The 124,011-nt window shown below is 42.1% G+C and overlaps 1 protein-coding gene and 1 long non-coding RNA gene across 3 annotated transcripts; one reads left to right on the top strand and one right to left on the bottom strand.

Annotated features, from left to right (window-relative positions):
- Window positions 1–19,852: 19,852 nt before the first annotated feature.
- Window positions 19,853–28,198, bottom strand: LOC102549926 (uncharacterized). The gene is made up of 3 exons (XR_015684737.1): window positions 27,806–28,198; window positions 27,305–27,362; window positions 19,853–20,392 (listed from the first exon to the last, which is right to left on the bottom strand). It is a non-coding gene; the product is annotated as an uncharacterized LOC102549926 (long non-coding RNA).
- A 3,381-nt stretch (window positions 28,199–31,579) lies between these two features.
- Itch (itchy E3 ubiquitin protein ligase) lies at window positions 31,580–119,708 on the top strand. 2 transcript variants are annotated; one of them, NM_001005887.2, is made up of 25 exons: window positions 31,580–31,656; window positions 36,529–36,605; window positions 54,393–54,483; window positions 60,425–60,566; window positions 63,126–63,250; window positions 64,117–64,254; window positions 72,264–72,309; window positions 73,993–74,150; window positions 76,224–76,419; window positions 78,577–78,672; window positions 80,408–80,582; window positions 84,954–85,023; window positions 87,697–87,781; window positions 92,951–93,079; window positions 95,569–95,641; window positions 96,665–96,736; window positions 99,515–99,603; window positions 102,247–102,406; window positions 103,094–103,227; window positions 103,526–103,666; window positions 105,622–105,742; window positions 106,271–106,375; window positions 111,293–111,389; window positions 113,927–113,999; window positions 117,221–119,708. In NM_001005887.2, exons 3-25 carry the CDS (start codon window positions 54,414–54,416, stop codon window positions 117,318–117,320), a joined length of 2,595 nt encoding a protein of 864 aa, NP_001005887.2. In that variant the 5' UTR covers window positions 31,580–31,656; window positions 36,529–36,605; window positions 54,393–54,413; the 3' UTR covers window positions 117,321–119,708. The 2 variants fall into 2 exon arrangements, 1 of the variants encoding a protein (NP_001005887.2); XR_015683001.1 differs by lacking the exons at window positions 111,293–111,389; window positions 113,927–113,999; window positions 117,221–119,708 and adding an exon at window positions 108,440–110,526 and having other exon boundaries at window positions 106,271–106,616.
- The last annotated feature ends 4,303 nt before the right edge of the window (window positions 119,709–124,011 follow it).

Consider the following 124,011-nt stretch of genomic DNA (forward strand, 5'->3'; position numbering starts at 1 on the left):
GAGGAAAAGGAGTTCAAAATGGTCTTGGGCTACAGAATGAGTTCTCAAGATCCACCTGGGCTTCATGAGCCTCTCTCAAAAAATAAAACAGGACTGACTGAGTTACACGCACAGGAGGGCTCTGCGTCACTTGCTGCGCAGAGACCGGATTGCTTTTCTTTTTGCTCTGTCTTTGTCTTTTCATGCTCTTAGAAGGGGGTGGAGCCTCCTCTTCATAATTCCTACAGGGTTTACTACTGAGGAGAATCTTTGAAAAGTAAAGGATTATTGGGGTCGGGGAGATGGTTAAGTAGGTAAAGTGCTTGCTGTAGGAGAATGAGGACACGGTCTGGGGACTCAAAACATGGTATGATCATCAATAACACCAGCACAGGAGCATAGAAATGGGCGCATCCCCAGGATTCAGCTGCCAGCCAACCCCACTCCAGATTCAGTGAGCAACTTCCTCCCAAAAACCAAGCTGGAGAACGATAGAGGACAAGGTTGAACTTTGACCTCTGGCCTTCACACATATGCATGAGTGCACCGACAGGCACAACATACACACACCCCAAATCTACCAAATTGTTTAAAATGACTGGGTCCCTAAGTACTGGGATTGAGAACAGCGCCCACACCCCAACATTTGTAAAATGTCACTGGACTGCAGAATAAGTGGGGGGGGGGTGTTCCTCCTGGTAATTATTTGGAAGTTTTTTGGGGCGGTAGTAAATGTCAAATTCTTTCCATTAACCATCCCTATCTTCTTTGTTCCTTTGCAGGGGCTGAGTCAGCCTGTTGGGTGACCCAGGCTTGCCCCAGGGGAGGGAGGAAGCCATACAACTAAGTCCTTTGAGCCTCACCCCTGGCCAGAGGGCATCAGCAATTGGAAAGTAGCCCGGCTTTATGGGCAAACAATGGTACCAGCCAGCTGCGGGTAAAGCAGGGCTGAACAGCCTGGACTGATCTGGGGTGTTCAGAAGGGCGCCCCTCATACCTGAAGGGTCCACTTCACTGGAGGACAGCTTAAGTATCCACCAATCAGAGATAGTTCCTAAAGCACTTTGGCAAGGGTGGACGGGGGGGTGGGGGAGAGTCAGGGAATGTGGGAAGGGAATCCCTGAGCATTCCCCGAGAACAGCTTTATATGTGAAATCCCCCAATCTCCCTGCTAGGGGACCTCAGAGTCCGTGGAATTGAACTACTCTGGCGTGGATGAGAAAACAAAGGATCCCTACAGGGCTGAAAGTAGTTTGAGGTCCCACAGTAAGTCAACCTCGAAGCTGAAGCTAAAATCCAGGCTCCCTTTGACACCGTAAGCCCACGCCGAGAAGTGATGTTTGCATTGCCGTTTATGAGCACGCTCAATTCCACATCTTTGGTAAGTGTCCATCTGACACATCACACGGTGTCTGGTCACCTGACTGATGGAATCTAGAGCAGGATCTCAAGCGCATATCTCTGGGACACACAGGAGCAATCGGCAGGCACTTGCCTGTCTGATTGTCAAGTCTGTAATGTAATTGCTAGAGTTCAAAGCCTGCCTGACTCTAGAGGCTGGAAAACTAGCCCCGTGGGTAAAGGGCTTATTATACAAGCACAAGTTTCAGAGTTCAAATCTCCAGAACCCATAAAATCCAGGCGTGGCAGTGTAGTTCCAGTGTAGGAGTGAATACATACAGGTGGGTGGGGGCTTTCTAGCCAATCTAGTCAAACCATCCAGTTTCAGTGAGAGACCTTGTCTCAAAAAGTCAGAGCTCGAGGCCCTGAGTTCGGTCCTCAGCTCAAAAAAAAAAAAAAAAAAAAAAAAAAAAAAAAGTCAGGTGTAGAAGCAATTAAGGAAGACACCCATTGTTGACCCTTGGCTTCAACACACACCCGTATAAGCTGGCACATCCCCAGACGTGTGTGAATTCCCATATCACACATACACGTACACAAACTCACAAAAGCTAACGGCTAACACTTCCTAGGTGAGTGACCTTGGATAAATGAGTTTGTTGCTGTGGGAGTAGTTCCAGGATGGCCCTCAGTGATCTTTACCTCAGGGTATGTATGCCCCTATGTAGACAGTTTTCTGAATGGTCTCTACCTCAAGGTATCTATTCCCGGTTGTAGGCAGCTTCCTTCCCAGGAATGTAACTTGTCTCTGTAACCACAGAGGATTGCAGAAGTGAGAGCCCAACCTCAGATCGGAAAAGCCACTAGAAGTTCTACCTCGCTTGAGTAACTGGCTATGGGGAGAGTCAGCTCCTGGGTCAGGTAGCCCAGTGGAAAGATCCACACAGCTAGTGGCTGAGTCCATTTTCTGCTGCTATAATACTTATAAAGAAGTTTAATTGGCTCAAAGTCCTCCAAGTCTGGGACTGAGATCACCTCTGCCGAGGGTCTTCTTGATGCATATGACCCAGCAAGAGGAATAGTGGCCAAGGTGCATGGAGGAAAATGAGCAAGAGTGGGTCGGGGACGGGGGGGCCTGGTCTTGCTCTTCGTTCTCATGATCAACCCACTCTCACAATGTTGGCTTTAGCTTTTCTGATATAATTAACCTCTTGACAACCATGCCACCCAACACTCTCAGAATAGCACGTAAACATTAATGCGAGTTTTAGAAGAGACATTCAGATCGTGAACAAGTTCGGAGACCCCTCCAACAGCCAACTGACTTGCCAGCCATGTGCGTGAGCCCTCTTAGACCTGGACCCTCACTCAAGGTTTTAAACACATGCAGTTCTAGTTCACCTCTTCACCCGAGCCTCCTGAGAATTCCAGGATCCCAGAAAACAGGTAAGATAACCCAGTCTTATGGTTTTAAACTGTCAAGTTTTGGAGAAATTTCTTATGCAGAAATCATGAAGGCAAACACTTTTCCTTCTTTTCTTTATCTTTTTTAAATTTAAATTTTATTCATTTATTATATGTATGTGTATAAAGTATGCATGTGAGTGTGGGTGTCTACACGCCATGATGCACACATGGGGTAGGTGGGGAAAGCCAGAGGGCAACTTTCTTTTTCTCTTCTTTTTTTTAAAGATTTATTTATTCATTATATACAAGTACACTGTAGCTGTCTTCAGACACACCGGAAGTGCATGGGATCCCATTACAGATGGTTGTGAGCCACCATGTGGTTGCTGGGAATTGAACTCAGGACCTCTGGAGGAGCAGTCAGTGCTCTTAACCACTGAGCCACCTCTCCAGCCCAGAGGGCAACTTTCAAGAGCCAGTTTACCCCTCCCACGGGCAGGTTCTGGATGTTGAGCTCACTCGGGTCAGCAGGCTTGGCAGCCTTTGCCCCTGCCATCTCATCAGCCTCTCCTCTGTCTTAAAAAGACTTCATACAATTAGAATGCAGATCCAATAAGACGGCAGACGGGAAGGGGTTGGCACATAGCAAACCCCCCACAGACGGGGGCAATATTGCTGTGATATTGCGTGGTCTTTAGTTATTTGAATTTTTGTTTGTTTATTATTTTTTGGTTTTTCAAGACAGGGTTTGAAATCCACCTGTCTCTGCCTCCTGAGTGCTGGGATTTAAGGCGTGCCCCACCACACCCGGCTTGTTTATTTATTATTAACCTTGTGTGCTCGTAAGTGTGGGTACACCGTGCTATGGCATGGTCGTGTAGGTTGCAGAACACTTTTCTCCTTCCACCTTAAGTTCCAGGGATCCAACTTAGGTTATCAGACTTGCAGAGCAACCGCTTTCTCCTCAATGAGCCATCTCACCAGTACTCTGGTCTTCATTCACTGAGAGAAGAGCCTAGAGGAAGGCCAAAGAGAAGCGGTACCTGCTGGGAACCTCCCGCTCCCCTCCCTAAGGCTGAGTGGAAAGGTTGGATGAGCTGTCATTCCCCACCCCACCCCACCCCGGAACTCCTCCTTCTTGGCTCATCTACTAGGAAACCTGCCTTCAAAAACTTTCCTCTATCTCAGCACTTTCCGGGGATGTTCCCTGACCCCTCGAAACTGCCCCACAAAGGATTGTTTTGCTCTTTATATCTCTGGGAATCAGGTTTAAATTTTAACCGTGCTACGGACTTGACCTTTGAAAAGTTTCTCAACCTTCTGAACACCATTTCTTCATCTGTCAAACAGGGAGAGTGAATTCTGCCTCCGGGCTGCTGGGGCATGAAACCAGAGGCAGGTATGGAAGGACACTTGGCAGAGTAGGATACAGCGGAAGCCCCCTCCGACTGTCAGGTACAGCCCCGCCCCAGCAGCGTCTCAACTCTCACCCCTCACGGGGTATTGAGGCCGGCTGCAGAGTTTTCATCAGGGGACATCAATGTCTTTATTCAAGGTTTCAACAGAACTTGCAAATACATTCCAGCACTTTGCTTCTGCAGTTAAGCTAGGTTAAGAAGAGAAGAGGGGTTTCGTTGTCGTTGTTGTTGTTGTCGTCGTCGTCGTCGTCGTTGTTGATGATCTCATTAAATAAATAACCCAGGCTAACCTTAAACTCATGATCCACAATCTTCCTGGCTCAGACTTCCAAGTACTGAAATTACAGGTGAAAATAAAGAAATAAGTAATTTTGTGTGTGTGTGTGTGTGTGTGTGTGTGTGTGTGTGTGTGTGTGTATGTGTGCGTGTGTGCGTGCGCGCGCACGCATTGCACAGCATGAGTGTGATGGGCAGACACCTTGGGTATCAATCCTAAGGCATCTTTATCTTTTTGTTAGAGATGCAGTCTCTTATTGGCCTGGAAATGAACCACATAGCCCAGGCTAGCTGGCCTGCCGTGGGTCCAGGGATCTGCCTGTCTCCATCTCCCATCTCACCCTCCCTGGTTTACAAGGTGTGCTACTGTGCCTGGCTCTCCCCCTTTAACATGGGTTGTAGAGATCTTAATTCAGCTCCTCCCATTCATAAGGTAAGCACCCTACTACCAACTGAGTCATCTTTCCAGGCTCCAAGTAAATGATTTATAAATGGGAAAAGTAATAAAACTATTGGCTCTTAAGTTTGGATGCATGTTGGAATAACCTAAGGGGCTAATGTTGATGCCTTCAAAGATTTGGATCCGATTGTCTATGTAGGACATGGCCTAGACATCTAAAACACGTTAAAGCCTTGTCCCCTTTGAAGTTAAAGGGACTTAGATTGACTTGACCATCTGAAAATGAAGATGGGGGCAAACAATTCAAATCAAGCAGCCTTCAAAGGATTGAAAACAAGACCATGATTTTTATAGACTGCTAGACAGTTATTAGGTCATAAAACAGGGTAAGGAAACCCAGGGAGAGACCTACAGACTCTAGGGAGAAGGAACTGAACCTGGGGAGAGTCAGGAGGCAGGAGTGTATGGAAGAGAGGGCTCAGGGAGACTGCTGCACGAACAGTTCTACACTCAATAGCATGTGCATACAAAGAAGCTATCTGAGCATAAGGGGAGAAATACCGCAAAGGGCTAGAGATAGCAGTGTTCAGGGCTCACTCAGGCCCAGGGATGCCATCTGTTCCATCCAGCATCCCTAAGAAGCTTTGTGATTCCCAAGGCTTTTGATAGAGTAAAGGAGGGAATTGCCACAGTACTGGAGGAAAATTAGCCCGAAAGTATAAAGTGCCTTGATCACACTTACTATTAAAAGCAAGACTCCAAAAGATCAAGCCATTAATAGATAACTGAGTTGCATCCCAGAAGAAGCTAAAACCTGAAGGATTACAAGATGGTCTACCAGTTAACTAGTGGAACTCACAATGGCCAGTAGACAATAAAATATATCAGTGCTTGGGGTTGGGGATTTAGCTCAATGGTAGAGCACTTGCCTAGCAAGCGCAAGGCCCTGGGTTCGGTCCCCAGCTCCAAAAAAAGAAAAAAGAAAAAAAAAATATCAGTGCTAGGAAGGAAGGCTTAGTGGTAAAGACTCTCACTAATGACTTGAGTTTAATCCCCGGGGAAGGAAGAAAATTAACTCCTTCAAGTTGTCCTCTGACCTCTACCTGTGTGCCACGGTATGGTAGCAAGCACACACACAAGCTAATACCTAGCATTTACAGGATGACCACATTGTTAAAATATGCTTTTATTGTTTTGCTTTTTTTTTTTTTCTGAGACAGATTTCTCTGTGTAGCCTTGGGTATCCTGGAACTTGCCCTGTAGACCAGACTGGCTTCGAACTCATAGAGATTCACCTGCCTCTGCCTCCCGAATGCTGGGATAGATTATAGGCAGGCACCGTCATCACTTGACTTAAAATATGTTATTCTTTTTTTTTTTTTTTTTTGGTTCTTTTTTTCGGAGCTGGGGACCGAACCCAGGGCCTTGCGCTTACCTAGGTAAGTGCTCTACCACTGAGCTAAATCCCCAGCCCCAAAATATGTTATTCTTAAATTGTGTTTTGTTTGTTTTGTTTTGGGAGATAGGACTTCTATAGCCCAGGCTGGCCACAAACTTACTTTATTTCCAGAAATCTCCTGCCCCTAGCTAGAAAATGCTGAGATAATGGGATGTGCCACCATGTCTGATTTATGTGATAAGGGGGAGTCAAAAGAAGGTTTTGCACCTTCTAGGCAAATGCACTATTTGCTAAATGGTATCCTCTGTGCTCAAAATCTGTGTAACTTTATCTAAAGGGTTCCCTAAGGTCAAAATTTAGTGCAACAATGTAAAACTTGAGCAAATTCTTTGTATCTAAAGAAACAAGTGTTTCTCAAAAGTAAGTCTCCGTTTTAGTGATATTTTCAAAGAGCTACTAGCTTAGGGGACAAGATTTTAGCATTTAGTAAGTCAGTTGTTTACATTTTCTGATGATTTCATTCAAGGACCTGTTATGTTAAGGTCTTTTTTAAAAAAAATTTTTTTAAAGATTTATTTATTTTATATATGTGAGTACACTGTCGCTGTCCTCACCAGAAGAGGGCATCAGATCCCATTACAGATGGTTGTGAGCCACCATGTGGTTGCTGGGAATTGAACTCAGAACCTCTGGAAGAGCAGTCAGTGCTCTTAACCGCTGAGCCATCTCTCCAGGCCAAGATGAGGCCCTCTAAACTAGAAGTGTTAAAGATGATAACCTTTCCAGTCTTAGAGTAACTGTTGCTGCGATTAAAATGCCATGGCCAAAAGCAAACTGGGGAGGAAAGGGTTTATTTGGCTTGCACTTCCACATTACTGTTCATCATTGGAAGAAGTCAGAACAGAAATTCAAGAAGGGAAGGAAACTGGAGGTAGGAGCTGATGTAGATAGAGGCCATGGAGGAGTGATGTTTACTGGCTTGCTCCTCGTGGCTTGCTCAGCCTGCTTTCTTATAGAACCCAGAAACATCAGCCCAGGAGTGACCCCATCCACAATGGGCTGGGCCCTCCTGCATCAATCACTAATTAAGAAAATGCCCTACAGGCTTGCCTGCAGCCCAATCTTATGGATGCATTTTTTTCAAATTGAGGTTCCCTCCGCTCTCAGATGACCCTAATTTGGTCAAGTTGACATAAAACCAACCAGCACACTAGCCTGGTGTTTGTGTTCCTAATTGATTATAGCTACAATGTTTGTTTATTATTTTGAGGCAAGGTCTCCTTCTTCAGCCATTTTGGTTTGGGCTGGAACTCCATGTGTAGCCTAAGATGACGTCAGACCTATGGAGATCCTCCTCCCACATCTGCTGGGATTACAGGCTTCAGGTGTTATGCTGTGTTCTTTAAGCAAAGAAAACTAGATATGTCCTAGCCCTGTGTACTCCAAGAAATGCCCTGAACGACTTCCTGATTTCTTTTTTTCCCCTTCTCCTTCTCCTTCTCCTTCTCCTCCCCCTCCTTCTTCTTTTTCTTTTTTTTTTTTTTTTTTGGTTCATTTTTTCGGAGCTGGGGACTGAACCCAGGGCCTTGCGCTTCCTAGGCAAGCGCTCTACCACTGAGCTAAATCCCCAGCCCCTCCTTCTTCTTTTTCTAACTTAATTATTTTACTTTTATGAGTACACTGTGGCTGTCTTCAGGCACACCAGAAGAGGGCATCAGATTCCATTACAGATGGTTGTGAGCCACCATGTGGTTGCTGGGATTTGAACTCAGGACCTCTGGAAGAGCAGTCGGGGCTCTTAATCGCTGAGCCATTTCTCCAGTCCAACTTCATTTTCTTCTTCTGTTTTCTTGCTTGTTTGTTCATTTGCACTGCTGGGGATTGAACTTGGAGCTTCCTACATGTCAGGTGGGCGCTCTCCTGAGGGTTTGTGGATAAATGTCACCTACTTGACCAGTCTTGTCATTCATTAGGCTGAAAAAATTGAGTGAGAGAAAAAAGATGACGATCCTAACATAATGCTGTCAATCATAATTATTTTCCTCAAGTGCTATACACAATGGAAGTTAACTAGTCAGTTGGTCAGTTGCCAAACTTTCTGCAAAATTCTAAAATGGCTGAGTCTTGCCAACCACAGATCTGATCCCATTGTAACATTGTTGTTGTTGTTGGTGGTGGTGGTGGTGGTGTTGGTGGTGGTGTGTGTGTGTGTGTGTGTGTGTGTGTGTGTGTGTGCGCGTGCATGTGTAAGGACAGCTTCATGGAGTCCTTTTTCTTCTTCCACCTCAATATGGGTTCCGGAAATCCAGTGCAAGTTGTTCACTGGGCCATCCTATGAGCTCCCTCACCAATTTCTAAAGAATTCATGGCTTGGTGTGGTGGTGCTCACCTTTAATCCTAATATTTAGCAGGCAGGGGCAGGCAGATTTCTGTGACTTCAAGGCTAGTGTGGTCTACATAATACTTTCCAGACCAGCCAGACCTTCATAGTGCGACCACATTTCAAAAAAAAAAAATATTATCCATGGTGGTGGCCCATGTTTTTAATCTGAGCACTCAGAGGCAGGAGAATCTCTGAGTTCAAGGCCATCTTGGTCTATGGGGTGAGTTCCAGGACAGTCAGGGCTACACAGTGAGACCCTGTCTTTAAAAACAGCAACAACAATAATAATTTTTTGTTTGGTCTCAAACTCAGGACAAATGGCTAACTGAGGTGTCCATTAATGTATCAAAGAAGATGCCAGGTTCTCCTAGCATCACTCGATCCCTACCTGTTACAGGGTATGGCTGGCATACCCTGCCCCCAACCCTAGCCTTCAGTCCAGGGGCTGGGCCATCCCTTCCCCCACTGCCCTTATCTATATAACCCAGCCATTTTCATCTATATTACCCAGCCATTTTAATTACTTGGCCTTTTTAAATCTACCCTTTACTCTTGGACAATTTGTTGGTCCAGGCTGCCCCTCTTGGTTGGCAGTTCCTGTCCTCTTCCTCTCTTCCTCCTCTTCTATCTCCTTGCCTGGTCTGGCTCAGTCTGGCCATGCTCACTCTGGACTCTCCCAGGTGTCTCTGACTCTAGCTATGCTCTCCTTTTTATCCACAGTAAACCTCCTCCTCCACCATACCTAGGAGCAGCCAAGTCCTTTCTTTTTTTAATTTCTTTTTTTCATTCATTTATGACCAAACTCATAAAATAACTCTAACAAGCACTTACCTTTCAGTCTAGTATTTTCGTTGCTCTATTTTGTGTTAAGGCATTTCTTACTATGTAACCCTGGCTGGCCTGGAATTTGCTGTGTAATCTATGCTGGCTTCATATTCCTGATGATTCTGCCTGTGCCTCTTTGTAACTGTTCTTTGCTACTTTGTGGGTTCTTCTTTCTTTCATCCTTCTCCCTTTCAACCCCCTAACACTAGCTAAGAGAGAAAAAAGGATAGAGGGAAAGGAAAGAGACTTAACAAAGTCAGCCTACTTCCTGCTATTTAGGGACATCAAGTTCCTTGGGGCAAGTTAAGTCTTTGCCATCAGGATATCTAATTTTTTTTCTTTTTGTTTTTTTCTTTGCTCATGATCACTTAACAAACTGTGACCAACAATGACCAAACAACAAACCAATCTGCCTCTCAGTGCCCTAGCACTTATATACCCTCTGAAAAATCCTCAGAATTCCAAAAGCCACATGTTGCGGTAAAAAATTAAAAAGGAACGTTTTCTATCAGTTCCTGCGAGCCGGATCCACTCACTCCAGCTGCTACTCTGCCATGAGGTCTGCAAGCTGCCCTCTCCCAGCTTCTCCCTTTTAGCTACCCTTGCCTCCGTGCATGCACGCACGCACACATATATACAGGCACACACACACACACACACACACACACACACACACACACACACACACCCCTCATTCTGTGGGTCCTGCGTGCTCTCACTCCACGCAGCAACAGAACAGTATCTGCCTGCTCCAACTGCCTCTCAGCCATTTCTTTCACACACTGTCCTCTTTAGCCTCTTTTTTGGTAAAAATCAAAGTTCCAGAAACTTACAATTTAGCAGTTAGATTTATATGTTAAATTCTCAATCCACAATTCATCCACACAATAAATTCACTGCCAATTGATAAAGATATAAACCGCCCACCTAGACAAGATAAAATCGATCTAGTCCACCTAAATCTGAACCATCCTTCTCTGTAGATGCTATCTTGATCCCTCCCCTTCCTCAGAAAGGAAAGACTTACAAAGACTTTGTCCAGGCCCCACTCTCTACTGTCCAATCATGTATCGCCTGGACATCAACCTACAGTCATACAATTGCCAGAACTATCTGTACCTGATGAAATTATGCCCCCGACAGAGCCTGACTCTTACAAAGACTTTGTCCAGGCCCCACTCTCTACTGTCCAATCATGTATCGCCTGGACATCAACCTACAGTCATACAATTGCCAGAACTATCTGTACCTGATGAAATTATGCCCCCGACAGAGCCTGAGGCAAATCATAGTCAGCTTCTGGGGACAATCTGAAGCAGCCCCATATCCCACACACGGGATCAAAATAAAAACATATTCTTATAATATATTTTTTGTTTTTTAAAGAAACCAAAATTCCAGAATTCTCAGTACTCCTCCTGATTAATGGAGTTACAGGAATATGCTGCTATGCCTGCTACAGAAGTTGCATTCTTAAAAAAAAAAATGTGAGGGCTGGTGAGATGGCTCAGTGGGTAAAGATGCTTGCCGCCAAGTCTGAAAAACCTGTGCTTAATCTGCAGCTCCTCCATGGTAGAAGAAGAGAACACCCCAGGAGGTTGTCTTTCCTCTGACCTCTATACATATGCCACAGTACACAAGCCCATGGACACATGTGTGTGCTGGAACACACACACACACACACACACACGTAAATAAGATAGGTACTGTATTTGAGAGAAAGTTTCGCTATGTAGCCCTGATTGGCCCAGAACTCACTATAGTCAATCTGAGTCCCATCTCAGATTTTTTTTTTTTTTCCCGGAGCTGGGGACCGAACCCAGGGCCTTGCGCTTGCTAGGCAAGTGCTCTACCGCTGAGCTAAATCCCCAACCCCTCCATCTCAGATTTTAACCAGCTTTGACAAATCACCATACGCACACTTCCTTCCTATAAACTTACACTATATCATCTTTAATAACATTGTACTGGAGCTACATGATGAAGTGGAACTAGGAATTGCTCTCTCTCTGTTTTGACTAAACTACAAATAAATCTTTTTTTTATTTCTGAGTTTGCTGTCTCATTTCTTTTGAGGAGCACTGGGTTTTTATACCTAAGTGCTTTTCTGTAATAGTGGAAATTAATTGAAACCAACCCAGAAATGGGAGTTAGAATCAGCAGGCAAGATCATTAAAGCAGTGATTGTAACTATAGTATATATGGCCAAAAATTAAGTGAACATATGGAAGATATAAAAGATGTCAAACCTATAGATATATGTGAGATTAAAAATATACTGGAGACTGGAGAGATGGAAGTTCCGAACGCTGGTTGCAAAGGGCTGGAGAGATGGCTCAGTGGTTAAGAGCACTGACTGCTCTTCCAGAGGTCCTGAGTTCAATTCCCATGCTCTCTTCTGGTGTGTCTGAAGACAGCTGCAGTGTACTCACATAAATAAAAGGAAATCTTTACAAAGAACACTGTTTGCTCTTGCAGAGGACCTGGTTTCAATTCCCAGCACCCACATGTCTGTCACAACTGCCTGTAACTCTTGTCCCAGGGGATCTGATGTTGTCTAATGGCCTCTGTGGGGTACCAAGCATGTGCATGGCTCACAGATGTACATTCAAACAAGGACCCATACACATAAAATAAAAATAAACCCTCAAATTAAAATCACTCGGAATGGTACTGCTCACATGTAGGGTGGGGCAAGTCCTATAACTCAGTCTAGAAATTCTCTCACAGACACACTGGGAAGTTGGTCTTCTGAATGATTCTCAGTCCTGTCAATCTGAAAATCATGATACGGGAGGGCTCACAACTGCACTAATAGCTCCTCAGATCCCACACTGGCATAGACAGTTTATATTGTTTAAATATCCCCTTCAGAATTCCAATTAAAGTTCCACCTATTTCTAAGACTTTATTTTTGCTATATGCATGTGAATGTCTTACCCATGTAACACCTCCACTGGGTATGAGCCCATTTGTTTGATTTTGAGCTTATTTTGGTTTATAAAATCGGGACTTTTTGTTGTTTGTTTGGGTTGGTGTTTTGAGGCAGGGTCTCATTGTGCAGCCTTGGCTGGCTTTAAACTTCTGCCAATCCTCCAGCCTGTGTCCAAGGCTGTGAGCAGTGCCACGAGACCCTATTTAGTGTTTTGAAGTAATAATGTGGCAGCTTGTAAAACCTTCCTCCAAAATACAATTCCAAAATATCGACAAAACCCTTCAAGTAACCATGTGCCTTCCTCTGCCTTTCTTCTCCATTGCTTTAACACTGTCAATTTATAACATATACGCTGGACACTGAACGAATAGTAAGCATTCATTTCAAATGATTTGTGCATATGGATTTTGTGTTATCAGGACAACACGCCGAACACCCCCATCCCCCGAGTCCCTTATGAGCCCTCTGGGTCAGCACACATCTTTTTCCGTGTTGCATTCCCCCGCGACATCCGAGACTTTTGCTTTTCCCACAGCCTTGTTATTGTCTGGTCTGGGTTTTGTTTGTTTTGGGTTTCGTGATAGCCATTCTGTTGGGTGTAAAATGGCGTTCCCGTAAGTGACTTTCATTCATGTCTAATTTATGACTAAGGTTGTTGGCCCCCTCTTCATGTATTCACTGGCCATCTTTGCATCTCGTTTGGGAAATTGTCTTTTAGAATCTTTTGTATATTTTTAATTGGGTCATCTGCATCATTGTCACAAGCTAAAAGCGTTCTTCACATGTTCTGACTATAGTTCTTCACCGTACAATATTTGTAAAAACTGTAGCCTATTATTTTCTTTGCTGGCATGTATGTCTGCACCATGTGCGTGCATAGGACATACAGAGGCCATCAGAGAACTTCACAGCCCCTGAGACTGGAGTTACAGATAGACGTGAGCCATCATGTGAGTTCTGGGAATTGAAGCCCACAGGAAGAACAGACAGTGCAATTATGGGCTGAGTCATATTTCCTCCTCCACCCTATAATTCTTTAATGGTGACTTGTCTATCTATCTATCTAGCATCTATCATCTATCTATCTATCTATCTATCTATCTATCTATCTATTATCTATCTATCTATCATCTATCTGTGTGTGTACGAGTGTATGTGTGCATGCCTGATGCCTGTGGGTGTGCACATATGTATGTGTGAATGTGGCGGTAAGAAGTCAGTGTCAGGAGTGTTATCCACCTTGTGTGTGTGTGGAGTGTGGTGTTTGTGTCCCTAGAAGATATTTGAGGGGCTGGGGATTTAGCTCAGTGGTAGAGCGCTTACCTAGGAAGCGCAAGGCCCTGGGTTCGGTCCCCAGCTCCGAAAAAAAGAACCAAAAAAAAAAAAAAAAAAGATATTTGGATGTGATTCCCCTGTCAGAGTAGCCAAGTTGCTGGATTAAAATTCCTCTATATTCAATGATAACCTTTTTAATGATAAATCCAGTGATGGTGGCCCATGCCTGTAATCCCAGCACTCGAGAGGTAGAGGGATCAGTTCAAGACCAGCCTCAGCTCTGTGAAATCATACCTCAAAATTACAAACCTTTTGGACTAGTTATATAGCTCAGTTGAAAATATGTTTGCCAGACTGGAGAGAAGTTCAGTGGTTAAGAGCACTGACTGCTCTTCCAGAGGTCCTGAGTTCAAGTCCCAGCAACCACTTGGTCACTCACAACCATCTGTAATGAGATCTGATGCCCTCTTCTGGTGTGTCTGAAGACAGCGACAGTGTAGTCATATATATTAGATAAATAAATCTTTAGAAAAAGGAAATGTATTTGCCTGACACGCATGAAGCCTTGGCCCTAGCTCCACATAAACTACATGTGACAGTGCATGTCTGCAACCCCAGCACTCACTCAGGAAGTGGAAGGAAAAGGATCAGAAGCTTTTGGTCATTCTCGGCTACATGTAGTTAGTTCAGAAACCAGCTTGAGCTACAGACGATCCTGTCTCAAAAACAAAAGAAGCAGACAGAAAGAACTAGTGAACTATTCACTTAAAATGCTTAATCTTATATGGATTTTGCTTTAATTAACTAAAATACCTTTAAGGGCTGGGGACTGCAGTTTGCGTTAGAGCACTGGTCTAGTATGGGCAAAGGTCGGGGTTTAATCAGGAGCACAATAAATAAGTAAATAATGCTGGGGAAGTAGCTCAGTTGGTAAAGTGCTTTCCATGCAAGTGTGAGGACCTGAGTTCATATCCCAGCAACCACATAAAAAGTCACACTTGGCCTCAGGCTCCCGTCTAATCCCAGCGTATTGAGGGGTCGAGACAGGAGAATTGCTGGGACTTGCAGTCCACCAGACTCTCTTCAGGGCCAGTCTGAAGCAGAAACTGAGAGCAGAACACCCAAGGTCCTCCTCTGGCCTCCGCAAGTTAAGTCCACAGCTGTACATGCCCCCACACGCTAGGCAAATAAGGTCAACTGAGCTACATACCTATCCCAAAAGATTTGTAATTTTGAGGTATGATTTCACAGAGTAGAGGCTTGTCTTGAACTGATCCCTCAACTCTTGAGTGCTGGGATTACAGGCATGTGCTACTATCATTGGCTTTCTTATTAAAAACATTATCATAGAATATAGAGGAATTTTAATCCAGCAATATGGCTGCTCTGACAGGGGAATCACATTCAAATACTTTCAATTTGTGTAGTTTGTGGAATACAGACATGCCCTTAGTACATACCTTTAATCCCAACCAATGATGGTAAAGTTAGTTTGTAGAAGGAAGCACCCGTGTTTGAAAAGTGACATCTAACTGAGGGACAGACAAAGTGATGAATTAGAGAAAGATTTGACAGAATGAATCAGAGATAGGATATGCCCACCTCTCACAAGAACAGCATAGGAAAGAGAGGCCATTTAAGAGCGGTACACATTGTTGAATCAGTTCAGTCAGTACAGTTCGTACAGTGCGGCTGAGTTCAGTTGAGTTCATTAATTAGCTCTGTTCAATTTGTGCAGTTTGTGCAGTGCAGGTCAGCTGACGAAGTTAAAGCCAGAGAATAAGAAGGAGCCCAGGGGTTGGGGATTTAGCTCAGCGGTAGAGCGCTTGCCTAGCGACCGCAAGGCCCTGGGTTTGGTCCCCAGCTCCGGAAAAAAAAAAAAAAAAGGGGCTGGGGATTTAGCTCAGTGGTAGAGCGCTTGCCTAGGAAGCACAAGGCCCTGGGTTCGGTCCCCAGCTCCGAAAAAAAGAACCAAAAAAAAAAAAAAAAAAAAAAAGGGGTTGGGGATTTAGCTCAGTGGTAGAGCGCTTGCCTAGGAAGCGCAAGGCCCTGGGTTCGGTCCCCAGCTCCGGGGGAAAAAAAAAAAAAAAAAGAAGGAGCCCAGATTAGAACTCATTGCCAGAGTTAGTTTGAGGCCAAGCAGAGCAATTTAGAGAGAAGCCAAAGGAAGCCAGATTGAATCAGTCAGCTTGGAAAGGAGTTTGAGCCACAACAGCTGAGTTGAGAAAGAACTAGAAAGGGTGAGCTGATCCAGCAGTAGGTCTCAGAGGCTGAAACATTTTAGGCCTAGATTCAATTGTAGGGAGGCTAGAAGCTTCCAGGCCTAAGCCTAGGGATAGTTAGAACAGAGATAGAAATGCTCTGGGCTCAGTCCAAGCTGTGTATTTGTAAAGCTTGGGTGTGGCTCTCATCTCATCCCTGCATCTGAGAAAATAAGTGTTACAATGGTGTTATTGTGTGGTGTTATTGTGCACATGCGCACATGTACACACACACACACACACACACACACACACACACACACACACACACTATTTTTTTCTTTGTGTGGTGAGAATTAAGTTCAGGATCTCAGACATGCTAAGCATATGTTCTATCAATGAGCTACATCCCTAGCAGTAAAAGTTGTTTTTCTTTGCAAGCAAATTATATTTTTGTTGATTTTATTGTTTATTGGATATTTTTATTTACATTTCAAATGTTATTCCCTTTCCCCGTTTACCATCCTAGTAAGCCCCCTATCCCATCCCTCTCCCCTTCTTCTATTAGAGTGTTCCCCCTCCCCAACCATCCCCCTTCCTGCCTCCCCACCCTGGCATTCCCCTACATTGGTGGGTCCAGCCTTGGCAGGACTCAGGACTTTCCCCGCATTGGTGCCCAACAAGGCCATCCTCTGCTACATATGCAGCTGGAGTCACAGGTCTGTCCATGTGTACTCTTTGGGTGCTGGTTTAGTCCCTGGGAGCTCTGGTTGGTTGGTATTATTGTTCTTATGGGGTTGAAAGTCCCTTCAACTCCTTCAGTCCTTTCTGTAATTCCTCCAACAGGGACCCCATTCTCAGTTCAATGGTTTGTTGCTAGCTTTCGTCTCTATATCTGTCATGCTCTGGCTGAGCCTCTCAGGAGACAGCTATATCAGGCTCCTGTCAGCATGCACTTCTTGGCTTCATCAATATTGTCTAGGTTTGGTGGTTGTATATATTTGGGCTGGATCCCCAGGTAAGGCAGGCTCTGAATGGCCATTCCTTCAGTCTCTGCTCCAAACTTTGCCTCCACATCCCTTCCTATGAATATTTTTTTCCCTCTTTAAGGAGGACTGAAGCATCCACTCTTTGGTTGTCCTTCTTCTTGAGCTTCAGGTGGTCTGTGGATTGTATCTTGGGTAATTTGAGATTTTGGGCTAATATCCACTTATCAGTGAATGTATACCATGTGGGTTTTTTTGTGATTGGGTTACCTCACTCAGGATGATATTTTCTAGTTCCATCCATTTGCCTATGAATTTCATGATGTCATTGTTTTTGATAGCTGACATCTAAACCACACAAAGACCCAACAAAGACAGAGAACATCAGACCAATTTCCCTTATGAATATCGACACAAAAAAATTCTTGCAAACCAAATCCAAGAACACATCAAAACGATCATCCTTCATGATCAAGTAGGCTTCATCCCAGGGATGCAGGAATGGTTCAATATACTGAAATCCATCAACATAATCCACTATGTAAATAAACTCAAAGGGAAAAAAACCCACATGATCATCTCATTAGATGCTGAGAAAGCATTTGACAAAATTCAATACCCCTTCATGCTAAAAGTCTTGGAAAGATCAGGAATTCAAGGCCCATTCCTAAACATAGTAAAAGCCATATACAGCAAACCAGTAGCCAATATCAAATGAAATGGAGAGAAACTTGAAGCAATCCCATTAAAATCAGGGACTAGACAAGGCTGCCCACTCTCTCCCTGCTTATTTAATATAGTATTCAAAGTCCTTGCCAGAGCAATCAAATAACAAAAGGAGGTCAAAGGATACAAATGGGACAGGAAGAAGTCAAAATATCACTATTTGCAGATGATATGATAGTGTACTTAAGTGACCCCAAAAGTTCCACCAGAGAACTACTAAACCTGATAAACACCTTCAGCAAAGTGGCTGGGTATAAAATTAACTCAAATAAATCAGTAGCCTTCCTCTACACAAAAGAGAAACAAGCCGAGAAAGAAATTAGGGAAACGACACCCTTCATAATAGTCCCAAATAATATAAAATACCTCGGTGTGACTTTAACTGAGCAAGTGAAAGGTCTGTTTGATAAGAACTTCAAGTCTCTGAAGAAAGAAATTGAAGAAGATATCAGAAGATGGAAAGACCTCCCATGCTCAGGATTAATATAGTAAAAATGGCCATTTTGCCAAAAGCAATCTACAGATTCAATGCAATCACCATCAAAATTCAAACTCAATTCTTCATATAGTTAGAAAGAGCAATTTGCAAATTCATTTGGAATAACAAAAAACCCAGAATATCAAAAACTATCCTCAACAATTAAAGAACTTCTGGGGCAATCACCATCCCTGACCTCAAGTTTTATTACAGAGCAATGGTGATTAAAAACAACAACAACAAACAACTGCATGGTATTGGTACAGTGACAGGCAGATAGATCAATGGAATAGAAGGGAAGACCCAGAAATGAACCCACACACCTATGGTCACTTGATCTTTGACAAAGGAGCTAAAGCATCCAGTGGAAAAAAAGAGCATTTTCAACAAATAGTGATGGTTCAACTGGTCAGCATGTAGAAGAATGCAAATCGACCCATTCTTATCGCCCTGTACAAGCTTAAGTCCAAGTGGATCAAGGACCTCTACATAAAATCAGATACACTCAAACTAACAGAAGAAAAAGTGGGGAAGAGCCTCGAACACATGGGCACTGGGGAAAATTTCCTGAACAAAACACCAATGGTTTATGCTCTAAGATCAAGAATTGACAAATGGGACCTCATAAAACGACAAAGCCTCTGTAAGGCAAAGGACACTGTCATTAGGGCAAAACGACAACCAACAGATTGGGAAAAGATCTTTACCAATCCTACATCCAATAGAGGGCTAATATCTAATATATACAAAGAACTCAAGAAGTCAGACTCCAGAGAGCCAAATAACCCTATTAAAATATGGGGTACAGAGCTAAACAAAGAATTCTCAGCTGAGGAATATCGAATGGCTGAGAAGTACCTAAAGAAATGTTCAACATCCTTAGTCATCAGGGAAATGCAAATCAAAACAACCCTGAGATTCCAACTCATGCCAGTCAGAATGGATAATGGTGACAGCAGATGTTGGCAAGGATATGGAGAAAGAGGAACACTCCTCCATTGTTGGTGGGATTGCAGACTGGTACAACCATTCTGGAAATCAGTCTGGAGGTTCCTCAGAAAATTGGACATTGCACTACCTGAGGACCCAGCTATACCACTCCTGGGCATATACCCAAATGATGCTCCAACATATAACAAAGACACATGCTCCACTATGTTCATAGCAGCCTTATTTATAATAGCCAGAAGCTGGAAAGCAGTAAAAATTTTATATGATCATTTATGGCACGATGTAAAATCGTCTTGTGCATATCCATCCATACACCTCCTTTTTTAAGAGATTTATTTTACACACACACACACACACAGAGAGAGAGAGAGAGAGAGAGAGAGAGAGAGAGATAGACGGACACACACACACACACACACACACACACACACACACACACACACACACAGAGTTTGTATCTTCAGACACACCAGAAGAGGTCATCAGATCCCATTAAAGATGTTTGTAAACCACCATGTGGTTGCTGGGAATTAAACTCACAGTCTCCAAAAGGGCAGTCAGTGCTCTTAACCACCTCAGCCCTATACAACTCCTTATTGGACACCGGCTGAAGCTAGGCAGTGGTGGGTGGTGCATGCCTTTAATCCCAGCACTCAGGAGGTAGAGGCAGGCCGATCTCTGTGAATTTGAGTAGCCTGGTCTACAGAATGAGTTCCAGGACAGTCAGGGCTACACAGAGAAAACCTGTCTTGAAGAGGGAAAACAAAAAAAGACACTGGCTTATCTGGGTAGAATGAGATGACCCTGGAATTGGGCTGGCGAGATTTGAGTCCTACTCATGAGCCACCTGACTACTCAGAGACACAGCTGCTGCTGCATTGGCAAAAAGCAAGCATTTTTATTGCACCACCCTTGACCCTGCCCTGGGCAGTGCCTTCTTGGTTCATTTTTCCGTGAGCCTAAGAGGTAAGACACTACCACGAGTACTGCTTCACAGGTGAAGAAACAGGCCGAATGCAGCTGACTAGACCAGTTGACCTTGTGGGACCTGTCTCTTCTCCATCCAAGTCTAGAGAGTTCGTAAAGACTGAGCAGAAAGTCTTGTTGTTTGCATATTTCTCTTCTCGTTGCTCCCTGTGCCACCCTCGGAGAAGTCTGTGTGAATCAGGATGACTTCTGAGATTCCTGGGAGTGTTTCTGTCTGACACCTTCCCAGCTTACGTAAAGTGACCTGGATACTTGTTGCTTGATTCTATCTTTGCCTGAAGAATTTTTAGGTGTGACTTTAGTCTACTTTCGTTGTTGTTGTTGATGATGATGATGTTGTTACTGTTGTTGCTGCGGTCTCTTCTTCCTCTTCCTCTTCCTTTTTGAAATGCAGATTCTGGTTTAGGACAGACGTCTTGAGCCCTCTAGGGAAAGAAAATATTGGAGTCTGCAATGAATAAAGGTGAGTCCCTGGAGGTTTTCATGGGCTAAGGACAACTTTAGATTTGAAAGCAAGAAGAGAGAATGGTGGGGGCCGTATGCCAGGATTCCCACCCCCCAATTTTGCATTGTGAAAATGTTTAAAAAGAACTGTATACAGTAGAAGGACGGACCAGAAAATACCCAGCTGCCTACCACTTAGATTCTGTAATTATTAACTAATTGCTGTTTGGTCTGTCATGCATTTCTTTATTGACCCCTCCTTGTCTCTACCCATTCACCCCGACTTCCTTTTGATGATTTCTGCAAAGCCGTAGAGGTCATTCTACCCCGAAGCGCTTTAGCGTGTCCATCATTAACCGTATCCAGCATTTGGCTTTGCTTATGTTGAAGAAGACACATAGGCAGCCACTGCTTTAAACTGAGCTCCTGCACTAGGCTCAGTGGGCCAAACCAAAATGGGCTCACTTGTTTGGGGCCAGTGGCATGGCTGGCGGGTAAAGTACCAGCTGAGCAAGACTGATGACCTGAGCTTGATTCTCGAAACCCACATAAAAAATATGGAGAGGGGTTGGGGATTTAGCTCAGCGGTAGAGCGCTTACCTAGCAAGCGCAAGGCCCTGGGTTCGGTCCCCAGCTCCGAAAAAAAGAAAAAAGAAAAAAAAAAAAATACGGAGAGGCGATGATGCCCATCTGTGATCCAGCCCTCTTCTGGTGAGGTTCGAAGACAGGGACAGGAGAATCCCTGGAACCTCTTGGGCTTGCTAGCTGCAGGTGTGCAACATGAGACGATGTCATGGCACTGTGGAAGGAGAGCACTAACTCCTGGAAGCTCTCCTCCGACTTCTATATATATCGTGGTTGCACCATGCATGTGTACTCAGACATACTAATCTTTCTCTCCATGTGCACTCACACACGCAATAATAGTAAACAATGTTGAAGAAAAGACAAACTTGATTACACAAGACAGACCGATTTTATCATTGGCCTGTGGTGGTCAGATTAACATTCATTTTTTTTTTTCATCTTCCCCAGAGTTCGGGGCCTGTGGCTGAGAAAGCTTCATCCTTCTACCCTTGGTTTTTTTTTCCAGTGATATCCCTATCCTAGAGTTACCTAGGGGCAGCCAGCCATCTCACTCAACACGCAAAAAGATGTTTCTCACTTTTAGGAACTGCATTCCAGAAATCAGGACACATCAATATCTACTATCTATCTATCTATCTATCTATCTATCTATCTATCTATCTATCTATCAACTATCTATCCATCCATCCATCCATCTACCCATCTACCTACCTACCTATCCACCTACCCACATATCCACTATCTTTCACACAGTCGCATTCTATGTCACCACAATTTGTTCTTTCTCTTTGCGTATTCATATTTCATTGTCTGGATAAATACCTGGCAAGTTTACTAGTTTACTAGTTATCCTGTATAGCACAACACCTTGAATTGGTTTCCAACATTTTCTTTTAATTTTCTTTTCTGTTCCTTTTTAGTTTTCAAGACAGTTTCGCTTTGTAGCCCCGTCATGGAACTCGATTTGTAGATCAGGCTGGCCTCGAACTCAGAGATCTTACTGCCTCTGCCTCTTGAGTGCTGGGAGCGTAGGTGTGTACCACCACTGCCAAAGTTCTTTTTAATTTTTAATGATTTGCTTTCATTTATATATGTGTGCGTGCATCTGTGTGTTAGTATTGCCACATGCATTCAGGTTCCCGAAGAGGCCAGAGGGCAGCATTGGATCCCTCAGATCCAGAGTCATAGGCACTTGTGAACTCTTTGATGTTGGTGCTGGAACTGAACTCAAGCTATCTACCTGCCCCTGCGTCCTGAGTTCTGGGATTAAAGGCATACACCATCATGCCCAGCTTAAAATTTATTTTATTTTGTTCTTTTTAATCATGAACTTGTGTGTGTGTGTGTGTGTGTGTGTGTGTGTGTGTGTGTGTGTGTGTCCTTGCATTTTATTTTCTTTGAGACAAAGGCTACTGTGTAGGCCTTTAAGTTTCTGGGCATTCTCCTGTGTCAGCTGTGTCTCCTGTCTCAACATTGAGATGCTAGCTACCCTGTCTGACACACACACACACACACACACACACACACACACACACACACAGACAAACACACTTTTCAAGGCCTGGTACTCATTATATAGCTTAGGACAGTTTGCAAAACTCCTGCCTCAGACTTCCAAGTTCCAGCAAACCACTAGACTTGGCAGATGTTGTGTTTTACATGTTTTAGCGCTAATTTAACCCTCACATTAAATTAGCATTACTATTCCAATTTTTTTTTAAGATTTAGTTATTTATTTTATGTAAGTACACTGTAGCTGTCTTCAGACACACCAGAAGAGGGCAACGGATTCCCCATTACAGATGGTTGTGAGCCACCATGTGGCTGCTGAGAATTGAACTCAGGACCTCTGGAAGAGCAGTCAGTGCTCTTAACCGCTGAGCCATCTCTCCAGCCCTACTGTTCCGATCTTATGGTTGAGGAAACTGACCATCCTTCCCAGGTTGGCATACCTGTTTAAGGACATAGTGCACGTAAAACACTTAGGGCAAGATTTAGTGATTACCATGTAAGATATAGACATTAGGAATTTTTTATTTTATCTACTTGGTCTTTAGGAGCATTTGCATGTACTACCCTTGGTTGGTAGCTGGAAGCAGAGTTGCCCAATGCCATATAGAATGCCCAGTTAAATTTGAATTTTTGGAGTTCAGGGCCATGAGGGAGGGTAGTGGGGAAGTGAGTAAGAAGAGAGCATCATGGTATATACATGCCACAAGGAAACACAGAACTTACTATGCCAACTACAAATCAACAGTAAAGGCACTTGTCACCAAGCCTGACTGACCCCTGGGACCCATGTGGTGGGAAGAGAGAACCAACTCCTACAATCTGTCCACATCATGTCTTCTGCACACATCATGTCTTCGCACAGACACCAAATAAATAAATAAATAAATAAATAAATAAATAAATAAAATGTAATTTTAAATTTTAAAGCAAAATAAAAGAGATTTTAAAATATTTAAAGTTTTTGCATTTTAGCCAGGTGTGGTGACACACACCTTTAATCCCAGCCCTTGGGAGGCAGAGGCAGGTGGATCTCTGTGAGTTCAAGACCAGCCTGGTCTACATAGTGAGTTCTAAGGCAGCGAGAGATGCATAGTTTCAATTTTTTTTTAATTAAAAAAAATGTGTTTTGAGTCTTAGGTAGTGAAAAGAATTAGCATAGGCCAGTGGCATGCAATTTTGGCTGTGAAAATACATTATTGAAGTATTATCCATTTTCTTTATTTGTTATTGTCTAGGAGGGAGCTTCTGAGATTGAACCCATGGCTTTGCTCAAACTGGGTATGGCTATCTGTGCTATTTATCTGAAATCCAGATTAAACCAGGCATTCTACATGTTTATTTTTTTATTCCAAGTATTTACTATGTGCGTGCTCTAAAATAAAAGCAGTCGATTAATCAAAGTGTTATTTACATTAAATATTTTTACACTAAACATTCTATATCTGCTTTTATTCTACATGCATGAATGTCTTGTCTGAACATATATACACCATGCAGAGGCCAGGGAAGACATTGAAGCCTTTGGAACTTGAGTTAAAGATGGTTGTAAGGGGGGGCTGGAGAGATGGCTCAGTGGTTAAGAGCACCGACTGCTCTTCCTGAGGTCCTGAGTTCAAATCCCAGCAACCACATGGTGGCTCACAACCATCTGTAATGAGATCTGATGCCCTCTTCTGGTGTGTCTGAAGGCAGCTACAGTGTACTCATACAATAAAATAAAATCTTAAAAAATAAATTAAAAAAAAAAAGATGGTTGTAAGGTGCTTTGTGTGTGCTGGCCTTCTCTAAGAGCAAGTACCCTAGCCACTGAGCCATATCTCCACTCTTCAAGTTCTTGTAGCAACTGAGAAACAAATTTCTGAGCTAAGATTTTGAAGATTAAAGATTGAGTCAGTGAATAAGCATTTGACATATGGGGTCTTTTTTTTTTTGGTTCTTTTTTTTTTTTTTTTTTTTTTTTGGTTCTTTTTTTCGGAGCTGGGGACCGAACTCAGGGCCTTGCGCTTCCTAGGAAAGCGCTCTACCACTGAGCTAAATCCCCAGCCCCTTTTTTGGTTCTTTTTTTCCGGAGCTGGGGACCGAACCCAGGGCCTTACGCTTCCTAGGCAAGCGCTCTACCACTGAGCTAAATCCCCAACCCCTTCTTTTTCTTTTTGAGGCCGTGTTTCACTGTGTAGCTCTGGCTGGCCTGGAACTCACTATGTAGACTAGGTTGACTGGGCTGGCCTTGAACTCTGCCTCTTAATTGCTGAGATTAAAGACAGGTGCCATCATGTCCTGCAGTCATTTTAAAAAATCGATTTATGGAGTTGGGGATTTAGCTCAGTGGTAGAGCGCTTGCCTAGCAAGCGCAAGGCCCTGGGTTCGGTCCCCAGCTCCGAAAAAAAAATCGATTTATTTCTCTCTCTGTGTGTGTGTGTGTGTGTGCATGTGTGTGCGCGCGTGTGTGTGCGCACATGCACCAAGTGTATACAGTGACCCTTAGAGACCAGAAGAGTGTGTCAGGTCCCCTGGATTTGTAGTCACAGGTGGCTGTGAGCAGCCTGGTCCCTGTGTTTGGAACGGAACTTGGGTCCTCTGGAAGAGCAGAAAGAGCTGCTATGGCTGAGGTTTCTTCCAAGCTACTGGAGGGTTTTAAATGGAGTTTTAGAATATTCTGTATTTGTTCCTACTGTGTGTGAGTGAGGTGTAGGAGTGTGGTGGTCAGTAGACAGTAATGGTCGTGGGTCAGCTCTTTCCTTCCACTGTGGGGGCTTCAGGTATTAGACTCAGACCCTCCAGCTCAAGCGGGTGAGCTGTTACTCGCTGATCCGGTTAACCAGCTTTAATACAGGTTTTAAACACGAAGATTCCAAGGAAGAAGATGCTTAAGAAAAATAAACAAAGATCCTTGGGGAGAACATGGGATTAGCCTTCTCAAGGGTGGGGTGGCCTTTATAGTAACTGTGTGTATACCCTTTTGGAGGCTTGTGGAACTATTCTCTTCAAAGTGTTCCTAAAGACCCTACTGCAGTGGGATTGGTGAGCTCATCTGACCCGGTTGCAAACGATAAGGAAAGAGTCTAGATCCCAGGGACGCAGTTAGAGGACGTTTATCGTAAACAAAGTGAGTAGTCTTGTTTGTGGGATTCTCAGGAAGTGTATGGGAGAGAGGAACCAGGACCTTTCTGAGGTTGTGAACACTCATGCCAGAAGCCTAGCTCATGGCTATTCTAACAGTAAATGTCTGGCAGTGAAAGAAATATCTTTATGGTGGCAGCCTTCTTAGTTATCGTTAATCGTGCTGACCTCCCAGCTGGCAAGAGACAAGCTGTGTCAAGCTCTTTGCTGCCTTTTCGTGTCTTACGGTTTACGGTTTTCCTTGTTTTTTTTTTTTTTTTTTTTTTTTTGTTTTTTGTTTTTTTTTATCCTGACTCAGGAGCCAAGACAGAACCTGTGTAACTCATTCTTCAGATGAGGAAACAGCCTCAATTAAAGGAAATGATGTCCTATAGCTGTAGGTGTCCCCTTCCACACTCTCCAGGGTCCCGTGTAGCCTAGGCTAACCTGGAGCACTGTATGGGGATGACCTTAAACTCATGATTCTGCTAGCTCCACCTCTCGGGTGCTGGGATCATAGGTACATGCATGCATGCCACCAGGCTGAGCAAAAGGCTGGTTTTCAGTATTTTATTTCCCCTCCCTCTCCCTCCCCCTCCCTCTGTGTGTGTGTGTGTGTGTGTGTGTGTGTGTGTGCGCGCGCACGCGCGCACACACACACACACACACACACACTTATATACCAACATGTGCTGAGTATGTGGAAGTAAGAAGACAATTTGAATAAGTCTTTCCTTTACGTGGGTCCCAGGGGTTGACTTTAGGTGTTTAGAAATGGTAGAAAGTCTTTCGCCCACTGAGCTGCCTCTCCCCCTTATTTTTGGAGACAAGGTCTAATGTACCTCAGGCTGGCCTCAGACTCCTTATGGAGGAGCCAAGTATGGCTTTGAACCGATCCTCCCACCTCTACTTCCCCACCGCTGGGATTGCAGGCATGTACCACACTACATGCGGTCTATGCGGCACTCAGGATGAAACCCAGGGCTCCATGCAGGCTCTGCAAAGTGCTCTGCCAACTGAGCTCCGTCCTCAGCTCCCTGGCCTTAGACCTTGAGGGGGGTCTCTGGATCTAGATCTCAGGCTCTCGGGAGGCTTGTTGCCTGTCTCTCTCCATTAACACAGCTTTTTAAGCCTTCCCTGACGGTGGCAATTGAAAGTGGAGCAAAGGAAGCGCAAGGCCCTGGGTTCGGTCCCCAGCTCCGAAAAAAAAGAAGAACCAAAAAAAAAAAAAAAAAAGAGAGAAAGTGGAGCAAATCCAGGCAAGCCAGAGACAGCAGCATGGCTAAGTGTTCTGTAGGGAAAGCCAGTAAGGGACAGGTGGCAAGTCCTTCTGAATTCCTTTCAGTTCTTAAAGGGGCTTCCTTCTCTCTCTTTCTCCTCTTCCTCCTCTTCTTCCTCCTCCTCCTCCTCCCCTCCTCCTCCCTTCCTTCTCCTCCTCTTCTCTGTTCTTCTTCCCCTTCCCCTTCCTCCTCCTCCCCGTCCATCTTTTTCCTCCTTTTACCCATCCTCCTTACCCTCTTTCTTCTTATCCCTCTTAATGTTTTTTCAGACAGGGTCTTATTCTCCTCAAGTTTCCTCAAACTCACTGTGTAGCTAAGGGTACTTTAAGTTCTTCATCCTCCTGCTTCTGTCTTCAGAGTTCAGTTATAACAGACATGTAGCCCCTGTACACCTGGGCCTCCCCTTCCCTTTACCTATAGCCAGCTCCTTCAGACTTCTTGCTGTAGCAAGGGATTGTTCTTTCTTGGCAGCCTAGGCAGACAGAAAATGAAAGTGGTTTGAGGTTTTATTAACCACTGTTTTTGTATTTTAATTTTTCAGTCAAGCCAAAATTTGGGTTGAGTTCTGAGTCAGGGAACCTGAGAGCCAGAACCACAGAGCTTGAAAGAATGAGGAAATGGCCTGGCTGTGATTTGCTGCCTTGACCAACACGGCTTCTTGGAGAACTGCCAAGTACCTATTTTGGATCTGCCTGAACATCCTCACCAGATCCTGAAAGGTGGGCTTGTAACCATCCTAGCAGGAATGAAGACATCCAAAGAGACACTTGTGTGCTTCAGCAGTCAAACGATTGGGACAAGGGAACCCATGAAATTGGAACCTTTCCAGGAGTCTCATTCTGGTATAGGGAAAGGCTGGGTCCAGGCAGAAAACTTGTCTCCCAGGAAGATTTCACATAGCTCTGACCAACTTACCAGACTACCTTTGAAGAGAGGCTGGAGTCCAGACAATGATTGTGAGCAAGACCTCACCTTAACCATGACTGCTTAGTTAAGTATGCCCCCTGCCCGCCATTGCAACCCCTGCTTCTTGACAGGACCCTAAAGCTGGACTCGAGGGGCTCACTGGACCTCTTTGTTCTCGTCATGTTCACAGTGCAGCAAATCTCTGTTGCTTGTTGAGATTATTTTCTCTTTGGTTGGCTTTTGGGGGCCAGGTGGGCTATCCTTTTCCGGGCTGAGCCTCACAACTCGGTTACCGGATCGACTGTTATACACGGTGATTTGGTTGTGGAGGCTCAGATGACTGTGAGACTTTGGAAGCGAGGTAACCTCGGCTGTGCACTCGAGTGTTTCCCTTGGCTGGGTTGCTTTTCGTTCCCCTCCCTTGGCTGGGTATTCTAAATTCTCATTCTAGATTCTCAAGGAAAATTTCTACTTAGGCGGTTAAGGGGATAAGTGTTAAGTCATCTTAGTTCAGGTTTACAGGACCTTGAGCTTCATACAACATCAGAATGTGGACAGTCATTCCATGTTCTTTGATTCTGGGCATCAGGTAACACAAAACATGTAAGTTGCTATGATGTTTAGCTTGTAGAGATGTAGCGTGTTTGTTACTTGTTCTAGGTTTGCCCATTGCCACCTGCATACCCTCCAATTTTTTCCTTTCTTATAAAAGCCCTTCATTGGGCTGGAGAGATGGCTTAGTAGACAGAGTGCTTACTGCTCAAATATAAAGCTATGGTGATCAGCACCCATGTATATACAAGCACACACCTATAATCCCAGCACTGGAAAGAGGAGAGAGGAGGACCCCTGGGGTGTGCTGGCCAGCCAGTTGAGCTGAATTGAGACATCCTGGCTTAGTAGGCAACTCTGTCTCAGAAGATAGTGATTAAAGAAGGCACTTAGCATCCACCTCTACCCTCTGGCATTCCCCTCTACCCCCAGACACACAAACACACATACATACATACATACATACATACATACATACATACAAGCAAACAAACACATAGAGATACATACCCAAACACACAGATTCCCACACAGATACACAAACATATACACAGAACCACACACACAGAGATACATAGATATATAGGTAAACACACACACACACACACACACACACACACACACACACACACAGACTTTGTGACCTCAAGTTTCCTGAATTGAGACTCTGTAGCAATAGGCTTCATCTCCTCAGGATGTCGGTCTGTGAATAAAAGTGGTTTCCCTTTCATTCAGTCTCCTTTCTCTAGAAAGGCATTCAGTGGCAAGCAGTTGGACATGGTTTCAGTAACAGCAAGTTGTTGGGAGAAGGACTGGATTTTTAAATCCATATTTCTCTGAAGCCCATTTGCTAGTTCCTGCCTCACAGGTCAGAAGTAATTCCCCCTGTTGACACTGGCAGAAGGTTAAGACAGGATATGGCTCAGTGGGTCACAAAGCGTAATGCCTGGGTATCAGCCTCACCGGGAAAATTACCATTCTTGGCTTCATCCTAGAACTTTCTAAACTTCTACGGGTTGGGTCTATCTCAGGGACACAACACATGTGTAGTAAGTATATCCCAGTCCTACATCAAATCCACAGAACAATAATTTTTTTAAAAAAAACTTCCATGGGAGACGTTTGGAGAGTAGCTTTTAATTCCCAACACCTTAGTTTTACCGACTATCATAGAAATTTTAAATTGTGGGGGTGGCCAACCAGTCTACAAGCCCGACTGCTTGGGTTCTGTCCCTGCTTGATACCTGGATCCCACAGTGGGAGGAAAAAACCAGTCCCTGGAAGTTGTCCTCTGACCTCCACGCTAATTATAATAAATAAAATAGAAATAAAATACACATGTAGCAAGCCGAGTGTGGTAGTTCGTGCTTGTGATCTCAGGACTGGGAAGGCTGAGAATGAAGCATCCTGAACTTGAGGCTAGCTTGAGTTACATAGTGAGAATCTGTCCCCTAAATAAATAAAAACTGTAGATTAAAGACTATCTGGGGCTAGATGACATGGCTTGGAACCTTGGTTTCTGGCTCAGTGATCTTGGGCCAACTAATAATTTCCGTTACAGTCAGTTGTCTTCTGTACAAAGTAATAAAATACATTTATAGTATTTTGTTAAAATATCTTATAGTATGCTTGGTGACAGGAGTCATCTGGGATGCTAGTTAAAAAAAAAAAAACAAAACAAACAATACCCCCCCCCACACACACACACAGATTCTCCTAGAATACACCACTCTCAATACTGGGGATACAATCTTGGGTCTTATCAATGCTAAGCAGGTATTCTACTAGTGAGTTACATCTCGAGCCCTTACTGCATAATCCCTAGTGCGCAAACATTGGTTGGAAGTGCAGAACTTTTAAATACTTAAAAAAGCAACACCCCGCCCCCACACACCAAACCCAAACTTAGGGTTTCATCATGTAACATTAGTTGGTCCAGAAATCTCAAGATATCTAGGCCTGGCTAACCGTGAACCCATTTGTCTCTGTCTTCTAACTGAACCTGAAGCTTACTGTGTAGTCTAAGCGGGTCGACTAGAGAGCTCATAGGTTTGCCCGCCAGTGCTGGGGGAAAGGGGTCTGTGCCAGCTTTTACATGAATGCCGAGATTCAAGCATCCTTGTGCTTGCACGGCAAGAGTGTTTACCCACTGGACCATCTTTCCAACTCAGAATCGTTATTGTTTAATAAACTCTCTCGGCATGTAATTCATTTTCTTTTTTCTTTTTTCTTTTTTTTTTTTTTTTTTTCGGAGCTGGGGACCGAACCCAGGGCCTTGCGCTTGCTAGGCAAGCGCTCTACCACTGAGCCAAATCCCCAACCCCTCGGCATGTAATTCATAATATGGTGGTTTCAAAGGTATTTCAAAAAGTGTAAGTGACTTTCTAGATGGTTTCCTTACGAGGAGACAGGATAAACATTAATAGCAAAGTCTGCTAATTATTTAAGTGCTTAAGTAGTACCTCTATTACTACTACTGCACAGCCTATTAATTCTCACAAACACCTCCATGAAGGAGATTGGGGATAGGCTTAGATGCGATTTGCCTGGGTTAGATGCGATTTTCCTGCACGCGGTTTAATGTAAGCATCTGAAAAGGTAACAACAGACATTTTTCTCAGTTTTGTTGTAAACGTTAGGAAGTATGCTTTCCAGTTTTTAGAATTCAGGCCGCGTTGGCGCCGTCAAACTGTCACCCTCCTAAGAACGCCCTGTCAAAAGGTGGAGAAAGGAGAATTTGAACCCAGTCAGTGTAACTCCAGAAGGATAGAACCCGCACAGTGCTTCTTAAATTGTGATTCCTGCTGTCAGGAGTATCAATAGAGAACTTGTTAAAAATGCAAATTGTAAAACACCCCCCAACACCCCGCACTCCATGCCAGATCTACTGAGTCAGAAACTGGTGGTGGAGATCAGCAGTCTGTTTTTAAAAGCTGGTCAAATGATTCTGAGACACCCTAGCGTTTGGTAACAGTTTTTTGAGGTTCTGGCAGGGAAGAAGGGGTTAAAAGGAAGCAACAAGGAAGGGAGAAAGAAAGGAAAGGAGAAAGGAAAGAAGAAAAAGAAGGAAGAAAAGAAAAAGCCGTGGATATGTAGAGAGCAAGGCTAAATTCACTTCACCTGGAGGTGAGGAAAAATGATTTAGCAGGCTGGCGCGCAAAGCCTGTTGGGGCTTGTAGTCCGGACTGCGTCTAAGAGGACGCGCCTGCGCACTAAGTGTGAACTAGCTCTAGTCGCTGTAGTCGGGGCTCGGGACCGGCTGCCATCTTAGCGGAGGGACTGAGGAGTCGTCGCCGCCCCGAGTCCCGGTAAACACCCGCAGGCAGACTGGGGTCATTTCTGTGGCTTGGAGGGAGCTTGGATGAAAAGGCATGGAGAATGCGAAGGGTAGAGGAGTGTTGCGTTCGAGTCGAGACCTAAAGCCGGGGCTGCTCTTCCCACAGCCGGTGTCCGTGGGGGGCGCCCGGAGAGCGGGCTGGTGGCCGGAGCCGGGTGGCGGGTGGGTCAGCAGGTCGAGCTGAACTGCTAGTGCTTGGCCTAGGCGCCCGGAGCCTGTGGACCCGCAAGCCCCAAGTTGGGAGAGAGCCGAGCCGCGGCGGACGTGGGTAGGGTCCAGCCCCGCGCCCCGCTGCCGCGCCCGGGGGCTCCTCTCCTGCGGCTCGGCCTACGCGCGGGGCCCGGTGGCAGCGGCCCGCCCGCGCGACGTGGCCCTTTGAGGGGCGGCGGCCGGGCCCACCTGCCACTTGGCAGGCTCCCCCGAGACTTTTCCAAGCTCCCACTCGCGGAGGACCTTCCCCAGTGACTGCCTCCCCTTCTGTCTTGTACTTCCCTCCTCCCTCCATTGTCCCCACTCGTGGTGGTCCCGGCCCAGGCCGGCGCCGCCGACTTTTGCAGACGTGGAGCTGTCACAGTCCTTCCTACTGAGAGCGTACTTTTCTTTGGGAAAAAAAAAAGTAGAGGTGAGCGTATTTGAAAGGTGGAAGCCTGATGAGGGCAGGACTTTTAAATAGAAGACTCGCGTTTTGAGACTTAGTTCCTGGCTGCAACTTCAAAAGAGAAAAAATATATATAAAGGGTCAGTGCACCCGAAGTAGACATTGGGCCCCAATTAGAGATGTGACCAGGTGAACTTGCAAAGTACCCAAAATTCACGGTTCCCCAGTCACTTGTTTTCTTGACTGTGTTAGAATACTAATCCTGTTCAGTTTTCTGCTCTTTAAGAGCTGCAGTGAACTCTCTCTAAAGGGAGCATTGGGGGAGAAGAGTGAGGTTTTCTTCCTCTTCAAAGTTGACAGAACACAATCTAGCCCCCCATCATTGTTCTCTTAAGTGGGTGTTTCTCCTGTCTCCTTATCTTATGAAAGTAGGTAAAGACCGTGTCTGTTCACTCCCAGGATTGGCAAAGGGCTCCGTTCTCATCTGAAATAAAGTCTTTTAGGGGACACATTTGAAATTCAACCTTGTGTATCACAGGTTTACTTAAGGCTTAATTTTGCACGTTTAGGAAAGATTGAAATTCTCTTTTGAACAGTGAATATACTTTGTGTGCATGAGTTCAGGAATTCAGACTTTAGAATAGATGTCAACAAGGATATACTATGAAACCAAAAGCAAGTGCCTAATACCTTTTTATTGTATTCTAGAGTAAGTTCTACATTCTTTAAAAAAAAAAAAAAAAAAAACAAAACAAAAACTAGCTTTACTTAAGAGACAGACTGATCCATGGTCCCAGAATTTGTCCATTAGCACAGTTACAAGAGCTTTTGGGTTTTTTTTTTTTTGTTTTGTTTTGTTTTTGTTTTTTTTTCTTTTTTTCAGAGCTGGGGACCGAACCCAGGGCCTTGCGGTCGATAGGCAAGCGCTCTACCGCTGAGCTAAATCCCCAACCCCAGCTTTTGGGTTTTTTGTTTTTGTTTTGAGACATGATTTGCTATGTATCTCTGACTGGACTAGAACACACTGTAGTAAACTTAGACTGGCATCAAACATTCTGATTTCTTGCCTCTCCCTCCCTTGTGCTGGGATTATAGGTACATACCATCAGAATGGGCTCAGGAGAAATTTTTAGATTTGTTTATTTGTGTGTGTATGTGTGCGTGCGCACACCATGACTTGAGTTGGAAGTCTGAAGATAACCTTCAAGAGTGTTTCCTCTTTCCTGTGGGTTCCAGGGTTCAAACTCAGGTCATCGGACTTGTGTAGCAAGTGGCTTTCTGTTGAACTATTTTGCTGGACCAGGAGATCGTTGAAAGTAGAGTTTGCAGCCCAGTTGGTAGAGCACTTGTTTACCATAGACAAGAGCCAGAGTTTATTTAACTCTCAGCAGCATTGGGAGGTGAGGCCGGCCTGGGCTGCTCGAGACCCTTTTTAAAAAGTAGACGTTCTCAGGTCTCACTTTTGAGATTGATTAGTGGATCTGCATTGGCTTCTCTCACTTTATTACAAATGTGCTGTAGGTAGTGGGGATGGTTTTGGGAACACTGAGGCAAATAATAGTATGGTTATAACAAGGACAGCACAGAAAGCTTTGAGATAGGAGAGAGAGTGGAAGTGGTCAGTGTGGGAATTGTTGAGGGGAGTGGCAAGACCTGTCAATGAGAGGCAACATAGTGAGTTCCAGCCCATCAGAGCTACATAGTGGGCCCTGGCTCAAAAAAGATTTTGTCTATGGACCTGAAGTTCTAGAGTAGTGGTTCTCAAATCGAGGGTTTTGACCCCTTTGGCAAATGTCTAGCTCTAAAAATATTTACATTGTATTCATAACAGTAGCAAAATTATAATCATGCAGAAACAGCAAAAATAATTTTATGGTTGGGGTCCCCACTACATGGAGCACTGTATTAAAGGGTCACAGCGTCAGGAAGGGTGAGAGCCGCTGTTCTGGAGGATGAGTAGGAATGTGACAGGTGAAGAAAGGGAAGGTAGTGCCGAAGGAAACGCCTCAAGACGTTGAGGCGTGTGTGGTTTAGGAGGGATGTGGGAGAAAAGGGGTTCAGTGCACAGAAAGCAGTGGAGGAGAGGGTTATGGGACTCAGGACCAGAAAGGTAAAAGGAGCCTGCACTAGAAAAGGTCTGTGTATGGTGCTCACTCTCTTGAATTTTATATTGTGAGAGATCAAGGCTTTGGGGAAAGGAAGTGGTGTAAGTTGGTGTTTATTTTAAAAAGATGGCTCTAATGATAAAAGTGAAAGGGCCCGAGTAACTGTGGCAGAAGTTTCCCTGGTAGGTGACAGGCTGGCCTCGGAGGGGCTTCCTTAAGAGGTTAGTGTCTCATTTTGCTGATGTAATAATGTTGCTATGGTTTTGGATGGGGATTGTTTTAGGGCTAGTCTGATTGAGGGCTTCTTTTGCTTTTAGAATATGTTCATTAGTGTCTTTGAGAAATTAGAATCAGGTGAGATGCAATTTGGAAGAGAATGTGAGTTTTGGACTATAATTGATTATTATCAGCACATCGATCCATGTTTGGTCAGTTGTTTTCTAGTCACAGAAACTTGGTACTTGAGCTTTACATTTGGAAGAGATTATATTAAAGTGGCAAATGTGTTTTAGGTTGTAGGCCAGCTTTGATTGGAAATAGCTTCTGTAAGTACTATTAGGGAGGATTCTGGTCATCGTGGCTCATGCCTTTAATCCCAGCACTCAGGAATCTGAGTCAGAAGGATTGACAGCCTGGACTACACAGTGAACTCCAGGCCAGTCTGCTTCAATGTGAGGACCCTGCCCCACACCCAAAAGTTGATTCCGATTGTGTTAGTTCTCTGGGGAAGTATGTAATGATTGATGTGATATCTCTAGTAAACAGTTATCTGGTAGTGTGTATGCACATGCTGCATATACACATATATACCTTATATACTATTCTTACATTGGCCCATCTCTTAGCTTCTGTTTTTGTTTTTGAAGACAGTGTCTCAGTATATAGACCAGACTGGTTTTGAACTCACAGAGATCCATCTGCCTGGCTTTTACAACTAGTTCCATGCCAGCCACAATGAGACCTTATTTCAAAATGAGAAGGAAGGAAAAGGAGAAGAAAAAAATAGTATTTTACCATAATTAGTTAAGAGTCAGAGTTAGACTACAACCAAGTGTTACAACTCTGCTAATTCTTCAGATTACCATGGTGAATGTATGCTGCTAAGAGCATCTGTGTCAGATGACAAAACAAAAACAACTTCTAGCCTATGCTTATTTATTGTTTAAATAAGAGTTTAATGAAGAATTTTAGCCTAGATGTGAGGTTAGCTTACTCCTTTTTTTTTTTTTTCTTTTTCTTTTTCTTTTTTCTTTTTTTCGGAGCTGGGGACCGAACCCAGGGCCTTGCGCTTGTTAGGCAAGCGCTCTACCACTGAGCTAAATCCCCAACCCCTAGCTTACTCCTTTTAACTCAGGAAATGGAGTTGGTAGTAATAGGAAACTGACGGTCTTCAGGTTCTTTTTCCTTCCTTGTGCCTTACCTCTCATCGCTTGGGGATTGACTCCATAGTAAGAACTGAGGCAAAAGTAGTATAGCTTGTTCTTTCTTCCTGTATTTATAGTGCCTAGTCAAATTATGGGTTCATAATAAGCATTCAGTAAAGACATGCAAATGTTTGTACTGTAAATGATACTGGTTTGGGGTCAATATAGATCAGCAAGGGATTCACAGAATAGAATTGTAGCCTTCCATGTTAGAGGTTTGCCCTCATCTGAAAATACTAGGTTGCAGCTATTCTCACGAATAACAATACTAATCAGAAGCTGTCCGAGGCCTGTCCTTCTCTAGTCAGATAGTCAGTGTTGTTGGAAAGCAGCTGCCAGCTCTTTTGCAGCTTTTTAAATCTAGTAATTCTCAGATGCTGTCCCTAGGAGTGTCTGACTTGTGGGAGTCGACTTCACAGTGGCCTTTATAGGAGAATATGTGTGTATATGTCCATCCTGACTTTGCAAATATCCATCCTATCCAAGTGGATATTATTAATATCCCTTACTGTGTACAAGTCATTTCCTCAAAAGTTGCTGCTGCCTTAGCTTATCCATGCTTTATAAGAAAAATCTTTTCTGTGGATTTTTTTTTTTTTTGTTGAAGGCTTTATGTTGGGGGAAATAAAGACCCTGTTTTGTGAGATTCCCAAGATCATCCCCTATCTCTCTGTTTAACCAGAGTACTTTATTAATGGAGCCTTCTTCTCTTTCAGGTAACATGCATTTCACAGTGGCCTTCTGGAAACAACGCCTTAACCCTCAGAAGTGACTCAACCATTGAGAACTTCAGGTGTGGTGACATTCCTGTGAGAGACATTTGGGGGCAGTATGGAGTAGAGGGCACGTCCTGCTCATCTAACTCCTACGGAGAGCTCTGTGGGAGAGTGTTAGTGCTTACATCAGTTGCTTTTCCATGTGTGCGGTATTACGTTTATCTCCTTAAACATGGCCAGATATATGTACATGATGGTTAAGAAGCAGAGGAATTGCTGGGCAGTGGTGATGCACACCTTTGATTTAAGCACTCAGGATGCAGAGGCAGGTGGATCTCTGAATTTGAATCCAGCCTGGTTTACAGAGGGAGTTCCAAGATGGCCAGGGCTACACAGAGAAACCCTGCCTCGGGGGAGGGAAAAAGTGGAAAATTAATAAGAAGGCATCATAGTACAGTACAGAAAATAGGAAGAAAAGATGTGGGCTCTGGTTTGATTTTGCACTGAGATTCTGTAGCTTTTGGCAACTTTCTTAGTCCTCCTGGCCTCAGATTATCTATCCTCTTTATAGACATAATTTTTCTCTTCTACCTCCCTGGGATTATTGTGAGCACCAAATAAAACAATGTACATTAAGTCTTCAGAATTGGTAATCAGGGGCCAGGGATGTAGTTCAGTTGCTTGCCTGATGTTCATGATGCTCTAAAGTGCAACCCTAGCACTGAAGTAGTTGGGTGTAGTGGAACGATCCTGTGATCCCAGGACGGTCAGCAGTTCAAGGTCACCTTTGACAACAGTGAATTTGAGGCCATCCAGGGACACACGAGACCCTGTCTGGGGAAGAAAAATGAAAGAAAGAAAATTAATTCATAGCCGAAGATATCTAGATCTAAGATAGGATAAATTGGTACTATTATAAGGAAAACATTACAAGATAGATTCACTTGAAGAGGTCAAGAAAGAGTAGAGCTGGGGACGGTAGCACATGCCTTTACTCAGTAGGCAGAGGCAGAGGCAAGCAGATCTCCGTGAGTTTGAGGCTAGCCTGGTTTACATAGGAAGCTCTAGATCAGCCAGTGCAACATAGTGAGACCCTGTCTCCTTAAAAAGAGAGAGAGACAAGATTAAGAGAGAAAGATTAAGGTATATGTGAAAATGTATAAAGTATAAAATGAAGTAGTTCAGGTGAAAGTGAACTATTAGGTAAGGAAGCTGAAGAGAGAATTTTGTGGTATTTGCCCAAAGGAATTACAGTAATTACCTCTGAGAAATGCCTGCACCACCATAGGTTTGTTGCAGAATTATTATTATTATTTTTTTTTTTTGGTTCTTTTTTTGGGAGCTGGGGACCGAACCCAGGGCCTTGCGCTTCCTAGGCAAGCGCTCTACCACTGAGCTAAATCCCCATCCCCCAGAATTATTTTTAATAGCCATGTTAATAGAAACAGACATGTCTGTTGGTAGACAAATGGGTAACTATAAACTATTTTATGCATACACACACTTAGAATATAATGTATATGCATAACAGAAAGTACTACTCAGCCTTGAAAAAGAAGGAAAGCTGTCCATTCGGGACAGCATAGATGAACCTGAAAGACATTATGTCAGGTAACTTAATGAACAGACAAATAAATGATCTCACTTACATAGAGATTGTAGAAAAGTCACTCTTAAAAATGGAGAGGAGGGGGGTTGGGGATTTAGCTCAGTGGTAGAGTGCTTGCCTAGCAAGCGCAAGGCCCTGGGTTCGGTCCCCAGCTCCGAAAAAAAGAAAAGGAAAAAAAAAAAATGGAGAGGAGGATGTTACTGAGAGGAAGATGTTGGTCAAATGATACAAACTTAAGAATTAAAAGAGGGGGGGTTGGGGATTTAGCTCAGTGGTAGAGTGCTTGCCTAGAAGGCGCAAGGCTCTGGGTTCGGTCCCCAGCTCCGAAAAAAAGAACCAAAAAAAAAAAAAGAATTAAAAGAGGAATAACTATAACCTCAGCTCTTGGAAGACTGAAGTAGGAAGCTTGTGAATTTGAGGTTAGAGTGGGTTACCTGGTGAGGCTTTCTCTCCCTTTAGCCCCTTCAGAATGCAGTAACAATAAGGTACTTGAAGTGAACTAAGAATAAAATTTGGGCTGTGGAAATGGCTTGGTTGGTATAGGACCTGCCGCACAAGCACGAGTCTGATCTAAGAAGCCAGGCAATGGTGCTGGCGTACCTGTGCCTCCTACAGTGGGGAGTGTGGGCAGAGACCAGCAAATCTCTGAAGCCATTGGTCAGCCTAGAAGAACCAGTAAGCTTTAGGATTAGTGAGAGACCCTGTATCAAAATAGAAGGGCGTTAGACTGAGGAAAGACCTGAGCAGTTGCTTATGGAGCCACAGCCATGTAGCTGGGTTAAATGTGCCCTTGTCTCTGAGTCCTGCCTTTTCCAGATCATGCTTTCCCTGATAGTCTGGCCTTTCTTGCTCTTTTTTTCTATGAAGTCTAACCCCCTTCTCACTATAAGCAGTGCTGCTGCTTGTCCACCTCATGCTAACCTCCATTGCTGAACATGCTAATTTAAATGGCATGGTTTTTTCTCTTCCTCTTTGTCAGTTTCCTTCTCTTGACAGCTGGGATTTGCAGCTTGCCTTTTCTGGGGTTTTTCTTTTAAATTCTAATAAAATAACCCTCAGGCTTAAAGGCTACATCTGTTAATACTGCCATCTGTATTCATGTACACAAAGTACATATCATATGCACGAATGAGCACACAGGTACGTGCACACACATACCACACACACATGCACCCCAGAGAAGCAGCAAAAAAAAAAAAAAAAAAAAGGTTGAGGAAGCCTTGTTGAGCAAGCCTGATGACCCAAGTTAGATCCCTACAACCCATGTGGAAGGAGAACCGACTCCCAGATGTTATCCTCTGATTACCATATGGACCTATGCTCACATATATGCATATACAATGATGATATTTTTTTTTAAAAGAAAGGATGGCATCATGGCACATGCCTTTAATCCCAGCATTGGGAGGCAGAGGCTGGCAGATCTTTGTAAGTTCAAGGCTAGTCTACATAGTAAATTCTAGGACAGCCAAAGCAGAAGGATCAGGAGTACAAGGCTATCCTTGTTTACACAGCCTGGACTATCTGAGATCTTGTTTCAAAAAGACACAAACATCAGAGGAAAAAGGAAAAAGAAAGCATTGGTCCATGAAGATTAGTGCCTAACTACAACCTTGAGACAATTAGTTGTCAATCACCATCATCGCTGTCTCTTTTAACACACTCAAGCATGAACATTAATGCTTATTCGTCTCTCATTGTGTGACCTTTTGATTTAGTTTGTGTTTGTGTTAACTAATCTCTAAATGTTTAAGACAGAACAAGGCTTGGTTGGCTTCTTAAAGGAGTCCTACTAGCTGTAATCAAATGCTTGCCTAAATATGTTCTCTTTGATAGATACGGAGAAAAAGGAAGTAGATAATGGTGTGATTTGTGAAGGAGGTGGTAAGAGGGAGAAGAGGCAATTAGAGCGCAAAGAAATCTCAGATTGGTACAAGGCATAAAGATGAAAATATGTAGATTTTAAAAAGGGAAGAAAAGAAGGTGTTATCTGCAATAAAGAAGCAAATTAGCTTCCATTCCTTCAATGATGGTCTAACTTACCAACAAAAAATAAAGTCTTCGGGGTTGGGGATTTAGCTCAGTGGTAGAGCGCTTGCCTAGGAAGCGCAAGGCCCTGGGTTCGGTCCCCAGCTCCGAAAAAAAGAACCGAAAAAAAAAAAAAAAAAAGTCTTCCAGTACTGGGAAAGACTTCCTGTTTTCAACTATCTTAAAATGTTCCTTAAAGTATCTATCTTACCCCAGCTCACAAAACATTTCTTTTAAGAAAGATACCTGGGAGACTTGTGTTGTATTTTTTGTCTTCTGTAATCTTCTGCAGTTGACTTAAATCTGTCAGACTTTTCTATCCCCCACCTCCAAAAAAAAAAAAAAAAAAAGGATAGGGTAGCTAACACTGATTGGCCTTGAGGTCACTGTGTACGTAAGGATGACCTTGAGCCTCCCAAATGCTAGAATTTCAAGGATGCCCACCCCACGTCTGCCTACTGAAGGTTTGCCTGTGACATTCCAATGTCTTTCTGTTCACTCTCTGATTCCACCTTGTCTTTCACTACTTCCTTAGGACCTTGTTGACATCACCCTATAGGACTGATATCAGTAACATAAGATTTTCTAATATTCACTGTTTTACAAGTGAGAAGCTCGAGCCAGCCTTAGTCCCAGCACTCGGGGACAAGCAGCTGGATATCTCTGAGTTTGAGGCCAGCCCGTTATGCCTGGTCTACATAAAGAGACTCTGTTTTTAAAAACAAACAAACAAAAAAAATAGAGGGTGGGGGGCATGTTGTCTTCTGTCTTAAACTTTGGGGGCTGGGGATTTAGCTCAGTGGTAGAGCGCTTACCTAGGAAGCGCAAGGCCCTGGGTTCGGTCCCCAGCTCCCCAAAAAAAAAAAAAAAAAAAAAAAAAAACTTTGGCATAAAGACTTGAAGGAGACAAAGCATAGAAATGTTAGTGGGGTTTGTTATTTTTTGACAAATACAGCCTGGGCTGTATTAAAAAATAATGAAATGTGGGTAGAGGACCCCCCAGCATTCACATAGCCTTTAGTTTGGCCCATAGCATGACAGAGTGATCCCAGCACTCAGGAGGATCAGAAATTCATGGTCATTTTTAGTTATATAGTAAGTTTGAGCCCCTTGTGTCTACATGAGACCCTTCTCAAGAGATGAAAGGAAGTGAAAGAAAGAAGAGAAAGCAGTATCTGCTAATAAGAAACTTGCCACTTCTCTCTACGTCTAGAAACTTCACCCTAATGTTTAGACATCGTTTTCTATCCCAGAAAAGAGAAGCATTTCCACACCATACTATTTATAGTAGCAGCAGCATGTTGAGCTTAGTCCCCACAGAAAGGCCAACAGTGGCTTGCTTGCTCTCTGGTATTTTGTCTTGTATGTGTATGGTGAATGTGCACATGTGTGTGCATGTGTATGGTGAGTGTGCACATGTGTGTGCCTAGAATGGAAGAGGAGTCAGGTGTCCTGTCACTCTGCACAAGCCCCTGACAGACTCCTCAGAGATTTAGAGTCAGGCCGGCCACCGCCAAGCCCTGGCAGTCCTCTTGCCTCTGCTCTATATGGCACTGGAGATCTGGACGTGGTCATGTTTGGCTTTTTCTGTGGGTGCTTGGGTTTGAACTCAGTTTCTCATGATTGTGCACAGTAAGTTGTTTTATTCACTAAACCATCATTCAGCCCCACAATAAACTTGCTTTCTGAGAAAATCAATACTGTTTTATTTGGGTTTCACATTTTACGAAAGAAAACTTGGTTGGTTGGTTGGTTTGTTTTTTGAGACAGGGTTTTACTGTGTAGCCCTGGCTGTCCTGTAACTCACTTTGTAGATCAGGCTGGCCTTGAATATATAGAGATCTGCCTGTTGCTGCCTCTGAGTGCTGGGATTAAAGGCATGTACCACCACTACCCAGCAAAAAAAATTTTTTATTGTATTTATTTATTTGTGTGTATGTGTTGGGGTGGGTGGGGATGTATGTTTTAGTGCATGGATGCTTTAGTACAGGTGTGGAGGTCAGAGGACAACTTACAGGATTAGGGTCTCTCCACCCTGTGAGTTTTGGGGATCAGGTTCAGATTGTTGGATTTGGTAGCAAGCACCTTTATCTATCTGCTGTCTGTGTTTAGGTAAAACAATTAACTTCTTAGTCATTAGTGTGAGAACAGAGCTCTCAATGCCGTCTTGATAATAGGAAGGATGCTAACGGTTTACTCCAGAGGTTAACTGTGCCGGAGCTGAAGAACATTGTAGACTTAGGTGTTTGTAAGAGCTAGATAAACATTTAAGTCTGTAAAGACAGATCAGAGTGAGACTTTGTGAACTTGGAAAGTCATTGGCTCATTATTATTACCAGGTTTTGTTTGTTTGAGACAGAATATCATGTGTTGTAGGTGGGCTTTGTGCTCTCTAAAAATGACCTTGAACTTTAAAATTTTTATTATTGTGTAAGGGTGGGGTCATACTCTTGTGGAAGTCAGAAAAAAACATGTTTTAGAGTTGATTCTTTCCTTCCACTGTTACATGGTTCCAAATATTGAATGCAAGCTGTGAGGCTTGCACAAGCTCAGGCTTACCTCCTGAGCCACTCACCAACCCCCATGACTTTGAACTTGTTGATCCTTTACTTCCTGAGTGCTGGGATTACACCATGTGTACCGCTTTGTGGTATTGTGCATTGAACCCAGGGCTTCTTACATGTAAGGCAGGAACCATATACGCTGAGCTACGTCCTCATCCTTCTATGTTCCTTTTGAGCCAGTCTCACTTAGAAGCCCTAGTTAGAGTGCTACTCACAGCAGTCCTCCTGTGACCTCTTCTGTCGTGATTACAATCTTGAGCCACCATACTCTACCTTTTAAAGCTGAAGACAGGGTCTTACTTTGTAGTCTAGGCTAACCTTGAATTTTAGATCCATCAGTCTAAGTCTTGTGAGTGGAATCACAGGTCTGACCCTGGAGGCCCAGAAGTTTGTTTTTTTGTTTTGATGGTTTCATGCAGCCCGTGCTGGCCTAAAATTCTCTGTGTGACCTTGAACTTCTGACCCCCTACCCCCTTCATCTGTTTTCTGCATGATGAGGTTACAGGAACGTGCCACCACATCTGATTTATGTGGTGCTGGGGATCCAATCCAGAGTATCAGGCGTTTTAGGCAAACGTTCAACCAACTGAACTGTACCCTCAGCTCAAGCCAAGGTTTGTTTGTTTTTTTTCCCCTGAGGCAGGGTTTCTTTATGTAGCCTGGAACTCATCTCTGTAGACCAGGCTGGCCTTGAACCAGGCTGGCCTTGAACTCAGATATCAGCCTGCCTCTGCCTCCTGAGTGCTGGGATTAAAGCGTACATGCTTTTATACAGCACAATAACCCACTGCCTGGTGTTAAAGGTTTCTCTATACACACATCACCGCAGTAGGTGGGAGTATACATCTACTATTTAGCCTAGTTTAGATATTCCACAGTATACATAAAATTCAAAATATTTTGTATGTTTTAAATACATACTTTTTAATCAACTGAAATATTACTTAAGGTTTTAGGAAAACCCACAAATGTAATGGTTATAGAGATTAAAATGTTTTCAAGATTAGAAAAATAAGTTGTGAAATATAAGAAACAAAAGCCTAGGGACATGGATTTAAGTTATTCTGAATGACCTGCTTCTAAGTAGAAAATGTTATCTGAATTTGTTTTAGCCATATCACAAAGCCACATATCAACATATTCAATGATACTATGTATGAGTTAACTGAGCTACTGAAAGTTATAGATTTGACATTTTTCTTTTTATTGATTGATTGATTGATTGATTGATTGATTGATTGATTGAGACAGGGCTGGCCTTCTGAGTGCTGGGGTTAAAGGCATGTACCATCCTGCCTGACTTGTTTGTTTGTTTAGTTTTTCAAGACAGGGTTTCTCTGTGTAACAGCCCTGACTGTCCTGGAACTTGCTCTGTAGACCAGACTCACAAAGATCTAGTGTTTTTGCCTCCTAAGTGCTGAGATTAAAGGCGTGGGCCACTATGCTCAGCTTTTTAAAAATTTTTTTGAGACAAGTTCTCAATGCTGACCTGTAGGCTGGGCTGGCCTCAAATTCTCTCTCTTCCCCATCTGCCTCTCAAGTGCTAAGATTCCAGACATATACATGCCTGTCAGATGTTACAGCATTCCTAACTTTTGCGTTGATGGAGGGTAGTGATTGACTAAGCTTAAGAGTACTTCCCTCAGGGTTTACCTGTGTACACCCCAGGAACAGCACACTAGGGTTACTTTTGCTTCAGCCAGGCCAACATTCATTTTCTTCTTTTCTTCTCTTAATAGTAGCTGTCTTGATGGGTAAAAGTGGGACCTTGTGGTTTTGGTCACATTTTTTTCTAAGCATCTTTACATATATTTGCTAATTTTATGTCTTTTGGCAAAATGTTCACGTTGAGTGCTGATTACAGATGTTAGCTACATGCCTGGTGTATGTGACGTTAGGACTCAAACCTTGTACTGCTAGGATGAGCTACATCCTCACCAGCAGGGTCTTTTATTTTTAAAGATTTGTGGGTATTCTATAAAGTGTAAAGAGATGATCAGAAACAAGAACTTCTTGAGAGCTAGAAACTGAACTTATTGCCTTTCTGAGTTGTATAATCTTGCACAGCTGTTTGGAGAGAACAGCAGGTCTGTAGTGTTGTTGCATTAGTTATGTCTCTGAAACACACCAAATCCTTTAAAGCCAGTAATGAATGAGTCAGTCAGAGCCAGAAACAACTGGTAACACTAGCTAATACTACTTTTCTGTAGTACTTAATTTTCTATAGTATTAATACTGTTTTCTAGAAGGCTGTTTGGGGTATTGGAATACTAAGTGCAAGTTTGTATTAGCTATTTTCTTGTCTGCTGTGACAGAATGCCTACAGAACAGCTTACTGTTTAAAGGGATGCAGTCCATTGAGGTCACAAAGGCATGGGAGTAGAAGTTCGAGGGGCTTTGGCTCTTAGGAAGTAAAGAGGGAGCTGAAAGGATAGTGAGCTATTATATTCCAGGGTTCTCCCCTCCACTGAAGCCTTCTCCCAGCAAGGTCTTGACGGCAGATGCCCTACAATTTTCCCAAACAGTGCTATGATCTGGGGACCAAGTGTTTAAACACACAGCCTGTGGGGGCATTTTACATTCAAATTATCAAAGAGTTTGAATCACCAAATTAATGTTAAGTGTTAGACACTACTGCCACTATCAGCTTTTATTCCTCTATTATTGAACCTTGAAAGTTGCAGCTCCCTGTTTCTCTGTTTTGTAACATATGCTTTAGGAACTATGCTGATATTTCATTGGGAATGGCAAAAAGGATCCCAGTGATTTAAGATCAGAGCCAAGGTTACATTGTTGTGGGAAAAGAAAATGGTTTACCTTTCACCTCCCTACTTGAGTGGGTTTGAGTTTACTCCCTTCTTTTTCTGGCGAAAAGATGCAAACCAACGTGTCTTTTTGGTACCTTTGATTAAGAAAATACAGGCTTCCATTTAATTATTTAAAACTTAAAAGTAGATTGAAGTCTATAAATAAATTATGTTGAATGTTTATTTTTGAAAATAAACCAAGTATCTTAATTGTCTAGAAATAGAAGGCATATTTAAAATAAGGTGATAAACATGCTTATATGACAAGATATTGTCTATTTTCTGCATTTTTCTTTTCTTTGCCTTACAGGAAGATATTAAATTAGTTTTACCTCTGGCTTTATTGTAGCCCTTACTTTTACAATAGGCATTCTGTGTATCACAAATAATAAGTGTTTCTCTCAAATGATAGGAAGTATCTTTTTCTTTCCACAATTGATTTTTTATTTATATTACATCCCACTCAAATATCCCTCCTTCTTTTCCTCTCAGTCCCACCCTTCCAAGTCCCTCCCCCATTTCCTCCTCAGAGAAGGGGAAGCCCCCCGCTTGGGTACCACCCCACCCTGGGACATCTAGTACCAGCAAGACTGAGCACCTCCTCTCCCACTAAGGCTCAACCAGGCAGTCCAGGTAAGGGAAGGGATCCGATGACAGGCTACAGCATCAGAGACAGCCTCCCCTGTCCCCCAATTGTTAGGGGACCCACATGAAGACCAAACTGCATATCAGCTATAAATGTTGGGGGGAGGCTAGGTCCAGCCCCTGCATGTTGTTTGGTTGGTGGTTCAGTCTCTGTGAACCCCCATGGACCCAGGTTAGTTGACTCTGCAGGTCTTCTTGTGGTGTCCTTGGCCCCTCTAGCTCTCTCAATTCCATCCCCAACTCTTCCACAAGGCTTCCTGAGCTCCAGCTGATGTTTGGTTGTGGGACTCTGTATCTATTTCCATCCACTGCTGGAAATAGAGACAGTGATGTTAGGATCCTGTCTGCAAGCATAGCAAAGTATCGTTCATGTCAGGGGTTCCATGGGATGGATCGCAGGTTGGGCCAGTTAACCATTCCCTCAGTCTCTGCTTCAACTTTATCCCTGCCCATCTTGTAGGCAGGACAAGATGATTGACAAGTCTTAAATAATGGATGTTTCTAAAATGATAGGCAGTGTTAAGAATTAACCCTACATGAAGATTGTAATTGACAAACTCATAGGCAATAGGATAGAGTTAGATTCAAACTGATACTTTCATTGATTATAGCACAGTCATTTACTAGGTGAAATTGTACATTTTCAACTATTATAGTTGATTGTGAAGGCTTAAAAAAAAATCACACATGCCACTCTGTACTTAGGAGGCTTTTTAGCTTGAGATAAGTCAAGACTAAATGCCCGAGACCTGTCTTAAAAAGAAATTATATGTAAAGCGTCATCCCCCACCCATAGGAAAGTCATGCAGAGGCATCCATCTGTGTATCTCACGAATTTTAGATCTACAAGACGGAAGCACAGCTAAAATTTGGCTTAAAAAGTCAATATTATAGGTGTTTGGAGAGACGGCTCAGTGGTCAGGAGCTCTTGCGGAGGACCCAGGTTCAGTTCCCAGCACCCACATAACAACATGTGACCTTCTGTGACTCTGGTTCCTGGGGATTTGGTACCCTCTTCTGACTATTGTGGGCACCAGGCATGCATGAAATGTATATATGTACACGAAGGTAAAATACTCAGAAATAAAAATAAATACCTTATTTTAAAAAAGGCTCAGTGTTAGGAACAGAGCAGTGGCTCAGTAGTTCAGAGTGCTTCTCCAGGTCAGTTTCTATTACCCTGGCTAGCAGCTCACAACCACAGTAACTCCAGCTCCTGGGGATCCTACACCCTCCTTGGGTTTCCACTAGTATCCCCACACACCTGGCATATACTCACACAAACACACATGCACATGAAGAAAAATAAAAGTAAACTTTCAAAACAACTCAGTGTCAAAGAGGAGCAGGTAGAAGAGGTAAAGCTGGATTGTAAAATGAAAAGGACATTGGGAGACATAAGTTATTCTGGCATTGAGGAGATGTGGGTAGAAAGGAGACTCTAGGAAAAAACAGTGAGTCTTTGAGAAATCTTCCCAAGATGTTCAGGGTAAGGGTAATTTTATTTTTTTAAAAAAGTTTTTGTGGACTGGAGAGATGGCTCATCCGTTAAGAGCACTGACTGCTCTTCCAGAGGTCCTGAGTTCAATTCCTGGCAACCACATGGTGGCTCACGACCATCTGTAATGGGATCTGATGCCCTCTTCTGGTGTGTCTGAAGACAGTGACAGTGTACTTATATACATTAAATAAATAAATCTTTAAAAAAAAAAGTTTTTGTAGGGGTTGGGGATTTAGCTCAGTGGTAGAGCGCTTGCTAGTGCAAGGCCCTGGGTTCGGTCTTCAGCTCCAGGAAAAAAAAAGTTTTTGTAAATGATATTTTTATATTCTATCAAGCCCATATAAAAGACACATAATCCTGGTATTTATTTACAAGCTGTAAACCGAGGTTGGGCAGACTTTGAGCTATGTTAATTTATATCCCAGCCAGTGTCCCTTGTTACTTGCTGTTTCTCCTGGCCACGTGCTCATGGTTCATCTCCTCTCTGTCTCCTCTCTGTCTCCTCTCTTTTCCTCTCTTACTTTCTTCCCTTCTCCTCCTCTGGTATTTCTTGTGAGCTCTCACTTGACTCTCAAGTCCCACCTTTCTCTACTGTCCAATCACAGGCTATAGGCTTTTATTGACCAATTAACTTGGGGAGCAAGGTTTGCACAACAAAAGTTGTTGTTCTTGAGGATTTACTTGTCTTGGGACAACCAGATCTTGGGGTACAGAATTTGGCATTTGAATACAGCTGCACCAGGCCTGTGCCTATGGAGGCCTGGAGAGGGCATCAGCTCTCTTGGAACTTGAGTTACAGGAACTTACAAACTGCCCTGTGGTGCTGGAGAGAGAATCTGGATCTTCTGCAAGAGCAGCAAGTGATCTGAGCCGCGGAGCCATCTCTCCAGTTCAGCTTGGCTTCTTTTTTTTTTTTTAATTATAGAAACAAGATTAACAACTTTTTGTTTGTTTTAGACAGTGTCTCACTATGCATCCCTGGTTGGCCTGGAATTTGCTGTGTGGACCAGCCTGGGCTTGAACTCAGAGAGACCCACTGGCCTCTGCCTCCCAAGTGCTGATATTAAAGTTGTTTGCCACCATGCTTGGCAACAGCGTAATGTTGCTCAACAAATTTGTAGTATAGTTTTGCTTCGTTGGAATCAGCCTTATTAAGATTATACTATCTTCACTCTTTTTAGTACACAGCTTTTCAAATTTTGACAAACACATGTAAGAAGGGCCCTCTTCTGTAGTTATTTCTGTCTTCTCATTTTTACCTCCTAAGAAACACTTGCATTCTTCTGCCCTAACAATTTTGACCCCTTTGAGAATGTTGTTATATTTGTACTATTTATGTAGGAACATACATGCACACACAAAACTCATTAAAGAGGCCATGAATTTGAGAGTAAGGGAAGTGGTTACATGGGGAGGGATTGGAGGGAAGAAGGAGAGAGGGCCAGAAAATGATATAATTATAATCTAAAATAATTTTAAAAACAGTATTATATATCATCCTAGCACTTTGGGTCCAGCTTAAACTACATGTGTAACAGTCTGCCAAAAGGAAAACAAAAGGAATGCTGTGTAAACACCAGCCTAGGATGTGGGTGTGTCGGTTCCCAAGGTCTGCTGTCACAGGACAAGCTGGGCGTGGTTCTTTCTGCACTGCCAGACTTTGAAGGCGGAGCAAGGAAGACTGCTGCCAATTTGAGGCCAGCCTGGATTGTAGAGTGAGACTTTATCTTGTAAAGCCAGGAACAAACATTCCCTCCAAAATTACCCTAAAGTTGTGGGGATAGAAAGGTAATGTTTTGCAGTTCAGGTAAGAGTCCAGAAGTCTAAGACAGTATCTTAGAGCAGGGAAAATTCTCATTCTATGCCTTTTCCTAGGTTTTGCTGGTTGCCTACAATCATTGGTGTTTCTTGGCCTGTGTATGATTCTTTCTCATCTGTGTCTGTTTCTGATGCCATTCTGTGTCTTCACATCATCTGCACTCTGTGTGTGTCCCTATGTCCACGTGGATTGGATTGGATTGTGTCTACAAAGACCCTATGAGAACAGATAAAGTTACATTTTAAGGTTTTGGATGGATATAAATCTTGGGAAGGCATTACAGTGTTGGGCGCACGAACACACACACACACACACACACACACACACACACACACACACACACACACACAATTTCTTCATTCTTGGATCTTGAGCATGTTCCTGGGCTTAAAACCCAAGGGTTTATGCATTCTAGGCAGTTGTTTCACCACCAGTATAAACATGTAAAGGTGCACGTATGCATGTGCAAACCAGAAGTTAATGTCGCTGTTCCCCCACTCCATCTCCACTTTCCTGAGTCATGGTCTCTTTTTGAACATGGGGCTCCTCCATTGGCTACACCAGCTGGTCTGTGAACACAAAGGGTCTTCCTGTCTGCCCGTGTCACTCTCCCTATTTTTATGATGATACTGGAAGTTGATCTTAGGTCCCTTGTGCTTGTAAGCATGTCAGCTGAGCCAGCTTCCCAGTAGTCTCTCATCCCTAGGTGATATTTTTATTTAATTTTAAAAGTTTTTCAATATTTTTTTTTGTGGTACTGATTCTTAAGCAAGTGTTCTACCTCTGAGTTATACCTCAGATTCAGAGTGACTTGAAAAAAAATTAAAAATTCATTGTGTGTGTGTGGGGGGGAGAGGCGGGGGGAGGAGAGTGGGGGGAGACGGTGTGTAGGTAGAGGTCAGAGGGTGAAACAGGCAGAGGTTAAGATAATTTTTGGGAGTTGGTTCTCATTTTCTAACTCATTGAGGGAAAAGCTCTTTTCTTCTGCCACTGTGCTGTGTACTGCTCATGCCTGGACTCCCAGTATTTGGGAGACTTAGGCATGAGGATTGTTGGGATTTCAGGGCATCCTGGATTATATAATGAGTTCTAGAACAGTCTGACCTGCAGAGTGAGATCTTGTCTCAAAACAAACAGATAAACAAACAAACAAACAAGCAAACCAGAAAATAGTGTTGAGAGATAGTTTGGTACTTAGGAGTGCCTGTTGCACATCTGTGAGGCCTGAGTTTTTATCCCAGCGTCTGTGTGACATCTGGTGTCGTTACATAGCACTGTGAGGAGATGGAGGTAGCAGGATCACTGGGACTGGTAGGCTGCTAGCCTAGCTGAAAAAAACAAACCAAACCAAACCCCACGAGCTTCAGGTTTAGGGAGAGACCCTGTCTCAAAGGAATAAGGCAAAGAGTAATAGAGGAAGGCACCTGATCTCCACACATACATACACCTACATATATATATATATACACACACACACATACACACATATATATACATATACACATACATACGTGTATACACCAAACATACATACAGAAATTAGACAAGCATTTTAAAAAAAATAAACAAAGCTTATAGTTATCATCTTACCCTAAACCATTATTGTATTATTTCTGGAAAGAAAAACAAGTATTTTCCCATGTAACTATCATGTGACACTATTTTGGGGAGATGTAAACAAGCATCTACTCACCCCAGATATGGAGCCAATCATAGATGAAAGTACAGACACCATGGAAGTCCACTTAGTGGCCAGTGAATTTTATTGGGATTATTTATAACAATGTGGGTGAGGCTTACTCACAGGAGCAGAAATGACCCAAAGACAGCTGCATCAACCAGAAGCCCATTCCAGCATGGGAGACAAGAGAACGGGAAAGCTGGGAAGCCGGAGCTCACTGCACAGCTTGTGTGCAGCTTGGCAGGTTGGAGGGAGTCTTCCCAGGCAGCTTCGCTGGCTAGAGAGTGGTTTTTGCCTGTCTTTCAGGAGGCCAGGGTCTAGTGAACGGCCAGCTTCAGGGGCTTCCTGAATTTTCACTCTAAGATGCAATGTGTTATCTTGGAAGAAATTGCTACAGAATAGTAATTTATTAATAGTATAATAGTATTATCATGTTTTGTTAAATTTTATAATATTTTTTGAGGCAGAATCTCACTATGTAGCACTGGCTGACCCGGAACTCACTATAGAGACTAGGCTGGTGTCAAACTCATGGAAATCCTAGTTCTCTGTTTAAATTTTTTATGATTTTTGTTTCCAGAATTAGTGGGTTGTTTCTTAAGGCTTTTACTTTATAGAAGCCCTCTTATGTCATCTGTTTCATGATGCTCACACTTTGATCTGTAGAGTTTTACATTCTGGGTATATCATTTCTTACTATTGGACTCAGGTTGAACAGTTTCTGTTAAGAATGCTAGCTTCCATAGCTATGCTGTATAACTTACTACATGACTGCTTGTTAATTTTCAAAAACTTGATGGGTAGAAAATAGGAGCAACTTGACTGACTGCTGTGCCTCAGGGCTTCTCAGGCTGCAAGTCTCTTCAGCTCTGCTGACAGGGACTGGAGGTTGCTTGCGTGTTGTCTTTCTTGTGTGTGGTAAGTTGGTGCTGGCTTAGTGGGAAGCTTTAGTTCTGTTTTACTTAGGACTGCCTGAGTTCTTCATGATGCGGTGCTGGCTACTCCCAGAGCAGTCAGTTCTGGAAAGCAAGGCAGAACTGTACTGTCTTATAATATAGCTTTGGAAACAACTTTACCTTTTTTTACACTGTATTCTTATGGTCACAAAGGCAAGCATTCCACTGTGGGAGAGGAGTTATATAAACATTTGAAGGAAGGCTTCCTGGGGCTCATGCTGGAGGTTGTCTACCACAGCTCCTAATCTTCTAACAAGTTCAGATCTTTCTATATTTTCTTCCTGCATTAATTGTGCCTAAGTTCCAAGGGTACCAAACATTTCTTTCTTCTCATTCCCATGAGTGTATTTTGGGTTGACAGGTTTCAGTACTTACCTAACAATAGTTGGTTTTAATTTTTTACTTTCTAAAAACTATTCTTAATTTAATTCTATTTAATTATGTTTGTTTATTTATTTATTGATGATTGATTGTGTGGGCACCCATGTTCCACTGTGTGTATGAAGAAGTCAGAGACAATATGTGGGAACTGTTCTTTCCTTCCACCATGTGGGTGCCAGGGTCAAGTTTAAGTTGGCAGGCTTGGCAGCAAGTGCCTTAACCTACTGCGCCATCTTGACTACTGTTTGTTTGTTTGTTTGTTTGTTTGTTTTTTAAAGGATTGTGTGTGTGTGTGTGTGTGTGTGTGTGTGTGTGTGTGTGTGTGTGTGGCATGTATGTACATGTGGGTGCCCTCAAAGGCCAGAAAAGATGTTAGTTGTAGGTAGTTACGAACCAGCTTACATAGATACTCTGATCCTCTGTCAGAACAACAGGAATTCTTGGCTACAAGCCATCTCTCTAAGCTCCTCCATTGATCTCTATTTTATTTTATTTTATTTTATTTTATTTTATTACTTATTCATTTTACATCCTGCTCACTGCCCCCTCCCAGTCATTTCTCCCACAATCCTTCCCCCATCCACCCCTTCTCCTCTGATGAGTGTAGGCTCCCTGGCTATCTCCTCACTGAGGGCACGTCAAGTCTCTGTGAGGCTAGGCACATCCTCTCCCACTGAGGCCAGACAAGGCAGCCAGCTACAAGAACGTATGCCATATACAGGCAACAGCTTTTGGGACAGCCCAGCTCCAATTCTTCAGGACCCACATGAGGACCAAGCTGTAAATCTGCTATCTATGTGCAGAGAGGCCTAGGTCCAGCTGGTGTATGGCTTTGGAATGTGGAATGTTGAGCTATTATAGTAGTTTAAGAAGAGTCATATGAAGGAAGCAGTAATGAGAGTAAAAGGAAGAAATATAATTTTAATTGCAAGATTTTCTTCCTACTACTGTTGGTCTTATTCTAAGAACTCAAGGAATTTTGCTCCTTGACTTCTTATGTATTTCTTAATTTTTTCATAGATCTGTGGCAAATATGCTTTTGGGTATTGGAGAATAGGTGGTAAACACAGAATGACAGTTTCTGAGGTTCCTTTGTGAATCAGATAGTGACATCATACTATGAAGAGTTGAAGCTCTTACATCACATCTCATTTCTCTTGTGTCCGAGGTGACTACTGATGACTATGGGGTGTATTTTATCAGGATATTCAGTTTGGGGTATTTTCAGTGTGGGGCATTTTTTTGATAACCAAGTGAAGTTTTTTAGGTTTTAGGAGTAAGGTGTGGGCCAGAGCTTTAGTTTTTGGGTCATGTTGTTATGTAGAAACAGTTTAAAGCTCTATGACCTGATAGTGTCCTCAGGGAATGAATATAGAGAGAGCAGGAATTGAGCCAGTATAAGCCAGTATTAAGAACAGAGAGCAAGGACATTTTAAAATTTTATTTTGTTTTATGTATATTCATGTTTTGCCTGTATGTATGTCTGTGTACCACGAGTATAATGGGTGCCTAAAGAGGTAAAAACAGGGTATTAGATCTGGAACTGGAAAAACAGATTGTTCTGACCCCTCCTGTGGGTGCTGGGATCTGAACTGGGGTCCTGATAAGAGCACTAAGTTCTGTTCTTAAGCACAGACCCATCTCTTCAGCCCCTACAAGAGGGCTTTTTTAAGAAACTGAGAATAATCAGAAGAGTGTAAACCTAGAAAATGTGTCTTGGGAACTCAAGGGAAGAGGAAGTTTAAATTTTGCTGATAATAGAATAAATACTAGAATTGAAAATTGTGTTGAGCAGTGTGAAGACCATTGATTATTATGGAGCCTTTAGGAAAGGCCAGAGATGCTAATAATATTTCATTTATCTTGTTTTCAGGTTTGCTGTCTTATTGATGGTATGTCTGACAGTGCACCACAGCTCGATTCAATGGGTAGCCTGACCATGAAATCTCAACTTCAGATTACTGGTAAGTCTTTTACAAAGGTACAGTATCTTATATCTCTGCCTCCTGTATTAAAAACAATAATCTTGGTGAGTGGAGAGATGGTTCACAGGTTAAGAGCACTTGCTGCAGTTCCAGTAGACCCTGGTTTAGTTTCCAATACCTGTGTCATACGTGGGGCCTTACAACCCCAACTCCAGAGGACCTAGTATCCTCTTCTGGTCTCTGAGGACACCTGCACTCATGTGGCATTCACTTACACACATGCATACATCTGAATAGAAAAATAAAAAAGTTCCCTTTTTAAAAATCTTACAAGAGCGATGTCTGTAGTGGGCTATTACATTTTAGGCACTAAGTCAGTATTTGATGAATGAATACATGAATGGAATGTTAAGGTATAGGAAAATCATTTTTATTTTAAGATGTCCTATAGATTCATTCTCCTCCATTAAACTGGTATCTAGGCAATTACTGTTGTTATTAATATTAATAATTTTAATTTGTTATATTTCAATATATGAATTATATTATGCATTACTATATAATTTAATAATTTATTAAACAGAATTAATCCATTATCACTACGATCAGTTACTACTTATTTACCTTTTTAAATTTTTAATTTTGAGAATTTCATATGGGAATATAGCATTTACATCATTTCCTCCATTTCTAACTCCTGTGTTCCTCCTCACTCCTCAAATGTATGACTTCTTCTTTAGTCATTATTGTTACACACACACACACACACACACACACACACACACACCACTCACACACACACACACACAAAACAGTAGCATGTAGGGTGTGAGTGTGTGTATGTGTGTGGTATGTGAGTGTGTGTTGTGTTGTGTGTATGTATGTGTGAGAGAGAGTGTGTGTGTGTTTGTGTGTGTGGTGTGTGTGTGTGTGGAGTGTGTGTTTAGGGCTGACCACTTGGAGCTGGATAACCTATCAGGGAGCTTGACCCTGACTCTTCCCCCTCTTGGTTTTTCCTAGGAGTGGGTCTTAGGAGAGTTCTCCTGAGTCACGGTAGTGTCACCTGAGCTATTGTTGAGCAGATCTTGTTTAGGTGACTATACTGCTGAGATTTCATGGGTATAACTTCCCTGTCATATATAGAAGACACTGTCTTGTAGCCGAAGTCCAGTCTTCTAGCTTTTCAAATCTTTCTGTTCTCTCTTTTGTAATGTTCCCTGAGTCTTAGGTATAGGGACTGTGCTGTAGATGTAGCCGTTTGGGTTAACTACTCTGTGCTTGATTATTCTTTGATTTTGACCAGTTTGGGATTTCTGTGATGGTCTCTACTTGCAGCAAAAAGAAGCCACTTTGATGAAGAGTGAAAAGTACACCTACTTATGGGTGTAACGATGAGTGAGTACTTAGAGAGCAGTAAGGAGTTACACGGTTAGGAAAGTGGTAGGAGTAGGTTTTCCTCTAGGGTCCATGAACTTACCAACCACAGGTTGTAAATTCTCTCCAATTGAGTGGGCCTTAAGTTTAATTAAGTAGCTGTTATTATCCCTGAGATATAAGTGTTGCTAGTGTACCCGTGTTGGTCCCTTGCTGTGCTGGTCATTGTTACGGTTTATAGCTTTTAAATCTGGGTAGGACTATTGATTGCTTTTCTCCTCTAGCAGCTTCTTAGCACCTTTGGATGCTATGAAAAGTAGTCCACAGGGAAGAGGCTTCTAGGTCAGTTCTAGCTCAATTCTTCTAAGTCCTGAGAGGTAAGTTAGAGCAATGTCAGTAGCTTATATTGTGTTAGGAATTTTTTGGACTTGCCTGACCAACAGCTCAAAGGGAGGTTTTCCATGTCTAGCACTGGGGTTTTTGTTAGATGTTCTTAGGGGGAAGCAGTGTGTAAATGCTAAGTTATATATATTATATAAGATATATATGTGAACATAAAATGTTGCCCTATGACTTTTTCAAACCTCCTTAATGTTATTCCTCCTTCCTCCTTCCTTCCCTTTCTCTGTATTGCCTTCCCTTTTCCTAGTTACAGTGTGTTGCCCCCTTTCTCTCCCATTTTCCCATTCATAGAACCCATGTCTTACTATTCCCCTCTTTAGAGCACTTCCTTCTACTTTGTCCCATGATCTCTTTGTACTTTCTTGGCTTCTGCAGTTATACCAGGTTATGTACTCAGATCTAAAGATTCAGAGCTAGGATCCACAAGTAAGAGAGAACATGCAGCTGCCATCTTTCTGGGTTAGGGCTGCCTCACTTAGGATGATGGCTTCTAGTTCTCTTCATGGACCTGCACATTGCATGGTTTCACTTTTCTTTGCAGTGAATGGAATTCTGTTGTATAAATGTACAGCAATTTCATTATCTGTCAGTCAGTTGAACACTGGGACTGTTTCCATTTTCTTGCTATTATGAATGGAGCAACGGTAGAAATGGCTAAGCAAGTGTCTGGAAAGTAGGCTATGGCACACCAGGGGTTGATGTAGCTGGGTCGCATGGTATATTTACTTTTTAGCTTTTTGTGAATTCTTTACACTGATAATCCTAGTGGTGGCACCTATTTGCCGTTCCACCAACAGTGAGTGAAGATTCTTTGCCAATTTGGTCATCAGCATTTGTTAGTCAGTTTATTATTTTCTATCTTAGTTGTTCTGACTGGGGAAAGATGAGATCTCAGAGTAGTTTTAATTTTCATTTCTCAAATTGCTGATGATGTTAAACACTTTTAAGAGAATTTCTTAGCTATTTTGATTTCTTCTTTTGAGAACTCTTGTGTTCAGACCCATAGGTTTGAGTTTTTTGTTTATATTAGAATTAATCCTTTGGGCTGGAGACAAGACTCAGCGGTTAAGAGCTCTGACTGCTGTTCCAGACACACACACACACACACACACACACACACACACACACACACACACACACACACACACGACTCCTTTATCAGATCTATAGTTGACAACATTTTTCTTCCTCAATTCAATTGATTGTCTCTTTTGCTGCACAGAAGACTTCTAGTCAGATGAACTAACTAGAACCTCCCTCCCCCACCATCAATTGTCAGCCCTAATTCTGGAGCACATGGAGCCCTGTTTAGCCCTCCTTCCCCACACCTTTAGCTTCAGAGCACTGCTCTTGTTTTCGTCCAGCATCTTAGTGTTTCAGGTTTCGCAGAAAGGTCTTTGATTCACTTTTAAAAAATATTTATTTTATGTGTATTTGTGTTTTGCCTTTAAGTGTATCTGTGTGAAGATGCCTTCACTCCTGAACTTGGGAATTATAGATAGTGGTGAGCTGCCGTGTGGGTGCTGGGATTTGAACCTGGGTCCTCTGGAAGAGTAACCAGTGCCCTTATCCTCTGAGCTGTTTGTCCAGCTCCTTTTGATCCATTTTCTTTTTTTATCATAGGTACTTAGAGCTATAAGATCCCATCTTAGAACTGCTTTTAATGTGTCCAGAGGTTTTGTTGTCTTTTCGTTTTCAAGTATTTCAAGGAAAGTTTTATTTCTTTCTAGATTTCTTCCTAAGCTTCTTTGACTCATCCATCATTCAGTAATGTGTTTAATCTTTAAACACACACACACACACACACATACACACACACGAATCCTTTATCAGATCTATAGTTTACAACATTTTTCAACTATTTTTCTTGTGATTACCAGAGATTCATTTGATGTTATTTTAAGCTTTATCACATTGTGGTAATATAGGATACACAGAGTCGTTCAGCTTTTCTGACTTTGTTGAGATTTGTTTTCTGTCTGTTTCAGAGGAACTCGCATGGGCTCCTAAGTAGATCATATGGTTTAGATTGTATGGTCTTTGGTAGTGGGTAGACTATTCTGTAGATGTGTTGCGTGTCACGTCTGTTGGATGTATCATGTTTTTATTTATTTTCTCTCTGTTTTGTTTTGTTAGACAAGACCTTCTAGCTTAGTATTGTGCCACATATGATATGTAGCCAAGAATGACCTTGAACAGGACACTTCCTGCTTCCCACCTCCTAAGTGCTGAGATTACAGACATATGTCCCCCAAATCTGGTTCAACAACTTTAGAATTATTTTTGTCTCTCAAGAAAGAATTCCTGTGTCTATTAGCATTACAAACTATTTACTCTGGGTAAACAAATCTAGGCATTCACTTACCCACTTTTGTGGGTTTGGATTGCTCATATACAGCATTTTTACCATTCCTGTTTTTAAGGATTATTCATGTTATAGCATGTATAAGTAGTACTTTATTTCTTTTTACTGACAAACAATAATTCCATTGATTTAATGTACAATATTTTATTTATGCATTTCTTTTAGTTGATGGATGCTTGGATTGTTTCTGCTTTAGTATATTTTTTTTAAAGATTTATTTATTTTATGTATATGAGTACACTGTCGCTGTCTTCAGATACACCAGAAGAGGGCATCGGATCCCATTACAGATGGTTGTGAGCCACTGTGTTGTAGAAGGGAATTGAACTCAGGACCTCTGGAAGAGCAGTCAGTGATCTTACTGCTGAGCTATCTCTCCAACCCCTCTGCTTTTATATTTTTATATTTACTTAGTGTGTGTGTGTGTGTTCATTTTGTGCACAAGCAAGTGTGCATGTGCATGTGCATGTATATGGAAGCCAGTGGACAGTAGTTCTCTCCTCCATCATGTGGTTCTTCGGATCAAGCTAAAGTCCTCAGCAGCACCTGTGTTCTGCAGCCATCTTGCTAGACTTGTACTCTTTAATCTATTATGAATAATGATATGAACGTTTATATAGTTTTTGTGAGGATGAATGCCTTCTCTTCACTTGGGTGTGTATGTAGGAGTTGAGTTGCATGTTTATACAGTATTCAAGTTTTTAATATTTTGTTTGTTTTTTGTTTTTTGAGGCAGGGTTTCTTTGTGCAGCCTTGCCTGTCCTGGAACTCACTGTAGACCAGGCTGGCCTCAAGCTAACAAATTGGCCTGCCTCTGCTTATGAAGTGCTGGGATTAAAGGCATTTGCCATCATCTCTCGAAAATTTTACTCTCTTAGTAAGAGTTTCTACTGCTTTGAAGAGATACCAGTTGACCATGGCAACTCTTATAAAGGACAATGTGTAATTGGGGCTGGTTTATAGGTTCAGAGGTTCAGTCCATCATGGTCACGGCAGGAATCATGATGGCATGCAGGCAGTCCTGTTGCCTGAGAGGTAGCTGAGAGTTATCTATCTGGATTGACAGGCAGCAGGAAGAAGCTTACACTGGGCCTGATTTTGGACTTCAGAAACCTCAAAAGCCACCCCCAGTAACACCCTTCCTCTAGCAAAGCCACACCTCCTAACAGTGTCACATCCTGTGAGACTTTTTTATGCAAGTCATCACAGCTACTCATTTTAAAATACTGACGAAGCTCCAGTTCAGAGTGTGGGACATCATAGGGACAGTTACTCTGCAGCTGACTTGAATGCCATCACAAAGACATATGAGCATCGCAACTCAAAACCACTTGATGTGTAGGAAGTCAGAGATTTGGGTCCATCCCCTGGCATATGCTTGCTGGGCTTCTAGATGTTTTGCGATTCCATGACATACTGCTTGAGAGCTGTGCTGTAACTCATTTGGCCAGGCATGGGGGTGTGGGCGATGTGCCCATGGTCCGCCCTGGTACTGACTGGGGAGGGTAGTGCCCATGGTCCTGGCACTGACTCTGTGTGTGTGTGTGTGTGTGCGCGCGCGCACGTGCGTGCCCATGGTCCTGGCACTGACTGTGGGGGGTGTCTCCTGGTTTCTTGGTACTTATTTGAGTGTCTGGTGTGTAGAAGTCCTGTGCATATGTATATATTTACTAATATAAGGAAAATATAAGAAATATAATTATCATAAACAAAATTGATATATTTTAGGGAATAGCTGCTTCCAAATAAAAATAACTGGCCTAATCTTTAATGAAATGTCATTGACCAAGGAGTAAACTATTATTTCAAATATTAAAGTGTTTTCTCTTTTCTTTATAGTCATCTCAGCCAAACTTAAAGAAAATAAAAAGAATTGGTTTGGACCAAGTCCTTATGTAGAAGTCACAGTAGATGGGCAGTCAAAGAAGACAGAAAAATGCAACAATACAAACAGCCCCAAGTGGAAGCAGCCCCTCACAGTGTAAGTCCCAGTGTGGCACCGAGCAGGGAGCCACTCCGAAGCGCTGGCTTCCTCGCACTCGTCCCCTCCTGCTCTGTCTAGTGCTGTCTGTCTGTCTGTCTTCATTTTCTTAGTTTAGTTGGTGATGGTTTCACTGTTGCCACTGAAGAAAAGTAGGAAGAGCTTTTTACAATAGTTTGTCCTGTTATTTTTAGTTTTTAATTTTTGAAAAATTTCATACATGAATGATATATTTATATCAGTATAATAGCCTTTAAACAAGATTTATTCTTATTTTCTGTGTATGAGTGTTTTGCCTGTATGTATGACTATACTAATGTGTATAGTACCCTTGAAGGTCAAAGGAAGGTATTAGATCCCCTGGAATTGGAGTTGTAAATGTTTGTTAGCCACCATGTTCTGCTAGGCACAGAAACCAGGTCCTCTGAAAAAGGAGCAAGTGCTCTTACCTCTAGCCATCTTTCTAGTCCCAGGAGCCCCTTTCTTACACGTGGGCTGAATCAGGTTAATAGTAATTCACTTTTTAAAACCTTTTTGGTTTTTTTGGTTTTGTTTTGTTCTTTTTTGAAACAGAGTCTCACTGTGTAGTCCAGGCCTTGCTTGGAACTTGCTGTGTAGCTCAGACTAGCCTGAATTCTCTATCCTGTTGCCTTAAGCCTCCTGGGTGCAGGTGCTGTAGGTGTGTGCTCCCAGGCTCACACTTAGTTATTTTTTCCTTTTTGAGACAAGTCTTTCCTGTGTAGCCCTCGCTGTCCTCCTGTGCAGCCGTCTCGGTCCTGGGACTTCCTCTGTGGACTAGGTCGGCCTCTGACTTAGAGACATCGCTCTCTGCTGCCCAAGTACTGGGACTAAAGGCGGGCACTGCCGCTCCAGGCAGTTTTGTTTTTTTTTTTCTTAAATAGGGTTTTGTGTGTATCTGTATCTGTATCTAATGTTGGGTATGATGGTGCATGCATACAATCCCAGCCCTCCTTAGGCTGAGATAGGAGAATATCAGGTATTAGACATACCTGCTACATGGCAAAACTCTATTTAAAGAAACCATGTATTTTAAAAGTTATAGTGCCCCCGCAAACCAACATTCAATTTTGTTGTATTTTTATAATGTTACATAATAAAAAGTTAATACCAAACAATTGTACTATATGTTTCATTCTATAACATTGTTTTTATTATGTTCATTTTTAAAATATTTTTTTTAACTTATATGTATGTGCAAAAAAAGCCAGAAGCCCAGTTTCCCTGTGCTGGACTCATCTGGTCCTTTGGAAGCATGTTTAATCCTCTTAACAACTGAAATGTCTCTCAGAGAGCACATTCTTTATTGTGTGCCTTTGCCATGCATGATGTCTGTGCTTCTGTTTTGAGACTGGGTCTTATCCAGGCTTCCACATCGACTTTCCTCCCATGAGTGATGGCCGGCAGGACTTTGGGTGTGTAATAGTAGACTGTATTCCAAACTTCAGCTAGCTTCCTAGGTGCACCACCCTGGCAGTTTGCTCCCCGTCTCGGAGGAGCATTACTTTTAGTATTAATTCCCACCTGATAAGCTAACTGTGTAGATGATACCTCAAATTCAGTAAAATTTATCACATATGTAAGGATTTGATTGTAAATTCACTATTTTAAGAAAGACATTTTAGGGCTGGAGAGATGGCTCAGCGGTTAAGAGCACTGACTGCTCTTCCAGAGGTCCTGAGTTCAAATCCCAGCAACCACATGGTGGCTCACAACCATCTGTAATGAGATCTGATGTCCTCTTCTGGTGTGTTCGAAGACAGCTACAGTGTACTCATATAAATAACATAAAGACTTAAAAAAAAAAAGCAAAGAAAGACATTTTAAGGGCTGGAGAGATGGCTCAGTGGTTAAGAGCACTGACTACTCTTCCTGAGGTCCTGAGTTCAAATCCCAGCAACCACATGATGGCTCACAACCATCTGTAATGAGATCTGATGCCCTCTTCTGGTGTGTCTGAAGATAGCAACAGTGTGCTCATATACAATAAAATAAAATCTTAAAAAGAAAAAAAAAGAATTCTAAAAAAAAAAAAAAAGAGAGAGACATTTTAAAATTAACACATAAAATTCTTTTTGGGCATATCGTGTTGTTTCAGTAAATCCTCTCCTTTAATAATTTGTTGCTTTCTAAGCAGTTTTATTTTGTTTCCAGTGTTTGTGTATCTATGATGTTCCTATAGTCCAGTTTTACTCAAATACGGTTTTCATGAGATCTGAGAGCATAGACCACCTGGAGGAATAGCAGACTTTAAGAAGCTCAGTGAGAGACTGGGCTGTAGCTCTGCAGGTGAAGGCGCCTGCTCCAGTCCTAGTGACCTGAGTTAATCTCTGAGACGCACATAGCAGAAGGCAGAACCCGCTCCTGCAAGATAGAGGATAATCTGACCCCCACATCCAACTAAATAAATAAGTATAATTTTTTTGAGTTTAAGAAAAAGAGTACAATGAAGACAGTTTAGACATCACAGCTTTATTGTAACGTATTAAGGCTCTCATTGTGATGGTTAATGAAAATAACATTTTCCTTTTTTACTTTCAGTATCGTTACCCCTATGAGTAAATTATGTTTTCGTGTGTGGAGTCACCAGACCCTGAAATCTGATGTTTTATTGGGAACTGCTGGATTAGATATTTATGAAACATTAAAGTCAAACAATATGAAACGTATGTATGTTAGAATAGCATAAAATATACTGTGTTTTTTTGGAAGAAACTGTTATGTTAGAAATGTGGAACAACTCATATCAGTGTTTGTCTTATATTTAAATGGTCACTGAGCTGCTGGTGGTGATGCTGTCATTGCCCTGGGAAGCAGAGGCACATGGATCTCTGAGTTCCAGGCCAGCCAGGGCTACACTGTGTGGTCACAAATAGATTAAAGCAAACAAAGCAAGTACAATTATTTATGTGGTTCTAAACAATGACAGAAAAATCTTAAAACTGTTTAAAGCGTTCTGACTTTGATTTGGTCATTTATTTTAGATTACTGTTTTAGTAAATATTTATCTTGGTAAATAAATATTTACAAATTAATACATAATTATAGAAAACTAAAAGATTTAAAGCAGATGAAGGAGAAATATTTTAATTATAAATTCATAACTCAGCATATCATATTTTGAATATGAATTGTTCTACTCCTTGACATAATTTTAAGGACTTTTTTCCTTATTTAGGTCTTATGATATATAATCCATTATTAAATTATGTTTTTATTCAATAGATCTCAAGTTTATGTTGCTAAATGATCTTTATTTTCATGTTGGTTTGATTTATACTATGGTCTTAAAATCCTGGGATGAATAAAATAAATGATTCATATAATATATATACATATACATGTACACACACACACATAGTAAATGTTATATATATATTGGTGAAGTTCATTCTCTTTAAAAAGCAGTGATCTAGGGGGTGGGGTGGGGAAGCAATGTTCTGGTCTCAAAGGTCCTTAATCCTTTGTTAAGTAAAATACTTTATACATAGGAAAGAGTGATCTTTCTTACATAATTTTTGTTCTTTTTTAGTTGAGGAAGTAGTTATGACTTTGCAGCTTGTAGGTGACAAAGAGCCAACAGAGACAATGGGAGATTTGTCAGTTTGTCTTGATGGGCTGCAAGTAGAAGCTGAAGTTGTTACTAATGGTGAAACTTCATGCTCAGAGGGTAAGTGGCTACTTTTTCACCCCCCCTTTGAAGACAATATTATAGTGTAGACTTCTCCCCCCTCCTCCCTCCCTCTCTCTCTCTTTCTCTCTCTTTCTTTCTGTGTGTGTCTGTTTGTCTGTGTGTGCATGTCTGTGAGCCTAAGTCATATGTGTATAGGTTCCCCTGGAATCTCTTGGAGCTAGAGTTACGGGGATTGTAAACTGCCTAGTAGGGACATTGGTAATCTAGCTCTGGCCCTCACAAGAGCAGTATATTTTGTTAATCACCAAGTCCTCTCTCCATCCCCCTCTGCTGTGTTCTTTAGAGACAGGATTTCTCATGATGATCTAGTTTGTCTAGGCTGTCTAGCCAGAGAGTCCTGGATCTACCTGCCTTCCACCTTTTTGCTCAGTGCTGGGAGGCATGTGCTGCGTCGCCAGGTTTCTACATGGATGTTAGGAAGCTGAACTCAGGTCTTCATGCTTGTGTAGCCATCTCTCCAGTACTGCTAGACTGGAGTACTAGGCTAGTTTTGGACTCCTGTCTTCTAACTTCGGCCTTCCAAGTGCTGGGATTATAGGCAGATATAGGCCAGCATTTCCAGTTCAGTTACTACTTTGTGATTCTTCTGACAAAAATGGCTAGTGTGGTATTTGAAATTATTGTTAATTGCTGTTCTTTTAAAAAATGTTTATTTTCTTTTTAAAAAGGCATTGGTCTAGGAATATAGTGGTAGAATATTCCCTAGCATGTGTGAGGCCCTAAATTCAATCCCAGCATCAAAATAAAGTAAACAAATAATGAAAAGATGCTGATCACATTAAATACTATTTGTTGCAGCTTCTAAGAATTTTTAGAGTTAGGTGAGTAAAAGTTGAGTCCTAGTTGACCTGTGACTACTGAACTGAGTGATAAAGTACATCCTGAATGCTATTCATACATTCATGATGTATTCATGATGTCCTCGTAGATTCATCCCTCCACTGCCAACGGTGGACATAAAACCATCTACTGCAGTGTCTGAGTGAGTTTAAATGACTTCAGGTCCTTGGTAGTACAAGATAGTCAGTACAAACTAAAACACATTAGCCATTTTTACTCACTCTGCGAGCCATGTTTGCAGAGATAGCTTTTGTGATAATACAGTAGAAAGCCTGATTAATTATCTGTGTACTGGTACATTTTATAGTTTGTAGGATATACTGGTTTGTGTTAAAGAGGAATTAACCACAATGAAGAAGTTTCTAGTGATCCCTGATTATCTGATTTATTATTGTGTTTTTAGTAAAACCTTTCCAGGATATTCATAACTGATATTTTTCTCATTTAGTAATATGCTAAACTTATTTAATCATGTTTAATATTTCAATCCTCTTCCTGCTTCCCCTTCCCTCTCTATCTTTTTCTTTACTTTACTTTTTTGGACAGGGTCTTACTATGTAGCTCCAACTGTCTGTAGACCAGGCTGGCCTCAAACTCAGAGCTCCACCTGCCTCTGCCTCCCAAGTGCTGGGATTAAAGGAGTGTGCCACTATGCCTGTCTCTAATTTTGCTTTTAACACAGATTTCCAAAGGCCCTATGACATGGAACATAAAGTAATAGCTGGTGTTTAGTCTGAGCAGACTACTTTACTTAGAATGGATTTATAGAGCAGTCTGCCTGTCAGGTTCTGGTACCCTCTGGTGCGCACTAGTGGAGGATTGATTTCCTCTTTAGCTCACAGCTTTGTTTTATAGCAGGAACTTGTGTGAATGTGCATTGCATGTGGACGTCAGGACAGCTTGTGTGTCTTGGGCACTGAACTTAGCTCATTGGTCTTGGTGGCAAGTGCCTTAACCAACTGAAACTTCTTGTGTCTCCCTCCCCTCCCTGCCTTTTTTAAGACAAGACAGTGTGTGTACAGAGATCTTTATTCTTTTTTAAAAAGACTTTTGAAACATTTTTAATAATAAAGTTTAAAATACAGGGAAAAAAATACCATGAGGAGAAGAAAACCCCAAGCTCTTCGTAGAATTAAACTTGTGCTAGGCAAGCATTAAACCATTGACCACATACCCGACATTTTTATTTGGGGTAGGGGTAACATTGAAACAGTCCCAAACTGTAGTCCAGGCTGACTTTGAAATCAAGGTAATCCTCTTGTCTCAGCCTCTTGAACCTTGGGAATTTTAAGTGTGAGCCACTATGCCTGCCTTAGGTTTTATTATTGTTGTTATTTTAGGGCCTGCCTCACTGTGTGGCTTTGGCTGTCTTTGAACTTGCCCTGTACCCTGTGTTGGTCTTAAATTTGAAGCAGTCCTCTTTTTAAAAAAGGGTTTTTACCACATTTTTTTATTTGTGTATGTGGATGCCTTCACATGTCATAGCACTAATGTGGAGGTCCAAAGACAACTTGAAGAGTCGGCTCTCTCTTCTCCCTCCCCCCTCTCCCTCCCTCTCCCTCTCCCTCTCCCCTTGACAGAATACTTGTCATAAACAATTTAAAGAAGGAATTACTTATTTTGATTCCTGCTTTCAGAAGTATATGTTCATCACAACAGGGAAGACTATGACAGAATAAAGTAGCTCACATTATGGAAGACAGCAATTAAGAGAAAGGAATATAGGAAAAGGCCAAGTAAACACATTCTCTTAAGGACACTGCTGCCCCATGACCTCCTTCATCAAGTCCCCATTTCCTGCTTCCCACAACCTCTTAAGAAGGCCAGCATAATGTTTCCATTAAGTCAGACGAGCTCGTCATCTTTGCCATCAGAGTGTGCTTTACTAACCTCCCAAGCATTGTTTAATCTAGTCAAGTTGGCAATGAAAGTTAACCACTACATCATAATAAATTGTAGCTGAACGTTTGTGAGTGCGTGTGATGTGTGTGCACATCTATGTGTGTTCAGCTATACACTTGCAGGTAGAACACAGTGGCTTTTCTCCTCTATTGTTCTGCCTTGTTCCTTGGAGGCAACATCTTCTGCTAAACTTGGAGCTCTGGCATTTTGACCGACTGACCACCAGCAAGCTCAGCACTAACTCCTGTTTCCTCCCTTCTCAGTGCTGTGGTTATAGCATGTGCTGGATCACGTGGTGTGGCTTTTATGTGCACGTTAGGTTCTGCGCAGTGGTCCTTATGCTTGCACAGTAAGTCCCCCTCTCTGAGCTGGTAGCTGACATCCCACTGGACAGGTACACTACAATTTACCCGTCTCGAGGTGGGCATTTAGCTGAATTTTCTTTTGGCTATTCTGAGTTATAACTAATGCTGTTAACTTTCAGGAAAATTTTCTCTGGTGTTTTACTATCTTGGTTATATACTTGTAAGTGGAATTGTTAGTGCTTGTGTAGCTAGTCTCACATTTTCTGGCTTTGTGTGGGGATGTTGAAAGATTTGTTTAGTTTTGAGATAGGGCCTCATGTAGTACAAGCCTCATGCTCACTCTGTAACTCGGGATTGCCTTGGATTTTTCTGGTCCTCTGCTTTGCCTCCCAAAAGCTGGGATCAAGGTATGTGCACCACACGTTCCGTTCGTGTGTTATGGGTGCTAGGTGTGAGTCCCAGGGCTGCTGACATTTCGGACAAGTACTCTGAGCTCCACTCCCAGCCCTTATCTTTAGTTTTTGGGGACAGGTCTCCCTAAGTAGCCCTGGCCTCAAATTCAGCAGCCTATCTGATTCTCAAGTACTGGGATTACTATCGTATGCTACCATGCCCAGTACACTAATTTTATTTTCTTTTGATCTGATTTTCCTCTATATTTCCTATTTAATAATTCTATCCAAACCCTTTGAAGATATAAATGATTTTTTAAAATTTTTTGGTGTTTTGAGATCTTGATATATAATATTGGCTGGCCCGGAGCTCACCATGTAAATAGAGCATCAGGCTGGCCTCAAGTTTGCAGCAGTCTTTTGAGTCTGCCTCTGAGTGCTGAATACTAAAATTATAGGCATGCAACACTATGTTGACTTAGAAATGATTTTTCTCTTTCCCTCATTGGGGCTCATTCGGTTTCTATTTTATGTTCTTTGATTGCAAATTTCCCATTTGTCTTGGTCTATCCAAATTTTAAAGGCCTAACAGGAATTCTTTGATTTGGAGAAAATGTCTTTTTGTTAACTAGTACCAGGGTTTGCTGCAACCAAAAAGCATTGACTTTACTTTTGGGGTCCCCAGCCCAGTGCAGTGTCTGGCTCAGTACTCCCTACCTTGTTGCTGGCCTGAGGCTTTCTGACTGACCTCAAAGCTGGTAACTGCCACAAGATAAAAGTGTTTCGAACCTGCGTTCTGCTTCTGGTCTGATATGTCAAATCAAGCTATGTTTGTTTCTGAGATTGCCAGGCAGCCAAGGAATAAGGAATAAGAAGTTTGCTAAGTTGCTTTAGGAACTTATTTTATGGTGGGAGGACTCTGTTAATTTAGCTTACTTAGGTGAGCTTCCTGTGGATAAAACCTGTGCATCTAGAATTTTGATAAGATTTCTTATCACAATGCTCATCTTCAAGTTACTTTCTCATTTATTCGTGTGCGTTCACTTGTGCGCGTACATGTGCATGTGTGTGTGTGTGTGTATTTGTATGGTGTGTGTGTGTGTGTTTGTGTGTGTGTGTGTGTGTGTGTGTGTGTGTGCCCCATTTGCTATAGTGCATGTGTAAAGGTCAGAAGACAGTTTTTGGGGTTGTTTTTCACCTCTGCCTAGGTGAGGCAGGGCCTCTTCTTGTGCTCTACGGTATACCCCAGGCAGCTGGCCTGGGAGATCCTAGGCATTTCTGTCTGTCTCCAGGCTTGCTCTAGAAGTACTGGATTATGGGTGCACACCACTGTGTCTAGATTTTTCATGCAAGTTCCAGACATTAAATGAGTGGTGAGGCTTGCGTGACAAGCACTTTTACCTGCTGAGCTACCCTACTCCAACTGGTGACGTTTTTACTTATGGGAGAAATGGGATACTGGCTTGATTTACTACTCAATGCTACATTGTTTGGGGCATAGTTCTCTCACTCCACTTACGTCCTGTGCATCATCAACCATTTAAAGAAGAGATGATGCACATGAAAAGCTTTGTTTCATTTTATTTTGCGATAGTTTCACACTGGAGCTCAGGTTGACCTGTAATGTATTATGTGTCCCAGACTGACCTTGAACTAATTGCAGTCTCTTGATGAGGTAACTGGTGTGAACTATCACACCTGGTGTATGCATTGTTGAGGCTCAGATTCAGGGTTTTGTGCATATTAAGAAAGCGTTCTACCAAGTGACCTACACCGTTATGGTTTTGGTTTGGCTTTTTTTTTTTAAGATTATGAATTCTCCTCTTTAAATCAGTCTTGTAACATGCAACAGGTTGTCAGATAAAATGGGAAGTTTCCAGTGTATTGAAATGAAACATAAATCCATGTCACCATAAATATAACACCTGTATAAGAAAAACCACCACAAGAAACTCAAACTTTCCCTGTGACAGCTGTGAACTGATCTTGGACACTTCCTGAATATAGCACATGTGGCCTGCTGGATCTGGAGCACACTGGCTTTAGAGTCACACACATATGACAGGGCTATGGCATTATTGGCTTGACTCAAGAACAGTGCAAGCACATTCTAATGTATATTGATCAGACGTCTTTTAAATACTGAAGTGAGAAAGTAGAAAGCAACATAATCACACTGTCAGAAAAATGCTAGAGAGGAAGAACAGTCATGTAAAGCTCGAAAGGTGGTGTTCACAGCTTCATTTCTTTGGCTTCTTGGGTAATGGCTGCTAAAACAGTAGGATGTGAGATTCTAGTTCATGGGTCACCATTCCTGACTTCGCTGACTGCCAGGATATCTCTAATCAGATGCAGGACATCAGATGTATTCTAGGACTAGCATGGCTATATCCTTGGGCAAGCTGACATGCTGGGACTTGAACTCCTCACGTATATTTGTCCACATGGGAAATTTACTACTTTGCTGGAGGTCACTCAGCACCTCACTGCCAACTTCCAGAGAACTCCCAGCAGCACCATTTTATGTTTGTAGAAACATCTTATATATCATGAGGTTCTTCACCATTTTGGGTGTATAGTAAATGCTTTTTTATAGAAATTACTATATTCATTTATTATGTGTGTTCTACATATGTGTGTGTATGAGTATGGGAGACTATGGAGGTTAGAGGCCAGCGTTTGTGAGTCATTCTCTCCTTCCATCAGATGGGTTCTAGGGTTCAAACGCAAGTTGTAAGGTTTGGTGGCAATCACCTTTGTCTGTCATCTGCCAACCCATACTTAGCATGTTTTTGAGGTGACATGGTTTACTAGTTTGTTTTTAATACTGTAGATTTTAATACAGTTTCAATTACAAAACAATTCCACATTTATTCATTCCACTGTATCATTTTTAAATGTATATTTCTCTATGATCATTAGTACTTAAAAAAAGGAAAAAAGGACTGGAGAGATGGCTCAGTGGTTAAGAGCACTGGCTGCTCTTCCAGAAGCCCTGAGTTCAAATCCCAGCAACCACTTGGTAGCTCACAGCCATCTGTAATGGGATCCAATGCCCTCTTCTGGTCTGTCTGAGGACAGTTACAATGTACTCACATACATAAAATAAATTAAAATAAAAAGGGAAACAGATTTCTACCACCCTTGCTAGCTGTGGCATAATCTGGTTATGAATCAGTGTCTTTGTAATGAGTTTACAAGTAGCTGTGGTGTGGTATGCTAGCGATTTACTACTGCAGTCATGACTGTGTTTTGGGAGTTTTGTGCTTTTGCCAGTTGCATGTAGTCTGAGAGGACTGAGTTAGCCAGAGCAAGGATGACTCCGTGACAGGCTGCAAACTGGCAGTTGGGAGACTAGGCCAAAATTTCTATTTCTCAGAAATAAGAACCTGGATCCAGGAACCTGATCAGCCAACCACAGCTACAGGCAGCCAATCCGAGGATACCTTGTCATCTGGCTTGAAGTAAGAATAGGTAGCTAAATGAATACGTCACCAAGTCACACACACACCCTCACACACACACACCCTCTCACAGGTCACACACACACACACACACACACACACACACACACACACACACCCTCCTCTCGAAGGTCACACACACACCCTCTCACAGGTCACACACACACACACACACACACACACACACACACACACACACACACACACACCCCCTCTCGAAGGTCTCCACTACCTAACCAATTATACAATCAGTCAGACCCCTGGAGGTAGAGCTAACCAGTCAAGGTAAAGGGGCACATACTCCTTCCTGAAATTCTCCTGACAGTGAACGCTGGGTCAGCAAGCTCACTAGGGGTCTCCACTCCCAGATGGGGAGACTCCTGCAGGCAGGAAATTCTCCTAACATGTTCATCTAGAGCCCTATGTGGTTTTCAGTTTTCTGTCTCTTTCAGTGTCCACAGACTGATTTTGGTGTTTACCTCTAGCAGCAGTCCTGACAGAATCCTAGGAATCCTTCCTGTGAATAAAACTGGAAGAATGTATGAATATTATAGCATTCATTTTGGTTTCTTTGAAACTTGTTTTTTCAGACAGTCTTGTTCTCAGAGAATTCTTTGTGTCTTTCATTTTCTCTGATTTTTTTCCAAGCTATTTTTATATAAAGAGTTATTATTAGCCTTGTTATTTTGGAGTTATTTTTATATTGACTGTTGACTAGTAACTTTCTCCCATGTCTCAGATAAAGTAAATGGTTAAAAGCTGTGTGTGAAGATGCTCAACTCTAATCCTACAAGGCTGAGGAGAAGGCGTGCAGAGTCCAGTGCTAGCTTGTTGAGTTAGAGCCATAAATAGATCTCAAGAAAATGCAGAAGTAGCTAACCTCTCACTAAATATTGATATGCACTTGTATGGAATTGAAGAATTTGAAGATCATATTTTCCTTTTAAAGTTCATGTTTGGATTTATATTTGTTATTAGAAAGATTTAATAGTTTAATAAAAGGCTTTGCTTTCTTTTCTTTTAGTTTAAGTTGAAAACTATTCTCTTGAATCTCATTTTGTTTAAACTTATTGATGTTAAAGGTGCTACACAGAATGACGCTGGCTGCAGACCCAAAGATGAAACAAGGTAAGAGCTCATGACTGCTTACCATGCAGACATAGGCATGAAAGAGAGAGAGTAAACTTACGTCCATTCATTTAAACTTCGGGTTCAGGAGGCTGGAAAGTTGGCTCAGCAGATCTGAGGTCTTCTTCTGGCTTTCACAGACACTCATGTAAACACATCTTATATGCATGCACAAGTGCATACATAACACACGGGAATAATTACTGACTTTCAGATTCAGATTGATATGTTATGGGCTAAGTATTCTGACTTACCTATATAGTCCCAGCATTTAGGTGGCCAGCTTGGACTATATAGTGTAGACTTGGGCTAACCTAGGCTACTAAATGAGAAACTCTGTCTTTAAAAAAAATAATCATTAAAAAGTTGGTAGTGTTAGTACACATTTATAATCTAGTTTGGGAGAAAGAATAGGATTAGTAATTCAGAACCAGCTTGAGTTACATGAAATCTAGTTTCTACAGAAACAAAAACTATAGCAAGGGGCTGGAGAGATGGCTCAGCGTAGGGAGTGCTTGCTGCTCTTTCAAAGACAAAAAAAAACCAAAAGCACATTCTGCTAGCACACATGTTGGGTATCTCACAAACTGTGTGTAACTCCAGTTCTAGGGGATCTCTGGCCTCTGTGGGCACCTACCTAAATATATGTGCCTATACACAGACACAAGTAATTACATATAAATAAATCTTTAAAAAGTACGAGAACCAAAAAAGCAATGTCATGGGTCATAAGAGAAGTCATTAGAGAAAGAACATGTCAACTGATCACATTGCTGCTGGGGAGAACAGATGAAGCAGGAGCCAAGCAGGGGACAGGCCTGGAGTCCCAGTGCTTGGGAAGTAGTCAGGAGGGTCAGGCATTCAAAGACCAACTCTGACTATCTGGGTTTAAGGCTAGACTGTGCTGTATAAAAGGAAGTAGAGTAAAGTATTATGGTTAAGAAGTTGGGTAGACTAGTACAGCAAACGCCTATGTTACCTATCTATGTAATACGTGGACGTTTTCATGTTAAAAATGTTTTAAAGAGCTTGGCTGTAACTCAGTTGCTGGAACACTTGCCCAGTGAGCCCAAAGCCATGGGTTCCATTCCCAGCAGGGAAGAAAAGTAACACACTGTTAAAGTCTTTAGGGAAATCAAAGTCTGTAGTGTGGTTCTGTCAGAGCAACTAGAACTCTGCCTTGTTAGAATCACATTTATTGTAGTTAAGGTTGGTCTTAAACATCCTAATTCCTCCTGTTTCTACTTCCAGAGTGCTGTGTTTGTAGGCATGTGTAGCCCTGTCTGGCACTTAGGAAAGGCCAGTACACATCAAGATATGAGTGCAGGCTCTCAAGAGAGAATTGTGAGAATGTGTCCTCATGGTAGCAATATGTATGATTTTGGTGCCTTCAAAAGTTACATTGTGGGTTGGGGGTTTAACTCAGTGGTAGAGCACTTGCCTAGCAAGCTCAAGGTCCTGGGTTCGGTCCTCAGCTCCAGAAAAAAAAAAAAAGTTACATTGTTTAAGGGTTCTCTTTAATAAATGTCTTTTTAGGGGCTGGGGATTTAGCTCAGTGGTAGAGCGCTTACCTAGGAAGCGCAAGGCCCTGGGTTCGGTCCCCAGCTCCGAAAAAAAGAACCAAAAAAAAAAAAAATATCTTTTTAATAAATGACATCATTAGGTGGTTTTCTTTTTATCCAGAGTGAGCACAAATGGATCAGAGGACCCTGAGGTTGCAGCCTCGGGGGAAAACAAGAGGGCCAATGGGAACAATTCTCCATCCCTTTCAAATGGTGGTTTTAAGCCTTCTAGACCTCCTAGACCTTCAAGACCACCTCCACCCACCCCACGAAGACCAGGTATGTATTGCAGCCTTTGGTGCTGTTTTGTAAATAGTAGGGTTTTTTTTTGGTAGGAAAGGTTAATAAGAGAGCCTCCAGATGGTGCCCTTGTTAGCCTCAAATGTTTCCTTCCTCAGCCTAGGATCAAGAGAGTATACTGCCAGGGTTGGGGACTTAGCTCAGTGGTAGAGCAGCTTGCCTAGCAAGTGCAAGGCCCTGGGTTCGATCCCCAGCTCTGAAATAAAATAAAAGAAAAGAAAATACTGCCATGCCTAGTGTTTTTAAATACTGTTCTGTTTGGGGACTGATTATCAGGTAGGTGTCAGGGAGGCTGTTTTAGGTCATTGGTATTTTATTTAAACAGAATCTTACTCTGTAGTATAGGCTGGTCTCCAACCTAGTAATCCTGCTTCAACTCTCAAGTGCTGGAATTGCACATATTATATGGCTTCTGCATTTTTACATTTTTTTTAAAGATTTATTTATTTATTATAGATGAGTACACTGTAGCTGTCTGCAGATACACCAGAAGAGGGCACCAGATCTCATTACAGATGGTTGTGAGCCACCATGTGGCTGCTGGGATTTGAACTCAGGACCTCTGGAAGAGCAGTCAGTGCTCTTAACCGCTAAGCCATCTCTCCAGCCCCCTGCATTTTTACATTTAAAAACTTAAAAACTGAGAAGGGTCTTTCCATAGGCATCTAATTAGGAATTGCCTTTTCTGTAAGTTTTTCTTTCAGGAATAAAATTCCGTTAGACAGTACTTTACTAAGAATGAAAATAATGCTAGGTGGTGGCGGTGCACACTTTTAATCTCAGCACTCAGGAAGTAAAGGCAAGTGGATCTCTGGAGCTTGACGTGGGCCTGGCCATCAGATTGAGTTCCTGGACAGCCAAGACTGCACAGAGAAACCCTGTCAGGGGTAGGGGTAGAAAGAGTGGATGGATGAATGAAACTAGCATGTGTTTTATAAACAGTACGGAGCAGTTAGAGTAAAACTGGGTGGTTGATGGCTGTGACATATCTTATACAGAAGAGTTTGGTTGCCTAGTCCATTCTATCTTTTAAAAAGCTGACTGGGGCAGGGGTGAATAAAATGACAACTGTTGGGGTTGGGGATTTAGCTCAGCGGTAGAGCGCTTGCCTAGGAAGCGCAAGGCCCTGGGTTCGGTCCCCAGCTCCGGAAAAAAAAAAAAAAAAAAAAAAAGAACCAGAAAAAAAAAAAAGAACAAAATGACAACTGTTAAAGAGTACTTGTTGGGGTTGGGGATTTAGCTCAGTGATAGAGCGCTTGCCTAGCAAGCGCAAGGCCCTGGGCAAGGCCCTGGGTTCGGTCCTCAGCTCTGGAAAAAAAAAAAAAAAGAGCGCTTCTCTAGGAAGCGCAAGGCCCTGGGTTCGGTTCCCAGCTCCGAAAAAAAGAACCAAAAAAAAAAAAAAAAAAGAGTACTTGTTGCTCTTGCAGAGGAACTGTGTTCGATCCCCAGCACCCATCACTCCTGTTTCAGGAGATGCCTCTGACCTCTCCAGGCACCACATGTGGTGCACACAGACATACATGCAAGTCAAACACACAAAAATTAAGTGAATAAATCTGATAAAACATTCAAGCTTACTAGTAAAGATAATCATATTTAAATCAAAAAATGTTCACTAAATGAACATATTTCATGTAATAAGAGTATGAATTTATATAGTATCATTTATATACAATATCATTTTCTAATTAGCTATCAGAGGCATCAGTACACTCATTACGAATATCAGAAATTAGTCTATTAGTCTCATATCTTCAGGGTCACATAGAGAAGGCAGTTTTAAGGATCAGGAAAGTGATACCCATGGTTTCCTAGTCTAAAAGTTTTTACTGGGTTAGGAGTTGTATCTTGTCTATTATACACAAGTTCCTTGTACCAGGAAAACCAACCAAACAGTTATTTATATGGTTATGAATTTAGAATAGTATATGTTGTGTAATTTGATGAGACCCGTTTTATTTGTCAACTCCCTTTTAAGTTTTAAGTTAAAATTCTGTACTGGTTAGATTTTAGAAAGCAAAAGCTTCTTCTCTTTTACCCAACCTTGTATAGCTTCTGTCAATGGCTCACCATCCACGAACTCTGACAGCGATGGATCTAGCACAGGCTCTTTGCCACCCACAAATACAAATGTAAATTCAAGTGCATCGGAAGGAGCAGCATCTGGGTTAATAATTCCTCTGACCATCTCTGGGGGCTCAGGCCCTAGGCCGCTGAATACTGTCAGTCAAGCTCCCCTCCCACCTGGGTAAGTAACTGTTAATATTTGTTTTTTACTAAGCCTTTGAGTGTGCTCATTAATTTAAAAAGATTATAGTATATTCTTCCGTAATTGTCTTTTAGGTAATCGTAATTGATTCGGGGAGTTTGGAATCCAGGAAAGCTTACCGTATTCTAAATGCTTGCTCCTCTTGCAGGAAGTAGGGAAACTGAGCTAGATATTTTGGCACACGCCAGAATCTCAGCACTCGGGTGTCTGAGGCAGGATTGTTGTGAGTTCCAGGACAGCGTGGGGTACAGCATGAGACTCTTGCTCCACTTTTTTTTTTTTTTTCAAGTGTTGAGGTGGACTGTTATGTGGCCCTCACTGACCTCAGACTCACTGTGGTAACATTGAAGTAGCGACCCTTCTGCTTCTACTGCCCAAGTTTGCCCAGTACACATGGAAAACAAACAGTTAGTGAGGGACCCACCACCACCATAGAAAGTTAACAAAAGCCAAGTAATAAACGAGTTATATGAGGTAGGGAAAAAGCAGATTCTCAAATAATTTTTCATTATAAAATCATCATAGCAATATAATAATGTAAACTGATAAGTTAGTTCTATAATCCCATTTTAATTTGTACTTTAAAATTTTTTCTTAAATTGAAGTCTGCTTGTCTTGTCTGTATGTGTACCACATGTGGATGGTGCCTGCAGAATAAAGGAGGACACTGGACCCCTAGAATTTGAGTTACAGCCAGTTCTGAGCCTGGGGTCCTTTGTAAGAATAGCAAGTATTCATAACCACTGAGCCATCTCCCCAACTCCTATTTTTTTTTTTCTTTTCTTTTTTTCAGAGCTGGGGACCAAACCCAGGGCCTTGCGCTTGCTAGGCAAGCGCTCTACCATTGAGCTAAATCCCCAACCCCCCCAACTCCTATTTTTAACATTATATACATTGTGATATTCAAATTGAGAGTTCAATCAGGGATAAATGCATAGCCTAGTGGTAGAAAACTTGTGTAGTATGTATGTAGTTCCAGGTTCTACCCTCAGTACCACACACACACAAATCAAAACAAAAACTCATGTTCAGGGCTCAGAATGCCAGTCAAAGTTATTTGCTGACTGGTAAGTTAAACTCATGATGAGAATTTAACTACTTACATGGGTCATAATTGTGTGCTCTCTTCTGACCTTTGTGGGCACCAGGCATGCAGATGGTACACATACATACATGTAGGCAAAACACTCATGCACGCACACTAAAGTAAATCTAAAAAATAAAATTAAAAATAAAAATAAGGTTTGGAACAATGGCTCATCAATTAAGAGCACTAGCTGCTCTTTTAGAGGACCCAGTTTTGATTCTAAGCACCCATGTGGCAACTTACAGTTGTTTGTAACTCCACTCTCAAGGGATCTGATGTCCTCTTCTGGCTTCTGTGGGCACCAGGAACACACGTGGTATACAGACATACATGCAGTCAGTGCATCCATACACACAGAAGTAAGTAAGCAAGTAATTGTGAAAGTAACAAGCTGGATGGTTTCCTGCTTTTCTGTTCTCTTTGGCAACAAACCTGCACAGAAGACTAGAGCATTACAGTGGCTAGTCTGTAGCTCTCTTCCTGTGATGTGCAAGAATTCTTTTGATAAAGAGTTATGCTTTAAATTCTGTCTTTTTTAAAGATTGTAGTCAAAATGTTGTCTTTCAGTTAGCTCAGTTGTTCAAGTTCCAGGGCATTGATGCTTTTGTCTCCTCTCAGGTTCGGAGTGTAGCCAGATTAGATAGACACACTTTGGTCTTCTAGGTGGATTGACTGGCTTTGAAATGCATGTTTTTTTTTCAAGAACAAACACAAGAAAGAAAACTCATTCACTGAGCTGGTATCACTCTCGGGCTTTTCCCTCTCTTTTTAGATGACATTTCTTGACTGTATTTTAATTCTGTTTTCTCCTGTATAGACTGCAGGTTCATTTTCTTCAGTTATGTTTATTTAAGATGATTATTTAAGGTAGAAAGATGTAGGCAGGATTAAAAAGCCAAATTAAGGGGCTGGGGATTTAGCTCAGTGGTAGAGTGCTTACCTAGGAAGCGCAAGGCCCTGGGTTCAGTCCCCAGCTCCGAAAAAAAGAACCAAAAAAAAAAGCCAAATTAATACAAAATGTTCTTACTCGTCTTTGACTTCTATTTAAGGTGGGAGCAGAGAGTAGATCAGCATGGGCGTGTTTACTATGTAGACCATGTTGAAAAGCGAACAACATGGGATAGACCGGAACCTCTACCTCCTGGGTAAGTGTCTGAATTTAAAAATGGCGGTTTTTCCAGGACACCAAATCGTGTGTGTGCCTGTGGTCTCCCACGGTCCCTGTTCGCTTCCTCTCCTTTGTTTGCTTGATGCTACACAGACTAGGAGGACGAGAGCTAAAGCAGCAACTCTGAGCACGCTGAGAGGGCTGTTGCTGTTGTTAGAGTCTCCCTGCATATCCTGAGAAGACTCTTGATCCTCCTGCCTCAGCCTTTCAGCCTTGCAAGTTCTGAGGTTACAGACCTGTGTGCCATAGCATGCGTATCATACCACGAAGAGTGACTTTTCTTTTTATCTTGTCTAATTTAAAGATTCCATAGTTCTTATTCTTTTACTTTTCTCTCTGAGCTTTTTAGCCAGCTAAGAGCCACAAAATTTTAAATTAGTTTCTTCAAGAGGTATAACTCTACTAAGCATGGTGGCACTTGTCTGAATTATCAGCGTTCGGGAAGTAAACGCTGGAGTCAGGAGAGCAAGGTGACATAAAGCTCTACATAAAGTTAGAAGCCAGCCTGTGCTGTAAGACCTGCCTCAGCGGCTCCATTCCAAGAAAAGAACTGCAGCTCCTATTAGATATTAAGATAAAGTCTCTATTATTAAAATTAATGTTTACTAAAATCATTGCAAATGGTACACATGGTACTAAGCATTTAATGTATATATTATATAAAATTGAAAGATAATATATTTTTTTAATTCAAAGGGAATATGTAGCAAATATGGAGTGAGGGGTATGTGTTTCTGAGGTTGAAGATGGCTTTGAGAGTTTGCCTTGTAGTTTGTGAATTTGTTTCTCAGCCCTCACATGAGACAGTTTACAACTGCCTATTACTCAAGCTCCAGGGGATCCATTACCTTCTTACCTGTGCAGTCACCAGCACACATGTGCATATACATAGAAGTGCAGAATCTTTAGAAAAATATTAACTTTGCTAGATATTAACAAATATTGACTAACCCTTATAGAAATGCATACCTAAAAGTGGTTTGACTTGTTAAATTGGCAGGTAATATCATTAAGTGTTGATGAGAAACTCTATAGGAATGCTGGCAATAGTGTTAATTTGTCTCCACCAAAAGAATCTGATATAATATATATCAATCTTTAGTAATTCTGTATAGTATACTTATGAAATAATTTGAAGAAAAACCTTTTTTGTCTTAAAGTTATTATTACAAGTAAATTAAAAGTTAGTCGTATTCCTGTGTAAACTGTTTTTTCATTTGATACTTATTCTGAATATATATTACATTTAAAAGGCCTCACTGATACATGTTACAGGCTTTTTTTTTTTAATTAAAGATTTATTTATTCATTATATATAAGTACACTGTAGCTGTCTTCAGGCACACCAGAAGAGGGCATCAGATCCCATTACAGATGGTTGTGAGCCACCATGTGGTTGCTGGGAATTGAACTCAGGACCTCTGGAAGAGCAGTTGGGTGCTCTTAACTACTGAGCCATCTCTCCAGCCCATGTTACAGGCTTTTAAAGGACAAAATTTTAGAAACATTGAAGTTCACTTTGTAAATATGAATGAATGACTTCAGGTAAATCAGGAGCTGAGAATGCAGGTCAGTGACACTGTATTCAATAGCATGTGTAAGGCCCTGGATTTCGTTGTCAGTACAAAGAGAAAAATAGTCGTTTCTCAAGGTAAAAGCCTTACATGCTTTGTACAAGTTTTCTTAAATTAGTGGTTTCTTTTCTGGTTCAGCTGGGAACGGCGTGTGGACAATATGGGACGTATTTATTATGTTGACCATTTCACGAGAACCACAACATGGCAGAGGCCGACCTTGGAATCTGTCCGGAACTATGAGCAGTGGCAGCTCCAGCGTAGTCAACTTCAGGGAGCAATGCAGCAGTTTAACCAGAGATTCATCTTTGGGGTAAGAGCGGTTGATTTATTGGTTATTGTAATTGATAAAAGTCTTCAGTGTTGGGCTGAAGAGAAGGCTCAGAGGTTAAGACCACTCACTGGCTGCTCTTGCAGAGGCCCTAAGTTCAATTCATGCAACTGCATAGTGACACAAAACCAGCTACAGTTAGCTATGCCCTCTTCTAACATGCAGGTGTACATGCAGGCAAAACTCTGTATAAACAAGCAGTCTTCAGTGTTCAAACCCTGATTGCATGCATCGTGTGAGCACTAATGGAGGGCAGTGGGATGGTAACCTAGGTGCTGCCCTCTGTAGGTATTGATCTTGTCATGGATTCTTTCCTATTAATGTTAAAAAGAGACAGAAAAGAAGTTAGAACTCTTTAAAATCCATGGAGAAAGGATTAATAAAAATGAACCCAAGCACTTTGAAAAGAATTAAAACAATTCTAAATGTAGAATTGCCTGTAACTTACTAGAAAAATTGAAAGTTCAAGTCTCAGGGAGCCTAATTTATTTATTTTTACACTCCAGATTATATTTCCCTCCTGGCTCACCCTCTGACTGTTCCACATTCCATACCCTCCCCCGGAACCCCCGTCTCCACAAAGATGTCCCCCCCCCACCTACCCTACCAGATTTCTAAACTTCCTGGGGCCTCCAGTCTCTTGAGGGTCAGGTGCATCTTCTCTGACTGAACCCAGACCCAGGAGTCCTCTGCTGTATAAGTGTTGGAGGCCTCATCTCAGCTGGTGTGTGCTGCCTGGTTAGTGATCCAGTATCTGAGAGATCTCAGGGCTGCAGGCTAATTGAGACTGCTGGTCCTCCTACAGGGTTGCCCTCCTCCTCAGCTTCCTCCAGCTTTTCCCTAATTCAACCAGAGGGGTCAGCAGCTTCTGTTCATTGGTTGGTGCACATATCTGCATCTGACTCTTTCAGCTGTTTGTTGGGTGTTTTGGAGGGTGGTGAGCACCTCATAGCCTCAGTAATGGTGTCAGGTCCTCGGGCCTCCCCTTGAGCTGGATCCCACTTGGGGTCTGTTTCTGGACCATCTTTTCCTCAGGATCTTTTCCATTTCCATCCCTGCATTTCTTTCAAACACGAAGAATTATGGGTCAGAGCTTTGGCTGTGGGATAGCAACCCCATTCCTCCCTAGATGCCCTGTCTTTCTGCTGGAGGTGGATTCAATAAGTTTCCTCTCCCCACTGTAGGGCCTTTCATCTAGCTCCCCCCCCCCCCTTGAGTCCTGAGAGTTTCTCACTTCCCAGGTCTCTGGTACATTCTGGAGGGTCCTCCCAACCTCCTTCCTCCTAAGGTTACCTGTTTCCATTCTTTCTGCTGGTCCTCAGGACTTCAGTCCTTTCCCCCCAACCCAATACAAGATCATGTTCCCCTCTCCTCCCACCCCATCCCCTTTCCCTCCCTTCCCACTTGTGGTTGCTTTCTTCTCCCTCCTAAGTGGGACTGAGGTGTCCCCACTTGGGCCCTTCAGCTTTTTGAGTTCTATGTAGACTCTCTCTCTCTCTCTCTCTCTCTCTCTCTCTCTCTCTCTCTCTCTCTCTCTCTGTGTGTGTGTGTCTGTGTGTGTCTGTGTGTGTCTGTGTGTGTGTGTGTGTGAGAGAGAGAGAGAATATGCCGTGCATGTCCTTTTGGATCTGAGTTACCTCACTAAGGATATTTTTCTAGTTCCATTTGCCTGCAAAACTCAGAATGTCCTCGTTCTTAATAGCTGAGTAGTATTCCATTATGTAAATGAACCACATTTTCTGTACCCATTTTTCTGTCGTGGGACATCTGGGTTGTTTCCAGCTTTTGGCTATCACAAATAAGGCCGCTATGAACATAGTAGAACACGTGCCCCTGTGGCATGGTGGGACATCTTTTGGGTATATTCTCAAGAGTAGAATATCTGGGTCTTTAGGTAGGCCTATTTCCAATTTTCTGAGGAACCTCCAAATTGATTTCCAGAGTGGTTGACTTAGTTGCATAGTTGGGAATGGTTAACAACTTACTGATAAAGTCTCCTGAATAGACTGGTGTGCTGCTCAGCTGAAGAGCTTGTGGTCCTCAAAGTGTTACATTATACATGTGTCTACTCCGTGGAAGTTTACAAAGTACTTGCTTTACAAAGCTGGGCTGATGGTGTTCACCTATTATTCTAGCATTTGGGAAGTTGACCAGATGGCTCAGTGGAGCTCAAGAGTTCAAGACCAGCCCAGACAACTCAAGACACTAACGTACTACTAAAAAAACAAGAGCAAAACCAAAACAAAACAAAACCCAAAACACCAAAGATAACCAGACATGGTGGTACATGGCTTTAATTCCAGCACTCAGGAGGTGAAAGCAATTGGATCTCTGACTTCTAGGTCATTCTGGTCTATGTTGTGAGTTCCAGGTCAGCCACCTTGTCTGGGTTGGGTCAGGGTAGAGTAGAGATAAACAAAAAACAAAACAAAAAGAAACAAAAAACCTTTACTAAATGTCAATACATATTTTTCTTCAGACTAATAATGTAAATATAGTGATAAATATACAAAGTATATATCAGTGTTTTCCTTGCTGTGTGATTTGCTGCTAGGAATGTTATAACCTAAAGTCATAAAGTATCACAGAACTGTGTCTGAGAAAAGTAAAATAGTTCATGTCAAAACAAATCAGTTTGTTGCAGTAGTGGATAGAATTTAAACCAAAGAACCAGCTCTGCAGGCTGGGAGAAGCTGAGCCTCTCCATTGCTGGTGCCGCAGCACCGTGTGAGCTTTTCTTCACATTGCACCAGAGGAAAATGGCTTTCCTTTCCCTCCCAGAGAGTACCTTTCCTCCATTTTCTTGCCTGTTTCTTTTGTTTGTTTGTTTAGGGCCTTATTTACTTTTATGTGTATGAGTACCTGAATGTTTATCTGTACACCACATACATGTAGTATTCAGAGTCAGAAGTTCACATCCCCATGCAACTAGAATTACAGATGGTTGTGAAGCCACCATAAAGGTTCTGGGAGCAGAACCTAGGTCCTCTGCAAGAGTAGCCTGTGTTCTTAACTTTAGCCATCTCTCCAGCCTCTGCTGCCTTTTTTGTTGGACCTCATCATTAGAATGGTGTCTGTTTATTGAGTGGACAAATTCGTCTTCATCAGAGACAGTGTGGGGGCATGTTTATTGAGGGGTAGGTAGACTTAGAACTTCTTGGCAGCTGCTTTCCTCATGACAGTCAACACCATCTCCGCTCCTCACACATCCTCTGGGCTTGCTTGGATGTACATCCTCACCATCTTCTTCATGAGCCTGAGGGCTCACGTGGCTTAGGAACCAAGTGACACGAAGCATTGTTCATATGGTGCAGAGCCACATACCCCCTTATCATTTGCCACAGAAACGTTATGTGCTTGGAAAGGTGATCCCAGTGCTGGCCATGCCTCAGCTTGCTATACTCCTCATAACCTTGTGTCCTTGTGGGAACCTACTGCCATGGGCCAATGCAGACATTGTTGCTGCTCTTCCTTGGTGTAGGCCGGCCTTCACCTTCAGATCTTCTTGGCTAAGCCTTCTAAACAGCTAGAAGCTCATGCCAGTCATATCCTCTCTTTCCTCTTTTTTTTTTTCTTCTTCTTCTTCTTTTTAGCTCTGTTCTGTTTTACATTTTAGTTTCTGTTTTTCTAAGTGTGGCTACTAAACTTGCCTGCTGTTTGCAACCCTAGTTCCCATAGGATTCTCAGATAACTTGGGAGTCAGATACATCTGGTTCTTGGTTCCACAGTTACTTTGAGTAACTTTGAATAAGCTACTTAATCTCGCCAGGACTCACTTGCCTTCTATTAGAAATAGATACTTAATACCCTTTGGTGGCACCTATTGTCTTTCTACTTCCAGCTCCATCTGTCTCCTGTTTCTCTGTGGTTTTGAGTACACATGCAAGATTGTTTTCAGCTATCTTACCACTCTAGGTTTTGGTTTTATAAATGTCTTGTGGGGAGGTAGGGAGTATAATTTTTATGTTACTAGTAGAGGAAACTTTGTATCACAAAAAAAAACCTAGTAATTTATAGGTAAGAATTTATGTAATTACGTACTATTTTAATTTTACATAATTTTTAAATGTTAGATAATATTCCATAGTGCTTGCTTTCTTTCTTTTTTCTTTTTTCTTTCTTTTTTTTTGCTATATCTTAAACCAACATTTATTGCTATAACATAGGGTTTTCAAAGATATTTTTAGTAAGTAAGTATTTTAGTACTGTATAAAATTCTCTAAGGTGTGAATTCTATAAGAATATGTTGTATTGTGTACACTAGGGAAGTCATACTGAAATTCATACATTTGCTCTGAAATCATGTGTTTATGTTATGAATTATATTTGTTTAATTATTTATTTCTTTTATAGAATCAAGATTTGTTTGCTACATCACAAAACAAAGAGTTTGATCCCCTTGGTCCTTTGCCCCCTGGATGGGGTAAGCACATTAGTTTTTTTAATTTAAAAAATCTGTTAATTAGAAAATCAGGACTAGAAATGTTTGTCTAGCAAGGGTAGAGCTCCGAGTCTAGTCACTAGCATTGTAAAAAAGTGAAAAGAAACAGATTATTGATACAGTAATCTGGAAGGAACTCAAGGATGCTAATGCTTACAGAGGAAGGCCATTTTCACAAGATTATGTTCTTGTAGTACTCTTGGGATGCCAGTGTCTGTTACTGTCACCAAACACTTTAGACCAGATCATCTCTAATGAAAAGAAGCTGAGTTGGGGAAATGGCTTAAGTAAGAAACAGGTTTGCTGTGCAAACAGGAGTATCCGAGTTGAATTCCCAAAACTCAGGTAGAAAGCCAGGCATGGTAGCACATGCCTGCAGCCCTATGGAAGTCAGGGAGACCAGGAGAGCCCTGAAGTTTATTGGTCAGCGGAGCCTTATCAAATGGGACCTCCAGGATCAGAGAGACTCGTCTAAAAATCTGAGGGAAGCCAGGCTTGTACATAGACGGGAACATATATAATCCATCTTGAGAAAAACCCATCGTTTCTTTTCTTAAAATCATTTATACTCAAAACATTTTAGTAATAACCCAGAGAGATGGTTGGTATGTGCCTCTAACCTCAGCACAAGGAGTTCTGGGCCAGCCTTGTCTACACACTGAGTTTAAAACCAGCATCAACTATTGGAAATCCTGATTCAACCAAACAAAACAACCAAAGGCAGAAAGAGAGTGAAGTGCTTGTTGTATAAGTATAGAACCTGAGTTTACTCTCCACTCCCTATGAAGAAAGATGGGTGTGGTGCCAGGTGTTTATAATCTCTGGGGAGAAGATACCTGAGAGGATCCCTAGAGTTTGCTGGCTGGCTAAGCTAGCTCAATCAAATGAGTCCTGGATCAAGGAAAAACTCTTGCTCAAAAGACAAAGTAGTCCCTGAGAAGGAACACATGTGAGGCTGTCCTCTGGGCTCCATATGCATGTGCATAAACGTGCTTGTATATGTGCACATCCCCATCCACTAGGCATATATACAGCCATCACCAAACAGAGCCAAATAAGCCCTTTCTCTGTAAAGAAGGGGTGTGTAGGGATGGTCAGGGTAGTGGAATGGTCAGTGTATGGTTGATATAAAACAAAACAAAATGCTTTAGAAAAGGAGGTGTGACCCTTTGGTGTTGAAACTAACTTGTCAGATTGCATTGCTACACATCGATCATATGCTTTGTTTCTACAGTCCTATTTGTGTATAGATGAAAGCCCTACGTTTATATTCTACCCTCTGTTTCTTAGGATTTATGTTTACTTTTATAATGCACACATGTTTTGCCTGCATATGTATTTGTGTACCATGGGTAACCTGGTGCCTACAGAAGAGTGGGTCAGATCTGGAACTTGAGTTACAGATGGGTGTGAGCCACCACATGGGTTCTGGGCATTGAACTCAGGAAGAGCAGTCAGCGCTCTTAACCACTGAGCCACCTCTCCAGCCCCGACCTTTCATTTGATGGCAGAAGAACTTGGACTCGTCTTTATGGTGGTGATTATTATCACGCCATTTTTACTCTTTTGAAGCAGCTGTAGAAAAGATCACCCCTTGGTCTCAGCATTTTGAGTTGTGGGCTGTGTTGCCCTTATAGAAAAGCTTTCTTGCACGGTTGTTCTTGCCTTCTGTATCTGTGAGACTGAGCTACGGGAGGAGTATCTCAGGCATAAATTGCTTACCTAGTTAGTACTCATAGACTTTAAGTTCACATCTACTTTAACACGCACCAACCGAGATGTCATTTGTGTAAAGCTAAGTAGCTGGAAAGTTAGATGGGCAGGACAATGTAAAATAATCATTTTTAGCTTCTTAGAAATTTTTTTATTTAAATTTTTTTTGTTTTTTATTTTATGTGGATATGTGGGTCTATGTGTGGATATGTGCACATAATACCTCAGAAACCTCGAGTACTCTTGAGTTACAAACAGTTGTGAACTACCTGATGTGGGTGCTGGGAACTGAACTAGGTCCTCTAGAATAGCACAAGTGCTCTTAAGTGCAAAGACCGCTCCCAGCCCAAAAATAATATTTTATAATTTTACTAAGATTTGGAAAGAACTCTCAAAAGTGTGAGTGGGTAAGGCTGGATTATCTCTGACTCACCAGTTCCCCATGTACTGGCATGCAGATTTATGTTAATTATGAATGCTTTAGACCTTAGATGGCTTGTTCCCAGCTCACTCACGTAACTTAACCTATTTATACTGATCTACGTTCTGCCTTGTGGCTTGTTACCTTGCCTCAGTTTCTGGCTGATGACACCCTGGATGAGTCTTTCCCAGAATTTGTGGAAGTCCCACCTCTCCTCTCCTGTCCTGCTATTGGCCGTTCAGCTCTTTATCAGGCCAATCAAAAGGTGCCATAGGCAGGTGAAGGAGGACAGAGACACATCTTCACACAGTGTACAAAAAGATTATTCCAACATCTGGATTAGTGAGATGGGGGCAAGGCATATGCTCAAAAGCTAGAATATACTTTCACGTGTGTGATCTGAAAAAGAAATTACAAAGTCAGCAATCACCGAATGGGCAGATTCAGCTTATTTTGTCTTAGTTTGAGAGGAAAACTATTCCAACATTAATGCTGTGTGTTTCATTTTTTATTTAATGAAGAGAAGAGAACTGATAGCAACGGCAGAGTGTATTTTGTCAACCACAACACTCGGATTACACAGTGGGAAGACCCCAGAAGCCAAGGGTAAGAACTTCAGTGTGTGTGTGGCCTCTAGAGGTTATGTACCTTTGACTCGTTTATGTATTTTCCCCAAAGACCTTACAATGAATTACCCGCATATCTTTGAAGATGAAAAATGAGTGCTCATAATGTAATTAGCTTATAATGTAATTAATCATTACCTGTAATGAAAAGCTGGAATTTCATGAGTTTCATGGGGCAGGGCACAACTCTTTCCCACCAAATACAGTTACAGAACTAAAAAAAAATTCTGTAGTTGTAGACATCTCAGTATATTTATATGTTTATCATTTCATATATGAAGAGATATTATCGTTACAAGTTGCCTTTTTAATGCTTTGATGACACTATACAATGATTTCTCTGAGCTGTTTGTCATTCTGTGTGCTAAAGCTAGCTAAGACCTTGTTTAAAACAAAACAAAACAACAACAAAAAAAAATACACATGCTCAAAGTAATTCACATGCCTTTAATTCCAGCACTGGGAGGCAGAGGTAGACTGAGTAACTCTGTTTCTGTTTCTATTTCTACGTGTAAGCATATCTTCTTAGCGCTCTAGAGGCTAGAAATCAGAGATCAAGGTGTCACCAGACTCTGTGACACCTTTGAAGGCACAGGGAAGGGTGTGGTCCAGCCCCCGAGCAGCCACTACTCTATCTCCTCTGCTGCTCCTCCTTGGTTTGTTTTCTGAGGCAGGGTTTCTCCTCGTAACCCTGGCCGCCCGGAACGCACTCTGTAGACCAGGCTGCCCTCAAACTCAGACATGTGCCTGCCGTTTTCTCAAGTGCTGGGATTAAAGGAATGGGTCATCATGCCTGGCTTTTCCTAACTTATAGTTTGTTGACTTGTATCAGCAGTATTTTAGTCTTCAAATAGCTTTCTTTTCTTTCTTTTTTTTTAATAACACTCATTAGCTTAACTGAGTGAGGTTCCAACCTCATTTCTTTTTTTTTTTTTTAAAGATTTATTTATTTATTTAATGTATGTGAGTACACTGTAGCTGTCTTCAGACACACCAGAAGAGGGCATCAGATTCCATTGCAGATGGTTGTGAGCCACCATGTGGTTGCTGGGATTTGAACTCAGGACCTCTGGAAGAGCAATCAGTGCTCTTAGCCACTGAGCCATCTCTCCAGCCCAGCTTTCTTTATATATACATTTTTGTTCCAATTTCACCTCTTTTTTTTTTTCCTTCTTTCTTTTTTTCGGAGCTGGGGACCGAACCCAGGGCCTTGCGCTTGCTAGGCAAGCGCTCTACTACTGAGCTAAATCCCCAACCCCCCAATTTCACCTCTTTATATAAACACCAGTCCTATAAGATGTGTGATATATCCTATAGGAAGTGTAATATATAATTATATATAATCGTGTGTCTGTTTGTCTGTCTGTCTATCTACCTATCTCTATCTCTCTAATGGCATTATACACCAGTAATTCAAGCAGTTAGGAGACTTTAAGTAGGAAGATCGTGAGTTCCAGGCTAGTCTGGACTACTTAGTGAGCCCCTGCCTGAGAACAGCAGCAGCAACAGCAATAACAAAAGCCACTAGAGTTGCCGAATTATATTCAGTCATATTTTTTATAGAGAAATACTAGAGACAGTAGAAGGAAGACATTTACAGAGACAAGTCTGAGAGGAGTCCTAATCCCCATTGCTAAAGGAGAGAGGCATGCTTTAATGTTGGTAATATGTAAATGTTACAAACCAGGGAAGTCTGTGGACTCCAGTGAGATGTCCATTTACCCTGAGTGACCATTCTTCCACCTACATACTGACATTTGTATTGAATTATAGAATATGACTAAATATTCTCTTAAATTTTTTATTAAAATTATTATTCACTATACATCCCAGTATCAGCCCCCTCTCCTCCCTGCCCCCCTCACACAGATCCTCCATTTTCTCCCTCCCCTTCTCCTTTGAGAAGGTGGCGCTCCCTCTAGGTCTCACCCTCCTACTACTCCCCACCCCATGTCAGCACCCCAGCACATCAAGTCATTGCAGGACTAGGCACCTCCTGTCCCTCTGAGGCCAGACAAAGCTGCCCAGTAAAGGGAACAGGATCCACAGCAGGCAGGCAGCAGATTCAGGGATAGCCTCTGCTCCTATTGTTGGGGGACCTGCATGAACACCGAGCTGCCCATCTGCTACCTATGTGCCCTACATATGAGCCTAGGTCCAACTCAGGCGTGCTCGGTGGTTGATGTTTCCTTTTCTGAGAGCCCCCAAGGGTCCAGGGTAGTTGACTCTGTTGATCTTCCTGTGGTGTCCCTGTCCTCTTTGGGTCCCTCAACCCTTTTCCCAACTCTTCCATAAGACTCCCCAAGCTCCATCTAATGTTTGGCCATGGGTCTCTGAATCTTTTTCCACTGGCTGCTGGGTGAGGCGCTCATACGGAGCATCATTAGTGTTGTCGGGGATTGATTCTTGCCCATGGGGTGGGTCTCAGTGTGAGGCACTCCCTCCCTCAGTCTCTGCTCCATCTTTATATTTGCACATCTTGTAGGCAGGACACATCTTTGGCTTTGTGGGTGGGTTGGTGTCCTTATCCCTCCACTGGGAGTCCGTCCTGCCTGCTACAGAAAGTGGCCACTGCAAGCTCCATATCCCCCACTGCTAGGAGTCTGAGCTAGAGTTGCCCCCACAGACCCTCTGGATCCTCCCCCATCCCAGGTCTCTGACATCTCCTGAGATCTCCCCCACCCCACCACCAATTTCTATTCTCTCTTCCTTGCTCTCCCTATATCTGATTCCCCACCCTACTCTCCACCCAATCCCCTCTCCCACCCAGATTCCTCCCTGCATCCACCTCCATACCTATTTTATTTCCCCTTTGGAGAAAGATTCAACCATCTTCCCTTGAGCTTCTTTTTGGTCTGTTGATTATAGTGTGGTTATCATGTACTTTATGGCTAATAACCATACCATGTCTTCGGACTAAACATTCCTAACATTTTTAATAGTTTATAAAATACAATTAAAACAGTGTTCTTGGGGTTGGGGATTTAGCTCAGTGGTAGAGCGCTTGCCTAGCAAGCGCAAGGCCCTGGGTTCGGTCCCCAGCTCCGGAAAAAAAGAAAAAAGAAAAAAAAAAAAAAAAGACAGTGTTCTTCTGAATACAGTACTTTATCCTTTTAAAGTACATTTTAAAGACTGTTACTTTAACAGTCCAAACTAGTAGTGTTTCTCTATAGAGTGATGTTAAATGCCTCAAAGCCTCTGCTTTTTGTTTTTTGTAATGTAAACTTAAGTATTTCCAATGTTTGCTCAAAGCAAGCCCATCAGATCTGACACAGGGGTGGGAGGCAAGGCTACAGCTCAGTTGGTACAGTGTTGTTGCATGGAGCCCTGGTTTTGATCTTTAAGAGCCCCATGGGTGGCATATGCCTGTAATTTCAGTGCTAGAGAAGTAGAGACAGGAAGGTCAGACGTTCAAGGCTGTGCTAAGCTAGCTATATGATGAGTTCAAGTCCAGCATACATGAGACCCTATCTCAAAAGAAAAGAAAGAGAGAAAAGTAAATGAATAAAAGTCTCATTCATTTTACCCAACCATCTGAAAAGTCTGATTGCATTTATGTCCACTGTAAATTCTCGGGTTTACTAGAATTCATTTTAATATTTGTGCAAATGCATCAAGTATGGGGCACATAACAGGTTATTTACAGAGGTCACTATTGCTTTATAATCCACTTAGGCTCTACCCTCACTTAACAGTCGGAAAGTGGAGGGTTTCAACATACACCTTGAAGGACGAGGACGCTGTGCTCAGTGCATAGGAAGTCCTGGGAGAGACTTTCTTTTACTTCATTTTCTCATATAGTCTTACTACATAATATTGTCTTGATTGTTTAATATTTTTATATGTCTTTTGAGAATTTCATGTCTGCAGTGTGTTTGGTCTTATTCATCCCTCTCCCAGCTCCTCCAGTTCTCCTCAGTCCATCTCTTTTTTTTTTTTTTTTTTTCAAGACAGGGTTTCCCAGTGTAGCCCTAGCTGTCTTGGAACTCTGTAGACAGGCTGACCTCAAACTCACAGAAATCTGCCTGCTTCTGCCTCTTCAACACTGGGATTAAAGGTGTGCAGCATTGCTGCCTGGCTTCTCCCAGTGCAGCTTAACTTTATATCCTCATCATGTTTCTTTAAATAGCCCACGTAGTTCATTTAGGCCCATGTGTTGCCTCCAGTTTTGTCTTTCGCTTTTTGGGTTTTGTTTTGTTTTAAGACAGGATTTCAGTATATAGACCAGGCTATCCTGGAATTCATTATGTCCATTCATATAGATCAGGCTGTCCTGCAACTCAGAGATTCACCTGCCCCTGTCTCTTGAGCACTTGGATCAAAGGTGTGTGCCACTATGCCTGGCTGTTGCCTGTATTTTATGGATAAAAAAACTGAAGTTTAAAGGTTAAAGAAGGTTGCCCAGAGTTCCAGGACTGGTATAAAGATAAGTGAAGGAAGTAGGTAGGGATATTTCATAAAGAAATTTAAGTTGCTTTAACAGAGAAAACAATTTGTCAATGGGGGAATATGTTATTTGGCTGTGACAGTTGTGACTTGTTCGGGAAAATGATCAATAGCCATGTGTGTGCGATCTCAGGGTTCCTGAGAGGGGGTGTAAAAGGGAAATTGGATTGACGAGGTCTGTCAGCAGTATCATATGTAGACCTAGGTGAGACCAGGAGCAGCAGAACCATATAGGCGGCTGCTTGGACAGTGCAGATGAGGAGAGCTAGAGCCATGGTGGGAGGGAAGATAAGGGTAGGTGTGAAGACGTCAGAGGGTAGTGAGGAGGGAGCTGAGGTACCATAGCTGTTGGAGGTGACTTGTTGAGTGGATGGGAGAGCATTGGGATAGAACTGTGATGATTGATTTTGAATGTTGTTGTTGATGACTTTAATGTGTGTGTAAAATGTCCAGCTAGGGATCTCTTATTGTATACCTGAAAATACAGAATCATGTATGTTTTCTGAAAGATTTATTGTTCGTGGGTATTTTTAGTTTCTGTATTTGGTAAAGAAGAAAGTCTTTTTTTTTTTTTTTTTTTTTTTTTCTTTTTTTTTCGGAGCTGGGGACCGAACCCAGGGCCTAGCAAGCGCTCTACCACTGAGCTAAATCCCCAACCCCAAAGAAAGTCTTAATATTCTTTGTTTTCCTCTGTATTTTTTAGTCAGTTAAATGAAAAGCCCTTACCAGAAGGCTGGGAAATGCGATTCACAGTGGATGGAATTCCATATTTTGTGGACCACAATAGAAGAGCAACTACCTACATAGATCCACGCACAGGAAAGTCAGCCTTGTAAGTTCTCTAAACATTATAAATCAGAAGCACAGCTAATTTCTTGGATTTTCACGAAAGATTTCAGTTAACAAAGACAAAGTTGTACTTGAGGTGGCTCCTATGTAGGTCATGGTACATGTAATCTTGATGTTTTCTTGTTTTGTTTTGTTTTTGCTTAGGGATAGGGAAGAGATTCTCACCTTGTAGCCTTGACTGACCTAGAACTCACTCTGTAAACTAGGCTGGCCTTGAACTCACAGAGATCTGCCTACCTTTGCTTTCAATGCCTCTAATATTTTGGGATTAAGATATGCACCACCACAATGTAGCATTTGCATGTTTTTTAAATTGAATTGTTTAGTTTTTTTGGTCATATTTTATGAATGGGGGGTGTTTTTGCTGTTGGTTTTTCTTTTTGAAACAGATATGCTATGAGCCCTGGTGGTCTGAAAATCACCCTCTAGACCATCCTGGTCTTGAACTTATAGAGATTACCTGGCTCTGCTTCTGCTGTTCTTAAAGAGTTGCCTAGGAGTTCCTTATACATTGGTATGACTCACTCAACGTGTTATGAGAAATGCCTCATTATGTGAGCATTGAAGAATATACTTTCGCAGCTAGACTATGTATTATATACACTCAGCCCAGATGTAGCCTAAGATCACGATGAACAAAACACAAGATTAAGTCAAGCGTGAGAAAAATGATATAATCAGGATACACAGACATTTGTAAACCACCTAGCCAGTGTGCTGGGATCCAAGTTCTGGTCCTTCAATAGAACAGTCAGTGCTCTTAACCACTGAGCCATCTCTCCAGCCCTCTTGGTTGTTGTTATGTCAATACATGATTTCATGTGTCGTCTAACTGTAACTCCCACATGGTATGAAGGATTCAGACATCAATTCTTTAATTATGCTAAAATACTTTTCCTACTATTTTGCTGAGAGTTTTGTACTTCTGCATATTAAAAGCATGTGTGTTTACAGCAGAAACTGAGAAATCAGTCCAATCAGGCACTAATAAAGTTATAGAGATAACTTAGATGTGGAAGTAAATTATAAGTAGATAATGTTATTACTCATTTTGGTTATAATTAAGTTTGGGTACATATAACACAAAGTCCTACAACAATAATAGCTTATATTCAATATTAGCATATTTCTCCACAATATTTAAAAATAATCTGGGCCGATAACGATGTATGCCTGTATAAATGTATAACCTGTAACTCAGGTGCCGGGAGGTGAGTGCCTTCCCAGTACCTCCTCTGGTACCCACTCCCTCCTCTGATAAAATTAAAGCCAACAGTGTAAACTCACCATAAAAACAGACTAGAGGAGAAAACTCCTACGACCTGGGGTAGTTGCCTCAGGAGTTAAGAGCATCGCTGCTCTTGAAGAGGATTCCAGTTCAGTTTCTGGCATCGATTTAGCAGCTAACAATCATCTGTAAATTCACTTCCCGGTGTCCTCTCTGGCCTCATTGGGCAACAGGCACTTACATGGTATATGGAGATACATACAGGCCAGGCCAAGACTCATGTACATACAAATAAATGAATCTTTTAAAATAAGTCATATAATTCAGTAAAAACTTTCGATGAAATTCAAAGCAATCTTATGATCCACTTTCACCTGCCTTGGAAAGCTCTTACATACACGAGTGCAGACAAAAGCCTCAGCCAACATCATGCCTAATGATGACTAATTACTCTATAAGATCGAAGATGGTTATGATCATTGCTACCATTCAGTATTATATAGGCAACCAAGTGTAAAAAAAATAAGAAAAGGATGTAGAAGAGAGGCTGGAGAGGAAGAATTAAGGTGTCTGTCTTTCACACAGATGAAAATTATATGTAGCGAGATTGTGAGGAATATAGAGGAAGCTACTCAAAGTGGTCAAGTTTCCAGGATTGCAGGTTTCAAAATCACTTCTGTATTGAAACACAGTCAACACGGAGGCTTCCAGTGACTTGGAACTCTCCCTGTTCTACAACTGGCTGCATGGTTTCCCTCATTGTGCTGTCATTTGGAAAAAGGTCACACTGGAATGGTGAACAGCAAAACTCTTAACTGATATCTTTGCTTCTTTAAAAATTTCACTTCTTGGAAGCCCTGACAGCACTTGTAGTTAGAGCTCATTAGACGACCTGTAGTCACACTGGGAAATGTCTGTCCTAGGTCACATTTGCTGGTTGATCATGAGCCTCTTTTAAGGACAAAGGATAGAGTAGTAGATGTGAAGGGTGACATTCCTTTGTAGGAACTCTTTTATCCAGCTGTGTTAGATTCACCCACATAGAAAAAAAGCACCCTCAGCAGAGGCTTCAACAAGATCTTTCTTGGAAATAGTGCCTAGGAAACATTCACAAAAGAACATTACAGATAGCTCTGCTGGATGCTTTAGTGTTTGGCTGGTACTGAGTGGAAGGTGGGTATTGCTTTCCTTTAGCATGTCTTTTACAAGCGGTTGCATGTGTCATGTTTATCTTTGTTCTTCAGAGACAACGGACCCCAGATAGCCTATGTTCGGGACTTCAAGGCAAAAGTTCAGTATTTCCGGTTCTGGTGTCAGGTTAGTATTGGCTCTGTGTGTCTGTATCTCTTTGTTATATTACTTATGCTACACAGCAGTATGAAAACATGTATTAACAAGAAACGTGTGAAGCATTGGAGTCATGCATCTTTAGGACAATGAAATATATTGATCAATTAGATAATTGTGTCTTCGGTTGTCCAAAGATTAAGCTAGAAATCATTTGGATATGAAACTATTGTCACTTTTTTCTGCAGTACCTGTTATTTTCATGTTGTATACGTCTTGAAACAAAACGTTTGTATGTGGAAAAAGGGGTTTGTTTTGCTTTGTCTTTTGTTTTTCAAGACAGAGTTTCTCAGTGTAGTCTCTGGCTGTCCTGGAACTCACTATGTAGACCAGGCTGGCTTCCAACCCAGAGATCCACCTGTCTTCAACAAATGAGTGCTGGATTAAAGGAATGTGCCACCATTGCCCGGCTGTGTATGTGTGTGTTTTAGATTTTGTTTTTTTTGAGACAGAACAATCTAAATAGCCCACACTAGCTTTGAACTCACATTCCTCCTGCCTCAGCTTCCTGAATGGTGTGAGTATAAATGTGTGCTTGATGTGTAACTCCATGTCTAGTTTTTGATGAGTACACATATGAATGTGTGTGTGTGTGTGTGTGTGTGTGTGTGTGTGTGTATTGAATATTCCTTCTATGATGTTTAAATAAATGACTAACGTTGTCTGAACGGACTCTAAATAAAATGAATGCATTAATCAAAGTATGTTAAAGATTTAAATTCAAATTCTTATAATTAACTGAGGAACATAATTCTGAATTAAAATTTGAAAATCAAAGACTTACTTGAGTCATTACATAAGTACTTTACATATAAGATCTGATTTTCCTCATATCTCAAAGAAGCAGTGTGAATGCTGACAAAGGTGTTGGTAGTCATGGGTATCAATTCATATTCAAAGTCTGGTTTTATTAACAAAGATGTAAAACTTTTTTGGTTTTGTTGCCAGGCTATTTAATGGTGAGAGTTGACTTAAATCCTTCTTACATTTCAGCAACTGGCCATGCCACAGCATATAAAGATCACAGTGACAAGAAAAACATTGTTTGAGGATTCCTTTCAACAGGTATTATGTGCTTTATGTGCTTTACTCAATATTGTCTACTTTCTGTTACTCGTGGTAAGATCATAATAATTTAGAACAGTGGCTCTCAACCTTTGGGAGTTGTCAAATGACCCTGTCACAGGGGTCACCTAAAATGATTTGAAAACACAGATATTCAGGTTATGATTCATAATAGTAGCAAAATTATGATTATAAAGTAGAAACAAAAACCATTTTATGGTTGGAGATCACCAAAGGTTTAGAGTGAGAGCGAATGTGTGAGTGTGTGTCTGTATGTCTATGTGTGTGGGTGTGGAGGCCAGAGGTATCTGTCAGGTGCCTTGCTCCATCACTCTCCACCTTGCATTTTGAGACAGGGTTCCTCATTGTACCTGGAACTGACGACTGGGCTAGGCTAGCTGGCTACAAAACCTTAGGCTATGTCTTTGCTGCTCTGGTACTGGGTTTACAGGTATGCACTGTCCCACCAGGCTCTTATGTGGTTGCTGGGAATCTGACTTTAGGACCTCATGCTTGTGCTTTACCCCTTGAGCTAACTCCCCAGCACCTATTGAACTTTTCAGTTACTGCCAGCTGTGTCAGTGCTCCCCAGTTAGGAGTGAGTGAGTGTCCCGTGCAGCGTTCTCTTCAGTGTAAGAGTGATTAGTGAATCTCAAGTTCTGTGTGTGAACCAAAATAGATATATAGGTAGAAACATAATCTGTCACTAGACAGAGCTATAAAAATAACCACATGAATAGTGTGATGAGTAGGGAAAGGGGGGTGGGTTTCATACTTTCCTGTTACTTTTTTATTGTAAGCATGTGCTTCTCTTAGAATTAGTGATTTTAAGTAGGAAAGAAATTAGCCATTGGTAACAACATCTAAAAGATGCTGTATGAATTTTAGTAGTCCGTAAAGTTTTCATTTCCCCTCAGTGAGTTCATTATTGACCTTTCTACCTGAGCTATCACGATCAGGCCAATAAGCGTTCGGTTGTGTTAGAGTAGTAAAACACCCTGTGGTTGGGATTTTGTTTAAAGTGTCTTGCTCATCTTTGTCTTATTACTCCATGTGGAAATCTTGATGTTCAAGATCCTGCAGTATACTGATCGTGAGAGCTCCAGGAGCACCAAGCTGAGTGCAGAAGGGAACGAGATCAGAACCACTGGCTTAGCAGGCTGCTTCACTTTAGGAAGAGTTCGTTCCATTTCTAATGGAACCTCAGTTATTAACATAAAAGACAAGCCAGTTGGTTGGCACCCTGCTACATAGGTACAGAGAGGAGGACTTGGAGATTGAGGCTCTTAGGGAATTGTTTATACCCATGGCCTGATGTCAGGTTCCTTGGCCATTCTCAGCCCAGCCCTTACGCATTTGTAACGGTCGTTCTCTTGGTTACTCTCTTGTCACTGAGCTGTCAGTGCCTTTTGAATCTTTTATTTTGTCTAATTTTTGTACTATCTATAACTCACTGGTAGCTATAGTGACAAGAAGCAAACCATGATTAAACAAGACCTTTATCTTTTTGCTCTTAAAACTGAAAGGCTTTTGCAGACACAATAATGTTCTAAAACATTTAAAACTCTCAACTTAGATTTGGCATCCACTAAATTTACGAGCAGTTATAATGTAAAGGTAATAAATCTGATATCAAAATAAGATAAAATTTAAAGGTTAGCAATAGGTTTTCTTCATAGGTGCTGGATAAAATTGCTTTAAATGGTGTTTTTGGTCTTTCTGTTATTTTGTCCCTGTTCTTACCCCCCCAGCTGAGGACCAAACCCAGGGCCTTGCACTTGCTAAACAAGTGCTCTACCACTGAGCTAAATCCTCAACCCCTTAATTTTTTTAATGTTTTTAATGTTTTTAATTAGCATGGTACAACTGTTTATGGTAGGAGTTTATGGAGAAAGAAGTTCCTTTACATTAGCACTTGTTAAAGAGAATTGTTCAAACTAGTGGTAGCCTAGTGATGTCCCTCAAGCGTGTAGCTGAGTACCTAGCTTATGGTGCTGTAGGGTATTTTATCATAACCTTGCACAGCAGTGAGAGCCAAACTAGACTTTTTGTTCTAGTGGATGGTGGCTGTTTGAGCAACCTGCGAACTCCTGAAAGTGGTGAATCTGTTTCTGTTTCCTAAGGAACTGAGAGAATTTAACAATCAGTGTTAACAGTTTATTCTTCTTATCACTTAATAAAGTATAGGTATTATATCAAGCTATCCCTCTCCAGGCCCCTGTGGGGTTTTCCTAAAGGGACATAATTAAACAGATTTTACTGAGGGTGAGACAAGTTTATCTATGCACTGTAGCTTTGTAGTGCTACTGCCCATCACATCTGAACACGACACTGTCGGCCACCCAGGGCGGGAGGCAATGTAGTAGTTCTTCTATATAGTTTATAGATTCCCACCATGTATGTTCCAAAGATAAGTGAGTTCTCTTTGTAGCCACTGTTAGTCAGTTAGCTTTCTGTGTGTATCCTTTGACTGAAACAAACCCAACCCTAATCAGCTCTACGACTACTCTTCCCTCCAACTCAGCTCTGATGCCTAGAGTTTCTCTGTACACTACACAGTTGATAGAACTATTTCACATGTTTCATTTATAAAGTATATAAAAATATAGATGCTTATAGTAAATGTATGAAACCTTACTATCATTTCTGTATGTATACCGTTAGCTAACTGAGCACTGCTGCTATGGACCTTCAGTCACCTACAGCGGAGTCAGTGGGAGGTGATGGGGATGGCTCCATGGCTGCAGTCACAGCTCTCTTTGCTTTATTGTTTTGTAGATCATGAGCTTCAGTCCGCAAGATCTGAGAAGACGTTTGTGGGTGATTTTCCCAGGAGAAGAAGGTTTAGATTATGGAGGTGTAGCAAGGTAGTGATATATGAATACTCAGAACTTAGTTCCTTTCCTCCAAAGGTATCATTACACTTTGTTCACAGTGTTTTCTCAATATTACGTTTCAGGAAAGTGAAATTAGAAAGTTATTATAGCTTTTACAATGCTGCAACTACAGAATGCCAGCAAACATTAGCTCAGCGCCTGTTTTAAGTCGGTTGCACCTACGTCACTCACTTGGTCCTCAGAATAACCCTGTGGTAGATGATGAAATTTAGAGAGCCATGCTGTGCAGATGTAAGGTCTTCACTTTCTGACCAGTAACTAGTGTCAGTCAGCCAGCTCCTGTCTGCTCCATGGATTACCTAAAGCCTGCAGTGACCAAGTCATTTCCTCTTCACTAGTGTATGGTAGAGTTAGCAGTACCTAGGATTCACTGAGCACTGAGAATACAGTGCTGTGAAGAGGAGAGTTGGGGATCTCTGTCCTGTTCTATTCATTTTGGAGCATTTGTTCAAACCAGCCATCCTTGAGCAAGAGACACCTCTGCTTGTTGCGACGGTATTACAGCAGTTTAAAATTTAAACCAGGGCCACAGGCAGCTCAGTGGGTAAAGTTACAACCCTGACAACTTTAGTGTATTCCCAAAATCCATAGAAGGAAAGAAACCAACTCTCCAAGTATAATGTGCATGTAACCTCCACATGCACCCTGTGGCCTTTGTGTGCTCTGACCTGCACATACCTACATACACCTGCACACACTCACATTTAGCATGCACATAATGATAATAAATAAATAAAAATTAAAGGAAAACCAAATATTTTTAAAATGAATAGATAATAAAAATTTAAGCTGGGTATGGTGGCACATGACTAACCCCAGCACTTGGGAGGTAGAGGTAGGAGGATCTGTTCAAGGCTAGCTTGGGCTACATGAAACCCTTTCTCCAATAAAATAATAAATTACCAAGTGGTAACAATGTGGAAAGGCAAGAGTTTTGAAGGAAAGACTGAATTTGAATGTTTTTATTATTTTGAGCAAATATCTTTGTAGGATTATTAGGAAGAGTAGAAATACTTAGTTTGGGTTTTTGTGTTTTGACTTTCTTTATATTTGCCTATATTATTTTATATGCATGAGTATTTTGCCTACATGTATGTGTGTGCCTTGTGCCCTTGAAGGCCAGAAGAGGGTGCTGGTTCTTTGTGAGCCACCGTGGGGGTGCAGAGACCAAACTGAGGTCCCCCCAACAAGCACTCTTAACCGTGAGCCATCTCTCCAGCCTCTGAGGGCTTTTTGGGCTTGTTGTTGTTGTTGTTGTTGTTGTTGTTGTTGTTGTTGTCTTTAGATTTAGTTTTGTTTATGTGTATATATGTTTTTCCCATGTGTATGTATATGCACCACATGTGTGCATGGTGCTGGGGAACCAAAAGAAGATCTTGGATCTCTTGGAACTGGAGTTACAAATAGTTGTGAGCCACCATGTGGGTGCTGGGAAACTGAGCCCAGGTCCTCTGCAAGAGCAACCTGTCCTGTGAGCCACTGAGCCATTTCTCTAGCTTCTTAAATGTTGTCTGTCTGTCTGCCTGTCTGTTGAGACATTGTCTGTCTGCATAGCCCTTGCTATCCTGGAGTTCACTATATAGACCAGGCTGCCCTTGAACTCACAGAGCTCCTCTAGCCTCTAAGTACTGGGATTAAAGGTATATACCACCATGCCTCCCTGAAATGCTGGTTTTTGATGAGTTAGTTCAGAACCCAAATCTTTGTGTGCTTACTAACTGGTGAGTGCATCTCACTAGTTACTAGGTTTCTCTCTCTCTCTTTTTTTAATCTTATTTAAGATTTTACTTGTTAGCAAGAGGTGGTGGTGCACGCCTATAATCCCAGCACTTGGAGGCAGAGGCAGAGGCAGAGGCAGGCGCAGCTCTTGAGTTCACGGCCAGCTTGGTCTGTAGAATGAGTTCCTGCACAGTCAGGCCTGCACAGAGAAACCCTGTCTGGAAAACGACAACAACAAAGGGTTTGTTGTCTGTAATTATGTATGTGTGTTGGGGTGGGAGGTGGTTATGCTAGAATGCAGTGCTGAGAGTTCAGAAGATGGATGAGAGTTAAAGGCAGTTGTGACTTGTGTACATGCACGCACACACATACAGAAGGACAGACAGGCAGACCATGGATAAAAGAAGCTTTTAGGGCGTTTTCCTAATAATTGAGTGACTGGAATAAGTGACAATGAGATGTCTGGCAGAGTGGCTGTCCTGAAGTACACTGTGAAACTTAATTGAAGGTAGACTAGTAGTTGCCATTCAGCTGCTCTAATTATCTGGCCCAGCAGTGAATTTTAAACTTGCCTGTGTATAAACTTCTATCAACTCAAACCATTTTCACATTTTAATATCTCTGAGATTAGAGTTGCATATTATGATTACAGATAGAAAAGTTTTATTGGGCAATCAAGTCAGAGTCTTTAAAGCTAATGAGATATTAGATTATTTGAAATTTAAGAGTATATAACTATCCTGTGTAACATAATGGGAGTTTGAACAGAACCAAGAAAACTCAACAGCAGTTAGAAAACCATCCCAGTTGATGTGGGCAGGTCCTGACAGCTCTGTGATTTGTGGACATGGTTACCTACAAAATTTTTCATCCTAAGTTTTCTTTTGATTTCAGAGAATGGTTCTTTCTTTTGTCACATGAAGTGTTGAACCCAATGTATTGCCTGTTTGAATATGCAGGGAAGGATAACTACTGCCTGCAGATAAACCCCGCTTCTTATATCAACCCAGACCACCTGAAATACTTCCGTTTTATTGGCAGATTTATTGCCATGGTAAGTACAGGCACAAAACTGTGTTTACTACCTCAGCAATACTAAATTTTTGTGCAAGTGTTATAACAGACCATGTGACAGAATTTTCTTTTATTTATTTATTGTATCTGTTCATGTGTTTTGCTTGCTTGTATATCTGTGCACCATGTGCATGCCTGGTGTCTGTGGAGCCTGGAAGAAGGCGTCACATCCTCTGGGACTGGAGGTTTAGACAGGAGTGACCCCTGTGTGGGAGCTGGGAGTGAACCTGGACCCTCTGCAAGAGCAGCCAGCTCTCCTAACTACTGTGCCATCTTTCCAGCTAGAAATGTTTAGGGAAAGTGTGTGGTGTGTGTGTGTGTGTGTGTGTGTGTGTGTGTGTGTGTGTGTGTGTGTGTGTGTGTGTCTGTGTGTGTGTGTGTGTGTGTGTGTGAGAGAGAGAGAGAGAGAGAGAGAGAGAGAGAGATGCTTGCCTGCTTGTTAGGCAGTGTCTCACTTTATAGCCTTGGCTGTCTTGGCTATCACTGTGTAGACAGGCTGGCTTCTAGTTCACAGATCTGCCTCCCTTGGTCACGGAGTGCTGCCTCTAAAGTCAAACACCACCATACCCAGCCTCGACACTGCTTTTGAATGGAGATTTTATCTAATATTTTGATGTCTAATGACTTTTATACAATTATCTTAAATGGTATTGCTTCCTCCCTATAGGCTCTATTCCATGGGAAATTCATAGATACCGGATTTTCTTTACCATTCTATAAACGTATCTTGAATAAACCAGTGGGACTTAAGGATTTAGAATCTATCGATCCAGAATTTTACAATTCTCTCATCTGGGTTAAGTAAGTTTTCTTTACCTTTATTAAAATACAGTTTGTGCTTTATTGTGCTGCTTGTGAGCTCTTCCCACCACAGCCATGTCACTGCTTCATTGCATGTCAGACCTTCCCATTGTTCAGTGTGACACACCTTGTAGAAGTGCATCCAGGTCTTAGGTAATATGACTGTAATCCAACTTCTTTGAATTAGATGTTATGATTTAAGGCTTATTACTTAAACTTGGAATTTGAATTTAATCAAAACATTTGAATTATGATTGAATTGCATGTATAACGAATAGTGCTAATTTCATTTGTGCAGAGAAAACAATATCGAGGAATGTGGTTTGGAAATGTACTTCTCAGTTGATAAAGAAATTCTGGGTGAAATTAAGAGTCATGATTTGAAACCCAATGGTGGCAATATTCTGGTGACAGAAGAAAATAAGGAAGAGTACATCAGGTAAGAAGCAGTGTCCCTAAAAGTATGTGTGTAAGGGAGTGTGTGGCTCAGCAGTGAAGGACACTTGATCTGATCCCCACCCCCACATTAGGTGGCCTACAACCATCTGAAGCCCCAGCTGCTCGCTCGGGGTCCAGCACTTTTCCATCCTCCTTGGAAACTCGCAAACATGGCACGCACAACCTAAACACAAAGAAAAGGAATATTCATCATTTCTAGAAGAAAAGACAATGTTTCTTCTGACAACATTTATTTAGCCTTTTTGTTGTTAATTGTCTAATAATAGGAAAGGGTGGTATTTTTAAAATGTGTTTGTTTTATGGTAATCATTTTTACGTAAACACTTATTTCTAGTATTAGCCTAAAAATTGAATTTTAAAGGTAGGGAGTCATGGGACTCACTTAATTTAACTAATTTATTTATTTGCTATCTCGAGATAGATTCTATGTAGCCCTGACAGTCCTGGAGCTTGTTACATACATCAGTCTGGCCTTGAACTCACAGAGGTCCTCCTGCCTCTGCTTTTCCCATGTTGGGATGAAAGGCTGGCACCGCCACTCCTGGAATGGGTGTCCTCTTTTGTAATACTTTGCCATGCACTGAGCTGTTGAAACAAGAATCTGAAAAGCATATATTTTCACAGAGAGTGCTGTAGATGTAGTAAGAGCGTTTGAGGAAAACTGTTGTTGTGGTCCATCCTTCAATGCTGCTTTACATTGGTTCACACTTGTGACCCTAGAGTCAGTTCATTCATTGCTCACTCACCTTTGTGAGAGCCAACTGCAGCTGAGCTTAGACATTCCTGGGCCTGTGCTGGATGAGAGTGGTGACTTTATTACCAATTGCTGTAATCAAGTTACTAATTGCTGGTGAATAATCAGCCATTGACAAATTTTAATCTAAGATATATTTGTAAAACTTGGTTCTTTTCTGTTTTCAACGAGGTGTGATTTGCCTCAGGCATTGTGGCATAGACTGAAGTCCCCCTGGTTAGACAGTGGTGTGGAGGTCAAGGTCATCTTTGGCTACAGAGCAGAACCGAGGCAGGTCTGCGCTACAAGCCTGAATAAAACAAGCACAGCTCAGTGGGCCCCTGCTTGGCTAGGGACAGAGGGAGACATGAGTGATGGATCAAATAGATGAAAAACAAAAGTCAGGTCTTAATATGCCAGTCAACCAACCTGACCCAATTGCTTTCTTTCTCTTATTTTTCTAATTTGATAAATCTGTGGTCAGAGAAGGTCCTTGAAATGTCATTTTGTGTTATAAGCCAGCATATGGTCTGTCTTGTGTACATATGTGCTCCTGTTGTTGGGTTAGTTACTGTCAAGGACTCAGATGCCTAAAATACACCCATTTGTTTGTCAGAGAAAAAACAATTTTTTTAAAGATTTATTCTATGTATACAAGTAGCTGTCTTCAGACACACCAGAAGAGGGCATCAGATCCCATTACAGATGGTTGTGAGCCACCATGTGGTTGCTGGGGATTGAACTCAGAATCTCTGGAAGAGCAGTCAGTGCTCTTAACTGCTGAGCCATCTCTCCAGCCTGTCAGAAAGATTTTAAAGAAAATAAATATTCTAAAACAAAACTAAAACTTTTACATGATTTTAACTGTTGAGAGATGTATATAAAAAGAGTTGGCATCTACAGTTTTTTGGTAAAGAAAAGTTTAGAGAAAGTAATTCTCTTAAAATGTTTATGTGTTCAGATGTGGCATGTGGTCCATACCTGTTCTCACAGCCATAGGAGCTGAGGCAGGATTGTCTTGAGCTTGAGGCCAGCCTGGGCCTCTATGTAAGATCCTCTCTTAAATGACAGAAGTTCATGCTACTCTACTCATATATATATCTCAGGTTTTCATAATAAGGTTTACATTTTTAATTTTATGTGCAGTACTTAATAAAGTAAAATCTTAATTTTCTGACACAGTCTCCATTCTTATTTCCCAGGATGGTCGCTGAGTGGAGGTTGTCTCGGGGAGTTGAAGAGCAGACACAAGCTTTCTTTGAGGGCTTTAATGAAATTCTTCCTCAGCAATATTTGCAATATTTTGATGCGAAGGAATTAGAGGTAATGAATTTTATTTACTTTAGCACACTCGTAAATATTCCTTCAGATATCTATTTTAAAATCTTAGTTTCAGTGTATTTGTATTTTTTATGCTAGCACATGTTTGAAATACCCTTAATTTATACTAAAGCAAAAAAGAGCATTACTTTAAAAAAAAAAAATGTACTGTTGGGACTGGAGAGGGTGGTTCAGAGGTTCTGAGCAGTGCTCGCTCTTCCAGAGGACGTGACTTCCATTCTCAGGTCTGAGGGTACCAGGCTCTCAAGTGCTCCACAGACGCATATGTAGACACACATAAAATAAGTCAAGAATTGGGTTCTCAAAAAGTCTTATTAGTAAGGTTTTTCTGCAACTCAGTAACTATTTTGCTCAGTATGTGACACTGCACGTGGAAACTGCCCACTGTGACAGAACTCTTGATGTTGAGTCTATTCAAGCTTGCTCTGTGTAGTTTCAATTGCTGTGGTTGGTTTTACCCTTTTCGTTACCTAAAGAAACAACTTGCTATGTTGCTTTTCATTCCTGCAGGTCCTTTTGTGTGGGATGCAGGAGATCGATTTGAATGACTGGCAGAGACACGCCATCTACCGTCACTATACCAGGACGAGCAAGCAGATCGTGTGGTTTTGGCAGGTTCGTTTATGAATTTATTTCTGTAGATAGACACAACATACATTTTATTTTATTTTACTTAGAATTTACCAATAGGTATTCTGTGCTATGCATTGTAATAATACCTTGTAAGAAATGAGTATGATTTTAACAAAATCCTTTAAAGACTATTACAAGCAACACAAACCGTGTTCCTTTGCTAGAGTGTAAGATAACTCCAGAAGGTAAAATTCACTCATTTAAGAGTAGGAGGGATAGTTCAGCTATAAAGAACACTTGCGGGGCTGGAGAGATGGCTCAGCGGTTAAGAGCACCCGACTGCTCTTTCAGAGGTCATGAGTTCAATTCCCAGCAACCACATGGTGGCTCACAACCATCTGTAAAGAGATCCGATGCCCTCTTCTGGTGTGTCTGAAGACAGCTACAGTGTACTTATATATAATAAATAAATAAATCTTTAAAAAAAAAAAAAAGAACACTTGCTGTTCTTTCAGAGGACCCAGGTTTGGTTCCCAGCACCCATGTGGTGGCTCATAACCATCCGTAGGAACGTGTGTGTGCTATGTGCAGGCGAAACACTCATGCACATAAAATAAACAAGTCTTAAAAAATTGTAATAAATAATTGATTCATTTACATTTGATGTGACTCCTTTGGAGTCTTTTAGAACCATCATGTATGGTTTGATCCCTGCTACTTCATGAAGAATTATATAATGTTCAGCTCCCAGATTTAACAGATATAGTTTAGGTTCATAGTGAGATCTCTCAAAAATTGCCTGCTGTCCGTGCTGTTCCTTAGGTAAACTGCTTACCATGGAAGCACCGAGCACCTGAGTTGGGATTTTCAATACCCACCTGGAGAAAGGTTGGGCCCCCTCAGGAAGCAGAGATAGGAGGACCCTGGGGGCTCAGTGGCCACTCTAGTCAGTAAGTGAGCTCCAGGTTCAGTGAGACATATACATGCACACGCACACAGCTGGAGAATAGAGGGAAATTTCCAACATTGACCTCTGGCTTCAACACATTGTGCAACATGTACATACCATCACCACCACCAGCAACTGCAAGAATAACACTGGAACCTGGAGAGATGGCTTAGATGGTAAATGTGCCTGCTGCCAGTCCTGCTGGACTGGGTTGTACTTCTTCTGAAAGTTGTCCTCTGACCTCCACATGCATTGGGGCCCTCCTGTGCCCACAGACACATACTTAATAAATAAAAATGCAATTAAACTTATTTGAAAAAATGAAATGGATCTGGAGAGAGGACTCAGCAGTTTACAGAGTATTTGTTGCTCTTGGTTGCAAAGGACCCAGCAACCACATCAGTGCTGAGAAACTGCTATGCTTCCGCTGTCAGGGGATCTGATGTCCTCTTTCAGTCTCTGTGGGCACTTGCACACAGTTGGTGCACATACATAAACTCAGGTACAGACACATGAAATAGGTACTGAGTTTTTGTCTTTTTTAAACTTCCCAACCCCTCCTTCCCTTTTGTTCTTTCCTTATTCCTTTCATTTGTTTGTTTGCTTCTTTCTTTCTTAAATAAAAATGGGACTGGTAAGATGGCGTAGTGGTCCAGTGCACTTGCCAACAAGAATCATGACCTGAATTTGATCCTCAGGGTCCACCTGATACAGTGAGAGAACAGATTCGTGGAAGCTGTCCTCTGAATTTCACATGCACTTATTACCCTCTCCACACACAATCACACAAAAACAAGTAATTTAAAAAATAATCAGGGCCTGGACATATGGCTCAGCAGTTAAGAGCACCTGCTTGCTATTCTAGAGGACCCAGGGTCAGTTCCTAGTACCCGTGTCCATGGCTCAAAACTATAGCTCCAGTTCCAGGGTATCTAATGCCTTTGACCTTCACAAGCACCTGTAGTCACATGCACATAAGACACATTTTAAAGATTTGTGTATTTTTATGTATATGAATACTCTTGTCTTCATGCACACCAGAAGAGGGCATCAGATCTCATTCCAAATGGTTCTGAGTCACCATGTGGTTGCTGGGATTGAACTCAGGACCTCTGGAAGAGCAGTCAGTGCTCTTAACCCCTGAGTCATCTCTCCAGCCCTAGAACCTTTAACTCTTAAAGAAATGGAAATTAAAACCCAAGCTAGATAGGACTTTGTGCACATTAATTTAGGAAATGGAGAGAAATAATCTTTGATGAGCATGTGGAAAACCCAAACCCCTCATTCATTTCTGGTAAGAATTTAATGCACTGCAGTGGGAAACAGAGTGGCAGTTCATCAAAACATCAGACATCCCCATGCATGGCGGCCACATTCCTATAATAACAGTTAGGAAGCAGAAGGATCAGGAGGTAAAGGCCAGCCTTAGCTACATGAGATTTTGCCTAAAAACAAAAACAGTTAAATATGTAGTTAACATGATTTAACAATTTCCCTTCAAAAGAATTAAAACCACGAAACTAAGCGGTATTGCTATATACCAGTGTTTTTATCAGCATTGTTCAGGCTTACCCAAAGGCAGAATTAACCCATATGCATATTAATGGATTAACAAATCAGAAGTAGTACGTATGTATAATGGAATATCATTTAGCCCCCAAAAATGAATGAAACTTTTGATACATAATGTTGTGTAAGGCTTTAAAGCAGCATGAATTTTGAGCTGAGCATGGTGTCTCATGCCTGTAATTACAGGTATTAGAGGCTCAGCCTAGGCAAAGCCTATCTCAGAAGTAGGAAAACATGTGAATTTTGTGCTGGAGGTACAGCTTACCCAGCATGCTCCAGGCCCCAAATTCAGTCTTCAACACTGGGGCTAAGGGGTGTTTAAGAAACAATCGGGGCTGGGGATATAGCTCAGAATGTTTGCCTAGTTATTGTACCTAGGCCTTGTGTTCAGTTCCCAGCACTGTGCGAAGAAATACGTTTTGAGGCCTGACTTGGTAGCACACATCTGTACTTCCAGTCCTCAGGAAGCTGGAGAATCACTACAGTTCTGCCTTTCACCTACCAGCTGCTGTTACTGAAGGCATATCTTAATTTTTAAATAATTGAATCCAGACATGTACACACGTGTTTATTCTTTAAGTGGACAGATTTATTTTATTTTAGTTTTGGGTTTTTTGAGACAGGGTTTCTCTGTGTAGCTGTCCTAGAACTCACTCAGTAGACCAGGCTGGCCCCAAACTCACAGAAATCTGCCTGCCTCTGCTTCTAGAGTTAGAAGGATTAAAAGGTGTGCGCCAACACTGCCTGGTTATATGTACAGGATTATTGAAACAGAATGTGGGATTGAGGTAACGGGCAATAGGGAGTAAATTTTGTTTAGGATTATGAAAGTGTTCTCATGATAGTAACAATAGATAATAGTGTGGATGAGTTAATGCAGCTGTATTGTCCACTTAAAATTATGAACATGGGGAACTAGGAATATGGCTGAGTCTATAAAGTGCTTGTCAGGAAAATGTGAGGATCTGAGTTTAAATCTGCAGCACATACACAAAAAGCTGGACACAACAACACACTCCTTAATCACAGAGCTGAGGAGCCAGAGACAGGGGCGACCCTGAGGTGTTCTAGCCATCTGGCATAGCTGAAAGCACAAACTGTGGGTTCCACGAGAATCTTGTCTCAAAGATAGGAAAAACAAGGTAATGAGCTGTTGAGGAAAATATCCAATATTGACCTCTAGCCTCCACATAGGCGCATGAGCACCCATGTGTACTCGTGCATGTGCACATGACAAGTTTATATACCCATACAATAATTAACATGGGGACTTTTACCACAGTCTTCCGTTTACTTATTTGTCTGTTTATTATGTATATGTTCATGCGTGTCACCATTTGTGTGTGGAGTTAGAACAACTTGCCAGCATCAGCTCTTTCCTGCTGTCAGGTGGTTACAGACAGAGAACTTAGACACCAGGCCAAAGCAAGCAGTTTCGTCCATTGAGCCATCTCACTGGCCACTTACCATAACTTTTAAAAATAAAATGTAAAATGTTCTCTATACATGTAACAAAACTCACGTTAAATACAAAGATGAGCTGGGTGGTGGGAGCACAGGCCTTTAATCCCAGCACTTGGGAGGCAGAGGCAGGCAGATCTTTGAGTTCAAGGCCAGAATGGTCTACAGAGGAAGTTCCAGGACAGCCAGGGCTACACAGAGAAACCCTGTCTCCAAAAAAAAAAAAAAAAAAAAAACAACCCACCACCACCACCACCAGACCTCACAACCTCAGAAAGACTAGCTGAAGTAATTATGTCTATTTTCCTAGCATTAGGAGGCTAAAACAGGAAGGTTTTGAATTTTTAAGGACATTGTCAGCTATATAGCAGTCTTGAGGTTACTCTGGACTACATGAGACCCTGTCTCAAAACCAGCTGAATAAGTAATTGGCATTCATAAATAGGGGGAATAATTCCTTACAAAATATATTTCACTTAGCCAAAATACACTACAGTGTATACTACCTGCTGTATACCTTATACTTAGACCCAGACTTTTAAGAGATAAAAAAAAAACCCATTCATACATGTGGCTTACAAATCTCTTAAAATTTTGAGGAAAGAGGCTATTGGGTTTCATGAGTTTGATTTGATTTGGTAATAAAACCAAGAAATTTCAAGCTAGGCATTTGAGTCCTGCGTAATTACAGCAGTGCGTTATAGGACAGCCAGGTGTAAAGAGAGCAGGTAAGGCTGCCCTAGAAAAGTAGACCTTTGTGCTGCACAGGAGGGAGCTGTGAGGCCTTGCATGGCCTGCAGAAATCATCCTGAGATCTAGTAGGGAAAGAGCTGAGGCTCTGGCGGGCATGGGTCAATTTCCTGTCTAGTGTTGCTGACTCCTCATGTTCTTTCCAGTTTTGAAATGATCATTTCCTTTCTTGCTTAATATGCTGTATATAATGTGTGACTTACATTTCTCCTTAAATGTGATATTAACAGTTTGTTAAAGAAATTGATAACGAGAAGAGGATGCGACTTCTGCAGTTTGTTACCGGAACCTGCCGATTGCCAGTGGGAGGATTTGCTGACCTCATGGGTGTGTATAGCGGGAGGTCTGTGTAGAGACTGGTTGTCTTTTTCTTTTTTTTTTCCCGGAGCTGGGGACCAAACCCAGGGCCTTGCACTTGCTAGGCAAGTGCTCTACCATTGAGCTAAATCCCCAACCCCAAGACTGGTTGTCTTATTCTGTGAGATAATGGTGTATGCCACACATCAGACACAACAGACAGATGTCCTGTTCTAACCAGCCACGATTGACCTGGACTATGGAGTTATCTCAATACATTTTCTCCTATTTTATATGACGGGTTCTCATGTACCCTAGACTGGCTTCAGACTCACTCTGTAGACAAGGCTAATTCTGAATTCCTGGTCCTCCTGCCTCTACATATATGTTCGATAAAGAGCTATAGACAAAGATAAATTTAAGTAGACAAATTCTTACTACCATTTTTAAGATTATATTTGAGTTTAAGAAAAAAGTCTTAAGCATTGGAAAAATCATAAAGCATAAGGAAAGATGGGAATGGCTGGATATGCTGGCAAATGCCTATAATCCACACATGGGGGTTGTCGGGAGAGGATTAGGAGTCCAGTCTCCCTTAGCTACACAGCATGACTGAGGCTGGCTTGCACCACATATGACCCAGCCGCAAAAATAAAGACAAGGAATAGGCTTAATATAGTAGAGTAAAACACTTACCAAGTGAATTATAAAAGGTCAGAGAAAAATAAGATAGGTCTTACTTAATAAAAGTATACTGATGGGCTGGTGGTATAGCCCTTCACTAGCATGCTTGAGGCCCTGAATTTTATCCTTAAAAGGAATAAACAAATTTTATTGTTAAAATATATATTCTTAGGGGCTAGAGAGAAGAGGCTAAGATCACCGGCTGCTCTTTCAGATGACTGGGGTTTGACTCTCGCCCCCACATGGCAGCTCACTGCCAACTGTAACTGCAGTTTCAAGAGAGTCAATGCCCTCTTCAGGCTTCTTGGCCACTAGTAACACACCTGGGATACAGACATACATGCTTATAACACCCCCATATACATAAAATAATGTAAACATCTCACGTGCGCGCGTCTGTGTGTGTGTGTGTGTGTGTGTGTGTGTGTGTGTGTGTGTGTGTGTGTTAATCAGATGTCTCAGCAGATAGACATTGTACAAGCCTGATGATTTGAACTCATGTAAAGGTAGAAGGAAAGAACCACTCTACAAAGCTGTGCCCTCCAGTTGTGCACTGTAGCATGCATGCAAGTACACACACAAAACCCTATGCCTGCATTATTGTTATTGTATTTTTATTGCATAAAATTTCCCCATAAATCAAGGGTCTAATATATTTTAAAAAAATTTAATGGTAGGGTATTTTCTCATTTGAAAGGTGACTAAAATTAGGACTATAGTGCAGGAGTCTGCATAGAAGATATGTAATTATGGCACAGTGTCAAGGTAAGGATAAAAACAGGCAGCCTAAGAAATAATTTAAATATGTTATGTTCTTTTCTATCTCTTCCTCTTTACTTGTTTTCTTAGACAAATAACTGGGGCTGACCTCAGCTGTAGGAGAGGTTGGCTTTGACCTGGTCTGCAGATAGTACTTCCCAATACTGAAATTACAGACCTCCAGCTTAAAGTTGGTATGTCACTGTTTCATCTAGTTTGAAAGAGCAGTCATGGCGATGGCCCTATGACACATGGGATGTGACTCTACTGAATTCCAAATCTTCTCCATTACATGTTAATGGACCCGTCTCCTGCTTGTCTCTGTAGTTAGAGACACTGTAGCGAACAAAAGGAAGCATGCAGAGGGAATGACTGTCTTCTTTAGTCCACATTTCTGACAGTTCTTGTATGTGATAACCATTCCTGTTCCCTTACCTCACTGGGGTATATCACTACTAGTGACCAGGACTCATTGTTGCAGACACAAAAGAACTCCCAGTCTCTGTTGCTCTGGATTTAGTCAGTAGGACACAGGGACTTTTTGTGCATGGCTGTCCTGTATACTTAGAACATTTGGCATCAGGGCCGTCTAGTTCAAAGAAGCCAGCGACACTACAGTCATGTTAGCCACAGTAAATGCTTCCGAGGGAACAGCAGTGTCCTGTCAGTGAAGCAGTACTCGGTGCTGATGAGCAGCATAGCTGTGTCCAACGGGAGGGGAGGCAGGCCTCGTGGAGAGGCGAGGGTCCATTGAAGCTCAGCTGTACAGGCCTGTGTGGACTGGCCTCCTGTTGAATCCAAAGGGTAAAGTTTCAACAGTTGGACATTCATGTATTCTTATGTGGGCTGTTATTAAATACGTGATTGTGCTATGTGCTAAGGAATGATAAATACATTTGCAGGTTTTCATTAACAAAATGATTCTCAAATGCCAGCACTTGTTGGAAGCACCCGGAAGCTTGTTAAAATATGTAGCATGGCCTCTGTTCCTGGAGTTGTTACTGCAGTAGGTTTGGGACAGGTCCTGTGTATCAGTGGTTCTGAATGGCAATACTGCTGTTGAACTGGGAAGCATAATTAAAGAACTCTGAATCAACAAACTTTGTACTTTCATTATGTTTTAGGGAGTAATGGACCACAGAAGTTCTGCATCGAAAAAGTTGGCAAAGAAAATTGGTTACCCAGAAGCCATACTTGGTAAGCAAAATCAGAAATAAAGAAAACAGTCTTTTATTCATTTAGCCTTACTAATGAATGGCTACTTACTAGTAAAGAAATAATTTAAATAATTCCCCCGTATCTCAACAACTTTACCGAGGCAGAATTTATGGATCACCCAATAAAGATTTATTTTTGTGTGTGTATGAGGCTGCATGAGTATATGCGCATCATGTGTAAGTTACAGGTGTTCTGAGCCACTAATGCAGCTCCAGGCCGTTGAACCCAGGTCCTCCAGAAGAACCACAAGAGAGCGCTTAGCCTCTGAGCTGTCTCAGCAGTGCCACACACACCCCTTTTTGGGACAGGACTCATAGCTCAAGCTTCTCTCGAATGCCTCATCTTTCTACTTCCCGGATGCTGGGATTTCTACTGTACCAGGCAGTTAAACCCATCTTCATTTGCAGACACTCGGTAGGCTTACAGGGTAATGCAAGCAGCCGCGTAATTGTTACAGAGGATCCCTATGTGTTGTTTGCCATGGGGTTAGAATACTTGTACCTTTTCTCTGAAACAAGAAACAGAGTTTGAACTTAAGAATCCTTACTTAGCAATATGGTAAACAGGGAAAAAAAATTTTTTTTGCAATCCTCGGAATTGCTTGCACATACCAGGCAAACTTGGTAACAGAGCTATATCCCCAGCCCTTGTTTTCTCTTTTAAAATGTAGTTTAACCTCATTTCCAAAATGCACTAAACTAAAAATCAACTGGTCTTAATCTCAGGTACAGTTAGTTTATGTTGGAATTCAGTCTACTGTCAAGCACATTGGACTTTAACCATTTATAGGTGTGTGGAGTTTAGTGCTGTTAAGTGGGCTGGCATCCCTGTCATCCATTGGCTGGTGTGTGCTCTCTAAACACACACTTGTAATCTCCAGCTCCCGATGACAGTATGTATGTCTCTGGGACTTTGGTTAAGTCAAGTACTTTTTATGTATGGAATCAGATCCTTCCCTCAGTTTGTATGACTAATGTATGGTTTCTTGGGGTTTTTTTTGGGGGGGGGTGTAAATTATTTATTTTGTACAATACCCCTAGGGACACACAGTTGACTTTGTAGGGGCTACTGGCAGCAGCAGGGAGTCAGATTCACACTAAGAAAGCTGTTGAGGTTTGGTCTGTTGCTATGTATTGTATTGTAATGCTAAATTCTGTATCCTAAGCTCTAGGCCTGTGAATGAATTCTCACAGTTACAGGCTTTTGTTGTGCAAACCTTGTTTCCTAGTTTAAAACTGTTGGTTAAATAAGATAGGTGGGTTTTGAGTTACCTGGTTGGAGGCGGAGAAGCTAGAGGCCAAGACTGAATGGGGAGAGGGGACACAGTACCAGAGAGGAGATGGGCTGTGGCACTAGCGCAGGCCTGGAGAAACACCAGGCATCTAGGGGACACCGCTGGGGTGGGGAGGTGGCCAGGCCAGCAGTTAGAGAAGCAGATTAAAGGTTGCCCCTCAGTAATTATCAAAGCCAAATAAAATAACCATAGTCCGAGTTACACGTGTTTGTAAGCTAGCCAGGGGCAAGATTAAAATTGGTTCTACTACAGAAAGGAGTGTGGTTTTAATGGAAGCCACTTTTTACATTCATGAGCCTATCTGAGTGTGTGCATGTCTGTCTGTGGGCGTGGAGGCGCTGCAGTAGCATGCGGTAGGAAGTCACAGGATGCTCTACACAGTCAGTTTCTTCTTCCACCTTCTGACCCAAGGCAGCAAGCTCTTCCCCAGCTGAGCCATTTCACCAGCCTAGGAAGTAATTGGTTGGTTTTTGTTTAAGGTAGGGTCTCATTAGGCAGCCCAGGTCAACCTTAAACTCAGGATCCTTCTGCCTCATCCTTAACATTCTGAGTTTATTAGCAAGGTGTGGACCTGTGCTCAGTTTGGGAGATTTTTGGAGGGTTTTTTTTTTGTTTGTTTTTTCTTTTTTTCTTTTTCTTGTTTTGAAATGAGCTGGAGAGAGCGATGGCTTGGTGGTTGAAAGCAGCTTCTTAGGTGACCACCACCACCTACTCTAGCTCCAGGGACCCTGACACTCTTTCTTCTCTGGCCTAAAAAGGCACCACACACATGTGGTACACAATCAACACAGACAAGCAGATACATGAAGCAGATGTCTTACTACATTTGTACATGGCAGGGCCATGAAGGATTTCCTTCATTTGTACCACATGGGTCTCAGGGACATAACTTGGGTCATCTGACCTGCTGAGCCATCTAAGAATATAACTGGTTTTGCACTCATGTTGTACACGTATGTTTTAATTCACCAGCTCTTCATAAACATACTGACAAAGAGATAACAAAGCTCAGTTATCTTCCTTCATGAGTAACATCTTCAGGAGCAGCTTCCTTGCTACCTTATGAAGATGGCATTGCACAAATGTGAGGACACTTAGGACAGGGATGGCGGCATAAAGCCTGCAGTTCCAGGGCTTGGAAGTAAAGGCAGCAGGGCTGGAAGCCCTGAATCACCCTAACTATACAGTGAGCTGGAGGGCAGCCTGGACTGTGGGACCCAGCCTCAAGAAACATACAGACTGCCTAGGAAGCGCAAGGCCCTGGGTTCGGTCCCCAGCTCCGAAAAAAAGAACAAAAAAAAAAAAAAGAAACATACAGAAACCAGACCCTGCTTTAAAAAAAAATCTATGGCTCTGCTGGAGAAATTCACAGCTAAGAACAGAACAGGAGACTCTAGAGGGAACAGAGTATTAGGTGAGGATCATTTTAGTTTAGTTTGTTTATATGGATTTTGTTTGAGACAAAATCTTCCTACATAGACCAGGCTAGCCTAAAACACACAGAGGCCCATTTGCCCCTTCCTCTTGTTGTTGGGATTAAAGGCTTGCGCCACCACAGCTGGTCCCTCATTTCGTATTCTAACATGATACACCTAAAACCACCTGCATTTACAGTAAGATTGCTGACCACTGGGCCACAGTGGGTAGTTGGAGCAGCAGGAGAAGACTGGCATTTGCTGAGGGTCTGCTAAGTACCTGCAAGGTGCTGTGTGCCTGTTTCTAACTGTACCACCGTGGTGGGTGCTGCTGCCCCAGTTTACCAGAGAAGACACTTGGAAGGGTAAAGGCAGTTCTTGAAGGCTGTGTGGTTTAATCACACATTGTCAGACCTCGGAAGTGATGCTGTGGGCACTGCCTGTGCATCTTTGTAGTTTCCTTTTCTCAAGCCAACAATTCTTTCTTTCAGTTTTAACCGCCTGGACCTCCCACCCTACAAGAGCTATGAGCAACTGAAGGAAAAGCTGTTATTTGCCATTGAAGAAACAGAAGGATTTGGACAAGAGTAATTGTTGAGACCTTAGGCCACCAGAGGCCAGGGACTCGTCTGCAGTGTCTGTCCCTTTCCTTCTCTGCCTGTTGCACATCTTATTGTAAACTTGGACTGTGACTAGAGAGTTATCTGAGAGTAAGTAAATTAATGTTATCGTTGAGATCTTCCAGTCATTCTGGATTTCTACTCAACGTTTCCAGAAAGCAGATCTACAAACAGTAGTCAGAAACTTAACATGAGATTTAACACAGCGATGAATTCTCCCTGTCTTACTCCACTAGATTGTTCCCTTAACAACAGTTTGCTGTTTGTCCGGAGTCTCACTTGGGCGCAGGTCTCTTAGTGGCTGTTGTAAAGGGCTTTGCAGGGACATCTCAGAAACTGCAGTACACAAGGTCTTCCTGGTAAAGCCTCTAGCTAAGAGGTGCAAGCTTAACCCAGCGTCTGGGCACACGAGCAGCTGCAGCTTGTGCTCTCCCGCTCTTCTCAGCCTGGCCTGACTGTTGTTTTTCATTCCTGAAGCATGACCAGTGCACCATCCTGCTGTTATTTCTGGAAGTGACGCAGGACTTGCATTTCTCTACAAAGTAGTTGTGTCTATTTGAATTCAGGGAAAACTTGGTCCCCGCCAACATATGACTTCATACCTCTCTTCATTCAGTTTGTAATTGTTTATTGCCTTGCACATATGAAACCATACTTACAGACAGTATCAGCACTGTGGCTCCCTCACGGTTTTTAGAAATTTATCTAGAATTAAAATAAGTTCAGATGAATTCATGTAAGATCATTCCTGATTTTTAAATTCTACACATAAATTAAAGCTTAATGGTGTTGATGTAATCCAACACCTTAGTTACATTTCATCCTTGCTAAAATATTCAAATTGCAACCATTTTCTAACACAGATGGAGGTCAGTTCAGTGGTGCAGTGTCTGCAGTCAGAACAGCATCCAGCAGCCACACAGCTGCGCTGTCTTCACACTCCACTCCTGACACAGCAGGAGCCGTTTCTACCTTCTTCAGGTCCTGATCCGCAATAGTTTTCTCACCTCTAAAAATTTTAGATCTCCCTTTTCTTTCCATGACTCATTTATCTTAGACTGCTCCTTTAGTAACTGATGAATGCACTTTGACCTTCTCTGTAGTTAATTCACCTTGGCTTAGCATTAGACTGTCAAGATGGCTGCCGCCATAGACATTATGGGCAATAGGATGAAACCTCAGCCAGTTGAGTCCCTTTTGTAGCCAAATCCCAAAATCAGCCTTATTATTCTAATAGGGACCTTGAAAGGTGTTGGTGGCATAGCATAAAGCCAAGAACACAGAGTGTGACAAACCCCTGTCCCGTAGGAAAGAGTTTCTGTGTCCCTAGCTGCGCGTCCTGTTCTCGTCCTGGGACAGTTTGAACCCGTGCAGCTGTACTCCTTAACACTGCCATCATCAGCAGAGACGTGTGACAGAGGGGTTGCCTCATTGAGAAGCTGTCAGTGAAGGGAGGACTCAGCTCCTCCCCAGCCCTCTTTACCCTCATACCACAGCAGATACATGTCATCTCTAGAAGCCCTAGTCATTTCCAAAGTAGGGAATCTCTGCCTTTGTGTTGGTAGGGTTAAAAATGTATATGCTATTGCTTTGTCTTACAGAGCGAATGTCTGCCAACTTCCCATTCACTACATAGGCCTGAACTTTGGTAATAAATGACTATAAATATTAAGCCTTCCACAAAGACTTCCTATTGAATCCAATTCTTGTACTAAAGCATAGTTACCTACCATACTCACTAGAGATTTATGAGATAAATTAAGAGATAATGTAAGGAAATAGGCTTTGTTGAGTCTGCATAATGCTTCATGATTCGTTTAGGGACCTAGAAATATTATGTGAAAATGTATAAATATCATCCAAAAGGCTTTCTGCCCTATATTTTTAAAATACAGAAGTTATATTTGAAGTAGTCCTGGCCCTAGTTCTATAGGGCTTGGCTATTTAATATTTTTATGGAAGAAATGTTTAGTTCTGGAAAAGGTAAATGCTTGTATATATTTTTGCAGCCCTGGAGTCTCCCAACTCCACTTTTTCCTTTAATTTAATTGATCACATGTATATGTCTTCCCTGCTGTGTTAGAAAAACGGGGGCTGGATATCCCAAGAATCAGAGAGTATATAAGATAATGCACCTAAACAGCAGACATAAATATTACCAAATGCTTTCAAATTTTGGTCCAAAATGAGTATTTTGGAATAGATTTATTGTGAGTGTTTAATTAGCGATTTTCCTTAAATCTGGACTAAGTTGCTTTTAAGACCTTTTTCTCTGTAAGCATCATAAATGCTAATCAACCTGTTAAGTTTTTTTTTTCTTACTGCATGTTACATTGAAATAAAAACAGAGTAAAATGAGCATTTGCCTTTTCTTCTGCTCTTCGATGGGTTCTACAACAGGGCTGCCGTGCAGTGGAGCGACAGCACTGACAGTGATGAACTCCTTCCACCTTCTCCAAGACTCACAGTGACTGTTCACATCTAGGTGCAGACTCCTCACCCAGGGTTGGCTCACCTGCACCAGAGCTCTCACCCGGCCCTCTCTGCCGTGTCCTACTTATCTGGTTAAATTACCTGACATGTTAGCGGGGTAACATTTTTGCCTGTTTGGGATCTAAATTTCTTTAAGGGTCACTACTTCGGTGCAGTACTGTTGTTATTTCCAGCCGCCACCAACCGTTTCTGGTTTTCCCTTAGCCTTTGTGTATGTGTCTTCATTAAGTCAACCAGGGAGTGGGACACTGTCCCTGTGCTGGCCTAGCCTCCCTTTGTCTCTCAGACAAAGGTGACTCAGGTCACCACACATCACAGGGAGTCAGGTTTCTAAAGTCCTTCAGAAGGTTGTCAGACTGTTTACAACTAAAGTTTTTTGAGTCCTTCATTTTGCATACTTTTCTGTTGGTTCTGGTAAGAAAATGGTGTGCATCACCTGTAGGAAAGCTTTGTATGTGACGTCTTCTATGGTGGCTTGTCTACAGCCCGTCTGGACTGTGAGGTGTGGAAAAATGCAGAACTGCAACTCAGGTGCTGCTGGAAGAGGAGATGTGCAGGGGCCTCTATCGGAATTGCCTTTCTGATACAGCAAAAACTGATCTGAGGGACTGGGGAGACGGTCGGTTCAGTCTGTAAGGTGCGCTGTGACACAAATTGGGTCTTCTGTACACATGTAACAGCCTAGTGCAGTGACTTGTCAGCACTAGCCGAGACGGGCAGATTCCTGAAACTCTGGCCAGAAAGGCAGCATAGCTGACTAGGTAAACTCCAAACTCAGTGAGATCCTGTCTCAAAAGACCAAACATAGCTGCTGCTGAGTTATTGTGGCTAGGTATCGCACTCAAGACTACATAGGAGCTCAGATTCAATCCATGACAGTGGGGTGAGAGCTAGAGCCGGGGTTGCTGGAGAAGGTAGGAGGGGACTTGGGGTAGGGGGTAGGCGTAACCACAACGTATTGTATACTGTTATGCCCAGACTGTGGGGTCCCCACAGACCACCAAGGACCTCCAGGAGTGCAACCTGGATGCAGAAACAAAAAGTCTTTCTTCAAGCTCATGCTTGGACTTCTCCAAGTTCTCCCGCACAGCGGATGGGTGTGGAAGGTGCAGAGTGGTGTCAGCCTTGCCTTTTAAACAGTTTAAGCTGGGTAAGGGGCTTTCCTACTTGGCAGTTACATGATTGGATGACATTTCAGAAAGCATGGGTTGCATAAAAATTTTAGCTAGTGTCATAAACTTTGCTATATATATTTAATTGTGGTTAACTTGAGTCATTTGCCCTGGACATGACACTGGTCATTTCCCATTACCAAGGGTGGAGTGGCAGTTACTTGGGGGTATCTTGGTTCCTGAAACAAACTGTGGATTTTCCAGTTACCAAGTTCAAATTGAGGACAAGCTGGATATAAGATGGAATTTGAACACAAAACAGAATTAGCTGATGGGCCCTTCATTCTCCCCTCCCCTTCACAAGTACCTCTTTAAGAGGGCAATACTGGGACCTCAGTAGTTACCATGGCCTCAAGGTTTAATAATTGATAATGAGACCTAAGGACCATAAGTTGGACAGTGTTGACTCAGTCTTTGGCAAAGTTAACTAAATAAGAGTAGAGGGTCCAAAAGTAACAGGAGCAATAGAATAACCGGCCCAGCCACAGAAGATACCAGTGTAGTTAGCCAGGGGGATCCCTTGAGTAAACTTCCATACCATTCCATAGAATGTTCTCATTCTAGCTGCCTGTCCTGTAATCTGGCCATATTTCCTCTGGCAACTCCTGTGTAATCTGCATGTACACAACATTCTTCTTGTAGGGCCACACAAAGCCCTCCTTGTAATTTTGCAAAACCACTCCAGCTAGGGAAGAGATTGACTTTTCTGGGGCTGTCATTGATTTTTCTAATCTTTGGACATCTGCATCAACGGCCTCTCATAAGGAGCAGTAGTGTGCACCTTGTAATATCAAAGCAGTGACCCTCATTCCTGTAGCTCCTGTGATACTGATGCCTAGGAGGGTTGGCAAACGATAGCTGTAAGGGGCTCCCTCTTAAACCTGCTCTGAGGACTCGGACTGAGGTGGCTGAGAACTACGTCTCAGGAGTAGTAAGTTACCTATGGACCAGCTGGACCAGGACACAAGTCAGAGGCATTAAGAGCCTCCGTGTGAGTGCATGGGGTTAGACCAGCTGAACAGGCCCACCCACCAGGCATCTGGCAGGGCTAAAACAGTAACCATTGCAGTCGTCCCAAGAACAGTTTGGACACAAAGGCCAGAGTACCATTTGGGTACTCGGTGACCTATGCATAGCCCTTGTCCCTTAATTGATTGTAAAATAATGCAACCAGGCCCGATCTGTAGCTCAGGACATCCATCTACAGTTACTGACTTCAGCGGATTTGGTAACTGAGGCATTATAAGCAATTCTATCATGGAGGTGGGGGGGGGAGTACTTAGCACTTAGGCATAGCCAGCAATCAGAAGTTAGTTCGCTATGGGTAATGTTTAAAAACTCATAAATAGCTTCCAGCAAATTGAAGAGGTTTGGATCCTCATTGGTCTGATTACCTGATGTTTGGGTATTGGGACTGGGACCTGGTGTAAGATAATGTGCAGGTTTTGGTGGAGCCAATAGCGGACTGGGTCCCAGACCAAATGAAGTGGACTGGAACACTTATTTATTTAATTTTAAAGTAAAAAGAACACCCACATCACCCAGGAACATGCGAACCTTGGTGTAAGTCCTTAGTCCCCAAGTATTCCATGCCTCCCAGTCTACACCCTTTCTCCTTTCTTCCATAAAGTGGACAAGTATCGGGTACATACAGGATCTGTACCACACTCCATTATGAAAATGTATTTTATCACAAGGAAGTCCCCCAGGTTTTCAACCTACCATTATGAAGGCCATCTTGAATTGGGGCCATCCACCAAAGGTGTCCTGTGCTTACACAGCCCCAAGACTTGCAAAAATATCCCTCAGCACCCCCATACTTGTCTAAGTTTTTATCTTGTTCTTACGGCCTGGACAAACATAAAAATGGAGTTTGTGGATAAAGCTGTCTACCCTGCCATTCTTTTCTTTCTTTCTTTCTTTCTTTCTTTCTTTCTTTCTTGCTTGCTTGCTTGCTTGCTTGCTTGCTTGCTTGCTTGCTTTTCTTTCCTTCCTTCCTTCCTTCCTTCCTTCCTTCCTTCCTTCCTTCCTTCCTTTCTTCCTTCCTTCCTTCCTTTCGGAGCTGAGGACCGAGCCCAGGGCCTTGCGCTTTCTAGGCAAGCGCTCTACCACTGAGCTAAATCCCCAACCCCTACCCTGCCATTCTTAATTGATGATTTGACATCAAAGGTAAGGTGGGAGAACCAAGTCCCAAGGGGAGCTATCCTACTTGACTGGGTGAGGATGTCCCAGGGGATGCATGACTTAGGACTCAAGTCAAATTCCAAGGCCGATGTGAGTTGGTATCTGGAAGAATCTAGAACAAGAAATAAACCTAGGAAACCAAAGCCTGAGTTTTAGAAGGCTGTTCTTGTCCTTGTACACTTGCCACTTGGGTGTGACACACACACACACCCAGATCTGGGTGAGGGTTGGCCAGTGTAGGTGTGATGAATCCAAATAGCAATCCTGTCAACTTTGAGAGCAGTGGGAGTCATGAGCACAACTATATAGCCCTTTCCAACGGAATGATGTTCCAGGGATTGTCTCTGATGTCACTTGGTGAACACCCAACCGCCAGTCTGGTAGTGTGCAGGGTACGTGGGGGAGCAGCCTCCTCATAGATTGCCTTTAGCCGGGGCCACAGCTCCTTCTGCATGTAAGAGTCTCAAGGAAAGCAAGAATATGTTTATTAGCAAACTCAGTTAATACTTCTGATTTCAGATTAGGATATATGGGAGGGAGCCTCCCATACATGATCTCTAAGGGGGTCAGGTCCAAGTTGTAAGGAAAGGGAGAAGAGCTATCCAGTCCCCACCAGTCTCCATGGTCAATTGGTAAGGGTCTCTTTTAGAGTTCTATCCAACCTGTCCTGAGCTTCGGGGCCTAGAAACACAATGTAATTCCCAACCCACCATGATGGCCTTCACCATTCCCTGGACCTGAGCAGTGAAGGTAGGTCCATTATCAGAGTTCAGCATGACAGGAGTTACATCCCTGGGAAGGCTTGATCAATGA

Source organism: Rattus norvegicus, chromosome 3 (genome assembly GCF_021556685.1).
Source record: "Rattus norvegicus strain SHRSP/BbbUtx chromosome 3, alternate assembly SHRSP_T2T, whole genome shotgun sequence".
Lineage (NCBI taxonomy): Eukaryota > Metazoa > Chordata > Mammalia > Rodentia > Muridae > Rattus > Rattus norvegicus.

Coding starts and splice junctions, on each gene's coding strand:
- Itch (NM_001005887.2), top strand. CDS start 54,414: ATGTCTGACAGTGCACCACAGCTCGATTCAATGGGTAGCCTGACCATG. Junction 74,151..76,223: donor ACCCACCCCACGAAGACCAG/GTATGTATTGCA, acceptor AACCTTGTATAG/CTTCTGTCAATGGCTCACCA. Junction 103,667..105,621: donor AATAAGGAAGAGTACATCAG/GTAAGAAGCAGT, acceptor CTTATTTCCCAG/GATGGTCGCTGAGTGGAGGT.